Source organism: Chelmon rostratus, chromosome 13 (assembly GCF_017976325.1).
Source record: "Chelmon rostratus isolate fCheRos1 chromosome 13, fCheRos1.pri, whole genome shotgun sequence".
Taxonomy (NCBI): Eukaryota; Metazoa; Chordata; class Actinopteri; order Chaetodontiformes; family Chaetodontidae; genus Chelmon; species Chelmon rostratus.
In genome coordinates this window covers 5981918-6124665 of record NC_055670.1, presented here as the reverse complement: position 1 = coordinate 6124665, position 142748 = coordinate 5981918, and the positions used below count along the sequence as shown (strand labels likewise).

Here is a 142748-nt window from a genome sequence, read left to right as displayed (position 1 = left end):
TATCTACATTGTAAAAAAAATGTGTAACTTTACCTAGCAAGAACAAGTAATTTTATGCCTTGACTGCTCAAAGGCAAAACTGGCATCATCAGAAATATGATAGCTTTGATTGTTTATTAAAATGTTCGAAATAACCTTTGTTTACATTTTCCAGACAAGTGCTCTCTTGTAAATATGCAGCTAATGACTGAACTCTCTCAGAAACAGGGGCTGAGTTACATATATGTAGAAATAGCTGTTGGTAAGGACACCAAGAGAGGTTGGGGTGTGTGGCACAGGCTTCATTTTCATATCCGTCTCCTGACATAAAGGGTTAAATTCCTGCAGCACCCATTAAAGAAATGATGATCTGGTTGCTGACCATCATTCTCCTACCAACAGACAACAGTTTAACCTTGAAGGTGATCTTTCCCGAACTTAACCACACAGTTGTGTTTATTTAAACTTGACCAGACCTCAATCATAGAGGTGACAGGTGAGCAGTTTGAAAGGCACTCATAATCCCTTTGTGTTGCCCTTGTGGGTGTACCCCACAGGCCGGGTATGACGTGGACCGAGCCGACGCTAACGGACTTTAGGGCCGAGAGAATGGACAGGTCTCCAGAGCAGGGCCACAGGGCCCATGGAGCTGGAGAAGGGGAGGGGGGGGATTTTTGCGCCCACTTGGCAACTTGACACACTAGCTCTCCTTCAATTCTTTGGCAATTATGCTGTCATCAAGCCGTTTTGCCTTTTCGAGAATGAAGAGAGGACCACAAATAAGGGCCACACTGGTTTAATTAAACTAATACCAATTCATGTTCCAGCAGGCTGCTTGAGGCATCATTAGGGGAGGAAGGACAGAAAGGGTCTGTTCCTGTGTGTGTCAGTGCGCGTGAGTGTATGCATGTATGCCCATTATGTATGTGAGAAATTTTGAGTGTGTGTCCGTGTATGTGTGTGGGAGTGTACCCTCACTTCCAGTCCATTGAGCGGTGGTGCGGTTGCATACTCTCTGCTGCCCTGGTTTTGGTCCAACAGAACAGAATGCGCGGAGGGAAGGAGGGAGGCGATGGGAGAAAGCAGAAAGGACGAGGAGGAGGCGGGGGTCCGCTTGGAGGGGGCTGTTTGTCACTGTGAATCGGCTCAGGGTGGTTCACATCATCTGGCCATTGATGGCCGCCCCTCCCCTGTTGTAAAACAAGCTCCCGTGGGCCCGCCTGAACACTGGGGGCATTGTGTCCCACCCTTGCAGGAAACATACCACCCAAAGTGCTGCTACCCCCACCACCATCCACCCACAGCATCCTCAATCCTCCTCTCTCCATTTCCATCTCCATTTTTTCCTCCCTTGCCCCAGAAAAGTGTGACGTTATCCTCAAGTTAGCGTAGAAACCTGTGCGAGAAGGACACAGGACGAGGGAAAGAGTGGGCATTTAAAAGCAACAGGTAGGACTAATGAGGCTGGACTGAAGGATGGAGGGAGTCTGCAGCAAGTGGAGGAGGCAGAGGGAGGCGCAGAGAGGAAGACAGATTTGAAGGGCTGGAGTAAAGGGGGCGTTCCCCATGGTTTCCGTAATATGGAGGGCTAATGGGAAGATTGATGGATTGAGACAGCAAAACAAAACAAGGGGTGGTGATAAAATGTAGAGTGGGGGATAGAGCAAGTTGGGATCGGGCTGAATGGTGTCCTGAAGCCTCAATTCTGGAGGTGTGTGAGTGTGTGTGTCACAAGGCCAGGAGAAGGAGGAAAATTTAGTGCCTTTGGGGGCAGGGAGTGGGTGTGACTCGTTCCCTAATTACCAGGGAGGTCTCGGGAGCTTTGGGTACAAGACAAGTGTGAAGGGTGGGAGAATGAGACAGGATACAAGAGGTTAGAGCAGGTCAATGCTGACCACCTAGGATGCCCCTTGCAAAAGACGCCCCCCCTCATTCCATTTCAACCCTCCCCAAGTGCCCGGCTGAATGCTATAAATAAATATCGTGTCTTCTCCTCTAAAAGCTGATAATTTACTGCCCACCCATTCCGTTCTGCCCATCTCTTCTCCATTTCTCAGCACCGTTGCCAGGCGGTGAATGGGGCTCGTCCTTTGAGTTTGGAGGGCCAGGCCTGTGTTTTCTGGAGGGGCTGTCCTCAAAGTTTGGAGCACCCTGGAGTGGACGCACACACACACACGCACACACACACATACACTTATATGCTGAATGCCACACATGCTCCTTTATCAGCCACCTCTAAACCAGTTACCCACATGGCAAGAATCTAAGGGATTTTTATGGGAGTAACCTGTTGCAGGTGAAGAAGGCTAACTCCTCTTTCCCTCTCTGAGGCTGATAGTGCTTCAGGTTGATGTTTGGCTCACAGGCAGACATGTCAAAACGTTTGCTCTTTTAATTTTTCCTGCTTTGAATATTCTTCCACTGAGACTGGTCAATTTGTTCAAACATGTGAAACGACCTGTTTGCTAAAAAATACTTGCTTCAGCGTTACCTTGAACTCTTGATCTGATTACTTAATTTGTCTAAATGTTTTCTATGTGTTGTATCATGCATAGATTTCATAATATGTACATTTTGCAGTGATAGTTTTGCTAACACAAGCTTTAGTGGCATAAATGCAGTCTGGACAGGAAAGAAGCCACAACGCATTTTGCATTGTTCACTCAAAATTTTTTAATTCTTTAGCACCAAGAAGATGAATTGGGGCGTCATGGAGGTTAAGACTGCCTTGTTTCCTGTCTGTGTGTCTGTTTTAAGCCAGGCAACAAACTGTCAGAAAAGATATGAAAATCTGATGAAATCAATGAAGCCCACCTGAATATTCCTTATGATTCTTTTTTTTTTTTTTTTTTTTTTTTTACGTTTTGAATTTGTCCAACATTGTTCCTGCTCCAGCTGGCGACCTGGAGGAGGGAGTTTAACTTGACAGTGGTGGAGCAGCAAACGTCTTAGAAAAGAGGTCAGCCTGGATGGATCCGCAGCGAAAGTGTCTCCTCTAACAGTCAAAGTTGTTTTTCTAAAGTGTGGCCATAAAAAGAAGCCAGACAGATCAAGAAACTTCAAGTTATGCAGTGTCCCCAGATTCATCCCTGTCTCCAAGAAATTACATTTATATCCAATTAATCTGCAACATTTGAGGGAAATGTATGTATCACACAAATCACAGAGTTGTTTATACTGAACATATGTTAACTGACCTATTTCTGCTAAGTTGGCTATCTTGTAATGCACTATCCACTGCTCCATTCAGCACTTGGTTATGGGATGATCATGGTCTATTTGAACACAGAAAAAGTCAGCAGTGACTTGAGAAACTCATTTTTTTATTAACACTTAACTAAAATTGTGATCTCTGCACAACATGAATCAAAGTGCCTTTGTTGCCTAAACCTGACCGCAGTCTGGATGTGAAACTTGGATTCTGGTGTCACAAAGCTGGACTATGCGAACCCACCATCCGCCCTCTCCACCTCCCTGCAACTCCAGTGTGGTACGTAAAGGCAGTGTATTATTCGCTCATAGAAATGCAGTCTTTAAATGTAGTCCAGGCAGCGATTTGTCAGCGTTGCATAATCATGAAAGCAAACTAGTTGTATAGAAACATATGTATTTCTAGGAGACAGGATGGCCAGATTTCAGCTTTTATTTAGGTGAATATAGTGTTATCATATCTGACAAAAACAAAGCCAGAGCTATGAAAATAAGACCCAAGTTGTAGTAAAGCGGAAATTTTTTTAGCATTTAAAGGCAGCTGAACTTTAAGTATACGGCAGCAGGTTGGAGTTTTGGAATGGTCATTATATGGGTCATTGTTGGTAGTTTAGCTATGAAGACTTTTTGCTTGAGCCCATATAGTGCTTGGTATTCTCCACAAGATCCACTTTGTTTTATTTGTTTTTCTTCCACACTTTTGCTCGCCCTCCCTTTCTTGAAGCCATCTGCTCGCCTGGCACCCCTGCCTGCACGACATTCACCTGGAGGAACAGAAGAAAGAGGGTAACAAAGAAAGGCACACAGAGCGCATGCAACTGAGACAGATACAAGTATTTAACTGCCGGTGCTGCCATGGTGCCATTCACTCAACTACTGTCGCTCGACAGAGAGTCCACTGAGAGTGAAAGCCTGGGAGAAAAAAAGCAAAAACCAGAGAGAGGAGGAGTGTGCTGGCAGCTTCTCCTCTGCTGCCATGGCAGAGTCAAACAGACTCAGCTAAGAAATTGTAACCCTAACAGGGGGCACAGGGAAGGCAGAGCGGGACAGGAGAAATGGAGGGAAGAGGGTCTGTTGGGGAAGAAAACAGCGCCTGTATTCCTCAGTAAATCAGTGCTGCTGAGACGCTCGGCTGGCCAGGAAAGTGAAGAAACGGCAGTGGCAGCTGCATCCAGTTCAGTGCCTGCTGACAGAGAGCAGGCTTTTGTTTGCAGCACAGGCAGCACAGTGAACAGCATAGGGTGGCATGGTCTGGAATGTGACATTATTGTTTTTTTTTTTTAATAGAGACTGGGTCAAAATGGGGCACACTGAGGGGGCAATTAAGAGAGACATTTTGTTTGTGTGTATGTGTGCGGGCACTTATGCATGTGTGCCAGTTGTAGCCGGTACTGACCTACAGCCAAATCGCATGGTTTGAAGCTCATGCTTTTGTTGCCTAAAAATAACTGGAGCTTAAGTGTAGAGTGAAGCCAACGCCAACTTATATGTTATAACTAGTTAGAGCTGCTACTTTGTTCAGGTGCACCACCTCTACTTATCCTGCCTCAGTCAAAACATGTAGCAGTGTGTGTAGCATTTGGATAATATGGGAGAAAGGGTCATCCATCTCCATTTCCATCTTGGACTAAAGACTGCTGCCTAAGTCTGCATCAAAAACATGTAAGCTTAAGTTGTGTTACAAGCAGCGGGAATTCCCATCCCAAGTGAATGCAGCATAAATTGGACCAATTTAGAAGCAATGATCCCTACCTATAGCATGCAGTCGCAATGTCTGTTGATCACTTTGTGACCAGTGTTACATGATGCAGAGAACAAACGTATGCGCACAGACGGACTCACACACACACACACACACACACACACACACACACACACACAGCTATTTCCCACTATCCAGCAGTTAACAAGTCAACACCTGACTTCAATCTGGCAGCACCTGCAGTGTGCCGGTGTGTGCTCTCAAGAGCATGTGTGCATGTTTACTTGTTTGTGTGTGTGTCCCTGCATTGATGCATGTGTGTGAGTTTAACAGGCAGGTGGTAATGAGGCAGACTGTGCTGTACTGGCTTCTATAATGAGGTGGTAGGCAGTGAGGGGTAGGGCCAGTGCCACTAATGGGCCCCTATAGCCTCTAATAAGCAGTAATTATAGTGTGTGTTTACCAAGTGGCTCCACCACAGTTGAAAAGGTTACCTTCACACATAGCTACTCCACTGCTGGCCCTCCCACCCGCAGACACTAAGGGACAGTGTTGTAAAGTGTTTTGTGTGCTGTATGTGTCATGGAATTAGCATGTATGTTTGTTTTGGGGGTGGATGAACTATTACTGGGGTTCAGGTGTTTTTCATTGTCATATATTTTTGTTAATATACTAAGTCCTGCCTCCTGGCTAGTTTCTGCTCTACCAGTTTGTTTTACCATTCTTTCTGACAGGCCGAAATATGATTTATAATACACAGCATCATAATTTGACCACATCAAGATACAACAATGATTATTTTGTAAGCATTCAATATTTACAGCTCTCTTCAACTTACAAGAAAACTAAAGATCCCTTCAAAATAAGCTAAAATAAAAGGTGGTGGAAGTGCATATGTAGTTAATGGAAAGGATGTGAGTGCACAAAGAAAGACAAACAGTCACTTTAGATGCAGCTGCACAAAACAACAACACATTTCATTTAAGTGAAATTAAGTTTTCAGATCCAGTCAGAGCACACAGTCAGTCTGTGTACAGTCTGTGCATTGGCTCTTTGTGGCTGCCAAACTGCTTAAACTCTATAGCATTCAAATTTGTGTGACTAAAATGCTCCACATTCAATATAAATGCACTGTAAAATATTACTGACATTTGGCTTCAGCAGACATTTATGTCAGATTAGTCCTCAGAGACAGAAAAGAGTCGTAACTTCAACACAGCGTTGACGCACTCCGGCCTCGGCTGTGGAGAACCAGAAGTTTAGATGTACAGTGTGATGCTGTGAGGCCCACCATGGCAGACTACTGGGAGCCTGTGAAGAGTTTCATGACATCACGATGGTCTACAGCTAAGAGCGTATACAGCGGCCATTGGAGAAGACTGCCTGGGTAAGAATAATTTTACAGACATTTGTTGTGGTACATTCAGACTCTGCGTCTCCCCTCTAGTTGCACTCTGACCTCTACCCAACCTCTGACTGACCCTCTGAAGACACTGCATTTTGTGGAAGCCCTCTCAGTGACCTCATCCATCACAGCACCAGCAGCCAGGCAGCAGGTTCACCCTCTTTCTCTGGCTGCTGCTGCATTGTTTCCTTCCTGCCTCCTTCTCTACATCAATATGCTGCTCTTATTCTCTTGCTCCACTCTTCTGCTTTTTCTCTCAGTGCCCCCTCATAGCTCACTGGGATTTTGATTGGTATAGGGCTGTCAAACCTGACAAATTACACAGTGTTCCTACATGCTGCTGCTCAGCAGATTAATATCATTGATGGTGAGTTCCTTTATCGCTGCTGGTATTCACTTGTTCAACCCCTCACCTTCCCACAAAACTGTTATTTGATGGAGGGTCAGTGTCAGAAGTTTTTCCAAATTTGGTGTAAAGGCTGAAACCAGAAGAAAGGAGGCTGATGTATTAGTAGACTGCTGCACATGGTGTTGGAATGACATGTTCTGCAAAGGGGGGGAATTTAATAGGATACTCACATGTCTATATGTCTGTTTGACAACAGTAAGCTCACATGCTTCACTATCATAGAGGGTAAACAATGTCTTGGTTGAGGCAAGTTGCAAGTAAAAGAAAGGAGAACTTGGTCTGATCAGATATCAACAGTCACTCATAAACACTACACAAGCTACTTTCTGCTTTTGGCTCACTAATCCAACATCAGCAGCAGGGTCTTTGCTCTCTTTCAGGGTGGTATTCCTCCGGCCGTTGGGCTCATCTTTGATGTGGAGATGAATGTGCAGGATAATGTTGGTCCACTATCTCAGTGGCCATTCACATGTCATGAGAACAGCAAACCAGTGAAGAAGCAGGGTCTCTAATCTGGTGCCCATGCTGGGACAGGGCCACGAGTTCGCTCACTGCACTGTGGTGTGTGTGTGTGTTTGTGTGTGTGTGCGTGTGTGTGTGTGTGTAAATATTTCAATCCTTTACTCAAGTAAATATCAAACTGTAAAAATACTCATATTACAAGTAAAATCGTTGAACTCAAAACTTTGCTTGAGTAAAAGTACTTAAGTAATAAAACATATACATACTTTGATATTAAAATATATCTACTAATGCAGAATGGCCCTCTCCAGAGTGTTTAGATTTGTTTAGATTTATATCTTATTACTGGATCAGCGTAACTTAAGTGAAATTTAATGTTATAGGTCTTTCAAAGTGGAGCTAAACGTAACGTTTCATGTACTAGTTAATATGTAGTAATGCAGAATACTCTCTGCTCACCTGGTAGAGCACGGAAGACGGATTCCTTACTGCTGTGGCCTGGGTTTGATTCTAGCCTGGGCCCTCATCCTCTTCAGCTGTCACTATCAAATAAAACAGAAATGCCAAAAAATAGTCTTAATCAGAGTTCTGAAGGCATGATTGAGGATAAAACACCTGCTTCCTGCACCAGAGCCAGAAAAATGAGGAAAGAAAAATGTGTCACAAAAGCTGATAAATGTGGATGAGGTGAACACAGGTGTTAGCAAAACAATGAAAGGAACAGCGTTTACCTGTTTCTTTTGGATTTAGTCTCTTGAAATCTTTTGGGGAGCTACTAGCAAGAGCAGAACTCCATTGCATTGAGATATTGATTCTGTGTCTGTTGTTTTAACGAAAAGAGAAATGTTGTGCATGAGCTCTTAAATTAGGGCTGCAACGGACAGTTATTTACACTAGTGACCAATCATTTGATTGCTTTCCTTTTTTAATGAATTGATTGAGGAAGCCCTCACACTTTAGAGGCTAAATATTTGGCCTTTTTTCTCATCAAACAATGAATACATCAGCAAAACTGATTTTAATTTATTTTCTGTCCATCCTGTAATAAACTAATTGCTCCCACATAAAACCTACAATACTTGTTAGTATACAGTAGTATCAAATGGAAATACTTCTTTGATACAACAAAGAGCATGAGTTAATGTACTGTTACTTTCCACCTCTCGGGTTTGTGCACATGTGCGCGTCCTGCCTGCACATGTGAGAAAAAAATAGGCCACATGTGAGTGGCTGAGTTATCACTTGGCCCATCGCTGTTTTTCCATGACAATGAAAACAAATCCAGCTTACACTCATTTCTGTTTTCTCTCAGACTCTGTATGTGTGAGAGAAAGCCTCCCTCTGTCCTCACTCTATAAAGGCTTGATCTCTGCCTCTGTTGAATATGTTAATCCATCTGGTGGTCCCCTTGCTCTTTCTCTCTGCCCACGAGACCCCCACTGCCCCACTCTCCCTTCCCAAGTAGGGGAAAGGGGATCTGGGATCACTTCAGCAGAGGCTTGGTGGGCCAGGACTTCATCCCCTGGTTGATTATGTGTGGCGGAGAGAAGAGGGAGAAGGAGAGGTGCACGACGTAATCCTATTGACCATCCCTGTCCCATATGGCGAACGCACTGGCCTCTCCAGTGGTACAGTCAGTGGAGTGGCGGGGCCAGCTTGCCTCTCCAATCAGGGCACATTTTCACTAAAGCTCGACATCTCACGCTCTCATGTGGGATCACTGGTGCAGAAAAGACTAGGATTGTTTTGTTAGTTTGTGGCAGAGTCTGCTGCCATCTGATTACAATTTAATTCTGCATGTACAATCAGTCACAATCAGCACTTTTAAAGGCTGTAGTTGAAAATCGTCACTGGCTATTATATGCGTTTGGTTTTATTCCACTACTGATGCCTGATTTTAGACAGGACTCATGGCTTCTAACTTTTCTACACTCTACACACGCTACACACTGTCTTTATTAAAGGAATAAATTAGCAGCTAATTTCACAACAATGTGTTTCTGAGTGTTTCTCCCTCTGTGTATTTGCTCTTATATAAAGCAATCCACTACAACAACATAACCTGTGTGTCTGTGTGTGTGTGTGTGTGTGTGCGTGCGTGTTTGCGTGGGAGGGGGTCTGGCCTTGTGTCAGCAGCAGCCTGAACGTCTGTTCAGTTCTGGTGGAGGTGTGGGAGCCCACAGGGGGCTTTTTGTGCGAGGACCACTGTTACAATCCACGTTGGCCATTCAGCCCCAGCCATGTCAATTGGAATATGGTTGATTCACCCCCAATGGGTTCATGTAACCAGAAAATACCGCCTTTCAGGGACCTGCATTCTCCATCAAGCGGGTGAGATTAAGATGTAATGTTGCTCTCTCCCTCCACAACAGGGGGTCAGTGGAAGTGACGGGGACAGGGGGACGATTAGGACACATGAGCCTGCAGAGAAGACCCTCGGGGCAAAGGAGAGCGAGGCTAGAGGGGATGATGGCCGTGATTTTGTTAGTGTTGTGCTTCACACAACACAAAGACTGATAATCATACAATTATGTCACTTGTTTTGATCGCTGTTAAAAGATTAGACCATTCTGAGCTTATCCCAACTTAAAACAAGGCTCTTTTTTATAACTATACTTTTAGGGTCAAAGCCCAATCTTAACTTTGGAGACAGCTAATGAAAAAACTATCTCACATCAAGGTCCATTTAGTGGCTGCCCTGGTGTTTTCAACTTTCAGCTTTATCACATGATCTTCATCATTCAGCATTTTCTCTGAGTACTTTTAAGACTTCTCAAGAAGTTGTTCTTTGTTAAATATATATATACACACACACACACACATATATATATATATCAACCACACTGAGTTACAGTTACAATCAGGCAACACACCACACATTCAGGAGCTGAAAGAAGTGCCTTCAGTTAATAAAGCATTTAAACTGAGTTATGTATTTGCACATGGGTTTAATGTACGCAAAAGAGACGTAACAGGAGACAGACTGGCGTCTTTCTGATGCCATTTTTAAGGATGGAATGTTGATATGTAATATTCATGTTGATGAGGTCAGATTTGTAATTACTGTCTCACTAAGAGCAATAAATTGCTGGAATGCTTTGGTTCCCAGGTAGTTAACACACTTGGCTGTGAATTGAAGACCCACTGAAACTGTAGGCAGTAGTTTTTCTGTTTGTCTTGCTCTAAGGTTCATATAGTGTGTGGTGGGAAACAATGCTGCTCTGTTATGGTGGTACTCCAGCAATCTTTTGTTGTTTTCATAAAGTTAGAGAGCCTCATAAAGGACAACTGAAGCAGCTGAGACTGAGACAACCTGACTTTTAGTGTCTGGTCAATCTGAGTCAAGCTGATCTGCTCCTGCTGTATACACCTCCTCCACCTAAACTCTGCTCCCAAAGTCAGCATTTTCCTCAGCTAATGCTGGTGGAGTACGGGGTAAAAATGATCTCATATGTATTCACAAACAAATGTCAAGTTACATCATTTGCAATTTGCTCATTGTCATATTTTTACTCAAACATCCACATTTACATGATGACATTTCTAATCCTTAAATTCATAAATTCACAAGTTAATTGAATCATCAACTGAGCAAATGTATTTGAGAATCGCAACCAATCCACTTGAATCCTCTTGAGACTGTCTTACTGTGCCATTCTGGACAAACAATAGTGGACAATAGTCCCCCATCAGTAATGCAACAGTGTTAAAAATGGCCAAGGTTTGTGCAGCAACATGCCACAATAACACAAACAAGATACCTGTCTTGCCTTTTCCAAAGGATGCAGACAGGTAAGAAATACATTTCGTACCACTGGTGCAGCTTGTAATGCACCAGTGGCAGTGTAATGCAGCTTGTTATAGAGCATCTTCGGCTGTCACTGGTTACCTGCTTGTGAAGTGGAGGGGTGACTGCAGCAGTGCTAATAATGATAATGTCATGTTGCACAGTGTGCGAGCTGACCCTCCACAAAGCAACAATCTGAACTAGTCCTAGTGAAAGAGCACTGACGTGGATGTAAACAGCAGCTGTCACAACAGCAGCCATCGTGTGCCCTGCTTACAGTCTCAAGGTACAGGCAGCGACCAAGAGACTGACACCAGATACTGAGTGTTAATAATGAGTATTAATTAGAGTAATGATTCTCCTGATTTGAAGATAAGGCCACAGATTGTGAGCAAACTTCTATATACTTTAAGAAGTTTTAATTTTATCAGGCTTGTGCCAGTCTACACGGTCTGTGAAGCATGAGGGCTCTGCTCTAGAGAGTTCAATCTGTCAATCTCCATCCCACATACAAGGAAGCGCTACATGTGACTTTAAGCATTAAAGGGAAATTCTGTCAGGCCGGGACTGAATTGAGGACTCAGGTGCAGAGTGATATCGTAACAGGCTTTTATTGTACACAATAAACAACCAGTGACCTCTTCGGTAAACGTGAAAGCAAAGGCTATGAAACTTATTCTTGATTCAAACGTCCTGGACCAGGTAGTGGCCAGAACATAAGGGAACAAAATAAACTTAGAAAAACAACACAAAACGCTCTGAAGTGAGGAATCGAGGCTAATAAACTTAGAAAACAGAAATCGCTCCAGATGGAGGAAAAATAACAAAGCTATCAACAATTATCTCTGAAAATTAATAAAACAAAAAACGCTCACAAGGAGGATAATAAATAGGCTACGAGGTATTTTCGGTACTGGACTATGAGACTTAAACAACTGAAAAAAAAACTCTCACAAGGAGGACTATGAAATATCTAGGACAAAGACTACTAAACCTGACCAACAAAAAACGCTCACAAAGAGGACTATGATTCTACAAGGAAATAACTATGGAACTCAAAAACTCAGAACTAGACTATGAAATTTTACAAAACACAAAACGCTCACGAAGAGGATCAAAGGCTTACTTGGCAACTTGAACTATGGCTGTGGATCTTGGGGGGCACGGGTGAAACGACCATCTGACGAAAAACACACTGGCACGAGACAAGGGAGACACAGACTATTTAACACATGGAGGGTAATAGGCAACAGGTGGAGACAATAGGTAATCAGGAGGACGCACCGGTGACACATGAGGGAGGGCAAGTGCTCTGAAACGAGAGGAGAGTTAGGTTCACAAAATAAAACAGGAAATAACAAGACAAAAACCCAAGATGAGACAAACCTCACCGCGGTGTGACAAATTCCACTGCAAAGCAGCTTTTAACTCATTTACCAGATTGAAGCATAACTAATTAGTCCTAGTGTAAAGCCAGAAGCTGGCCGCCTTATGATGTGTACAGAGCTGGCTGCGAGCTCATTTTACTGTGTGGTGGAACTCCCCTTTAACATAGCTAACTTCATAAAAATAATTGGATAAAGCTATTGACATGCTTTATGCATATACTGTGAATTCTTTCTCATTCTATTCATTCATTCTATTCTCATTCTCACGATGTGGCAATTTATGTGCTCTGACATGTGACATTGTTTCCCACCGTGGGAAAGAGTAGTTTGATAAACTGACACTTATTTGTAATGTATTTATTAAGATAATAATAATCAGCATTGTCATAATTATAATAATAAGAAGAAAAGACCATTTGAAAACCACCTTACAATTAAAAAATCAGACAAAACCAAAATTGTCAAGTTGTAATGCTGAAATATTATGTTGCACAGATTAAACGTGGCTCATTTAGGAACATGTCAGGAGAGAGCGAGGCAGATTATGGGCTGGATGTGAGAGTCCACTGTTTCAGTGGGGCACATGAGGTGATACGGCTTTCCTCCTCCAAGCCCCTTCAAGGAAGAGGAGTCGTGTGAGTGTTGATGATTCACTGCGGCAGCAGTGACCTGAGAAACACCAACTGTGTGAAGCTTGTCACAACAGCGAAGCAGGACCTGTCACACTCTCACTAGTAGCTGCTCATGTCAGCTCAGATTTATTTGTAAAGTCCAAAATCACGTTGCATATCTCAAATGGCTTTGCAGGCCTGTAAATACTTTCCCGTCTATCTCCCATATTTTTAACCTTTTCTAAAAACAAAAAAAAGTCTGTAATGTCGATGGGTGGCATAGCCGATTTTTGGTTTGCTACATACTCCTCCAGTACAGCAGGTGGCAGTATGTAGAACATTAGCTTTAACATATATTGAGAATAAATCAGTCGCTCAAAGAGCACCCACCAATAAAACAAGATGGACAAGACAAGAAGGATGAACATGAGAGTGATGGAAGGCTGCCAAGAGGCTTAACGTTTGTGCAAGTATCTCAGCGTATGGAAGGAGGCTCACCAGTACGTCACTCTGATTCCTGATTTTTGTAAAATATGCCACATGGATTTTCGTGTATCAAAGAGGGAAAAGCAAAAACACGCCCAACAGCTGCAGAAACATGCTCCACCAATGTTTGCATCTAAACTCTCTGCCACCCATTTTCATCATCACCCTCTCCCCTAACCGGTCGTCTCTCTTGCCAGCAGCCTCTCTCAAAATCACGACTGAACCATAACGTGTGAGTGACGTGTTCACGTCCTTCAAGAAATACATAAGCCCAGAACGGGGCGCCGGAACATTTCCTGTGTTTTCAAATCCCGGTGCTGACATGTATGAACATCACTTTAACTCTGTGTTAGGAAGCATTCTGTATTTTTGGCAAAGTCAGAGGTACAGTAAGATATCGTTCAGAATATGAGAGAATGTAATATTAATAATATAAGATATATTTCACAAAAGAGCAAGCGTAAGGTAAGGATCGGTCACTACATTAACAGTCAGTGTGAGTGTTATAATAATACTAATAATTCCTCAGTTTTGGAGGAATAGGCCACCGATTTTGAAGTTGTGGCCTTACCCAAATACCTGGAAGAGCAATGTCCAAAGGAAGAGGTGGATGATGAATGCAGTCCCATCATGGTAGGAAGCAGAAAATTCAGTTAACCAAATTAACCAACCTTAAGCCTGGACAACCATGCCACCAGTCAGCTGCATGCAGCATTGTCATGTCTCGTCGCATCTGTTGAGGTGTCTGTTCACAGTGTCATGTCTTGTCATGCACTTCCTGTCTTATTGTGAAACCCTAACTCTCCTCTCGTTTCAGGCCCTTGACTTCCTGGTGTCCTTCCCGCCTGTCTGATTGTCTGCCCAGCCCTGATTGTCTCCACCTGTTCATTGTTACCTCGTGTATAGATAGTCCGCGTCTCCCTTTGTCCTGTGCCAGATCGCCTTGTACGTCTCGTGCCTTGTCGTGAACCTTGTCTTACCCCTTGAGCTAATTACCTTGCCATTTGCCTTTTTGTTATTTTTTGCCTTTGCTCGTTTTTGTCTCTCAGCCTAAGCGCCTATAGTTTGTATTTTTTGATAATCCTCAGTGTCTTGATTTTTGCCTGTCTAAAGAAAACCTTTGTTCAAATTAATTCAGCCTTTGAGCTCGCTTTGAGTTTGGAGAGTTGTGGTGTCTGCTTGTGAGTCCTGAAACCTTGAGCCCAACGGGCATTTGTTTTTCAAATACTTAAGTTTTAACTTCTATGTGGTCCGTGAAGCATTAGGACTCTGCCCCAATCTCCATCCCACATACAAGGAAGCGCTACATGTGACTTTCAGTATTAAAGGGAAATTCCACTGCAAGGCGACTCTTAACTCATTTACCAGAGTGAGGCATAACTAATTAGGCCTAGTGTAAAGCCAGAAGCTGGAGCATGTGTCGTAATTTAGAGCTATATCTCTGTCCTGTCCATTTTTTACTGTGTAGTAAAGCAGCTTTTCTTCAAACATAAGAGAGACATAGAGTGGAACTCCCCTTTACCATAGCTAACTTCATAAAAATAATTGGATAAAGCTATTTACATGCTGACTGCATTTACATGCTTGGAATATTCCCATTGATGTGGCATCTTATGTTCTCTGGCATGCAACATCTCACTGCTTCCCTCTATTATAACAGAAAACAAGAAATATAGCAGACATTCATGTAATAAAGATAGTTATCATTTTACCTCTGGTTTGATACACTGACACGTATTCCAAAGACAATTTTAATACGGTGGTCACACAAAACAGGCAATACTGACACACTGCATGTATTATAACTAACTATAAACCAAATAGATGCTAAACCAAATTGGAAAATTAATTTTATTTATCAGGTGCATTTTTATAATTTCAATTTGAAAACTTAAGAAAAATGCATTTGAAATCCACATGACAATTTAAAAATGAGACAAAGCTAAGGTTGGAATGATGACACTATCACATTGTCATTTTTACTGAGCTGACTTTAATGTTCAAGCTGTACAATCAGCTAACAGCTCCAAAATGTAGCCAACAGTTGACTGTCGCTGTAATCACACAAAGCAAATTGCAAGGACACTGCCATAATGATGCTGAAAATGTTAATTTAATTTAATTGATGACGAAAAGCTAATAATGCGTTAACCTAGCAGAGGGCAATGTGGATTCATGCTTGTGAGCAATGTGATATAAATCTAACATGGACAGCGAAGGCTTCTGTGCTTCTAAACTCGAGGTATTTATTTGATTGTTGACACATATTTTCAAGCCATTTTACATCTATTCAAGTGATAGGTTACATTAATCCCTCTGCATTTGTTTGTGGATTGTGTTTTGGAAGTCAGGTAACTTGATATATGTTTGTGAAAACTAGAGGACAGCAGCGTTGATGTCATTTTGTGCCACCTGAGTGTCTCACTGAGACGAGTCTAGATCTGCTCCCGAGGAGACGTCAGCGTGGGTGTCCCCCTCCAGGAACTTGAACTTGCAAGTGAAGAGGTCCGGCTCTGCCTCCACCTGCCGTCACAGCCACCTTCAACGCAGAGTGCAATGGAAGCCTTCACTCGTAAAACCGATGGAGTGCCTCTTTAACGGAGTGGAATGAGACATAAGACTTTGAATCGAGAAAGGACCAGAAATGGCCTTTAAAAGACTGTCTTGTGTTGCAGCTTGGGACATACCAAATACTTACTGACACCAAAATGCCAACAAATTCCAGTATCTACTAAGTATCTAGGAACTTGTTTCCAGTTCTGTTTTTAATCTTTTTCTCCATCTCTTGCATGATTTTTGGGTTCCCACAGCTCCACTTTCTCTTTCCCACCAATAGAGCTGCTATTATGAGAGCAGCTTATCAGGGAGCCTCATACACACACCTGGTAATTCCATTGTCCAGCTCGGCTTCTTACCAGAACCCCTTGGAGTGACATGCCCATACACACACACTCAAACACACACACACACACACACACACACACACACGCATAAAACTTGTCACTCCCCTGTCAACCTAATTTGCTTCTAGCTTGGAAAATGGACACGCCCTCCTCTAATGAGAGCAAATCTCTCCCTTTCTCCCTCGGTCTCTCACTTTCCCTCTCCTTCCATCACTCTCTCCATCTCGTCATTCCCCCAGTCCCTCCAACCTTTGCTTCCTGCCTTTTGATACTGTGGCCATCTCACTCATGCCACCAATTAGCGACATAATAGACCAGTGGGCTGCTGCCTGCTGACTGCTTGGACCTCAATGATCTACTGCTGCAGAGCGAGAGCTGGGACAGATGTAAGGACAAGAGAGAGGTGTTATAAAGTGGCAGGGCAGAAAGGGACCAGAGGTCAAATTGTTCCCAAATATCCTTGATCTGTCCAAAACCAGTTTCCCTTCACCTCAGTGGTAAACACCATGGAGTCGGGGAAAAGTCTGAAAAAACATGCAGTGATGACATTTCCTCATTAAAACCTTTAAGGGCAATGTAAACACCACATCTTAAATTAAGGCATTACTAAAGTTTCAGCACTAAGTAGCAAAGTATTTGATTATTAAAGTGAGCAGCTTAATTAATTTAGAAAATATATATAAATGGACCTCCCGGTGTCAGGCCAGCACTTTACAGTTCTTGCTCAGACAAAACAAAGTGTCGTCTTACCACATCCTGTCTTATCTTTCGTTTAAATATTTATTGCATTTTCATTTCCAGCCTTTTTCTGACCTTAAACATGAGTGTGTCTAACTGACAACAGCGCTCACAGAGCAACATTAATGTTAATTTCAAGTTGTGTTTCTGTCCACCTGATGGAATATAAGTGCAATAGTCACTCTCTTTTTGCTCTGTTTTTGGTCTCTACCAACTCCTGAGGTAAATACCCGGCTCTTTAGCTGCTACATACTGAAGTGCACAGTGGGTTATTACAGCTTTTTCATTAAAAACTGTTTCCTGTGGTCCTGTCATTTCATACAATGCTATTCTGAAAACGTGCTTTATATAAATATCTGTGTGTATCATCCATCGGGATATGTGTTTCTGTGTTAACGCTGCTACTGTAGTGCAGTATGTCTTTCGTATGTTGTCTGATATGATTTAGGGTTAGGAGGGCATGACTCTTATTGTAATTGTGCCTGGGCAATAAGTTATTCCACCTAATATTAGCTAATGTAACTATCTTTTCCATACAGAAACATATATGATGACTTAGTTATGGTTAGGAAATGTCCTCAGCCAGTCCACCCATTTGTGTTCCTGGTGAAACATCACCACCAGGTGTGATGGAGAATTCAGGCATTAACAAAAGTACATTGAGTGGAGTTCACTCTAGTTTTAAGAGCCTGGCAGGTTTTTTGAGTCTGATACTAACAAATTTCTCTAGAAGATTACAAAATATTGTGCTTGTGTGTAAAATTTTACCCCAAATTGCTAAAAATGAATTCCTAGGGTAAGAGGACGAAAGGAGCCAATGTGATTGGCCATGCTTGTCACAGTCCCTAACACACCCACCAGACATTTTTTATCCTGTTTTTCTCTTATCCCACCCAGTATCCAGGTGCTTCACGTGCCTCTGGCAACAAAAAACACGAGTAAGCCCTGCACCGCATGCTCGACGAGACTTTTTGCCCTGTGACGTGACCCATGAAAACGGGGCCCTCTGTGCTGTTGTTAACTGTGTGAGGGTTTGGTCTAGTTTTGAGCTTGTGGTCAAAGTGCCTGTATCCATCCAGTCTGGTTCACATCATCTCTGAGCTGAGAAGCTCTGCGCTATGTAGGTTAATTCCCGATGCAGTGAAACAGCTCGTTCAGACAAAACACACCTCTGACTGTGTGTCTGTCTCTGTCTGCCTGTCAATCACTGGCTGTCACAGTGACATCTGTGTTTGTTTCTTAAATTGGTGTTCAGAGAAATCTTCAGTCTTTTCAACGAGTTTGGTGTTTGAAAGAACTCCTTTCCTCTGTTTCTATATTTGATTTTCATGTGCTATCATGCTAAATAAACTTAATTTATTCTGTACCCACTCTGTTTATAACAGTGAGTGTAAATGTTTCATGAGCTGCCAAAAGATTTGGATTAATATTGTTTTATATTATACTCTCACACACACGCATACGTTAGTCTCCAACGGCAGCTAGTGTGTCATTAAAGGAGGCCATTGTTTCTGATTAATTAATGAGCATTTTTTTTGTTCGTGGTAAACTGGGATTAGCATATTCATAAGGGCAGACATCTTTCAGACAGCTTTGAGCGAATCTGGCGGGTCTGTTTTCTCACTGTGTTCTTGTTTGTGCCCATACATAACCCCGTTTGTTGACCGGAGTCCTACCCCATTAACTCCCATGATCCTCCATGTCACAGACGCAGAGATCGAAACACAGGAGAGGGAAAGAGAGAGAGAGAGAGGAGCAAGACACATATGGCCCCATTTTCACACTTGAGAGAGCACGCCCCCCGGATTACAGACTAAATTGGTCAGGGTTACAAACTGATTACCATGTCGTGTTACATCTTTATTCTCATAATAAACAATAAGCGACCATTAAAACACGTTGCACGGAATGCCCCCTACCTTCATCCCATCCAGACTAATCAAACATGCTGTAATCACATGCTGTAAGTCCTGTAAGGAAATCAGCTGTTGTTAAGCAGTGAATCCAGCAACAAGTTTAATGTTTTCTTTTCTTACATTAATGGCTCAGTGTGTCTGCGGCCTTCTGTTTACAGGGGGAAATAACTGCAGGATGTTTGTATCTAATCTTGCTGCAGCTTATTTTAAACTTGTTTAAATGACTGCTTATAAAAAGTTTCATTTGTCATTGCTCTGAATAATGTGTAAATAACAACAAGTAAATTTACAACCATTATATTTATGTTGCTTTTAAATAATTGTAACTAGTAGTAGTACTTGTGTAACTTGTGTATTTGTGGTTGATTCAGAGTCTTTTTGTATTTTGTAACTTTTGATTAGACGCTCAGGTTGAAGAAAGGCAGATCAATGCTATTAATGATGTCAGGCCACCAAACTGATAAGTACGGAGGTGAGTTGTTCCACCCAGACAGGCGCAACAAAACCAGCAGCGGAGTGTTTGAAGTCAATATGAGTCTTCAAAAGTCGGAGTTAGCCAAATCCAGTGGGTTATTTTCCAAAGTTAGTCTCTTTCCAACTTTTTGTTTCCTGTCGGAGCCACGACGGAGGGAAACTCCAGGTAGCAATGGAACGAAACACCAGAAATGAAACCTGCAGGACATGCAAATATACTGCCAGGACAGAGATCCCCTGTAAGAAAGGCAGCACTTCACAGCCAGAGAGTGATGGTGAACTAATAATTCTTCCTATGTCAGTGTTTTATGAAAAATATGAACCTATCCTTTAGAGAATTTATCATAATGATTCAAACGTTAAAACTGCACATTTAAACCTCCTCTATCAGCAGCAACACCAACTATTTTGACCATCTTGATGACCTCTGTCTCTCTTTTTTTTAACCAGGTCACATCGCTCTGTCAACACAACAACAGCCTGCATCACAATGGGCTTGGGTAATAAGATGAAAACGCACCATAAGACGACAGAGATGTGTACAGTTTCTACGGAGGGACCCATTCTTTTAACCAGTGAGACTGCTTTATGGCAAGATTTCATTTACAGGATTTTTGCATCAATGTGGAGAAAAATCTTGATTTATCATTTATCAAATGTACTGTAGTAGCCAGACACAGTGTCGCTTTCTAGTTATTTTACCTCTAGCTTTACAACAGAATTTAAGGAAAAATTAGTAAAGATTGATATCCAACCCTGTTAAATATTAAGGATCATGCAGGTTGATCTGCAGGGTAGCTCTTTAGTTGTGTTTAAGTTGAACTTTTTAAGATGCTGTAAAAAACAGACTTTTCCTTTAGCACTCTGGGAGATTGAGAATGTTTAAAAAGATGATAAAATAATGTGCGGTAACTTGTGTCTTTGTGTATTTTTGGCTGTTTTTATAACAATTAGGGCATTGCTGTGTTCTTGCCCAGTTAATGATGCAGAGAACTTGGCCACCGGCAGCCTGATGGGACAGCAAAAGGCCAAGTTTGAGTGACTTCTGTTCTCCGTCCCATCTCCTCCCCGTCTCTCATCTGAACCGATCGCTGAGCTGCAGCTCTGCCTTATTAGCAATGTCCATCTAACTCTCTCTGACCTGCTATTTCAATGTGTGGCCACACACAGACACACTCACGGCTTATTTACACTCGCACACACGTGCACGCAGGGACGCAGACAGGGAATGGCACGCACACACGCTCGCTTGTACGCACGCAGAGCGACACACTCCCCTACTCACCAGCAATTTGTTGCTTGTGACATCACATTGTGTGTTAAAGCCGTACTGGCACCGGGCGGCAGCTTCGTTAACTTTCCTCTTTAATGAGCGGTTTAATTGAGCTGTCTAGCAGGCCACCTGTCGGCCCGCAGCCTCATTATCATACTAATGGACTAGGATTGTTGCTGCTCTGACAGCTCGGGCTGCATGGCCCTAACAGGCAGCGAGGGAGAGGAGAGAGAGAGAGGGAGGCCAAGTGGAAAAAGGGGACTGAGGGCAGCACTGGAAGAGAGGGATTACCAGAGAACAGGAGAGGAGAAACAGTACGAAGTGTAAAGAGGAGAATGGACTTGATTTTGATTACTTTAAGTATAAGGCTGGTACTAAATTTTTCTTATTTCAATAAATGTCATAAAAAGACGAAAACCAACAATGCACTGATCCTAATTACAAGCATAGAGTGTGTATCCTATTCCTCTGTGTCATAGAGCTCCACTGTTGTCCAAAGCATGTTAAATCTCATCAGTGAGCCACACTGCTGCCCTCGCTGACATGTTCCTTCATCACCTGAGCTTGCTCGCTGTAGTTTATTTTGGCTTCATCCCACATACGCAGGCCTGCTTCTGCAAACCAAATATTGCTGAAAGCAGCCCCCGTTTTCCTCCTGTTGGACTAACATGTAAGAACTACAGTACCCAGCTGCCTTAAGAAGGTTTTGTTCAAAGTTGTGAGCTGTTTTTAAAGGTTTTTGCCTTCAGTAGGAACCAGTGGTCTTCAGACTGAGCGCCATGGACAAGGTACGAAATACTGACACATAAACCGATTGTTGAGTTTGGTCTTTTAGTGGGATTTGCTGATGATAAGAAAAATATCAAATAACCTTAACCTTATCCCATAAATTGCCCAGTATGTTTTTTTTTTTTTTTTTTTTTTTTAACATACTTCTAAAAACATTTAGCCCAAATTCAGTCTCTGGCATGTCAGACCCCTTTGGAAACTAGGATCTCTGCTAGAATTTAAAATAAATATGAGTGTGTTTTAACAACGTTTGGCTCCAAAACAAAAGATGAACCCACAGACCGTATTGCTGACTTTGACAGACTGATTAGCAGAGTAATCTCTCCATTGTTCTCCTCACTCTCGGTAATTAGAAGTCTATTCTGCGCTGACCTCACCACTACATTTTAATGTTAACTGCTGCTGGACAGAGTCCTCTGGCAGTAAAATCATAATGATGATAAGAATAAGAATAAAGCTGGCATCTAGATCTGAAAGTGAGTTTAAACCAATTCACTCCATCTGCATAGATCAGCATATTACATAACCATAACCAAAACTAGAAAGAAAATATAATTTAAGTGACTATAGTTTCAAACTAGAGGTGTCCCATTTTACAACATAACTTACTGTTGTTAAGGTTGAAATGTGCATGTCACATTTGCATGCTTAAACATCTTAATAATTATATATAGCAAACAATTCATAATATTATTATAGTTTGTCATAAGCATAATATTAGATTTACTCATACTGTGTCTCTTTACACGTACATTTACACACTGCACACATATTCCAGTTGATGCACATGAACATATTTTGTGCACATACAAACTTTATATTGTCTTAATGATACTGAATAAACAGGGATTAGGGTACTACTACTACTACTACAGTTAATTACTCTGCCAATTAATCTGCCAGGAATGTGTGCATTTGTGGGTGTATACTAGCACACCTGCTGCTGTGCACTTACACAAACATACACAGGGTGTTTTAAGATATGGCTTCTATTTAATAATGTAATCAAAGTTTGTGTCAGTCATAATGTGAGATGGTGACTGTTTGACAAAACCCACCTGTGGCAACTAAAGCATGGTTTTCATGGTTATGTTCAGGCAACTCAAATCAATCAACATCATGGTCTCAACCAAAACCACAATCCTTTCCTCAGATAAACCAAAGTGTTATTGTCACCTAAACAAAAGCACAAAACCCAACCTGTGGTATCGAAGGCCGGAGTCTTAAACTTACACTCACACACCACCCTGACAGCCTCCTTATAGTACTTGGGTGGTAAGAGCGTAACACTTCCTGAACTTACATGCTACAAATTCTAGTTCCTTTAAAATACATTAGATTATATTAGACTTCAAATTTTAGCAGTACAGATGTATTTTCAGAGATACAGGGTTGCCTCAGCAAAACGCAAGTACATTTTTATACATGTGAGGGTAAAATCTTAAGTCAGACATCGGGGAAACTAAATGGGATGGGGAGTTCAGAACATCAATCAGCCTAAAGAAATAAAGCTATAATATTCTTTACATTTTGTAAAATGACTGAACTCTGATTGAAGTTTGTATTTTCAGTATTTAAGGACAGGTTCACATTTTGTCATGTCTGTGATAAAGCAATAGCCAGGTGCCCATGTGAACACTGAAGCAGTTCATGTCCTGACCTTAGAGATCTTTGCTTGATGATGGTGGACAATATCCACAGTCCTCAGACCTGTCAGTGAACAACTTGTGCCGATCACAGATTTGCATGCCGCTCACAGCATACAGAAAGGACCATACACTGAGGCCTGCCCTCCTGAGCCAAGTTCAGTGAGCACCCAATGTGCCTTACAGCTGGTCACTGAATATTTAGGTGAGGAAATGTGCTTTCTTTGAGCCTTTGGAGGCATAATGACTGATTAATAGAAATATTGAGCGGGGGGTTTCTGTAGTTCATATATTGGGGGGAATGAGGGTGAAAATCCCAATTATTGTTAATTGACTACTTTTGTAATGAACACTACATCGTTTTCAGTCTAGGATTTAATTAATCTAGGTCTGAATTGAGGATTACCTGCTGAATTACCATACAGCACCAGGAAAAACACAAAACTCCCAACTGAGTAGAAAGAGTGAAAGCCAGAGGACAAACTTCCTTTCTGTGCGAGCTGTGTGTTGCTCAGTGTCTTGATGTGCACTAATGTGACAGGCGAAAGCTGGCATGAGGTGATCTCAGCACAATGGAGGAAAAGGCACCACACTGGGCCTGCTACTTTGCTCTTTTCCAGGCTCATATAGCAGAGACAACAAGCCGAGTGAAAGTCAGCGCTAACAGAAGCTGTGTCAGGTCTTCAGCAAAATGAAAGACGAATTCAAGTCAAAATGAGGTTTTAATGCGTCCTCAGAAGCCCTGCAGGGACTGCTGAGCAACATCCACAGTTTTGGTGAGTCGTTCTATTAAAACAATATCAGATTTATATCTGGTTCTAATACAGGAAGATAAGCTTATGCCATTATTCGTGTTGAGCCTACCAACTAGTGCCTGACATTTCATTTGTTCCTACATCTAATTATCCAGCTTAATTTGTTTTGATTTCAGGATTCCAGGGACTCTATTCCAGTCAGCATGACGGCATAAAAAGATGAAGGCGACAGAAAAGCCGTAGAAACTGAAAGAAAAAGGAGGCCAAATAGGGTGATTATAGTGAAAGGTGGCCGTGGGGATGATGGACAGACTGAGAAGAAGAGAGGCGGGGGCACGGCCGTGGTAGTGAAGCAATATGCATTCAAGGATCCAATGAATACACCCCAACTCTACAAAGGCACATGCTAATGACGGCCACCATTTAATGTGTCAAATTCACAATTCCCTTCGTTCTTCCCTCTTTCTCTCCCTCTCGTCCGCGGGGCTAATTGCTCCGTCCCCTCCTTTTTGACAGAGAGGCTGTTGGTCTGAATTAAAGCCCATATTGTGACGTTGGTGCCAAACCTGCTACTCCCAAAGCAGGAGATCGCGCACATGGATCTGCAAACAGACGCGCACACAGTGCTAAACAAGCGCCGCACCACCGTCCACACGTCTTTGGCCATGTCCACACGAATGGACTTAAGCTTGAAAATGAAGATCAGTTACTAAAAGCTTATTGGCAACACTGAAACACCAAAAGCAATAAGAAAATCTATCGATCTCTCCTGGCTTCTCCTGTTTCAGTTGGCACACAACATCATCAGCTGAGGAGAGGGGTTTATTCGACATATAGTTTTGATTTATGAGTCTAAATCAGATACTGGTCTTTGGTTAAAGCTTGGTTTTGATAGCTCAGTCTGTGATCACTTATTTCGTGATTCAGTATATGCCAGACACATGTCAGTGTGCATTTTTTATATCTGTAAAAATTAGCAAGAACAGGACAAACAAGGTTTGGAGCACGCAGTCATGAAGCTTTTCATAAAGGAAACCAGCTAATGAGCGAGTGAAATATGAGTGATCACCGAGAAGGTCGGCTTTTTCCTGTTGGTGACACAACAAAGTCCTGGATCATGTCTGCGAAGGTTGACGGCTACACGTCAGTGTTTTGGGGAAGTTCGGCTGTCAAGAGAATATTTTGGGATGTGGACATGTTGGCTTAATGCAGATGGGAGCCAAAAAAAGAAGAAGAAAAAAAGAAGAGTTTAGGAATAGCCTCCTAGGCCAGGAATATGCAGATGTCAAAGGCACAGACTCTGTTTTATGTGTTATTGTCCTGCTGCTTCCCTTTTTACTCACATAGAAGCCCCCCCACGACCAGCACTAGAAGAGCCAGCAGCCCCTTGCTGAGTTTAACAAGGTGCCCAATGAGTGTGTGTGTGTGTGTGTGTGTGTGTGTGCGTGTGTTTGTGATTCACACACGAGGACGATCAGAGGAAGGATAACTGGGGTATGCTCAGGAAGGGGACACACTTTCCTGGTTTCACGTTAAGGCAGAACGGTTTGAGCCCTGCTGACCACCTGCCTGCTGATCAGTGGGCAGAACCAAACACACAAAACACATGAGGCCTGAATGGGCTGCGATCTGTGGGAGGGAGCACTTCTAATGACCCTGTTAATTTGTAATTTGTCAAAGCTTGTGTTAACGTGTGTGCGATGGAGAGAGAGCGTGGGTGCATGCGTGCCTGTGTTCCTGTACTTTTGGAAAGTAATTCTGTTCATGGACGGTCTTTTATTTGAGGACTACTTCAGGTTTCAGCCTGAGAATGAGGACACGTTTGGAAAGTGATTTTGTGTGCTGCTCGAGAGTTTGAGCAGTTTTGGACAGTGATGACATTTTTGGAGAGTGAGCAGTGTGTGAGATGATTTTTAAAAAATGAAAAACATTTTGATAAGTCATTCCCTGAATATGTGCTCTTGGAGTTATGAGGACTGAATTGAGTTTAGCCTATAAGAGTACTACTCTGGAAAACGATGAGATTGGGGAACAGTCATTTTGTGTAAAAAATAAGGCCAACACAGTGTAATTTCCAAAATAATTGCACAGACCCTCAATCAAATTCCAAAGACCACTGTGAGGGTGAGTTTTAGCCTGAGAGAAAAGAGATTTTGAAAAGTGAGAACATTTGTGAGAGACGGTGTTGTTGTGGTGGTGCAGTGGCTGTCACTGTCATCAGGTGGGTTTTCTCTGGGTTCCTTCTATCTTTTTCCCACAGTCAAAGACAGTCTAGGTTAGGCTAAGTAATTGCTGGTAGGTGTGAATGCTGGCGTGGATAGTAAAAAGAATAAGCAGTTAGAAATAATGGATGAACTTGTGAACGTACTGTGTGCTCTTGTGCCTCAGTGCTGCTGTGATTGTGAGGACCAATCAGAGTTGTAGCTCGAGATTGAGGAGATTCATGTGAGGTCAGTTTTTAAAATTAAGATATTTTAGTGGAGTGAAGCCACTGAGGAAAGCGAGATTTAGAGAAAGTGAGGACTTTTTAGAAATTACTTTTGTGTGTGTTTGAAGTGTAGACGTTTTGGCAGGAAAGGACATTTTTAGAAAGTAGGACGTCTGTGAAGAGATTAAGTGAGGACATTTTGCCCAGTCCTCACTTCTTCAAATGGATGTTTAAGACTTTATTGATTTAGTTAAGGACAAAATTAAGTTAAGACTAAGGATCGTGGTTGCAGTACGTCAGCGTCGTTTTTGCGTTAATGTGTTAAACCAGGGCTAACAGGCTTAATGCTGTTTCTGTTTCATCATCTGAACTGTGTTTCTGACCTTTCAGCAAATAGCATTAATGTCCTAATGAGGCCTGAATGGTGGGTGGATGCACAGGGAAGAAAACATTTTGGAAGGCAGCCATACAGTATATTGTGCCAACAATATTTTCTCCTCAATTTGAAAAGCCAGGCACAAACAGCTGGAATGAAACACTGCGGTGTGAACACTGTGTGCAGCCTAAATTGTTTGCTGCCATTTTCAAAGAGTATTTTTTAAAGACAGTGAGTTTAGTTTTAAAAAAAGTTAATTAATACAGAAAAAAAGATGAAAAATAAGAAACCTATAAACCTAGACCTATCCTATAGCTCTCTTGCTTTTTTCACTGTTTGACAAGTGCTGAGTCAGATTCAGTAAACCCTCTTTAGTGCATATGTTTGATTATATCACTATATGTTTCATCCTGATTCATGCCACCTGTTCAGTTCATAAGTGGGTGCAAATTTGTAAGATTTGATGACAAGGATAAAAAATGTCCCCATGGTGCTGTCAAGTTTCATTCTCAAAGATGCCATGCATGCCTAAGACCTTTCTATCGTGGAGGTAGAAATCCTGCTGTCAGTCACCAGCAGACAAAAACACAACAAAGTTCAGTGTCAGTAACAGTTTTAAGGTGCAGAAAAGGCGAGGAAAAATTCAATAAGAACCAGTCTGTTCACACGAGTGTTTTTATCGGACAAGGATCCTCCTCAGCTTCTAAAACTAAAAGAAACATGTAAAAAAAATCCCTGTAATTCACAACATTTTGTTTCTAGCTTCAGTCAGGTTGTTTCTGATAGTTGCTGGGTTTTATTTGGGCTGCCTACAGTATTAACAGTATGTACTTGATGTTCTGTGTGTTTTTAACAGATGCTGCAAATTGAGTTTCCCTTGAACGGACAACAGGGAAAGACAGGTGAAGTGGGGAGACACTGAGTTCTACACACTTTCTTTGCCCATACACTGAATGTAGTGGGAATTAGTGAGAAATAACAATTCTGAAGTATTTTTTGTGACCAACAATTTTCATTTTTGAATAACAACAGTGCATCACACACAGTGTTGTAAACAGAAAAAAATGAGTTAGCTACAAGAGCAGTAATAAAGCTATTTTTAAGCAAAATACAAATAACAGTACACTGAAAAGAGAAAAAGAAAAAAAAACAAAACTATAACTACCACTAATGTTTAAAGCTGGCCTGCTCCGGGTGTGACTGGGTGTGGAGGAGGAGGGGAGGGGGGAGCCCGGTGGTCCCTAATGGATGCCTGACCATAATTTTTAAACATGTTTTATATTTTTCAAATAGCTTCCCCCCCTTCAAACACTGAGTGGTGGCACGGTGGTACCCTCTGCTGACAAGCTGCCACTGGTGCAGGCAAGTGTGTGGTCCTCATGAATAACGTCTGCTTTCCTTCTTGTGTGAGCGTGGGTGCGTGTGAAACCAGCAGGTCCCTCATCCCCCCTGCATGCCTTTCCCTTTCTCAAGCGTGCTCTTGACTCGATGCCGTCTCGGGGGCCTAATCCTCTGATCAGCATGCCAGGAGAGTTCAGGGGGGCCTGACTGGACCAGTGGAGGACAGGGGCCTGAGGCAACGCCTGGTTGCGGTCACTTTCTCAGATTGCCTCAGTCACATGTACTAATGCAGTGCGGCTTCGGCTTATTGTTGACCAAGGGGTGAGGGTATGAGGGGATCACATCTTCCCCCCACCCATCTGCTCCCTGTCCACCGTGACCCGATGTTCACCGAGCTCAGAGCATGGAAGAGGAACAACGAGTGAGGGTGACAAAAGTGTACATTGAGAAAAAGAAAAGACACATTTTATGGCCTTTTATGCCTCGACAATGGATGTATCCTTCAAAAGAGAGAATGTAATCAGGAATATGGGCAAGAAAATAACTTGAATTCCACTTTCCCTGGTCCAGTGTGTCAGGTTCAAGTTACTAAGAAGACAAAGACTGGGGTGAATAGAGTGACTTGAGAGACCAGGGGATTGAGGGGAGTTGCTTGGCACACAAACAATTAGCACTCATCCCTGCATAGCTTGCTGTGGCCCCAAATCCCCACATTTGTCCAGACAAATTGACTGGACCCCGGGTCTTGTTTGTCTAGCTCTGCTGGCCTGCTGGAGAGGGCTTGAGGGCAGTGGGGAATGCCCCCTCCAAAGAGCACAACCCATGGGAACAGAGCAAATAACGTTTCCTGGTCAGAATTAGCTTTCCAGCACTTTTTAGGACATGTTGACATAAAACATAAAATACATAAATTTCTATTGCTACACTAGAATTTTACATGACAACAGATTGCATGTCAGTATGTGGTAATTTGATTTGACTCACATGAATTCAGTCAATTTTTTTTTTTATATATCCAGGTTACATTTTAGAACTTCATTGATTCGACAGTTTTTACTGTCATCTCAAGTAGTTTTGGTTGGCTAACTTAAACCATGCTCTAACCATAGTTTATTTCCCTTAACTCCATACCATAATTGCCATGTGGGGATATAAAGACTTAATTTCTTAAACATTGTCACTGAACTAATTCTGAAGAGAGGGAGTAATTTCTCGAACCTATCTGTCAGAAGTGAATTAAAGGATCAGTTTGTAAAACTTAGGGCATCTATTGGCAGAATGTGGCGGAAATGGACTAAAATGTTCATGACAATGTTTTCATTAGTGTATAATCAGATGAAAATAAGTATCGTGGTTTTGCTTCCTTCGAATGAGCTTGTTAAATCTAAATTTGGTGTGCTCCCTGTAAATCACTCAGTGAAATTAAAATCAAGTAAAGCTGGTGCTGTGGGATTGTATGTAGTGCTGTCATTACACTGTAATAATAGATAAATCTAATAACCACGAAAATGAAATAGAAAGTTTTTTTTTCTTGGACCAACTTGTAGTAAAGTAAAATGACTGCAGAAAAAACAAGAGATTACAAGATTACTAGTTTTCATTTTATAGGGTCTATCACCTTGTGATTTCTTCCTCTGTTTTTTTCTTTCCTTTTTGCCTCCAATATAGCAATGTATGGAAGATAGGATTATACCAACATGAGGAGGATTCACATGATGTTGATGAACTGGGACTTGGGGCTTTGCCTTTGAGAAAAGGTGCAAAGGAGTTTTGTTCTAAATTCGATAGTCATGTGGTCCTATAATAATCCTAGAATGACCTTCTAGCCACTGTTATCTCCTGTTAAGTGTCATACTTTTAAAATCAGGTGCCCTGTCATGTTTTCTGGGATGGCTACTTCAAACATTATCTTTCAATGCTTATATTAGACTGCCATCTAGTGCTTGCATTGGGATTTTTTTTATGTAGTTATTAGTTTGTACAGATCTGGTGAGCCCAGTATCCTCTGGCAGGCCTCCAACACCTCAGAGCAACACAAACACAATCATCTTTTGTCCTCATTGTGACATGTACGAAGCTGGTGATCATGATGGAGGTAACACTGGTTGTTGTTGAGCCATGGTAGAGGCTGCTGTCGTCATTGTTGTGGCAGGGGCAGTCATGGTGGCTGTACCCGTGGCGGAGGTCAGCCATGGTGGCAGTTGTCATGGTGGGGGCTGCGATAGTGACCTCTTCAAGAATTTCCTCAATCCCCAGTAAAAATCATAAAACCCTTCATCAACCATGATCACTCTCCTCAGCTGTATCTGTTTCTGAGCTGCCCGTTGCCTGTGTTCTTTCTGGATCTGTTACTGAACTGGGCAGTGTTTGTATTGTTGCCCGTGTTGTTTCCAGATCAAAAGAAACATTTTTTTTTCAAACTGTCAGAATTTTGCTGTGCACAATTTCCCAGCTGTCAAAATAAAGAGCTTAGTGTGCATCAGAGGGGGGAAAGTTCTTCCTTAGCTTGAAGAAAAAAAAAGCAAAGAAAGGGTTAAAATTGTTGGCTACTGTCAGTGCAAAAATATCTGAGGGACAAACAGATGTGTGATGGAGACATCTCTATGGAAGTAATCAAAGTAGCAATAAAACAAACAAAACCCACGAAGAGCCCAGGTTTAGATGGATAAATGCAAGAATTTATCAGACCTTCTCAGATAATTTAGCACCAATACTGTGGAGGGGGCATGGAGAAGAGGAGGGAGGTCCCTGAGTCCATGGCAATGGGGATCATATTTTGTTCAAAAACAAAGCAAAGGAAGTGGTCAGGGGCATGATATCAGCAAACACAAGGGTTCACTACACCAAGTAGGGAAATCACAGATACATTATGTATAATTAGGGATGTAGTGGAAAGGATGGATAAGGATGGTAAGGGAGGTTTAGTTTTGAGTTTAGATTTAAATAAAGCTTTTGATAGAGTTGGGTTTTTAGAGCAGGCAGTGGGAAGATTGAATGAATTTATTTAATTTCATTTTGAGCAATGCAGAATAGGCTATATGGTCCAGAAAGAATCTGGCTCATTTTGAGGGGAAATCTTGGTTTTGTTTGAATCGCTGGCAATGTTTAAATATTTGAGGAAATAGCCAGCACAAGGAACGCAAAGAACGTGAGAAGGTTAATGGATTGTGATTGGTTTACACAACCAATGGCACAACACTTGAACCCACACACTCTTCAATATGCTGTATGGTGAAAATCTGTGGCAGGGTCACTGTTTCAATGACAAAATAACTCACCTCCTCACTCAAGGCCTAACGAGATGAGGAAAGTTTCCAAACTCTGTTTGAAGAGGCAACAGCTGTGGTTCAGTCTTTAGGTGTTAAACCCATTACCATTCCACAGACCAGACCAAATGCTTTATTGAAGGAGCTAAGGCACATCAGCCTAAATGTGCCAAGAACCACTACAGAGGACTGACTGACTTCAGAGTTGGACAGAGAGTTACTTTCAGTGCAGCTTTCAATGTTTCGCCTGAACTACTCATATAGCAACAGTGCAGAAGCTGCAGGGATCATTGGTGGATTGCCTGCAGAGGTGCATAGACTATTTGGGCAAGTGGAAACCGTGGTCAGGTTGCTTTTAGTTGTCCCTGTTTCATCCTCTGAGGCAGAGAGAAGTTTTAGTGCCCTCTGCAGGCTCCAGTCAACAATGACTCAAGACAGACTTAACCATGTTGCTGTCAGTCATGTTCATCAGGATAAACTTGACTTACTGGACAAAAAGTCAGTTTGCAAGCAATTTGTGGCTGCACATGAGAGGAGGAAAAAAACATTTTGGCTGTTTTGCCTAGGCCAGTATTTTTCAACTTTTTGGGTGCCACGGCACATGTTTGACACTGAAAAAATCCTATGGCATGCAAATTATTGAATGCAGGGCTTTAAAGTGACAGCACATTGAGTTGTCAGTGAGGTACTAAGCTTGTCTATTACATGTGAGAGGTATCACTTCTATTTATTTTTGTTGGCCAAACTGTCGCACTGAACCACCATAGAGTTGTTGGAGAAGAGCAAAGCTTGTTATTAGATAGATAGATAGATACTTTATTCATCTCCAAAGAGAAATTTGCAAACAACTTTATATTCGTTGGCCAAACTGGTCAGAGAGCTGTCAGAAATGTTTATTTGTAAATTTTGAGTTGTTCATTATTCTCAGTTTAACAGGTGAAAATAAACAAGTAAGGTGGGAAAATTTTTAAATAGTTGCATAATAATTCTGCACACTCATAGTTGCCCAATAATTGTGCACACAGACATTCTCCTAAGAAAGCCCAAACCTCATTTTTCTTAAATATTCAGGTTTGCGGTTTATTAATATTTTGGATTGACTGAGAGCTCTGTAGTTGGTCAACAATAAAATAAATCCTCAAAAAATAAAACTTGCCTAATGATTGTGCACACAGTGTGGTGCAGATGCAATTGTCCATCTCAGATTTTGTGTTCTACACAGTGTTCAAGGGAGATATGCCCACTCTACAATCAAGGAAGCCCTTGCTGGGTCCTCGGGGCACTCTACTGGATTTGTTAGGTTTCACTGACATTCTGTTACATAAAAAAGAGAAACAAACTCTGGAGAAGGTCTATGTGATCAGAAGCCTGCACATAACTCTACTTGGGAGGACAGCCATCATAGCGCTAGGCCAAGTAGCTAGACTGGCAAGAAATATCCAAAATCTGTGCAGCGGGCTTGGTCACATACAGCAACCCTCCACCATCAAACTGAAACCAGGTGCGGTACCATACTTACTCAAAACTCCATGACTTGTCCATCACTGCCCAAAGAAAAAAACAGAACTGGAGCATATGGAGAATATTGGTGTCATCAGTGGAATGGAGGAACCTGCAGAATGGTGCTCCGGCATGGTGGTTGTGCCAAAAAAGAATAATGACCCACTGATATGCATCAACCTCACCAAGCTCTGGCTGAGGAGTCAGCAAAGCTGACAACCTTTATCACGCCATTGGGGAGGTATTATTTCAACCGACTGCCATTTGGGATCACCTCTGCACCCCAACATTTTCAGAACCGAATGGTCAGGTTGTGGAAGGCCTACAGAGCGTAATCTGTCACATGGATTATGTACTAGTCTGGGGGCGTAGACAGGAAGAAAACAATGCCCAACTACATGTCATTCTCAGAAAGATGGAAAAGGCTGGAATGACCCTAAACATGGAGAAATGTGAACAGTCAAAAGTTTAGCCACATTGTCTCAGATCAAGGAGTGAAGTCTGACCCAGCTAAAACAGCATTAGTTAGAGCAGGCATGTCCAAACTATTCCATAAAGGGCCGTGTGGCTGCAGGTTTTCGTTCCAACCAAGGAGGAGCACACCAGCTTAATTAGCTGAGCTCAGTCTTCAGCTGATAACTCAGTGATCCCTTGATGTTGATTGGCTGGCCTGGTGTGCTCCTCCTTGGTTGGAACGAAAACCTGCAGCCACACGGCCCTTTATGGAATAGTTTGGACATGCCTGAGTTAGAGAGATGGCCAACCAGCCAATGTCAGCAAGATGGTGAGATCAAATCTGTCAGATACTTTAAGGTCCTCACAACTCAGCACCTCCAGCAAGGGAGAAGTAGTACACCTGAATCAATCACTGGAACCAGGCCTGCTTTAAACTGGGGTTACATTTCTCTACCTCAGCACACCGAAAAAGAACTCTGGGTGGAAATAACATTTAGACATTTATATACTGTGTAAAAACTTTTATTTGTAGATTTTAGCATTTATTCTCTTATTTATACATTTAAACATTTGTTGCAACTTTTCCATCCTACATAGCTTTTAGGCTGACCATTGGTAAGATAGGGAAAACAGACATTAAAATCCTGCCACAGAAATAAAAATCAAGAAATTTATACATTTGTCTCACTAACATGTAATTATACTTTAATTTGTATTTCAGTATATAATAAGTAACCGTTCATCCCTTTCTTCAGCTATACACAATCAATACCCTCTATGTTGTCGTAGAGGAGGTGATGCTGGTGGTCGTCGAGCCGGCACTTGTGGTGGTGGAGGAGGCAGCACTGGTGGTCGTCGAGCTGGCACTTGTGGTGGTGGAGGAGGCGCTGGTCGTCATTGAGCCGGCACTTGTTGTGGTGGAGGCAGCGCTGGTGGTACTCAGGCTGGCACCTGACGTGGTGGTGGGGGCAGCACCGGTGGTCGTTGAGCCGGCACTTGTGGTGGAGGCAGCGCTGGTGGTAGTCAAGCTGGCACCTGACATGGTGGTGGTGGGGGCAGCGCTGGTGGTCATCAAGCCAGCACTCATTGTAGTGGAGGAGGTGCTGGTGGTGGTCATGGAGCTGGCACTCAGCATGGTGGAGAAGGGACCACTAGTGGTTGAGGGGGTATTTGGCAGTGTTGTGGAGGTAGCACCCATTATGGTGGTGGAGGCACCGGTGCTGGGGCCTGTTGTGGTGGAGGCCTGGTTTGTAGTGATGGATGTCTGGCTCATGGCAGTAGAGGCACTACTAGTGGAGGTTGGCAATGTTGTGGTGGGTGCAGCAGCAGATTCAGGTGTAGCCGTTGTGTAGGGCCCTGTGGTCGTTGCAGCAGGTGCAGCTGTGGTGGTCTTAGCAGGAGCAGTGGTGGTTGCCATCGTGGCTGTGGTGGTGGGGGCCGCTGTTGTGGGAGTAGTAAACCCTGTAAAGGGCCCGTCTGGAATTTCTTCAAATTCCCACAACTCATAAAAATCTACATCAACAGTTTCCTCTGTTGTGTCTGTGTCTGTATCAGTTGTTAAGCTGCCTGTCGTCGGAGCTGTCGTCGGAGCTGTCGTCTGGGTTGTTTCCGGATCAAATGTTCCTGTTGGTTCTTCATCAAAGCCCCATAGGTCAAAAAAATCTGGTTCCTCCAGGGATCTCCTAACATGATGCCTTCCAAATCTTTGAGGCAGCATAGGGGAACAAGCTGCGAGCATCGTGCACAGTTTCCCACTAGAGTCAACATAGACCAGTTCAAAGGCAGAATCCTGTAAAGATACTTCAGGTTAGTTTTCACACCAAATTATTGAACAATGAGTTTCAACTTGTTTTGTATTTGATTTACCTGGTCTGGTGACTTTGATATGTCCACAAATAATGCACCGGGGGTCCTTCGTTGTCTAACAGAGTGTCTTTGGTCAGTGAGAAACTCTACCACAAAAGCAAACAGACAAAATTAGAGACTAGTTACTGAAGGAAGTGGAACATGAAGCAGCTGAAGAGGAAGACATTTTTCTTAGTAGTTTGTCAGAGACCAAACCAGAGCTGAAAGTCGAGCAGGACAGAAACAGTTTTAATTGGATAATGTTGCTGCCTGTCACTGTATTATGCATTAGAGCTTCCTAGGGCAATAATGTATTACAGCTGTCTCTTTGATGGCCTGTTTATGGGTTGATTAATCCATCTTTTATTTTATGACTTCATGGTCCTTACCAAGATCTTTCACTTTCCTCACTTTTGTTTCACCAGGCAGCTTCACAGTGACATGTGTAGTTCTACAAGTCACCACTGGTGACGCTGCTGGTGCTGACATTGGATTCTCACAAACAGCCACGCCCGTCATGTTCTCCTTCAGCAGACGGTCAAAGTAATGCAGTTTCAACGGGCGGAAATCAATTCCATTTCCAGTCTGAGGATAGACAAAATTATCATTAACTGTATCAGGCATATAAAGAAGAATTCTACTCTGAATTGTGTTTACTTTCAGAGCCAAGATTGTCTTGTGGTCAGTTTATTGCTAGTAAAAACATTAAAAAAAAAAAAAAAAAAACATGGCACAGTCTTTCAAATACTTGAACATGAATGATCAAGAGTGGCAGCGTCTCAGGCCCAAAATGAGATGACTTGGCCTGTAACAAACCCATGTCAGATATGCACATCTTTACATGAGTGAAAGTGCTGGTAATTATACATTAGCTTCGTGTCTGAATAAGTGTCAGCAGTGTCACTTACATAAAGTCAAGAGGGTTATTAGTAACAATTCTGTAAAACTGCCAGCGACTCTGCATTGAATATTGTTGGACGGCCATAAAGGCTACAGCAGCACAAGGTTCAACGCAAGTCGATATTCAATGCATGTCCTTTGCACAAAGAAAATACTTAAATAAACATTAAAATACCACACAAGCCATCAGCAAACCCATGAGGAGATTCTTCTTGTGTCAGAGCAGTCTAATAATTTTGTCACTTGCAGTTTGAGGCAAAAGGAACAAGAAACCTTTGTAGAACAGATCAGCTCTCCCTCAATATATTTTCAATTCATCCAACCACATGGACTTAACTAGGCACAGTTTCTCATTTAAATGATGCATTTATAAGAAGACATACTGGGAGTTTCAATGGTTCACGCTCACAATTGTTACAGTTTGTTAAAAAGCCCAAGTCTGGCATAAATCCCAAGGCCAAATCCAACATACAGCCAACTCTTTCAGATGCTGGTTGAGTGGAAGAAACAAAAAGGTTGCACACAACTCACGCATGGCATCATGGTAGTAGAAATACCGTCGTGAGGTGGAGCCTGAGAACTAGTACTCATTAGTTTGGACAAAGAAATTAACATTTTACCTGTATTGCTGTGTGGCAGCCTGTATGAAGCTTCGCCAGCAACCACCACCTGTACATATGAATGGAACTGTCACACCTGTCAGGCAGTGACAACAAGCGCGTCCCGTCTGTGGAAAAACATTTGGAGAAACATTACGTTTCTGACAGCAGCTATCATTCCACTTTCTAAAGGCAAAACCACGCTGCCAATCAAACACACCTTCCAGACGCAGATTTGAGTATCGGAGGAGTGAAAAGCGCAGGGAAAGTGTTCCGTTACTGCAGCGAAAGTGTGGCTGCTTGAAATCTGATGGTGGACTTCTTCCATTCCCTGAAATCAGAAAAACATATGGGCAATGATGCCAGGTTATTATTTGCTTTCTTGCCACAGTCAGATGAGAACAATACCACTCATGTATGGGTGCTAAATAGAAAGCTACAGCCAGAAGACTGTTAGCTTAGCACAAAGACTGGAAATAGCCTGAAGAAAAACTGCCTAGTGCCACTTCCAAAGCTCACCAAGGACGCATCGTTTGAGTTAGCTGGCTGCAGCTTCATTTCAATCCTCATCTAACTCCCAACAAAAAAAAAAACCAAGTCATTTTCCAAAAAGATTAAAATTTTCCTTTCAGCAAACCAGCCTGGGACTGCTGTAAAGGAAATGTTACCAAGTTTATCCACTAATTTTTCTGCTCTGGTGCAAAGGCTGATGTATTCTCTCTCTCTTTTTTGCCAGCATGTTTGGTTTTGTCATTTGAATATTTCAATTTGTGCTGGTTTTTGTTTATGATTCTTGAGTGAAATTAACACATTAACAGGTTATGAAAGACTGGCCAGTTAAGTATTTGGGCACACAAGGAGACGTGAAGGAGAATTTTGCCCAGAGAATGAATTGAAAGTGGTCAACAGAACATTTATAGGGAAATTAATTTATCTATAAATGCATAATCCAAAATGAGTAAAATATAAACTGAATAAAACATTGCATGACACACTGACACCGTGCTTACATTTACATTTGCACTGTCTAATGAAAAAAGTTAATCTTTATCTAACATGGTGTGTCAAGACCTCTTACCGACAGATGAATTACTGAAACGCGGACTTATGGCTTCACTTTGGAGGAAAGTCCAAACCGGCGCTGGGAAACTGCGGTCTGTCACGTCTTTCGGAGCCGCATCAAACAGCTGCTCGTTGCCGTCAGGAAGTTCAGTCTGGCCGGCAAATCTACCGAGTTCATATCGGTGACGTCCTGCGTTGTTGAGCTGGGCTAGTGTTAATCCGGTCCAAACCCAAGCCATCAGTGCGGACGTCATGGTAGCGCTCCGGTCCGCTCGGCTTCTCTCTGCCACCAGACCAGACAAAGGATGCCGACTGAGAGGGAGGAACCGCTGCACAGCCGAGCCATTAAACCCGCTTCATTAGATCCAAACGCTGCACAGGTGCGTCCGCACGTGGGGAGGCGGCAGGTGCGCTTGTGGGCTTGACTGAGCCCAGTCTGCACTACAGGGGGCGTGGCATGCTGAAGCAACAGGCGGTGATATGTCCAAACCCTTCATGTAAAATGTCATGTGTACACAAGACACACATTTGAATATAAAACAACATCCTGAAGATGAAGATGCTCCTGAATGATCAGGGTGGGCTGCCGTCTAAAGCTGAAGCTGTCAAAACGGTTGCTGAAGTTTACAATCAGCTTATCAATAAAGTAAAAAAAGAAGAAGACCCATCTCTCTGTCCCTAAACCTGTTCCTGCACTGCTGGATAGTGTGCACAGTCTCCCTGCAGGTCTTACTTGAACACCTCAAGTGTCCTCTGAAAGGAGCTGTCATCAGTTCACAAATTGAATTGTCTTGCCCTTTGGCCTCAAATTCAGTTCATTCAGATGTGAAGTGATATCAGCCAAAAAGGCTGCAATATCCATCTGTTTCTTATTTTCTCAAAACAGACACTGTGTTGCCTTCTGACTAAGAAAGCTGCTACTTCTCTCCTGAGGGACCAAAGCGCTCTAACACCCTGCCTTTGCTGAGCCAGCTCACACTGCTGTGCTGATCATCAGCATTGACATCAGCTTCTCTGAGGATTTCCCCTAAGTATGCAAAGGTGGTAGGAAGAGGAAGCCCTGATAAAACTGATCATTTTCATCATTGTATTCATCACCTCAGCATGCTCATCTGACAGGGAGGCACAGAGGACAGATTGATAAATGACGCAATGCTAAGCTATGAGCTCAGGATTGTCCTCTTTCAGTCTTGCTACAGCTCCTTTCTCTCTCCCTATAGTAGGGCTCCATCTGTGTTTACTGAAACCACTTGTTCTGGTTCTCTTCCTCTCTTTGTTAACATCTCCCGAACCACCAGGTAGCTGTCTTCTCCTCTTGTACAGGTCTTCACAGAACACTTTCTGGTCTATGCTGACAAACTGGACATACACAAACAGCTGAGCATTGTCATACACGTCAGTGGCCTCATCCACAGCTAAGCCGACACATGGTGCTGTATGCATGGCTTCATCCAGCTGGATTAGCGCATCCTGACTTACAGTTTTTTATTTTTTTATTATTATTTTTTTTTTAATTGCTTAGCATGATTTTGAAAATGGCTCATTTTGTTAAAACACTACAAAAAATTCACACAACCACACACACAAGTAGCAGAACACCTCAGATATTTTTCAAAATGAACCACTTCATTTAAAACTGTACAATAATTTATATAAAAAAAATCAATTTTGTCAGCATTTGGCATTCACATGGTTCTTATGATCTGATTCTGTTTGAACCAGTTACACACTGCTGTGCTCAATCTAAAACACTTTGAACATTTCTACTTTATAGTCTGGGTTTGATATTTTTCGTAGATATTGTTAAAGTACATGGATATATTAAAAACAGAGCAAAAACACTTCAGGTTAAACCCAGCCTCATCTATGAAGATAAATTCATGCAGGACTGCATCAGCATCCATTTGCAAAACTCTAAAAAAAGAAAACATCATGTAGTTCAATATAGGCCGGCTATAAATTTACATGTAAAAAGGTTCTGGGTGCAGTGCATAATACTGAAGTGTACATTACTTACTTCCACATATTCATGCTGCAGGTCTTTTACTCTCTCTGAATTCTTTTCAGACGGCACTCGGTAGAGTTGTTTTGTGTTTTTTCTAAGCCCAGTGTTAAAAACTGTGTGGTCACTGAGGAAGTTTGTTTGAATTTCTCTGAGGCATATCACATTACTGGCCTTAACCAGGTTTATGATCTGTCTCTTCTTCCTCTGAGAATATGGGGGCCCTTCCTCCTTGATGTTCTCGACTCTCAATCCTATGTAGACCAACCAAAATACATGTAGAATGTCACAGGACAGAGTACAAGACATTGTTTCAAACATGAAATGTAGTGAATGGGTACCAAAAAGTACTGATGTAGTGTATACAGTAGTCTACATTGGACTGATTTTACTGTAGAGAAAAGTTGTTTTTCACCTGTGCTCTTGTCGAACTGTCCAAATTACTGTTGCACCAGTGTATCTGCTGAGGTCGGGCTGAACTCTCTGTCCAACTTCTCTCAGTGTCAACCCATGGTTTACAAAACGGTCAACCTTTGTTGCTTGAATCTCATTTGATAAATTTGGTCCTCGTCTTCTTCGTCCACGTCCTCCTCCAGGTCACATCTGACCTCTCCTGGTCCATGAACACCTCCCGCCTGGTGAAGAAGGCACAACAAAGGCTCTTCTTCCTCAGGAAGCTGAAACGGGCTGGACTCTCCTCTCGGTTGCTCGTTAACTTCTACAGGGCCACAATTGAAAGCATCCTCTGCCTCAGTGTGACAGTGTGGTATGGCAGCTGCACGGCACAGGAGAGGAAACAACTGGCACGGGTGGTTAAAACTGCACAGGGCATCGTGGGCTGCCCCCTCCCTGACCTAGACTCTATATATGAAGGTCGGGTCAGAAAGAGGGCGAGATCCATCGCCACGGACCCCAGCCACCCGGGCCACAGACTGTTTGTACCGCTTCCATCAGGAAAGCGGTACAGGAACATCCGCACCACCACTAACAGACTGAGGGACAGCTTCTTCCCCAGAGCTGTTAGAGCTATCACCCCCAGCAGCCCCTCACTGCAGTGAGAGACTGTGTGAACTGTGAACACTGCACACCGCGCTTTACACCTACACCTACACCTCTACCTCCACCTGCACCTTCTGTGTACTTGACTTTTATGTACACACATATACTATAATTATATACATTTTAGTATATCAGCACATTTCAGTTTCATTGGCATATTTTATTCTGTCGGTACATTTCACTGTGTATATTTTATATTTTATTCTGCTTGTATATCTTATTCTGTTTGCACATTTCACTTCCATATTTTATTGTTTATTGTTTAGTATATTTTATTGCCTAAGTATATTTTCATTCTGTATATTTTTAATTGCTTCACGAATATTTTTTTTTTTTATTGCATGTTGGTTTGTTTTATGTTATTGTAGTTATCTTAATTTTATTCACTCTTTCTAGTCTTATCTTTCTTACCATCTAACATGGGGGTTGCAATGAAAATTTCATTGACATGTGCAATGACAATAAAGACTCTTGAATCTTGAATCTTGAATCCTCCAGGTCTACCTCTTCCTCTTCCTCTCCTTTTCCCGACCCCTCTCATCCCCACTCTCCGTCTCCCTCTTACTGCAGTTTTGTCTTGCGTTTTTGTTGAAGACAGGTGCACTCACCTGTTACCTTTTTACAGTGCTTACGCCTGATTGGTCAGTTTACAGTTAAGCATCTAAGTGTTCGTACACCTGACAGCTGTGTTTGATCAACTGGTTCACAGGTGTGGTATTTTGAAAGGCAGTGCCTTGAAATGGCAAGGAAGTGACATCATGTTAGATTTCTGTGTCTAATGTAGAGAAGTATGTGTGGAAGGTGTTTTGCAAAAACTGTGAGGCTGAGAATGTGCTGATAGTTGTGCAGATCTGGGCTGAGGTTTTTCTCCTTGGGTGTCAGGTTTCACCAACTGTGTGTTGTTTTTAATTTTAGTGTGCAAGCAGTTATAAAAAAAACTGTAAAAGGATCAGTTCATTGCTGGTTTGATCTTCTTGTGCTGACCATAAGAACATATACATGAATGATATACACTACTAGTCTGTTTGTTCAGGCACACCTTCTCACTCAGTGTTTTTTCTTTATTTTTATTACTTTCTTCATTGTAGATTCACAGTGAAGACATCAAAACTATGAAGGAACACATATGGAATTAGTGTAGCAGGACTGACCTCAGGTCAGTCCAACAAAAAGAGGGGGGTGCCAGTCATTCACATCTGACAAATATTAGAAATCATAAGCAAATACAATTGTTTTGTCAACCCCTATACAACACAATAACAAATATACTTTTAGAAATAAAAAAAACAGAAGAACTTTTCAACTGTCCTCAAATGTATTAAATCATTTGACAACCAGTGCTGGATCATAATAGGTACGCACACGCACTATAGTAGTACAAAAAGGGTTAAACAAACCATAATATGTTTTATATTTTACATGCTCAAGGCAGTCTCTTCAGCCAGCTGCTTGTGCATGACCACAAAACTCAAAGTCAAACTTAAAAAAAGAAATAAATAGGAATGGATTAAAGCTGCACAACACCACACGTTTAGGTCTCCCTGTGACTGATAATGGGGTAAAAATTGACATTTTATTTCCAGTGAAACATGTCTCGCACACTTGTCACAGTAATGAGAGAAAGATCTTGTAAGATAACTTTATTGATCCCACACCAGGGGAATTTTGTTTTGACAGAGAGCAAGAATTAAAAGGATACGTAGAAAAAGAACAAATCGACAATAAAAAAGGATAGAAAATAAAATCAGCTATAAATATATTTTATACAAAAGGAGTACAAAAATAATATTGCCTTCCGGTGGCTAATGCTGGTGATTCCAACTTTCTCTGAAAGCAGCACATGAAAAATGCTGCTTAGGGGACACTTTCAGCTTTAATCCATCAGTCCCTTGTGTGCAAAGAAATGCATATACCTGAAACTAGAGTATCTTGTCATATGTATGTCATATGTAAGTGTTTTATGGATGACATTGAATTTTCCGTCATCTCAAGGTAGCACGTGTTTCTCTGTGTCAATCTGCCATAAATGATTCAATCAACTTATGCCCCTCATCTCATCTCCAGTGAAAATCATGTATTATACTAATCTTAATATAAAGCACACTAAGATCAACAAAACAGGTAGCAGCAAAAGAGTCAAATCAATCTACAACAAGTCTAATTTTAAATACAACTGGTGGTAGCCGTTGAGGCAGCACTACTTGTAGTGAAGGATTTGCAGCTGGTTGTTTTTGAGGAAGCATTTGTCGTGGTGGAAGAAGAAGTCATTGTGGCAGCGTTTCTTGTGGTGGAGAAGGCGCTGCTGGTAGTCGTTGAGGCAGTTTTTGTTGTGGTTGAGGAGAAGCCTCTGGCAATTGTTAAGGCAGCGTGCATTGTGGTGGAGGAGGCACCGCTGGTAGTCGTTGAGGCAGCATTTGTCGTGGTGGAGGTGAAGCCTCTGGTAGTCGTCAAGGTAGTACTGCTTGTGGTGGAGGAGGCGCCACTGGAAGATGTCGGGTCAAAGTTTGTTGTGGTGGAGGAGGCACCACTGGTAGTCGTCGGGGCACCATTTGTTGTGGTGGAGGAGGCGCCACTGGTAGCAGCAAAAGAGTCAAATCAATCTATAACGAGTCTTATTTAAAATACCCTGTAAGGTGAAGTGAGGAGCACAAGAGAGACATCCTCATAATCAAACACAGACATGATATATCATATCTGTGCACAACACTTTCCCTGTCCTCAAGAGTCTCAGCTGTCTTCTTTGGACATTCTAGGAACATCAAAATATGTAATTAGCATCAGGCCTTTTCGACTAGTTTGTGACCTTCTGATCTGTCTGTTTCCACAGAAAGGTGGGTTCAAAATTTTACAAACACTTGCCAAGAACATTTACGTCATGGAGGTTTCAGATATTTCTGCATCTCCTTTAGTACATATTTAGCAATTTACAACACTTCATAGAACATTGTTGTGTATTGTTACATCAATTTGTTAAAGAAATATTTTAATCCCAACACTGCTGCAACATGCATGCCTCTCAGTATGTCAAATACTAAGGGGCATGTATGTTACAGTGTGTTTACCACAACTGTATATAGTAGTGACCCCACACACTCAAAAATTAATGAAAATGTCTGCCCAGGTGTTTGTTCAATGTGGAAAACAAATTTTTACAGCTAGTTTTAGGATGTTTCGTGCATATTTTTAAAAACGAAAAGATATGCATATGCATTTCACAACAATATGTTGAGCAATACTTTGACAACACTGAAGAAGAGTTCAGGCTGAACAGGAGTGAGATAAGGACCACACACCTTTCAAATGGAGCCAGATATAGAAATAAAGAGTAGTATGATTATACAAACAATGTGTCTGAAAAGCCAAAAATAATTTTATTTTAACATGCATTAAGTCATTTCTGTATTTTTATACATTTAGAATTTAATCCGCTATTGTTCCACTTCCATTTGTTGGCTGCACACTCTTTTAAGAGGTAGTAGGGGCAGCATTTGTCGTGGTGGAGCCGGTGTTTGTAGTGCTGGAGGAGGGACCGCTGGTAGTTGTCAAGCCGGTGTTTCTCATGGTAGAGGAGACGCCACTGGTATACAACACAATAACAAATATACTTTTAGAAATAAAAAAAACAGAAGAACTTTTCAACTGTCCTCAAATGTATTAAATCATTTGACAACCAGTGCTGGATCATAATAGGTACGCACACGCACTATAGTAGTACAAAAAGGGTTAAACAAACCATAATATGTTTTATATTTTACATGCTCAAGGCAGTCTCTTCAGCCAGCTGCTTGTGCATGACCACAAAACTCAAAGTCAAACTTAAAAAAAGAAATAAATAGGAATGGATTAAAGCTGCACAACACCACACGTTTAGGTCTCCCTGTGACTGATAATGGGGTAAAAATTGACATTTTATTTCCAGTGAAACATGTCTCGCACACTTGTCACAGTAATGAGAGAAAGATCTTGTAAGATAACTTTATTGATCCCACACCAGGGGAATTTTGTTTTGACAGAGAGCAAGAATTAAAAGGATACGTAGAAAAAGAACAAATCGACAATAAAAAAGGATAGAAAATAAAATCAGCTATAAATATATTTTATACAAAAGGAGTACAAAAATAATATTGCCTTCCGGTGGCTAATGCTGGTGATTCCAACTTTCTCTGAAAGCAGCACATGAAAAATGCTGCTTAGGGGACACTTTCAGCTTTAATCCATCAGTCCCTTGTGTGCAAAGAAATGCATATACCTGAAACTAGAGTATCTTGTCATATGTATGTCATATGTAAGTGTTTTATGGATGACATTGAATTTTCCGTCATCTCAAGGTAGCACGTGTTTCTCTGTGTCAATCTGCCATAAATGATTCAATCAACTTATGCCCCTCATCTCATCTCCAGTGAAAATCATGTATTATACTAATCTTAATATAAAGCACACTAAGATCAACAAAACAGGTAGCAGCAAAAGAGTCAAATCAATCTACAACAAGTCTAATTTTAAATACAACTGGTGGTAGCCGTTGAGGCAGCACTACTTGTAGTGAAGGATTTGCAGCTGGTTGTTTTTGAGGAAGCATTTGTCGTGGTGGAAGAAGAAGTCATTGTGGCAGCGTTTCTTGTGGTGGAGAAGGCGCTGCTGGTAGTCGTTGAGGCAGTTTTTGTTGTGGTTGAGGAGAAGCCTCTGGCAATTGTTAAGGCAGCGTGCATTGTGGTGGAGGAGGCACCGCTGGTAGTCGTTGAGGCAGCATTTGTCGTGGTGGAGGTGAAGCCTCTGGTAGTCGTCAAGGTAGTACTGCTTGTGGTGGAGGAGGCGCCACTGGAAGATGTCGGGTCAAAGTTTGTTGTGGTGGAGGAGGCACCACTGGTAGTCGTCGGGGCACCATTTGTTGTGGTGGAGGAGGCGCCACTGGTAGCAGCAAAAGAGTCAAATCAATCTATAACGAGTCTTATTTAAAATACCCTGTAAGGTGAAGTGAGGAGCACAAGAGAGACATCCTCATAATCAAACACAGACATGATATATCATATCTGTGCACAACACTTTCCCTGTCCTCAAGAGTCTCAGCTGTCTTCTTTGGACATTCTAGGAACATCAAAATATGTAATTAGCATCAGGCCTTTTCGACTAGTTTGTGACCTTCTGATCTGTCTGTTTCCACAGAAAGGTGGGTTCAAAATTTTACAAACACTTGCCAAGAACATTTACGTCATGGAGGTTTCAGATATTTCTGCATCTCCTTTAGTACATATTTAGCAATTTACAACACTTCATAGAACATTGTTGTGTATTGTTACATCAATTTGTTAAAGAAATATTTTAATCCCAACACTGCTGCAACATGCATGCCTCTCAGTATGTCAAATACTAAGGGGCATGTATGTTACAGTGTGTTTACCACAACTGTATATAGTAGTGACCCCACACACTCAAAAATTAATGAAAATGTCTGCCCAGGTGTTTGTTCAATGTGGAAAACAAATTTTTACAGCTAGTTTTAGGATGTTTCTGTGCATATTTTTAAAAACGAAAAGATATGCATATGCATTTCACAACAATATGTTGAGCAATACTTTGACAACACTGAAGAAGAGTTCAGGCTGAACAGGAGTGAGATAAGGACCACACACCTTTCAAATGGAGCCAGATATAGAAATAAAGAGTAGTATGATTATACAAACAATGTGTCTGAAAAGCCAAAAATAATTTTATTTTAACATGCATTAAGTCATTTCTGTATTTTTATACATTTAGAATTTAATCCGCTATTGTTCCACTTCCATTTGTTGGCTGCACACTCTTTTAAGAGGTAGTAGGGGCAGCATTTGTCGTGGTGGAGCCGGTGTTTGTAGTGCTGGAGGAGGGACCGCTGGTAGTTGTCAAGCCGGTGTTTCTCATGGTAGAGGAGACGCCACTGGTAGTCGTTGAGGCAGCAGGTGATGTGGTGGAGGAGGCGCCGCTGCTGATAGTCTTGAAGCCAGCACTATTTGTGGTGGAGAAGGTGCCGCTGATAGTCATCGGGCCAGCGTTTGTTGTGGTGGAGGAAGTGCTGCTGCTAATAGTCGTCGAGGTGACAATTGCAGTGGTGGAGGAGGCGCCACTGGTGGTAGCCTTTGAGGCAGCACTACTTGTAGTGAAGGAGTTGCCGCTGGTTGTTTTTGAGGAAGCATTTGTCGTGGTGGAGGTGAAGCCTCTGGTAGTTGTTGGGGCACCATTTGTTGTGGTAGAAGAGGCGCCACTGGTGGTTGTCGGGGCAACGTTTGTTGTGATGGAGGAGGCATCGCTCGTCGCTGAGGCAGAACTTGTCATGCTGGAGGAGAAGCCTCTGGTACTTGTTGAGGCAGCGAGTATTGTGGTGGAGGAGGTGCCGCTGGTAGCTGTTGAGGCAGCACTTGTCATGGTGGAAGAGGCGCCACTGGTCATTTTCGGGGCAACGTTTGTTGTGGGGGAGGAGGCGCCGCTTGAACTCACAGAGACAGCATTTGTTGTGGTGGAGAAAGAATCGCTAGTAGTCGCTGAGACAGCATTTGTGGTGGAGGAGGCGCCACTGGCAGTTGTTGAAGCAGCGTGTATTGTGGTGGAGGAGGCGCCGCTGGTATTCGTCGAGGCAGCATTTGTTGTGGTGGAGGAGAAGCCTCTGGTCGTCATCAAGGCAGCACTACTTGTGGTGAAGAAGGCGCCACTGGTAGTAGTCGAGGCAACGTTTGATGTGATGGAGGAGGCACCACTAGTAACCGTCACAGCAGCACTACTTGTGGAGAAGGAGGCGCTGCTGGTTGTTGTTGAGGCAGTATTAGTCATGGTGGAGGAGATGCCGCTGGAAGTCATCGAGACAACACTTGTAGTGGTGGAGGAGGCACCACTGGTAGTCATTGAGGCAGCATTTGCCGTGGTGGAGGAGAAAACTCTGGTAGTTGTCGAGGCAGCACTACTTGAGGTGGAAAGGTCGCCACTGGTGGTTGTTGAGGCAGCATTTGTCGTAGTGGAGGAGAAGCCTCTGGAAGTCATTGAGGCAGCGTTTGTTGTGGTGTAGGAGGTGTCGCTGGTAGTCATTGAGACAGCATTTGGAGTGGAGGAGGCGCTGCTGGTAGTTGCTGATGCAGCGTGTATTGTGGTGGAGGAGAAGCCTCTGGTAGTTGTTGAGGCAGCGTGTATTGCGGTGGAGGAGGCGCCGCTGGTAGTCATTGAGGCAGCATTTGTCAGGGTGGAGGAGAAGCCTCTGGTAGTCGTTAAGGCAGCACTGCCTGTGGTGGAGGAAGCACCACTAGTAGTCGTTAGGGCACCATTTCCTGCGGTAGAAGAGGCGCCACTGGTAGTTGTCGGGTCAATGTTTGTTGTGGTGAAGGAGGCGCCACTGGAAGTCATCGAGACAACACTTGTGGTGGCGGAAGTATCGCGAGTCATTGAGGCAGCATTTGCGGTGGTGGAGGAGGCGCCACTGGTAGTCATTGAGGCAGCATTTGTCGTGATGGAAAAGCCTCTGGTAGTCGTCAAGGCAGCACTACTTGGGGTAGAGAAGGCGCCATTGGTAGTAGTTGAGGCACTATTTGTTGCAGTAGAAGAGGCGCCACTGGTAGTTGTCGGGGCAACGTTTGTTGTGGTGGAGGAGGTGCCGCTGGAAGTCAACAAGGCAACACTTGTTGTGGTGGAGGAAGTATCGCGAGTCATTGAGACAGCACTTGTGGTGGAGGAGGAATCGCTAGCTGTCATTGACACAGAATTTGTCGTGACAGAGGAGAAGCCTCTGGTAGTCATCAAGGCAGCACTGCTTGTGGTGGAGGGGGAATTGCTAGGAGGCGTTGAGACACCATTTGTGGTGGAGGCGGCGCCCCTGGTAGTCGTTGAGGGAGCATTTGACGTGGTGGAGGAGAAGCCTCTGGCACTCATCAAGGCAGCACTACTTGTGATGGAGGAGGCATCACTGGTAGTCGTCAAGGCAGCACTGCTTGTTGTGGAGGAGGCGCCACTGGTAGTTGTTGGGGCACCATTTGTTGTGGTGGAGAAGGCGCCACTGGTAGTCATTGAGGCAGCATTTGTCGTGATGGAAAAGCCTCTGGTAGTCGTCAAGGCAGCACTACCTGGGGTAGAGAAGGCGCCATTGGTAGTAGTCGAGGCACTATTTGTTGCGGTAGAAGAGGCGCCACTGGTAGTTGTCGGGGCAACGTTTGTTGTGGTGGAGGAGGTGCCGCTGGAAGTCAACAAGGCAACACTTGTTCTGGTGGAGGAAGTATCGCGAGTCATTGAGACAGCATTTGCGGTGGTGGAGGAGGCGCCACTGGTAGTCATTGAGGCAGCATTTGTCGTGATGGAGAAGCCTCTGGTAGCCGTCAAGGCAGCACTACTTGGGGTAGAGAAGGCACCACTGGTAGTAGTCGAGGCACCATTTGTTGCGGTAGAAGAGGCGCCACTGGTCGTTGTCGGGGCAACGTTTGTTGTGGTGGAGGAGGCACCGCTGGTCGTAGTCAATGCAACATTTGTTGTGGTGGGGGAGGCGCCACTGGTAGTCGTCAGTGCATTGTTTATTGTGGTGGAAGAGGCGCTGCTGGTAGTTGCTGAGGCAGCATCTGTTGTTGTGGAGGAGAAGCCTCTGGTAGTCATCGGGGCAGCACTGCTTGTGGTGGAGGAGGTGCCACTGGTAGTCGTGGGGGCAACGTTTGTTGTGGTGGAGGACGCACCACTGATTGTTGTTGAGACAGCATTTTTTGAGGTGGAGGAGGATACGCTGGAAGTAGTCAAGGCAATGTTTGTTGTTGTGGAGGAGGCGCCGCGGGTGATGGTTGTGGAGCCAGCAATTGTCGTGGTTGGGGAGGTGCCACTGGTGGTAGTCATTGAAGCAGCACTTATTGTGGTGGAGGAGGCGCCACTGGTAGTCGTGGGGGCAACATTTGTCGTGGTGGAGAAGGCGACACTGGTGGTTGTTGAGGCAGCGCTTGTTGTAGTGGAGGAGGCACCACTGGTAGTCGTTGAGGCAGCGTTTGTTGTGGTGGAGGAGGCGCCACTGGTCGTAGTCAAGGCAGCGTTTGTTGTGGTGGAGGAGGCGCTGCTGGTCGTAGTCGAGGCAGCACTATTCGTGGTGGAGAAGGCGACACTGGTGGTTGTTGAGGCAGCGCTTGTTGTAGTGGAGGAGGCGCCACTGGTAGTTGTTGAGGCAGCACTACTTGTGGTGGAAAAGGTGCCCCTGGTAGTACTCGAGGCAACGTTTGTTGTGGTGGAGGAGGCGCCACTGATTGTTGTTGAGACAGAATTTGTGGTGGAGGAGGCCCCACTGGTAGTCGTTGAGGTAGCGTTTGTTGTGGTGGAGGAGGCGCCGCTGGTCGTAGTCGAGGCAGCACTATTCGTGGTGGAGAAGGCGACACTGGTGGTTGTTGAGGCAGCGCTGGTTGTGGTGGTGGAGGCGCCACTGGTCGTCGTTGAGGCAGCACTACTTGTGGTGGACAAGGCGTCCCTGGTAGTACTCGAGGCAACGTTTGTTGTGGTGGAGGAGGCGCCACTGATTGTTGTTGAGACAGAATTTGTGGTGGAGAAGGCCCGACTGGTAGTCTTTGAGGTAGCGTTTGTTGTGGTGGAGGAAGCGCCGCTGGTCGTAGTCGAGGCAGCACTATTCGTGGTGGAGAAGGCGACACTGGTGGTTGTTGAGGCAACGTTTGTTGTGGTGGAGAAGGCGCCGCTGGTAGTCAGTGAGGCAGCATTTGTCGTGATGGAGAAGCCTCTGGTAGTCGTCAAGGCAGCACTACTTGGGGTAGAGAAGGCGCCGCTGGTAGTAGTTGAGGCACTATTTGTTGCAGTAGAAGAGGCGCCCCTGATCGTTGTCTGGGCAACGTTTGTTGTGGTGGAGGAGGCGCCACTGGAAGTCATCGAGGCAGCATTTGTCGTGATGGAGAAGCCTCTGGTAGTCGTCAAGGCAGCACTACTTGGGGTAGAGAAGGCACCACTGGTAGTAGTCGAGGCACCATTTGTTGCGGTAGAAGAGGCGCTACTGGTCGTTGTCTGGGCAACGTTTGTTGTGGTGGAGGAGGCGCCACTGGAAGTCATCGAGGCAACACTTGTTGTGGTGGAGGAAGTATCGCGAGTCATTGAGACAGCATTTGCGGTGGTGGAGGAGGCGCCTCTGGTAGTCGTCAAGGCAGCACTACTTGGGGGAGAGAAGGCGCCATTGGTAGTAGTCGAGGCACTATTTGTTGCGGTAGAAGAGGCGCCACTGGTAGTTGTCAGGGCATTGTTTGTTGTGGTGGAGGAGGCGCCACTGGAAGTCATCAAGACAACACTTGTTGTGGTGGAGGAGGTATCGCTCGTTGTTGAGACAGCATTTGTCGTGGTAGAAGCAACGCCACTGGTAGTCGTTGGGGCAACGTTTGTTGCGGTGGAGGAGAAACCTCTGGTCGTAGTCGAGGAAATGTTTGTTGTGGAGAAGGTGCCACTGGTCGTTGTTGGGGCAACGTTTGTTGTGGTGGAGGAGGCGCTGCTTGAAGTCATCGAGACAACACTTGTGGTGGAGGAGGAATCGAGAGTCGTTGAGACAGCATTTGTTGTGGTGGAGGCGGCGCCACTGGTAGTCGTCGGGGCAACGTTTGTTGTGGTGGAGGAGGCGCCGCTTGAAGTCATGGAGACAGAACTTGTGGTGGAGGAGGAATCGCTAGTAGTCGAGGAACTTTTTGCTGTGGTGGAGGAGGCGCCGCTAGCTGTCATTGACACAGAATTTGTCGTGACAGAGGAGAAGCCTCTGGTAGTCATCAAGGAAGCACTGCTTGTGGTGGAGGGGGAATCGCTAGGAGTCGTTGAGACACCATTTATGGTGGAGGCAGCGCCCCTGGTCGTCATTGAGAGAACATTTGACTTGGTGGAGGAGAAGCCTCTGGCACTCGTCAAGGCAGCACTACTTGTGATGGAGGAGGCGTCACTGGTAGTCGTCAAGGCAGCACTGCTTGTTGTGGAGGAGACGCCACTGGTAGTTGTCGGGGCACCATTTGTTGTGGTGGAGAAGGCGCCGCTGGTAGTCAGTGAGGCAGCATTTGTCGTGATGGAGAAGCCTCTGGTAGTCATCAAGGCAGCACTACTTGGGGTAGAGAAGGCGCCACTGGTAGTAGTTGAGGCACCATTTGTTGCGTTAGAAGAGGCGCCACTGGTCGTTGTTGGGGCAACGTTTGTTGTGGTGGAGGAGGCGCCGCTGGTCGTAGTCAATGCAACATTTGTTGTGGTGGGGGAGGCGCCACTGGTAGTCGTCAGTGCATTGTTTATTGTGGTGGAAGAGGCGCTGCTGGTAGTTGCTGAGGCAGCATTTGTTGTTGTGGAGGAGAAGCCTCTGGTAGTCATCGGGGCAGCACTGCTTGTGGTGGAGGAGGTGCCACTGGTAGTCGTGGGGGCAACGTTTGTTGTGGTGGAGGACGCACCACTGATTGTTGTTGAGACAGCATTTTTTGAGGTGGAGGAGGATTCGCTGGAAGTAGTCAAGGCAATGTTTGTTGTTGTGGAGGAGGCGCCACTGCTAGTCGTTGAGGCAGCGTTTATTGTGGTGGAGGAGGCGCCGCTGGTCGTAGTCGAGGCAACATTTGTTGTGGTGGAGGAGGCGCCGCTGGTTGTTGATGAGGCAACGTGTGTTGTGGTGGAGGAGGGGCCACTGACTATTGTTGAGACAGAATTTGTGGTGGAGGAGGCCCCACTGGTAGTCGTTGAGGCAGCGTTTGTTGTGGTGGAGGATGCAACGCTGATAGTTGTTGAGACAGCATTTGTTGTGGTGGAGGAGGCGACACTGCTAGTCGTGGGGGCAACGTTTGTCGTGGTGGAGAAAGCGACACTGGTGGTTGTTGAGGCATCGCTTGTTGTTGTGGAGGAGGCGCCACTGGTAGTCCTTGAGGAAGCGTTTTTTGTGGTGGAGGAGGCACCGCTGGTCGGAGTCAAGGCAGCACTATTCGTGGTGGAGAAGGCGACACTGGTGGTTGTTGAGGCAGCGCTGGTTGTGGTGGAGGAGGCCCCACAGGTAGTCGTTGAGGCAGCACTACTTGTGGTGGACAAGGCGCCCCTGGTAGTACTCGCCACTCGCCTGGTAGAGGCGCCACTGGTCGTCGTTGAGGCAGCCTTTGTTGTGGTGGAGGAGGCACCGCTGGTCATAGTCAAGGCAACATTTGTCGTGGTGGAGGAGGCGCCGCTGGTTGTTGATGTGGCAACGTTTGTTGTGGTTGAGGAGAAGCCTCCGGTAGTTGTCGGGGCAACATTTGTTGTGGTGGAGGAGGCGCCACTGGTAGTCGTCCGGACATTGTTTATTGTGGTGGAGGAGGCGCCACTGATTGTTGTTGAGACAGCATTTTTTGAGGTGGAGGAGGCTTCGCTGGAAGTAGTCAAGGCAACGTTTGTTGTTGTGGAGGAGGCGCCGCGGGTGATGGTCGTGGAGCCAACAATTGTAGTGGTATGGGAGGTGCTACTAGTGGAAGTCATTGAAGCAGCACTTGTTGTGGTGGAGGAGGCGCCACTGGTAGTCGTGGGGGCAACATTTGTTGTGGTGGAGGAGGCGCCACTGGTCGTAGTCAAGGCAGCGTTTGTTGTGGTGGAGGAGGCGCCGCTGGTCGTAGTCGAGGCAGCACTATTCGTGGTGGAGAAGGGGACACTGGTGGTTGTTGAGGCAGCGCTTGTTGTAGTGGAGGAGGCGCCACTGGTAGTCGTTGAGACAGCACTACTTGTGGTGGACAAGGTGCCCCTGGTAGTACTCGAGGCAACGTTTGTTGTGGTGGAGGAGGCGCCACTGATTGTTGTTGAGACAGAATTTGTGGCGGAGGAGGCCCCACTGGTAGTCGTTGAGGTAGCGTTTGTTGTGGTGGAGGAGGCGCCGCTGGTCGTAGTCGAGGGAACACTATTCGTGGTGGAGAAGGCGACACTGGTGGTTGTTGAGGCAACGTTTGTTGTGGTGGAGGAGAAGCCTCCAGTAGTTGTTGAGGCAATATTTGTCGTGGTGGAGGAGGTGCCACTGGTCGTTGTTGAGGAAGCACTATTCTTGGTGGAGAAGGCGACACTGGTGGTTGGTGAAACATCGCTTGTTGTGGTGGAGGAGACGCCACTGGTAGTCGTTGAGGCAGCGTTTGATGCAGTGGAGGAGGCGCCGCTGGTCGTAGTCGAGGCAACATTTGTTGTGGTGGAGAAGGCGCCACTGGTCGTCATTGAGGCAGCACTACTTGTGGTGGACAAGGCGCCCCTGGTAGTACTCGAGGCAACGTTTGTTGTGGTGGAGGAGGCGCCACTGATTGTTGTTGAGACATCATTTTTTGAGGTGGAGGAGGCTTCGCTGGAAGTAGTCAAGGCAACGTTTGTTGTTGTGGAGGAGGCGCCGTGGGTGATGATCGTGGAGCCAGCAATTGTAGTGGTTGGGGAGGCGCCACTAGTGGTAGTCATTGAAGCAGCACTTGTTGTGGTGGAGGAGGCGCCACTGGTAGTCGTGGGGGCAACGTTTGTTGTGGTGGAGGAGGCACCGCTGGTCGTCGTCGAGGCAGCATTTGTTGTGGTGGAGGAGGCGCCGCTGGTCGTAGTCGAGGCAGCACTATTCGTGGTGGAGAAGGAGACACTGGTGGTTGTTGAGGCAGCACTTTTTGTAGTGGAGAAGGCGCCAATGGTAGTCGTTGAGGCAGCACTACTTGTGGTGGACAAGGTGCCCCTGGTAGTACTCGAGGCAACGTTTGTTGTGGTGGAGGAGACGCCACTGATTGTTGTTGAGACAGAATTTGTGGTGGAGGAGGCCCCACTGGTAGTCGTTGAAGCAGCACTTGTTGTGGTGGAGGAGGCGCCACTGGTAGTCGTGGGGGCAGCGTTTGTTGTGGTGGAGAAGGTGCCGCTGGTCGTTGTTGAGGCAACATTTGTTGTGGTGGTGGAGGCGCCACTGGTAGTCATTGAGGCTTCACTACTTGTGGTGGACAAGGCGCCCCTGGTCGTACTCGAGGCAACGTTTGTTGTGGTGGAGGAGGCCCCACTGGGAGTCGATGAGGCAGCATTTGTTGTGGTGGAGGAGGCGCCGCTGGTTGTTGATGTGGCAACGTTTGTTGTGGTGGAGAAGACGCCTCCGGTAGTTGTTGAGGCAGAATTTGTTGTGGTGGAGGAGGCGCCACTGGTAGATGTCTGGGCAACGTTTGTTGTGGTGGAGTAGGCGCCACTGGTAGTACTCGAGGCAACGTTTGTTGTGGTGGAGGAGGTGCCACTGGTAGTCGTGCGGGCAACGTTTGTCGTGGTGGAGGAGGCGACACTGGTGGTTGTTGAGGCAGCGCTGGTTGTGGTGGAGGAGGCGCCACTGATCGTTGTCGAGGCAGCCTTTGTTGTGGTGGAGGAGGCGCTGCTGGTTGTTGTTGAGGTAGAACTATTCGTGGTGGAGAAGGCGACACTGGTGGTTGTTGAGGCACCGCTTGTTGTGGTGGAGGAGGCGCCACTGGTAGTCGTTGAGGCAGCGTTTGTTGTGGTGGAGGAGGCGCCGCTGGTCGTAGTCGAGGCAACATTTGTTGTGGTGGAAGAGGCGCCGCTGGTTGTTGATGAGGCAACATGTGTTGTGGTGGAGGAGGGGCCACTGACTGTTGTTGAGACAGAATTTGTGGTGGAGGAGGCCCCACTGGTAGTCGTTGAGGCAGCGTTTGTTGTGGTGGAGGATGCAACGCTGATAGTTGTTGAGACAGCATTTGTTGTGGTGGAGGAGGCGACACTGCTAGTCGTGAGGGCAACGTTTGTCGTGGTGGAGAAAGCGACACTGGTGGTTGTTGAGGCATCGCTTGTTGTTGTGGAGTAGGCGCCACTGGTAGTCCTTGAGGAAGCGTTTTTTGTGGTGGAGGAGGCACCACTGGTCGGAGTCAAGGCAGCACTATTCGTGGTGGAGAAGGCGACACTGGTGGTTGTTGAGGCAGCGCTGGTTGTGGTGGAGGAGGCCCCACTGGTAGTTGTTGAGGCAGCACTACTTGTGGTGGACAAGGCGCCCCTGGTAGTACCTGCCACTCGCCTGGTAGAGGCGCCACTGGTCGTCGTTGAGGCAGCCTTTGTTGTGGTGGAGGAGGCACCGCTGGTCATAGTCAAGGCAACATTTGTCGTGGTGGAGGAGGCGCCGCTGGTTGTTGATGTGGCAACGTTTGTTGTCGTTGAGGAGAAGCCTCCGGTAGTTGTCGGGGCAACATTTGTTGTGGTGGAGGAGGCGCCACTGGTAGTCATCCGGACATTGTTTATTGTGGTGGAGGAGGCGCCACTGATTGTTGTTGAGACAGAATTTGTGGCGGAGTAGGCCCCACTGGTAGTCGTTGAGGTAGCGTTTGTTGTGGTGGAGGAGGCGCCGCTGGTCGTAGTCGAGGCAGCACTATTCGTGGTGGAGAAGGCGACACTGGTGGTTGTTGAGGCAACGTTTGTTGTGGTGGAGGAGAAGCCTCCGGTAGTTGTTGAGGCAATATTTGTTGTGGTGGAGGAGGTGCCGCTGGTCGTAGCCGAGGCAGCGTTTGTTGTGGTGGAGGAGGCGCCGCTGGTCGTAGTCGAGGCAGCACTATTCGTGGTGGAGAAGGGGACACTGGTGGTTGTTGAGGCAGCGCTTGTTGTAGTGGAGGAGGCGCCACTGGTAGTCGTTGAGGCAGCCTTTGTTGTGGTGGAGGAGGCGCCACTGGTCGTTGTTGTGGCAGCACTGTTCACGGTGGAGGAGGGGCCACTGGTCGTCATTGAGGTAGCACTACTTGTGGTGGACGAGGCGCCCCTGGTAGTACTCGAGGCAACGTTTGTTGTTGTGGAGGAGGCTTCGCTGGTTGTCGTTGAGGCAGCCTTTGCTGTGGTGGAGGAGGCGCCGCTGGTTGTCGTCAAGGCAACATTTGTCGTGGTGGAGGAGGCTTCACTGGAAGTAGTCAAGGCAACGTTTGTTGTTGTGGAGGAGGCGCCGCGGGTGATGGTCGTGGAGCTCGCGATTGTAGTGGTTGGGGAGGTGCCATTAGTGGAAGTCATTGAAGCAGCACTTGTTGTGGTGGAGGAGGCGCCACTGGCAGTCGTGGGGGCAACATTTGTTGTGGTGGAGGAGGTGCCGCTGGTCGTAGCCAAGGCAGCGTTTGTTGTGGTGGAGGAGGCGCCGCTGGTCGTAGTCGAGGCAGCACTATTCGTGGTGGAGAAGGGGACACTGGTGGTTGTTGAGGCAGCGCTTGTTGTAGTGGAGGAGGCGCCACTGGTAGTCGTTGAGGCAGCGTTCGTTGTGGTGGAGGAGGGGCCACTGGTCGTCATTGAGGTAGCACTACTTGTGGTGGACGAGGCGCCCCTGGTAGTACTCGAGGCAACGTTTGTTGTGATGGAGGAGGCGCCACTGATTGTTGTTGAGACAGCATTTTTTGAGGTGGAGGAGGCTTCGCTGGAAGTAGTCAAGGCAACGTTTGTTGTTGTGGAGGAGGCGCCGCGGGTGATGGTCGGGGAGCCAACAATTGTAGTGGTACGGGAGGTGCTACTAGTGGTAGTCATTGAAGCAGCACTTGTTGTGGTGGAGGAGGCGCCACTGGTAGTCGTTGAGGCACTGCTTGTTGTGGTGGAGGAGGCGCCGCTGGTCGTAGTCGAGGCAACATTTGTTGTGGTGGAGGAGGTGCCACTGGTAGTCATTGAGGCTTCACTACTTGTGGTGGACAAGGCGCCCCTGGTAGTACTCGAGGCAACGTTTGTTGTGGTGGAGGAGGCCCCACTGGTAGTCGATGAGGCAGCCTTTGTTGTGGTGGAGGAGGCGCCGCTGGTTGTTGATGTGGCAACGTTTGTTGTGGTGGAGAAGACGCCTCCGGTAGTTGTTGAGGCAGAATTTGTTGTGGTGGAGGAGGCGCCACTGGTAGATGTCGGGGCAACGTTTGTTGTGGTGGAGGAGGCGCCACTGGTAGTACTCGAGGCAACGTTTGTTGTGGTGGAGGAGGCGCCACTGGTAGTCGTGGGGGCAACGTTTGTCGTGGTGGAGGAGGCGACACTGGTGGTTGTTGAGGCAGCGCTGGTTGTGGTGGAGGAGGCGCCACTGATCGTTGTCGAGGCAGCCTTTGTTGTGGTGGAGGAGGCGCTGCTGGTTGTTGTTGAGGTAGAACTATTCGTGGTGGAGAAGGCGACACTGGTGGTTGTTGAGGCACCGCTTGTTGTGGTGGAGGAGGCGCCACTGGTAGTCGTTGAGGCAGCGTTTGTTGTGGTGGAGGAGGCGCCGCTGGTTGTTGATGAGGCAACGTGTGTTGTGGTGGAGGAGGGGCCACTGACTGTTGTTGAGACAGCCTTTGCTGTGGTGGAGGAGGCGCCGCTGGTTGTCGTTGAGGCAGCCTTTGCTGTGGTGGAGGAGGCGCCGCTGGTTGTCGTCAAGGCAACATTTGTCATGGTGGAGGAGGCGCCGCTGGTTGTTGATGTGGCAACGTTTGTTGTGGTGGAGGAGAAGCCTCTGGTAGTCGTGGGAGCAACGTTTGTTGTGGTGGAGGAGGCGCCACTGATTGTTGTTGAGACAGCATTTTTTGAGGTGGAGGAGGCTTCGCTGGAAGTAGTCAAGGCAACGTTTGTTGTTGTGGAGGAGGCGCCGCGGGTGATGGTCGTGGAGCTCGCGATTGTAGTGGTTGGGGAGGTGCCATTAGTGGAAGTCATTGAAGCAGCACTTGTTGTGGTGGAGGAGGTGCCGCTGGTCGTAGCCGAGGCAGCGTTTGTTGTGGTGGAGGAGGCGCCGCTGGTCGTAGTCGAGGCAGCACTATTCGTGGTGGAGAAGGGGACACTGGTGGTTGTTGAGGCAGCGCTTGTTGTAGTGGAGGAGGCGCCACTGGTAGTCGTTGAGGCAGCGTTCGTTGTGGTGGAGGAGGCGCCGCTGGTCGTAGTTGAGGCAGCACTATTCGTGGTGGAGAAGGGGACACTGGTGATTGTTGAGGCAGCGCTAGTTGTGGTGGAGGAGGCGCCACTGGTCGTCGTTGAGGCAGCCTTTGTTGTGGTGGAGGAGGCGCCACTGGTCGTTGTTGAGGCAGCACTGTTCACGGTGGAGACGGCGACACTGGTGGTTGTTGAGGCACCGCTTGTTGTGGTGGAGGAGGCGCCACTGGTCGTAGTCGAGGCAACATTTGTTGTGGTGGAGGAGGGGCCACTGGTCGTCATTGAGGTAGCACTACTTGTGGTGGACGAGGCGCCCCTGGTAGTACTCGAGGCAACGTTTGTTGTGATGGAGGAGGCGCCACTGATTGTTGTTGAGACAGAATTTGTGGTGGAGGAGGCTCCACTTGTTGTCGTTGAGGTTGCGTTTGTTGTGGTGGAGGAGGCGCCGCTGGTCGTAGTCGAGGCAGCACTATTCGTGGTGGAGAAGGCGACACTGGTGGTTGTTGAGGCAGCGCTTGCTGTAGTGGAGGAGGCGCCACTGGTAGTCGTTGAGGCAGCGTTTGTTGTGGTGGAGGATGCAACGCTGATAGTTGTTGAGACAGCATTTGTTGTAGTGGAGGAGGCGCCACTGGTAGTCGTTGAGGCAGCGTTCGTTGTGGTGGAGGAGGCGCCGCTGGTCGTAGTCGAGGCAGCAGTATTCGTGGTAGAGAAGGGGACACTGGTGGTTGTTGAGGCACCGCTAGTTGTGGTGGAGGAGGCGCCACTGGTCGTCGTTGAGGCAGCCTTTGTTGTGGTGGAGGAGGCGCCGCTGGTCGTTGTTGAGGCAGCACTGTTCACGGTGGAGAAGGCGACACTGTTGGTTGTTGAGGCACCGCTTGTTGCGGTGGAGGAGGCGCCGCTGGTCGTAGTCGAGGCAACATTTGTTGTGGTGGAGGAGGCGCCACTGGTAGTCATTGAGGCTTCACTACTTGTCGTGGACAAGGTGCCCCTGGTAGTACTCGAGGCAACGTTTGTTGTGGTGGAGGAGGCGCCACTGATTGTTGTTGAGACAGCATTTGTGGTGGAGGAGGCCCCACTGGTAGTCGTTGAGGCAGCATTTGTTGTGGTGGAGGAGGTGCCGCTGGTTGTTGATGTGGCAACGTTTGTTGTGGTGGAGAAGACGCCTCCGGTAGTTGTTGAGGCAGAATTTGTTGTGGTGGAGGAGGCGCCACTGGTAGTTGTCAGGGCATTGTTTATTGTGGTGGAGAAGGGGCTGCTGGTAGTTGCTGAGGCAGCATTTGTTGTTGTGGAGGAGAAGCCTCTGGTAGTCATCTGCGCGGCACTGCTTGTGGTGGAGGAGGCGCCACTGGTAGTCGTTGCGGCAGCGCTTGTTGTGATGGAGGAGGCGCCGCTGGTCGTAGTCGAGGCAGCACTATTCGTGGTGGAGAAGGCGACACTGTTGGTTGTTGAGGCAGCGCTGGTTGTGGTGGAGGAGGCGCCACTGGTCGTCGTTGAGGCAGCCTTTGTTGTAGTGGAGGAGGCGCTGCTGGTTGTTGTTGAGGCAGCACTATTTGTGGTGGAGAAGGCGACACTGGTGGTTGTTGAGGCACCGCTTGTTGTGGTGGAGGAGAGGCCACTGGTCGTAGTCGAGGCAACATTTGTTGTGGTGGAGGAGGGGCCACTGGTCGTCATTGAGGCAGCACTACTTGTGGTGGACGAGGCGCCCCTGGTAGTACTCGAGGCAACGTTTGTTGTGATGGAGGAGGCGCCACTGATTGTTGTTGAGACAGAATTTGTGGTGGAGGAGGCCCCACTGGTAGTCGTTGAGGCAGCGTTTGTTGTGGTGGAGGATGCAACGCTGATAGTTGTTGAGACAGCATTTGTTGTGGTGGAGGAGGCGACACTGGTAGTCGTTGAGGCAGCCTTTGTTGTGGTGGAGGAGGCGCCGCTGGTCGTTGTTGAGGCAGCACTGTTCACGGTGGAGAAGGCGACACTGTTGGTTGTTGAGGCACCGCTTGTTGCGGTGGAGGAGGCGCCGCTGGTCGTAGTCGAGGCAACATTTGTTGTGGTGGAGGAGGCGCCACTGGTAGTCATTGAGGCTTCACTACTTGTCGTGGACAAGGTGCCCCTGGTAGTACTCGAGGCAACGTTTGTTGTGGTGGAGGAGGCGCCACTGATTGTTGTTGAGACAGCATTTGTGGTGGAGGAGGCCCCACTGGTAGTCGTTGAGGCAGCATTTGTTGTGGTGGAGGAGGTGCCGCTGGTTGTTGATGTGGCAACGTTTGTTGTGGTGGAGAAGACGCCTCCGGTAGTTGTTGAGGCAGAATTTGTCGTGGTGGAGGAGGCGCCACTGGTAGTTGTCGGGGCAATATTTGTTGTGGTGGAGGAGGCGCCACTGGTAGTTGTCAGGGCATTGTTTATTGTGGTGGAGAAGGGGCTGCTGGTAGTTGCTGAGGCAGCATTTGTTGTTGTGGAGGAGAAGCCTCTGGTAGTCATCTGCGCGGCACTGCTTGTGGTGGAGGAGGCGCCACTGGTAGTCGTTGCGGCAGCGCTTGTTGTGATGGAGGAGGCGCCGCTGGTCGTAGTCGAGGCAGCACTATTCGTGGTGGAGAAGGCGACACTGTTGGTTGTTGAGGCAGCGCTGGTTGTGGTGGAGGAGGCGCCACTGGTCGTCGTTGAGGCAGCCTTTGTTGTAGTGGAGGAGGCGCTGCTGGTTGTTGTTGAGGCAGCACTATTTGTGGTGGAGAAGGCGACACTGGTGGTTGTTGAGGCACCGCTTGTTGTGGTGGAGGAGAGGCCACTGGTCGTAGTCGAGGCAACATTTGTTGTGGTGGAGGAGGGGCCACTGGTCGTCATTGAGGCAGCACTACTTGTGGTGGACGAGGCGCCCCTGGTAGTACTCGAGGCAACGTTTGTTGTGATGGAGGAGGCGCCACTGATTGTTGTTGAGACAGAATTTGTGGTGGAGGAGGCCTCACTGGTAGTCGTTGAGGCAGCGTTTGTTGTGGTGGAGGATGCAACGCTGCTAGTTGTTGAGGCAGCATTTGTTGTGGTGGAGGAGGTGCCGCTGGTTGTTGATGTGGCAACGTTTGTTGTGGTGGAGAAGACGCCTCCGGTAGTTGTTGAGGCAGAATTTGTCGTGGTGGAGGAGGCGCCACTGGTAGTTGTCGGGGCAATATTTGTTGTGGTGGAGGAGGCGCCACTGGTAGTTGTCAGGGCATTGTTTATTGTGGTGGAGAAGGGGCTGCTGGTAGTTGCTGAGGCAGCATTTGTTGTTGTGGAGGAGAAGCCTCTGGTAGTCATCTGCGCGGCACTGCTTGTGGTGGAGGAGGCGCCACTGGTAGTCGTTGCGGCAGCGCTTGTTGTGATGGAGGAGGCGCCGCTGGTCGTAGTCGAGGCAGCACTATTCGTGGTGGAGAAGGCGACACTGTTGGTTGTTGAGGCAGCGCTGGTTGTGGTGGAGGAGGCGCCACTGGTCGTCGTTGAGGCAGCCTTTGTTGTAGTGGAGGAGGCGCTGCTGGTTGTTGTTGAGGCAGCACTATTTGTGGTGGAGAAGGCGACACTGGTGGTTGTTGAGGCACCGCTTGTTGTGGTGGAGGAGAGGCCACTGGTCGTAGTCGAGGCAACATTTGTTGTGGTGGAGGAGGGGCCACTGGTCGTCATTGAGGCAGCACTACTTGTGGTGGACGAGGCGCCCCTGGTAGTACTCGAGGCAACGTTTGTTGTGATGGAGGAGGCGCCACTGATTGTTTTTGAGACAGAATTTGTGGTGGAGGAGGCCCCACTGGTAGTCGTTGAGGCAGCGTTTGTTGTGGTGGAGGATGCAACGCTGATAGTTGTTGAGACAGCATTTGTTGTGGTGGAGGAGGCGACACTGGTAGTCGTGGGGGCAACGTTTGTTGTGGTGGAGAAGGCGACACTGGTGGTTGTTGAGGCAGCGCTTGTTGTAGTGGAGGAGGCCCCACTGGTAGTCGCTGAGGCAGCATTTGTTGTGGTGGAGGAGGTGCCGCTGGTTGTTGATGTGGCAACGTTTGTTGTGGTGGAGAAGACGCCTCCGGTAGTTGTTGAGGCAGAATTTGTCATGGTGGAGGAGGCGCCACTGGTAGTTGTCGGGGCAACATTTGTTGTGGTGGAGGAGGCGCCACTGGTAGTCGTCAGGGCATTTTTTATTGTGGTGGAGAAGGGGCTGCTGGTAGTTGCTGAGGCAGCATTTGTTGTTGTGGAGGAGAAGCCTCTGGTAGTCATCGGCGCAGCACTGCTTGTGGTGGAGGAGGCGCCACTGGTAGTCGTGGGAGCAACGTTTGTTGTGGTGGAGAAGGCGCCACTGGTAGTACTCGAGGCAACGTTTGTTGTGGTGGAGGAGGCGCCACTGGTAGTCGTGGGGGCAACGTTTGTCGTGGTGGAGGATGCAATGCTGATAGTTGTTGAGACAGCATTTGTGGTGGAGGAGGCGCCATTGGTCGTCGTTGAGGCAGCGTTTGTTGTGGTGGAGGGGGCGCCACTGGTAGTCGTCGAGGCAGCGTTTGTTGTGGTGGAGGAGGCGCCGCTGGTTGTTGAGGCAACGTTTGTTGTGGTGGAGGATGCGCCGCTCATAGTCGTCGAGACAGCACTCTTTGTGGTGGAGGAGGAATCAGTCATTGTCGTTGAGACAGCATTTGTGGTGGAGGAGGAGCCTCTGGTAGTAATCAAGCCAGCACTGCTTGTGGTGGAGGAGGCGCCACTAGTAGTCATCGGGGCAACGTTTGTTGTGGTGGAGGAGGCACCAGTTGTGGTTGAGGAGGCACCACTGCTGATCGTTGTGGACCCGGCATTCGTAGTGGTTGGGGAGGTGCCACTGGTGGTGGTCATTGAAGCAGAATTTGTTGTGGTGGAGGAGGCCCCACCGGTAGTAGTAGAGGCAACATTTGTTGTTGTGGAGGAGGTGCCACTGGGAGTCGTCGGGGCAACATTTGTTGTGGTGGAGGAGAAGCCTCTGGTAGTCGTCACTGCAGCACTATTTGTGTTGGAGAAGGCGACACTGGTGGTTGTTGAGGTAGCGCTTGTTGTGGTGGAGGACGTGTCGCTGGTAGTTGTTGAGGCAGCAGGACTTGTGGTGGAGGAGGTGCCGCTTGTAATAGTTGAGGAAGCATTTAATGTGGTGGAGGAGGTGCCGCTGCTGATAGTCATCGAGGAGCCATGTGTTGTGGTTGAGGAGGCCGTTGTTGTGGAAGGTGTTGTTGTGGCAGTTGTGGCCGTTATGGCAGAAGATGCAGTGGTGGCCGTTGTGGCAGAAGATGCAGTGGTGGCTGTTGTGGCAGAAGATGCAGAGGTGGCCGTTGTGGCAGAAAATGCATTGGTAGCTGTTGTCATGGATGGCATTGTCGTGGCAGTTGCAGCCGTTGTGGCAGAAGATGTAGTGGTGGCAGTTGTGGCAGAAGATGCTGTGGTGGCCGTTGTGGCAGAAGATGCGGTGGTGGCCGTTGTCATGGCAGTTGCGGCCATTGTGGCAGAAGATGCAATGGTGGCCGTTGTCATGGAAGGAATTGTAGTGGCAGTTGCAGCCGTTGTCGCAGAAGATGCAGTGGTGGCAATTGTCATGGCAGTTGCAGTGGTGGCCGCTGTCGTGGAAGGCAATGTAGTGGCAGTTGCAGAAGAAGATGCGATGGTGGCCGTTGTTGTGGAAGGCCTAGTGGCAGTTGCGGAAGAAGATGCAGTCGTGCCCGTTATTGTGAAAGGTGTTGTTGTGGCAGAAGATGTGCTGGTGGCCGCTGTCGTGGAAGGCGTGGTAGTGGCAGTTGTGGAAGAAGATACAGTAGTGCCCGTTATTGTGAAAGGTGTTGTTGTGGCAGTTGCGGTGGTGACCATTGTGACAGAAGATGTGCTGGTGGCCACTGTCGTGGAAGACGTTGTAGTGGCAGTTGCGGCAGAAGATGCAGTGGTGGCCGCTGTCGTGGAAGGCGTTGTAGTGGCAGTTGCGGAAGAAGATGCAGTGGTGGCCGCTGTTGTGGAAGGCGTTGTAGTGGCAGTTGCGGATAAAGATGCAGTAGTGGCCGTTATTGTGAAAGGCCCTGTTGTGGCAGTTGCGGTGGTGACCACTGTGGCAGAAGATGTGGTGGTGGCCATTGTTGTGGAAGGCATTGTTGTTGCAGTTGTCGTGGTGGCCGTTGTTGTGGAAGGCGTTGTTGTTGCAGTTGTTGTGGTGGCCGTTGTAACAAAAGATGCAGTGGTGGCCATTGTTGCGGAAGGCATTGTTGTTGCAGTTGTCGTGGTGGCTGTTGTTGTGGAAGGCGTTGTTGTTGTAGTTGTCGTGGTGGCCGTTGTAACAGAAGATGCATTGGTGGCAATTGTTAAGGGTGACATTGGTGTGTTGGACGTCGTTGATGTAGCGGTGGTGGTTGGAGGGGTGGTGGCAGGCACGATGGTACTGGCATTCGTCGTGGTGGCTGTTGTCGTGGTCGGCACAATGGTGGTGGCCATCGCCACGGTGGTAGGTGTTGGGGTTTCGTCTGTGACAGTGGCAGTCATTGTGGTAGGCTCAGCATTGGTGGTGGTGGTGGCGGTAGTTGTGGTGGTGATGTCAGGCGTGGCAGTGATTGTTGTGGCAGACGCAGCACTGGTGATGGCTGTCGTGGCAGAAACAGCAGTGGAGTCCACTGTTGTTGTGGAAGCAGTAGACTCTGGGATGTCTGCGTCTCCTCCAGTAAAGGGCACTTCAGGAATTTCTTCCAAGTCCCACAATTCATAAAATCCTGAGTCATAAACGGATTCCTCTGTTGTGTCTGTGTCTGTATCAGTTGTTGAGCTGCCTGTCGTCGGTGCTGTCGTCGTTGTTTCCGGATCAAATGTTCCTGTTGGTTCTTCATCAAAGCCCCATAGGTCAAAAAAATCTGGTTCCTCCAGGGATCTCCTAACATGATGCCTTCCAAATCTTTTAGGCAGCATAGGGGAACAAGCTGCGAGCATCGTGCACAGTTTCCCACTAGAGTCAACATAAACCAGTTCAAAGGCAGAATCCTGTAAAGACACTTCAGGTTAGTTTTCACACCAAATTAATGAACAATGAGTTTCAACTTGTTTTGCATTTGATTTACCTGGTCTGGTGACTTTGATATGTCCACAAATAATGCACCGGGGGTCCTTCGTTGTCTAACAGAGTGTCTTTCGTTCATGAGAAGATCTACCACAAAGGCAAACAGACAAAATTAGAGACTAGTTACTGAAGGAAGTGGAACATGAAGCAGCGGAAGAGCAAGACATTTTCCTCAGTAGTTTGTCAGAGGCCAAACCAGAGCTGAAAGTGGAGCAGGACAGAAGCAGTTTTAATTGGATAATGTTGCTGCCTGTCAACTGGCACTGTATTATGCATTAGAGCTTCCTAAGGCAATAATGTATTACAGCTGTCTCTCTGATGGCCTGTTTATGGGTTGATGAATCCATCTTTTATGTTATTTCTTCCTGGTCCTTACCAAGATCTTTCACTTTCCTCACTTTTGTTTCACCAGGCAGCTTCACAGTGACATGTGTTGTTCCACAAGTCACCACTGGTGACGCTGCTGGTGCTGACATCATTGGATTCTCGCAAACTGCCACGCCCGTCATGTTCTCCTTCAGCAGACGGTCAAAGTAATGCAGTTTCAACGGGCGGAAACCAATTCCGTCTCCAGTCTGGGGATACACAAAATTATCATTAACTGTATCAGGCATCTGAAGATCCAAGATTGTTTTGTGGTAGTTTATTGGCTAGTTAAAAAAATAAATAAATCCACTCATGGCACAGTCTTTCAAATACTTGAACATGAATGATCAAGAGCAGCAGCGCCTCAGGTCCCAAATGAGATGACTTGGCCTGTAACAAACCCATTTGCATTGAATGTTGTTGGACTATCATAAAGGCTACAGCAGCACGAGATTCAACAGAAGTACAGATTATTCGATCAGCAAACTCATGAGGAGATTCTTCTTGTGTCAGAGCAGTCTAATAATTTTTTTGTCACTTGCAGTTTGAGGCAAAAGGAACAAGAAACCTTTGTAGAACAGATCAGCACTCCCTCAATATATTTTCAGTTCATCCAACCACATGGACGTAACTAGGCACAGTTTCTCATTTAAATGATACAATGTATTGGGAGTTTCAGTGGTTCACACTCACAATTGTCACAGTTTGTTAAAAAGCTCAAGTCTGGCGTAAATCCCAAGGCCAAATCCAACATACAGCCAACTCTTTCAGATGCTGGCTGAGTGGAAGAAACAAGAAGTTACACACAATTCACGCATGGTATCATGGTGCTAGAGATACCGTCGTGAGGTGGAGCCTGAGAACTAGTACTTATTAGTTTGGACAAAGAAATTAACATTTTACCTGTATTGCTGTGTGGCAGCCAGTATGAAGCTTCGCCAGCAACCACCACCTGTACATATGAATGGAACTGTCACACCTGTCAGGCAGTGACAACAAGCGCGTCCCGTCTGTGGAAAAACATTTGGAGAAACATTACGTTCCTGACAGCAGCTATTATTCCACTTTCTAAAGGCAAAACCACGCTGCCAATCAAACACACCTTCCAGACGCAGATTTGAGTATCGGATGAGTGAAAAGCGTAGGGAAAGTGTTCCGTTACTGCAGCGATAGTGTGGCTGCTTGAAATCTGATGTTGGTGGACTCCTTCCGATACCTGAAATCAGAAAAACATATGGGCAATGATGCCAGGTTATTATTTGCTTTCTTGCCACAGTCAGATGAGAACAATACTACTCATGTCTGGATGCTAAATAGAAAGCTACAGCCAGAAGAATGTTAGCTTAGCACGAAGACTGGAAATAGCCTGAAGAAAATCTGCCTAGTGCTACTTCCAAAGCTCACCAAGGACTATACACTGATGAAGAACCTTTATCAACATCTTGATAACAGCACGAAATGCATCTAATGATGGAGGAAATTCACAACAACACTTACCGGGAACAAACAGGATTAAGATCACAATGTTCAGTGAGCTTGTGCGTTTTGAGATTCTGCTCTGGTGGGAAGGCTGATATATATGTATTTTTTTGCCAGCATGTTTGACTTTATCTTTTTTGATAATTTAAATTTGTGTTGGTCTTTGTTTATGATTCTTGACTAAAATTAACTCATAACTGGTTTTCAAAGACAGGCCAGTTACAGATTTTTTTTACTATTGCATGAAATTATTGCGTGAAACCTGACACTCAGGGAGCAAAACCTCAGCCCAGATCTGCACATCTATCAGCACATTCTCAGCCTCACACTTTTTGCAAAACGCGACACACACTTCTTTACATTAGACACAGAAATCATGATAACATGATGTCACTTCCTTGCCATTTCAAGGCACTGCCTTTCAGAATACCACACCTATGAAACACAGCTGTCAGGTGTACGAACACTTTGGTGAGTTTACAATTAAGCCCCTATCAGGCGTAAGCACTATGAAAAGGTAACAGGTGAGTGTAGTCTGTCTTTATCAAAAATCGAAGGCAACATTGCAGTCAGAGGGAGAGGGAGAAACATCATTGGCCACAGAGCTATTTTGAATGTGCCAGGTCAACATGGTGGTAACATCACAATGTGCGCTGCAATCATGCAGAATGGTATCCTCCACTGCCATGCCATTTTATGACCTTACAACACAGCCCACCTACTCACAATTTGACAGACTACACACATTGTCACAGCAGAAGGCCAAATGGACGCAGAGCAGATGAGATACAGTGTCATCTGGGACAATATATCTTTTCACCAATCTGCTCTGGTCCAAAACTGGTTTCATCAGCATCCACAATTTTCACTCCAATACCTCCCACCATACTCTCCCTACTCAACCCCACTGAGGATGGTGGTGATGGAAGGTCTATGATCTCCAGCCTCATGTCAGGATACCCCTCATTTAAGCTGTGGAGGAGGCCTGTGACCAAAGTGATGCTGGGTCTGTGCAAGGCTGGAGTCACCATCCAAGAAGATTCTTCCCTCGCTGTCTTGTGAGAGAGGACACAGCCTGTGCTGTGGGTGAAGTGCTATGACCAGACCCAGCTAGACCAAGAAATGATGCTCAAGGTTTCTTTCCCTTTTTCCCCCTTTTGATTTTGTCTCCACAAATGATTTCCTGTGTTTGTGTACTATATTCTACTATATTTAGAATATGTTCTGTTCTGAGTTTCAGTTTGGAAATGCATCAATGTATTGACTGATTCTGCAGTGTGGAGAGAAAATAAACATTTTCATCATTGTCCAGTGCTGGACTTGTGTGTTGTATAAATAAATTCATGTACTTTAATCTAATCCCAGACTATTTCATTAGAAAAGTAGAAATGTTCAAAATGTTTTAGATTGAGCACAGCAGTTTGTAACTGGTTCAAACAGAATCAGATTATATGAACCGTGTGTTTCACATGTTTTTTTTTATAAATTGTTGTACAGTTATAAATGAAGTGATTCATTCTGCAAAATATCTGAGGTCTTCTGCTACTTGTGTGTGTGTGTGTGGTTGTGTGAATTTTGTGTGGTGTTTTAACAAAATGAGCCGTTTTCAAAATCATGCTGAAGCAATCGTATTTATTTGTATTTTGCCCAGAGAATGAATTCAAAGTGGTCAACAGAACAATTATAGGGAAATCAATTTCTCTTTAAATGGAAAATCAAAATGAGTAAAATATAAACTGAATAAAACATTGCATGACACACTGACACTGTGCTCACATTTACATTTGTAGTGTCAAACGAAGTTAATCTTTATCTAACATGGTGTGTCAAGACCTCTCACCTTCAGATGAATTATTGAAACGGGGACTCTTGGCTTCACCTTGGAGGAAAGTCCAAACCGGCGCTGGGAAATTTCGGTCTGTCGCGTCTTTCGGAGCCGCATCAAACAGCTGCTCGTTGCCGTCAGGAAGTTCATCCTGGCCGGCAAATCTACCGTGTTCATATCGGTGACGTCCTGCGTTGTTGAGCTGGGCTAGTGTTAATCCGGTCCAAACCCAAGCCATCAGTGCGGACGTCATGGTAGCGCTCCGGTCCGCTCGGCTTCTCTCTGCCGCCAGACCAGACAAAGGATGCCGACTGAGAGGGAGGAACCGCTGCACAGCCGAGCCATTAAACCCGCTTCATTAGATCCACACGCTGCACAGGTGCTTCCTCACGTAGTTAGGCGGCAGGTGCGCTGCTGTGGGCTTGACTGAGCCCAGTCTACACTACAGGGGGCGTGGCATGCTGAAGCAACAGGCGGTGACATGTCCAAACACTTCAACGACGTTGGTCGATCAGAAGCTACGAGTGGTAGCATACCTGCAACCAGAGGGCTTAGCGGCCTCGTCCAAAACAAGCAAATTTGGCAGTGAAATCTGTGTTGGAGAGTCAGATGATGTGGATACAGCACAATCTCTTATCTGAGAAATGCAGATGTTATAGAGATTTCAGTCGAAATTAATAAAGTCACAGAAAGGAGGAGGAGTCATTTATTTCATTCATTTGAATATCAGCTAATATCCTCAAAGTTCAGAAGATTTTCTCCCATATCCTACATAATGATGCTGAATTGGCTTATTAACCAGAATTTTTAAGGTTTGTTTATAAGGACTGTAGTTGTTTTATGAATGTTTCTCCAGCCTGTCCCCGACATAGGACATGACAAGAATTTATCTGTAAAACATGTTTTTTATTTACTCTGCTACTCATACATAGAAAGACAGTTTAACATTTTTAATAATAAGTTGTATTTGGCATAAAAACAATTTTTGTACCAGTTTTTATATGTTTTTTTGACATTAAGATTTAGATCCATAATTACACCAAGAGATTTCAATTCAGTGACTACATCATTTTCAAAGATAATTTGCAGCATAGTTTTGCTTAGCTGTCAGCATAAGGTCACACGACCTACCGAGGGAATCTTCGAATGTTACCATGATAGCGGTGTGTATTCTCCTCTCTGCAAATGCTGATGTGGCCTGTGATATCAGCCACTCGGTCACAAACAGGCAGCAGACATAACACCCTCCTTCTTGTTGCTTCATATTTATATACTATGCAATATATACTACATATACCTGCAAGTCTATTATCAGAGTTGCCACTGTAACTCTGATTGCATCCCTGCCCATCCCCTGACCCCTCCCTCTCTTGCCCTCTCTCTATCTCTCTCAGATGGTCAAGGCAGATGGCTGCCCACCCAGAGCATGGTTCTGCTTAAGGTTTCTGCCTGTTAAAGGAAGTTTTTCCTCGCCATTGTCGCCAAGTGCTTGCTCATGAGGGAATTGTTGGGTTTCTGTAGATAAAGAGCTGGGTCTGTATTTGCTCTGCTCTGTATCTGGAAAGTGTCCTGAGAGAACTTTGGTTGTGATTTGGCGCCATATAAATAAAATTGAATTGAATTGAAACTGAATTGAATAGGCATATGACTCATCATTTCTCCATCCCCTGGAAAGATCTGATCAAAACCTGGGGCACCTCCTGACTGTATACAAACCTGTTGTCCACAGGTAGCCGGCTGTCCCTCGCAGTCTCATCTACCATATACATATATATATACACATATATATATATATATACATTTTATACAAAGGACTATAAAAATATATTGGCAATGGTAAATTGCTCAAGGACTTGAAAAAAATGCACATGGTCGGTATGGATAAGTTAAGTACAGTGTTTGCTCTACACATTAAATAAGTATATATGTGTGTCGCAGTGGAAATAAAAATATGCATGCATAGGTGTAGTACTTAAGGGGAAAAATGAATATTGCACAAGGTATAGCATGTATGAGACCGAAGGATGCTAAACAATAGTAGTGCAAAAAAAACCCAAACAGTCTGTTTGTGTGTACACAGTGCTGCGTTATACAACGCCTGAGCTGAACAACCTGACAGCCGTTGGAATGAAGGACCCGTGGTAGCATTCCTTCTTACAGAGTGGATGCAGTAGTCTGTTGCTTGCAATGTATGATTGTTGGAGCACTGTGCTGTTAAATGTCTGTCTTTAATTATAATGTCTTTTCTTTTGTGCTTGTACTTGTCTAAATGTTGCCACATACAAAAAGAGAGTGTCTGAAAGGTCAAGAAATGAACACTACGGTTTCATGATTGATATGTGCATGTATGACATGATGTGAACCATTTTCTGTTGTCATAATGATGAAGATGCTTTGTGAAGAACTAAATCTCACTTTTTACTGTGGATGGAAGTCCTGAGAATGACGTCTCTCGACAGGTGCAGCCCGAGGAGGGTCGGGCTCTTGGGGGCTCTCGGAGAGGGATAAGGTCATTGGCTGCCCGTGTGGATACCCCTGAGGACCACCTGATGGAGAGGCTGGAATGGGGCAGGCCTTCGGGAAGCCTCTGACATGGGAAAAGCGCAGGAACCAGGGAGCGTGTGGTGTGGCATTCTTATAAAGAAAGGGAATGAGTTTTCAGCATGGCAGAGGGAGACTGCTACTAATTCAATTTGAGTTGCACAAAGTTGTATATAGGGTGATTCATTTGTATGCAGCAAATATAGACAGTGAGAGGAGAGAAATATTCAGGAAGGTGAAATCACTGTGTGTAGGGAACAGTATAGTTTTGGGAGACTTTAATGTGTTTTGTACAAGGCTCAATGCATCTACAAGTGCAAACTTTAAATCAGACGCATCAAGGAACAGCGTACAGGATCTGACATGGTCAAGATACCATTCAAGGTAGAAAATAAGTTTTTGGGAGGAAAAGCAAAAGAAGCTTGTGGATTTTGATGTGAAATGAAAAACAGTACTAGTGAAAACAAGAAAGAAATATTTACATTGCATGCATGTTACAGTGTGTTTAGCACAACTATATGTAGTAGTAACCCACACACTCAAAAAGTAATGAAAATGTCTGCCCAGGCGTTTGTTCAATGTGTAAAACGAATTTTCACTGCCAGTTTTAGGCTGTTTTTTTAATAATGGAAATTTATGGAGATATATTTCACACCAATTTCTGGAGCAATAGTTGGACAAAACTGAAGACAAGTTCAGACTGAACACGAGTGAGATAGACCACAAACCTTTCAAATGTAGTCGCATATAGAAATATAGAGTTGTAGGAGGACACAAGCAAATGTGTCTGAATTGCCAACATTAATTTTATTGAATATGCATGAAGGAATTTCTGTATTTTTAAACATTTATAGTTTCGTCTGCCATTGTTCCGCTTCCACTTGTTGGCTGTACACTTTCTCTCTTCTACGTGGTAGTGGAGGCAGCATTTGTCGTGCTGGAGAAGGTGCCACTTGTAGTTGTTGAGGCAGCACTATTTGTGGTGGAGGAAGTGCTGCTGCTAGTCGTCAAGCCAGCAGTTGAAGTGGTGGAGCCAGCATTTGACGTGGTGGAGGAGGCGCCGCTGGTAGTTGTGAGGGCAGCATTTGTTGTGGTGGAGCCAGCAGTTGACGTGGTGGAGGAGGCGCCTCTGGTAGTCGTGGAGGAGGTCCCACTGGTAGTCGTCGAGGAAGCACTATTTGTGGTGGAGGAAGTGCCACTGCCAGTCGTCGAGGCAGCATTTGTCGTGGTGGAGCCGGCAGTTGATGTGGTGGAGGAGGCGCTGCTGGTAGTCGGAGAGGAAGCACTATTTGTGGTGGAGGAGGTGCCGCTGGTCGTCGTCAAGGCAGCATTTGTCATGGTGGAGTCAACATTTGAGGTGGTGGAGGAGGCCCCGCTGCTAGTCGTCGAGGAAGCACTATTTGTGGTGGAGGAAGTGCCACTGCCAGTTGTCGAGGCAGCATTTGTCGTGGTGGCGGAGGCGCCGCTGGTAGTCGTCCAGGCGGCATTTGTTGTGGTAGAGCCAGCATTTGACGTGGTGGAGGAGGCGCCGCTAGTAGTCATCGAGGCAGCACTATTTGTGGTGGAGGAGGTGCCACTGGTAGTCATCGAGGCAGCATTTGTGGTGGTGGAGGAGGCGTCCTTAGTTGTGGTCAAGGCAGCACTATTTGTGGTGGAGGAGGCGCCACTGGTAGTCGTTAATGCACCATTTGTCGTGGTGGAGCCAGCATTTGACGTGGTCGAGGAGGCGCCACTGGTAGTCGTCAAGGCAGCATTTGTTGTGGTCGAGCCAGCATTTATCATGGTGGAGGATGCGCCACTGGTGGTGGTAGTGGAGGCAGCACTATTTGTGGTGGAGGAGGTGCCGCTGCTCATCGTCGGGGCAGCATTTGTCGTAGTGGAGCCAGCATTTGACGTGGTGGAGAAGGCGCTGATAGTAGTCATCGAGGCTGCACTATTGATGGTGGAAGAGGCGCCGCTAGTAGTTGTCAAGCCGGCATTTGTCATAGTGGAGGGGCTGCTGGTAGCAGTCGTTGAGAAGGCGTTTATAGTGGTGGAGAAGGTGCCACTGGTGGTGGTAGTGGAGGCAGCGCTATTCGTGGTGGAGGAGGCGCCACTGGTGGTGGCAGTGGAGGCAGCGCTATTCGTGGTGGAGGTGGTGTCACTGGTAGTTGTCAAGCCGGCGTTTGTCGTGGTGGAGGGGCCACTGGTAGTAGTCATTGAGACGGTGCTTGTAGTGGTGGAGGGGATGCCACTAGTGGTAGTCGTTGAGATAGCATTTGTAGTGGTGGAGGAGGTGCCAATGGTTGTAGTGGTTGAGGCGGCGCTATTTGTGGTGAAGAGAGCACTGCTGGTAGTCATCGAGCCAGCGTTTGTTGTGGTCGAAGAAGCATGATTGGTAGGCATCGATGTGGTGCTTGTCATAGTGGAGGAGGCAGTGCTCATCGTGGTGGAGGAGGAGGCGCCATTGGTGGTTGTTGAGCCAAGGCTAGAAGTAGTGAAGGAAGAAGTCATGGTTGGGGCTTGCCAGGTTGTGGATGGAGCACTTGACAGTGGCATCGTGAAAGTAGTATCTGTCATGGTAGTGAAGGCAGTGGTGCCGGACCCTGTTGTGGTGAAGGCACTATTTATAGTTATGGATGTGGTGCTTATGGTGGTGGAGGCACTGCTGGTGGAGATTGGTGGTGATGTTGTGGGTGCTGCAGAAGACATGGTGGTAGCCATTGTAGTAGCAGTTGTACTGGTGGCTGTTGTGGCAGAAGATGAAGTGGTGGGCATTGTGGCAGAAGAGGCAGTGGTGGCCGATGTTGTGGAAGGCGTTGTAGTGGCAACTGTGCTGCTGGCCGTTGTGGCAGAAGATACAGTGGTGGCCGATGTTGTGGAAGGCGTTGTAGTGGCAGTTGCGCTGGTGGCCGTCGTGGCAGAAGATACAGTGGTGGCCGATGTTGTGGAAGGCCTTGTAGTGGCAGTTGCGCTGGTGGCCGTTGTGGCAGAAGATACAGTGGTGGCCGTTGTTGTGGAAGGCGTTGTAGTGGCGGTTGCGCTGGTGGCCGTTGTGGCAGAAGATACAGTGGTGGCCGATGTTGTGGAAGGTGTTGTAGTGGCAGTCGCGCTGGTGGCCGTTGTGGCAGAAGATACAGTGGTGGCCGTTGTTGTGGAAGGCGTTGTAGTGGCAGTCGTGCTGGTGGCCGTTGTGGCAGAAGATACAGTGGTGGCCATTGTTGGTGAAGGCGTTGTAGCGGCAGTTGTGCTGGTGGCAGTTGTAGCAGAAGATACAGTGGTGGCCGTTGTTGTGGTAGTGGCCGTTGTTGTGGAAGGCGTTGTAGCAGCAGTTGTGCTGGTGGCCCTCGTGGCAGAAGATGCAGTGGTGGCCGTTGTTGTGGTCGCGGTCGTTGTTGTGGTCGTGGTCGTTGTTGTGGCACTTGCAGTGGTGGCTGTTCTGGCAGAGGATGCCATGGTGGCTGTTGTTGAGGATGACATTGGTGTGGTGGTGGTGGTGGTGGTGATGGCTGTCGTGGAAGAAACAGCAGTGGAGTCCACTGTTGTTGTGGAAGCAGTAGACTCTGGGATGTCTGTGTCTCCTCCAGTGAAGGGCACTTCAGGAATTTCTTCAAAGTCCCACAACTCGTAAATATCGGCAACAGTTTCCTCTGTTGTGTCTGTGTCTGTATCAGTTGTTGAGCTGCCTGTCGTCGGTGCTGTCGTCTGGGTTGTTTCCGGATCAAATGTTCCTGTTGGTTCTTCATCAAAGCCCCATAGGTCAAAAAAATCTGGTTCCTCCAGGGATCTCCTAACATGATGCCTTCCAAATCTTTTAGGCAGCATAGGGGAACAAGCTGCGAGCATCGTGCACAGTTTCCCACTAGAGTCAACATAAATCAGTTCAAAGGCAGAATCCTGTAAAGATACTTCAGGTTAGTTTTCACACCAAATTATTGAACAATGAGTTTCAACTTGTTTTGCATTTGATTTACCTGGTCTGGTGACTTTGATATGTCCACAAATAATGCACCGTGGGTCCTTAGTTGTCTAACAGAGTGTCTTTCATTAGTGAGAAACTCTACCACAAAAGCAAACAGACAAAATTAGAGACTAGTTACTGAAGGAAGTGGAACATGAAGCAGCTGAAGAGCAAGACATTTTTCTCAGTAGTTTGTCAGAGACCAAACCAGAGCTGAAAGTAAAGCAGGACAGAAGCAGTTTTAATTGGATAATGTTGCTGCCTGTCAACTGGCACTGTATTATGCATTAGAGCTTTGCACGACAATAATGTATTACAGCTGTCTCTCTGATGGCCTGTTTGAGTTGATAAATCCATCTTTTTTGTTATTACTTCCTGGTCCTTACCAAGATCTTTCACTTTCCTCACTTTTGTTTCACCAGGCAGCTTCACAGTGACATGTGTTGTTCCACAAGTCACCACTGGTGACGCTGCTGGAGCTGACATCATTGGATTCTCGCAAACAGCCACGCCCGTCATGTTCTCCTTCAGCAGACGGTCAAAGTAATGCAGTTTCAACGGGCGGAAACCAATTTCGTCTCCAGTCTGGGGATAGACAAAATTATCATTAACTGTATCAGGAATCTAAAGAAGAATTCTACTCTTCACCTGTATTGCTGTGTGGCAGCCAGTATGAAGCTTCGCCAGCAACCACCACCTGTACATATGAATGGAACTGTCACACCTGTCAGGCAGTGACAACAAGCGCGTCCCGTCTGTGGAAAAACATTTGGAGAAACATTACGTTTCTGACAGCAGCTATCATTCCACTTTCTAAAGGCAAAACCACGCTGCCAATCAAACACACCTTCCAGGCGCAGATTTGAGTATCGGATGAGTGAAAAGCGCAGGGAAAGTGTTCCGTTACTGCAGCGATAGTGTGGCTGCTTGAAATCTGATGTTGGTGGACTCCTTCCATTCCCTGAAATCAAAACAACATATGATGCCAGGTTATTATTTGCTTTCTTGCCACAGTCAGATGAGAACAATACTACTCATGTCTGGATGCTAAATAGAAAGCTACAGCCACAAGACTGTTAGCTTAGCACAAATGCATCTAATGATGGAGGAAATTCACAACACCACTTACCGGGAACAAACAGGATTAAGATCACAATGTTCAGTGGGCTTGTGGGTTTTGAGATTTGCTCTGGTGGGAAGGCTGATACACTCTTTTTTTTTGCCAGCATGTTTGACATTATCATTTTTGAATAATTTTAATTTGTGTTGGTCTTTGTTTATGATTCTTGACTAAAATTAACTCATAACTGGTTTTCAAAGACAGGCCAGTTACAGATTTTTTTATTTTATTTTATTTATTTTTTTTACTATTGCTTACACACTAAAATTAAAGATAACAGTTGGTGAAACCTGACACTCAGGGAGCAAAACCTCAGCCCAGATCTGCACATCTATCAGCACATTCTCAGCCTCACACTTTTTACAAAACGCGACACACACTTCTCTACATTAGACATAGAAATCATGACAACATGATGTCACTTCCTTGCCATTTCAAGGCACTGCCTTTCAGAATGCCACACCTATGAACCAGTTGATCAAACACAGCTGTCAGGTGTACGAACACTTTGGTGAGTTTACAATTAAGCCGCTATCAGGCGTAAGCACTATGAAAAGGTAACAGGTGAGTGTAGTCTGTCTTCAACAAAAATGGAAGGCAACATTGCAGTCAGAGGGAGAGGGAGAAACATCATTGGCCAGAGCTATTTTGAATGTCCCAGGTCAACATGGTGGTAACATCACAATGTGCGCTGCAATCATGCAGAATGGTATCCTCCACTGCCATGCCAGCTTATGACCTTACAACATAGCCCACCTACTCACATTTTTTGACAGACTACACACATTGTCACAGCAGAAGGCCAAATGGATGCAGAGCAGATGAGATACAGTGTCATCTGGGACAATATATCTTTCCACCAATCTGCTCTGGTCCAAAACTGGTTTCATCAGTATCCACAATTTTCACTCCAATACCTCCCACCATACTCTTCCTCCTTAATCACACTGAGGATGGTGGTGATGGAAGGTGTATGATCTCCAGCCTTATGTCAGGATACCACTCATTTAAGCTATGGAGGAGGCCTGTGACCAAAGTGAGTCTGTGCAAGGCTGGAGTCACCATCCAAGAAGATTCTTCCCTCGCTGTCTTGTGAGAGAGGACACAGCCTGTGCTGTGGGTGAAGTGCTATGACCAGACCCAGCTAGACCAAGAAATGATGCTCAAGGTTTCTTTCCCTTTTTCCCTCCTTTTGATTTTGTCTCCACAAATGATTTCCTGTGTTTGTGTACTATATTCTACTATATTTAGAATATGTTCTGTTCTGAGTTTCAGTTTGGAAATGCATCAATGTATTGACTGATTCTGCAGTGTGGAGAGAAAATAAACATTTTCATCAGTGTGCAGTGCTGGACTTGTGTGTTGTATAAATAAATTAATAAATTCATGTAGTTTAATCTAATCCCAGTCTATTTCATTAGAAAAGCAGAAATGTTCAAAATGTTTTAGGTTGAGCACAGCAGTTTGTAACTGGTTCAAACAGAATCAGATCATATGAACCATGTGTGTTTCATATGGTGACAAAATTGTTTTTTTTATAAATTATTGTACAGTTTTAAATGAAGTGATTCCGAGGTCTACTTGTGTGTGTGGTTGTGTAAATTTTGTGTGGGGTTTTAACAAAATGAGCCGTTTTCAAAATCATGCTGAAGCAATCGTATTTGTATTTTGCCCAGAGAATGAATTCAAAGTGGTCAACAGAACAATTATAGGGAAATCAATTTCTCTTTAAATGGAAAATCAAAATGAGTAAAATATAAACTGAATAAAACATTGCATGACACACTGACACTGTGCTCACATTTACATTTGTACTGTCAAACGAAGTTAATCTTTATCTAACATGGTGTGTCAAGACCTCTCACCTTCAGATGAATTACTGAAACGGGGACTCTTGGCTTCACCTTGGAGGAAAGTCCAAACCGGCGCTGGGAAACTTCGGTCTGTCGCGTCTTTCGGAGCCGCATCAAACAGCTGCTCGTTGCCGTCAGGAAGTTCATCCTGGCCGGCAAATCTGCCGAGTTCATATCGGTGACGTCCTGCGTTGTTGAGCTGGGCTAGTGTTAATCCGGTCCAAACCCAAGCCATCAGTGCGGACGTCATGGTAGCGCTCCGGTCCGCTCGGCTTCTCTCTGCCGCCAGACCAGACAAAGGATGCCGACTGAGAGGGAGGAACCGCTGCACAGCCGAGCCATTAAACCCGCTTCATTAGATCCACACGCTGCACAGGTGCGTCCTCACGTGGGGAGGCGGCAGGTGCGCCGCTGTGGGCTTGACTGAGCCCAGTCTGCACTACAGGGGGCGTGGCATGCTGAAGCAACAGGCGGTGATATGTCCAAACCCTTCAACGACGTTGGTCGATCAGAAGCTACTAGTGGTAGCATAACTGCAACCAGAGGGCTTAGCGGTCTCGTCCAAAACAAGCAAATTTGGCAGTGAAGTCTGTGTTGGAGAGTCAGATGATGTGGATACAGCACAATCTCGTAGCAGATGTGATGGAGATTTCAGTCGAAATTAATAAAGTCACAGAAAGGAGGAGGAGCCATTTAAAATGGCATGTGTACACAAGACACACATTTGAATATCAGCTAATATCCTCAAAGTTCAGATTTTTTCCCATATCCTACAATAATGATGCTGAATTGGCTTATTAACCAGAATTTTTAAGGTTTGTTTATTAGGACTCTAGTTGTTATATGAATGTTTCTCGAGCCTATCCCCAACATGTAATAAAATAGGACATGTGGGATAGGTTAGTAACATGCTTTTCTTGGCTGCATATGTGACTTCTGTGATCTTGTCCTCTCTGCTACTGTATCACCAATCAGCTCACAGGAGTCAGGGTGATGGAGCGTTCATAAGAATTAATTCTGCAACAATGCGACAGACAACCACAGTTTGTCAGTGAGGGCAGATAGAAGCTGGTCCTGGCGTTCATTGAGAGTCACCCATAAGGCACAGCAAAAATCAAAGTCTGTCAAAATAAAATAAAATGCAACACAGGTGGAGAGAGAACGATGGCTGTTTGACAAGAATTTAACTATAAAACATGATATTTATTTACTCTGCTGCCCATACATAGAAAGACAGTTTTACATTTTTAGTAATAAGTTGTATTTGGCATAAAAAATGTTTTGTTTTTTTTTTGTTTTTTACCTTTTTATATGTTTTTTGACATTAAGATTTAGATCCACTATTACACCAAGAGATTTCAATTCAGTGACTACATCATTTTAGGGAGCTGGAAAAGAACATAACTTTTGTCTTGTCAGTGTTTGAATTAATCAAGCTACTGACAAACAGACAAACAGGAGCAATTGCCAGTGTGCAGTACAACAGCAGATTTCTTTACTGCCTGAGGTTCAAGTAGGTTCAATCTTTTCTTGTTGAAAGTCTGATATCAAATACAAAAAAGCTGTGAGACTGTCTGAAAAATGTTTAGGATGTCTGGGGAAATCATCTACAACTTCTCTTCACACTCATTTGTCAAAGATAAGACAAGACAAGACAAGGCAATATTTATCCAGAGCCAGGGAAATTCGGGTATTACAGGCAGCAGGTCATAGCAGTTGGAAAAAGTGTTAGTGGACCAGTCCAGTTTATTGTTGAGGTGTGCACCCAGGTATTTGTACTCCTCCATAATCTCAATGTCCAAACCCTGTGTAGTCTGTGCTGCTTTCCTGCAGAAGTCTATCACCATTTCCTTGGTCTTGTTGATGTGCAGGTGATTCAATCCACACCAGTCGATAAAGTTACTGATGACTTCCCTGTATTCGTTCATTCCCCTGTGATACACATCCAACGATGGCTATTGTCGGAGAACTTCTGGAGGTGGCAGCTGGTTGTGTTGTGTCTGAAGTCCGATGTGTAGAGGGTGAAGAGGAAAGGAGAGAGCACAGTATTGGTGCAGAGCTCCGGTGCTGCAAACTGCCACATCCGACACAGTATAAACCTCAGCTCAAATTCAAACCCACTTAATTGTGAAATAGAGTGAAAATACTGTCATATTCCCTCTGTTTCCACAAACCCAATCCTCTCTAATCAGCTATTATTATTCTATTATTGCACAGTTTCAATCCTTCAAAGATAATTTGCAGCATAGTTTTGCTTAGCTGTCAGCAAAAGGTCACACTACCTACCAAGGGAATCTTCGAATATTACCGCGACTGCGGTGTGTATTCTCCTCTCTGCAAATGCTGATGTGGCCTGTGATATCAGCCACTCGTCACAAACAGGCAGCAGACATAACACCCGCGGGTCCTCCTTCTCATCTCTGGTGACTTTAATAAAGACTCTCTGTCCTCCACTCTGCTCACATTCACTTATGTTACACGCTACACCAGAGACAATAAAATACTGGCTTCATTTTATGTGAACACCAAATGCATTAATTTCAAGGACTGCCTTTTTTCACCTACGTAACATTGAAAAAAATCAGACACATCCTGTCTCAAAACGATGCAGAAAAACTAGTCCACACATGTTTCTTCCAGGCTGGATTATTGCAGTTCCTTACTATCAGGCTGCCCCAATGTGTTGCCAAATACTCGAAAGCTGATCCAGAATTCTGCAGCACCTGTTCTGACAAAAACGAAAAGAGATCACAATATCTACAATATTAGCTGCTGGGCACTTGCTCCCTGTAAAATCCAGAACAGAATTTAAAATCCTTCTCTTTTCTTACAGAGCCTTAAATGGTCAGGCACCATCTCATGGTATCCTACTACCCCACTAGAACACTGTGTTCCCAGAATGCAGGTTTACTGGTGGTTCCTAATGTCTCCTCTCCTGTGGAACCACCTTCCAGTCTTTGTCTGGGAGGCAGACACCCTCTCTACATTCCATTCTTATTAAAAATAAAAAGGGAATGAGTTTTCAGCATGGCAGAGGGAGACTGCTACTAATTCAATTTGAGTTGCACAAAGTTGTATATAGGGTGATTCATTTGTATGCAGCAAATATAGACAGTGAGAGGAGAGAAATATTCAGAAAGGTGAATTCACTGTGTGTAGGGAACAGTATACTATGTATAAATAGTAGTAACCCACACACTCAAAAAGCAATGAAAATGTCTGCCCAGGCGTTTGTTCAATGTGGAAAATGAATTTTCACTGCCAGTTTTAGGCTGTTTTTTTTAATAATGGAAATTTATGGAGATATATTTCACACCAATTTCTGGAGCAATAGTTGGACAAAACTGAAGACAAGTTCAGACTGAACACGAGTGAGAAAAAGACCACAAACCTTTCAAATGTAGTCACATATAGAAATATAGAGTTGTAGGAGGACACAAGCAAATGTGTCTGAATTGCCAACATTAATTTTATTGATTATGCATGAAGGAATTTCTGTATTTTTATACATTTATAGTTTCGTCTGCCATTGTTCCGCTTCCACTTGTTGGCTGTACACTTTCTCTCTTCTACGTGGTAGTGGAGGCAGCATTTGTCGTGCTGGAGAAGGTGTCCCTTGTAGTGGTACTGGTAATGGTCATCGAGACGGTGTTTGTAGTAGAGCCAACAGTTGACGTGGTGGAGGAGGCGCCACTGGTAGTTGTCAAGGCAGCACTATTTGTGGTGGAGGAGGTGACGCTGCTAGTCGTCGGGGCAGCAATTTTCGTGGTGGAGCCAGCGTTTGACGTGGTGGAGGAGGCCCTGCTATTTGTTGTCGAGGCAGCACTATTTGTGGTGGAGGAAGTGCTGCTGGTAGTCGTCGAAGCAGCATTTGTCGTGGTGGAGCCAACATTTGACGTGGTGGAGTAGGCACCGCTAGTAGTCGTTGAGGCAGCACTATTTGTGTTGGAGGAGGTGCCGCTTCCAGTCATCGAGGCAGCATTTGTCGTACTGGAGCCAGCATTTGACGTGGGGGAGGAAGTGCCGCTGGAAGTCATCAAGGAAGCACTATTTGTGGTCCAGGAGGTGCCGCTGCTCATCGTCGGGGCAGCATTTGTCGTGGTGGAGCCAGCATTGGATGTGGTGAAAGAGGTGCGACTGCTAGTCGTAGAGGCAGCATTTGTCGTGGTAGAGCCAGCATTTGACATGGTGGAGGAGGCGCCGCTGGTAGTCAACGAGGAAGCACGATTTGTGGTTGAGGAGGCGCAGCTGGTAGTCGTCGAGGCAGCATTTGTCGTGGTGGAGCCAGCATTGGACGTGGTGAAAGAGGTACCGCTGCTCGCCGTAGAGGCAGCATTTGTTGTGGTGGAGCCAGCATTGGACGTGGTGGAGGAGGCGCCACTGGTAGTCGTCGAGGCAGCATATGTTGTGGTGGAGCCAGCATTTGACATGGTGGAGGAGGCGCCGCTAGTAGTCAACGAGGAAGCACTATTTGTGGTCGAGGAGGTGACACTGCTCATCGTCAAGGCAGCATTTGTCGTGGTGGAGCCAGCATTTGACATGGTGGAGGAGGCGCCGCTGATACTCCTCGAGGCAGCATTTGTTGTGGTGGAGCCAGCATTTGACATGGTTGAGGAGGCGCTGCTAGTAGTCGTCGAGGAAACACTATTTGTGGTGGAGGAGGTGCCGCTGCTAGTCGTCGATGCAGCATTTGTCGTGGTGGAGCCAACATTTGACGTGGTGGAGGAGGCGCCACTAGTTGTGGTCAAAGCAGCATTTGTTGTGGTGGAGCCAGCATTTGACGTGGTGAAAGAGGCACCACTGGTAGTCGTCGAGGCAGCACTAATTGTGGTGGACGAGGTGACGCTGCTCGTTGTCCAGGCAGCACTTGTTTTGGTGTAGCCAGCATTTGACGTGGTGGAGGAGGCGCCACTGGTAGTCATCAAGGCAGCATTTGTCGTGGTGGAGCCAGGATTTGACATGGTGGAGGAGGTGCCGCTGGTTGTCGTCGAGGCAGCATTTGTCATGGTGGAGCCAGCATTGGACGTGGTGGAAGAGGTGCCGCTGCTAGTCGTAGAGGCAGCATTTGTCGTGGTGGAGGAGGCGCCGCTGGTAGTCGTCAAGGCAGCATTTGTTGTGGTAGAGTGAACATTTGACGTGGTGGAGGAGGCGCCGCTGGTAGTCGTTGAGGAAACACTATTTGTGGTCGAGGAGGTGACACTGCTCATCGACGAGGCAGCATTTGTCGTGGTGGAGCCAGCATTTGACATGGTGGAGGAGGCGCCGCTAGTAGTCATCAAGGCAGCATTTGTTGTGGTGGAGCCAGCATTTGACATGCTGGAGGAGGCGCCACTGGTAGTCGTCGAGGCAGCATTTGTTGTGGTGGAGCAAGCATTTGACATCGTGGAAGAGGCCCCGCTGGTAGTCGTCGAGGCAGCATTTGTTGTGGTTGAGGAGGCGCTGCTAGTAGTCGTCGAGGCAGCACCATTTGTGGTGGAGGAGGTGCCGCTGCTAGTCATCGATGCAGCATTTGTCGTGGTGGAGCCAACATTTGACATGGTGAAAGAGGCACCACTGGTAGTCGTCGAGGCAGCATTTGTCGTGGTGGAGGAGGCGCTGCTTGTTGTCGTCAAGGCAGCATTTGTTGTGGTGGAGCGAACATTTGACGTGGTGGAGTAGGCGTCGCTGGTAGTCGTAGTGGAGCCAGCATTTGACGTGATGGAGGAGGCGCCGCTGGTAGTCGTAGTGGAGCCAGCATTTGACGTGATGGAGGAGGTGCCGCTGGTAGTCGTCCAGGAAACACGATTTGTGGTCGAGGAGGTGACGCTGCTCATCGTCGAGGCAGCATTTGTCGTGGTGGAGCCAGCATTTGACATGGTGGAGGAGGCGCCGCTGGTTGTCGTCGAGGCAGCATTTGTCGTGGTGGAGCCAGCATTTGACGTGGTGGAGCCAGCATTTGACGTGGTGGAGGAGGCGGCGCTGGTAGTCGTCGATGCAGCATTTTTCGTGGTGGAGCCAGCATTTGACGTGGTTGAGGAGGCGCTGTTAGTAGTCGTCGAGGCAGCACCATTTGTGGTGGAGGAGGTGCCGCTGCTAGTCGTCGATGCAGCATTTGTCGTGGTGGAGCCAACATTGGACGTGGTGGAGAAGGCGCCACTAGTTGTGGTCAAAGCAGCATTTGTTGTGGTGGAGCCAGCATTTGACGTGGTGGAGGAGGCGCCACTGGTCGTCATCAAGGCAGCATTTGTCGTGGTGGAGCCAGCATTGGATGTGGTGAAAGAGGTGCCGCTGCTAGTCGTAGAGGCAGCATTTGTCGTGGTGGAGGAGGCGCTGCTGGTTGTCGTCAAGGCAGCATTTGTTGTGGTGGAGCCAGCATTTGACATGCTGGAAGAGGCCCCGCTGGTAGTCGTCGAGGCAGCATTTGTCGTGGTGGAGCCAGCATTTGACGTGGTTGAGGAGGCGCTGTTAGTAGTCGTCGAGGCAGCACCATTTGTGGTGGAGGAGGTGCCGCTGCTAGTCGTCGATGCAGCATTTGACGTGGTGGAGTAGGCGTCGCTGGTAGTCGTAGTGGAGCCAGCATTTGACGTGGTGGAGGAGGCGCCGCTGGTAGTCGTCGAGGAAACACTATTTGTGGTCGAGGAGGTGACGCTGCTCATCGTCGAGGCAGCATTTGTCGTGGTGGAGCCAGCATTTGACATGGTGGAGGAGGCCCCGCTGGTTGTCGTCGAGGCAGCATTTGTTGTGGTGGAGCCAGCATTTGACGTGGTGGAGCCAGCATTTGACGTGGTGGAGCCAGCATTTGACGTGGTGGAGCCAGCATTTGACGTGGTGGAGGAGGCGCTGCTGGTAGTCGTCGAGGCAGCATTTGTCGTGGTGGAGCCAGCATTTGACATGGTGGAGGAGGCGCCGCTGGTAGTCGTCGAGGCAGCATTTGTTGTGGTGGAGCCAGCATTTGACATGCTGGAAGAGGCCCCGCTGGTAGTCGTCGAGGCAGCATTTGTCGTGGTGGAGCCAGCATTTGACGTGGTTGAGGAGGCGCTGCTAGTAGTCGTCAAGGCAGCACCATTTGTGGTGGAGGAGGTGCCGCTGCTAGTCGTTGATGCAGCATTTGTCGTGGTGGAGCCAACGTTGGACGTGATGGAGGAGGCGCCACTAGTTGTGGTCAAAGCAGCATTTGTTGTGGTGGAGCCAGCATTTGACGTGGTGAAAGAGGCACCACTGGTAGTCGTCGAGGCAGCACTAATTGTGGTGGACGAGGTGACGCTGCTCGTCGTCCAGGCAGCACTTGTCGTGGTGGAGCCAGCATTTGACGTGGTGGAGGAGGCGCCACTAGTTGTGGTCAAAGCAGCATTTGTTGTGGTGGAGCCAGCATTTGACGTGGTGAAAGAGGCACCACTGGTAGTCGTCGAGGCAGCACTAATTGTGGTGGACGAGGTGACGCTGCTCGTCGTCCAGGCAGCACTTGTCGTGGTGGAGCCAGCATTTGACGTGGTGGAGGAGGCGCCGCTGGTAGTCATCGAGGCAGCATTTGTTGTGGTGGAGCGAACATTTGACGTGGTGGAGTAGGCGTCGCTGGTAGTCGTAGTGGAGCCAGCATTTGACAGGGTGGAGGAGGCCCCGCTGGTAGTCATCGAGGCAGCATTTGTTGTGGTGGAGCCAGCATTTGAAGTGGTGGAGGAGGCGCTGCTAGTAGTCGTCGAGGCAGCACTATTTGTGGTGGAGGAGGTGCCGCTGCTAGTCGTCGATGCAGCATTTGTCGTGGTGGGGCCAGCATTTGACATGCTGGAGGAGGCGCCGCTGGTTGTCGTCGAGGCAGCATTTGTCGTGGTGGAGCCAGCATTTGACATGGTGGAGGAGGCGCTGCTAGTAGTCAATGAGGCAGCATATGTTGTGGTGGAGCCAGCATTTGACGTGGTGGAGGAGGCGCCGCTAGTCGTCGTCGAGGCAGCATATGTTGTGGTGGAGCCAGCATTTGACATGGTGGAGGAGGTGCCGCTGGTAGTCGTCGAGGCAGCATTTTCTGTGGTGGAGCCAGCATTTGACGTGGTGAAAGAGGCACCACTGGTAGTCGTTGAGGCAGCACTATTTGTGGTGGTGGAGGAGGCGCCGCTGCTAGTCGTAGAGGCAGCATTTGTTGTAGTGGAGCCAGCATTTAACGTGGTGGAGGAGGCGCCACTGGTAGTCGTCGAGGAAGCACTATTTGTGGTGGAGGAGATGCCGCTGCTAGTCGTAGAGGCAGCATTTGTCGTAGTGGAGCCAGCATTTGACGTGGTGGAGGAGGCGTCACTGGTAGTCGTCGAGGAAGCACTATTTGTGGTCGAGGAGGTGACGCCGTTCGTCGTCGAGGCAGCATATGTTGTGGTGGAGCCATCATTTAACATGGTGGAGGAGGCGCCGCTAGTAGTCAACGAGGCAGCATATGTTGTGGTGGAGCCAGCATTTGACGTGGTGGAGGAGGCGCCGCTAGTCGTCGTCGAGGCAGCATATGTTGTGGTGGAGCCAGCATTTGACATGGTGGAGGAGGTGCCGCTGGTAGTCGTCGAGGCAGCATTTTCTGTGGTGGAGCCAGAATTTGACGTGGTGAAAGAGGCACCACTGGTAGTCGTTGAGGCAGCACTATTTGTGGTGGTGGAGGAGGCGCCGCTGCTAGTCGTAGAGGCAGCATTTGTTGTAGTGGAGCCAGCATTTAACGTGGTGGAGGAGGCGCCACTGGTAGTCGTCGAGGAAGCACTATTTGTGGTGGAGGAGATGCCGCTGCTAGTCGTAGAGGCAGCATTTGTCGTAGTGGAGCCAGCATTTGACGTGGTGGAGGAGGCGCCACTGGTAGTCGTCGAGGAAGCACTATTTGTGGTCGAGGAGGTGACGCCGTTCGTCGTCGAGGCAGCATATGTTGTGGTGGAGCCATCATTTAACATGGTGGAGGAGGCGCCGCGAGTAGTCAACGAGGCAGCATATGTTGTGGTGGAGCCAGCATTTGACGTGGTGAAAGAGGCGCCGCTGCTGATAGTTGCCGAGCCAGTGTTTGCAGTGGTTGAGAAGGCAGCGATGCTAGTTGTCGAGGCAGCATTTGTCGTGGTGGACGAGGTGCCGCTGGTAGTTTGCAAGGCAACATTTGTTGTGGTGGAGGAGGCGCTCCTGCTGATCATCGTGGAGCTGGCCGCTGTTGTGGAAGGCGCGGTGGTGGCCGTTGTGGCGGAAAATGCGGTGGTGGCCATTGTCGTTGAAGGCGTTGTCGTGGAAGGCATTGTAGTGGAAAATGCAGTGGTGGCCATTGTCGTGGAAGGCATTGTAGTGGAAGATGCAGTGGTGGCAGAAGATGCAGTGGTGGCAGCTGTTGTGGAAGGCATTGTAGTGGAAGTTGCGGTGGTGGTAAAAGATGCGGTGGTGGCCGCTGTTGTGGAAGGCATTGTCGTGGAAGATGCAGTGGTGGCCATTGTCGGTGAAGGCGTTGTCATGGCAGTTGCGGTGGTGGCTATTGTAGTGGAAGTTGCGGTGGTGGCCACTGTTGTGGAAGGTGTTGTAGTGGCAGTTGCGGTGGTTGACGTTGTGGCGGAAGATGTGGTGGTGGCCATTGTCGTGGAAGCCAATGTAGTGGAAGTTGCAGTGGTGGCCACTGTTGTGGAAGGCGTTGTAGTGGCAGTTGCGGACAAATATGCGGTGGTGGCCACTGTTGTGGAAGGCGTTGTAGTAGCAGTTGTGGAAAAAGATGCGGTGGTGGCCGTTATTGTGAAAGGTGTTGTTGTGGCAGTTGTCAAGGTGGACGTTGTGACAGAAGATGACATGGTGGCCATTGTTAAGGATGACATTGGTGAGGTGGACGTTGTTGATGCAGCCGTGCTGGTGGTGGTCGGAGTGGTGGTGGCGGGCATGACGGTAGTGACGTCCGTTGTGGTGGCTGTTGTTGTGGCCGCCGCCATGGTGGTACGTGCAGGGGTTTCGGTCGTGACAGTGGCAGTCATTGCAGGCCCAGCATTGGTCGTGGTGGTGGCGGTAGTTGTGGTGGTGATGTCAGGCGTGGCAGTGATTGTTGTGGCAGACGCAGCACTGGTGATGGCTGTCGTGGCAGAAACAGCAGTGGAGTCCACTGTTGTTGTGGAAGCAGTAGACTCTGGGATGTCTGTGTCTCCTCCAGTGAAGGGCACTTCAGGAATTTCTTCAAAGTCCCACAAATCATAAAATCCTGAGTCATCAACAGTTTCCTCTGTTGTGTCTGTGTCTGTATCAGTTGTTGAGCTGCCTGTCGTCGGTGCTGTCGTCGTTGTTTCCGGATCAAATGTTCCCGTTGGTTCTTCATCAAAGCCCCATAGGTCAAAAAAATCTGGTTCCTCCAGGGATCTCCTAACATGATGCCTTCCAAATCTTTTAGGCAGCATAGGGGAACAAGCTGCGAGCATCGTGCACAGTTTCCCACTAGAGTCAACATAAACCAGTTCAAAGGCAGAATCCTGTAAAGATACTTCAGGTTAGTTTTCACACCAAATTATTGAACAATGAGTTTCAACTTGTTTTGCATTTGATTTACCTGGTCTGGTGACTTTGATATGTCCACAAATAATGCACCCTGGGTCCTTAGTTGTCTAACAGAGTGTCTTTCATTAGTGAGAAACTCTACCACAAAAGCAAACAGACAAAATTAGAGACTAGTTACTGAAGGAAGTGGAACATGAAGCAGCTGAAGAGCAAGACATTTTCCTCAGTAGTTTGTTAGAGACCAAACCAGAGCTGAAAGTAAATCAGGACAGAAGTAGTTTTAATTGGATAATGTTGCTGCCTGTCAACTGGCACTGTATTATGCATTAGAGCTTCCTAAGGCAATAATGTATTACAGCTGTCCCTCTGATGGCCTGTTTATGGGTTGATGAATCCATCTTTTATGTGATTACTTCCGGGTCCTTACCAAGATCTTTCACTTTCCTCACTTTTGTTTCACCAGGCAGCTTCACAGTGACATGTGTTGTTCCACAAGTCACCACTGGTGACGCTGCTGGTGCTGACATTATTGGATTCTCGCAAACAGCCACGCCCGTCATGTTCTCCTTCAGCAGACGGTCAAAGTAAAGCAGTTTCAACGGGCGGAAACCAATTCCGTCTCCAGTCTGGGGATAGACAAAATTATCATTAACTGTATCAGGCTTCTGAAGATCCAAGATTGTTTTGTAGTAGTTTATTGGTTAGTTTAAAAAAAATCCACTCATGGCACAGTCTTTCAAATACTTGAACATGAATGATCAAGAGCAGCAGCGCCTCAGGTCCCAAATGAGATGACTTGGCCTGTAACAAACCCATTTCAGATATGCACATCTTTACGTGAGTGAAAGTGCTGGTAATTTCACATTGGCTTCATGTCTGAATAAGTGCCAGCAGAGTCACTTACATAAAGTCAAGAGGGTAATTAGTGACAATTCTGTAAAACTGCCAGCGACTCTGCATTGAATGTTGTTGGACTGCCATAAAGGCTACAGCAGCACAAGGTTCAACACAAGTCGATATTCAATGCATGTCTTTTGCACAAAGAAAATATACTTAACCTAATAAACATTAAAACACCACACAAGGCATCAAGCAAACTTATGAGGAGATTCTTCTTGTGTCAGAGCAGTCTAATAATTTTGTCACTTGCAGTTTAAGGCAAAAGGAACAAGAAACCTTTGTAGAACAGATCAGCTCTCCCTCATTATATTTTCAATTCATCCAACCACATGGACGTAACTCGGCACAGTTTCTCATTTAAATGATACATTTGAGAAAACGTATTGGGAGTTTCAGTGGTTCCCGCTCACAATTGTCGCAGTTTGTTAAAAAGCTCAAGTCTGCCGTAAATCCCAAGGCCAAATCCAACATACAGCCAACTCTTTCAGATGCTGGTTGAGTGGAAGAAACAAGAAATTGCACACAATTCACGCATGGTATCATGGTGCTACAAATACCTTTGTGAGGTGGAGCCTGAGAACTAGTACTCATTAGTTTGGACAAAGAAATGAACTTTTTACCTGTATTGCTGTGTGGCAGCCAGTATGAAGCTTCGCCAGCAACCACCACCTGTACATATGAATGGAACTGTCACACCTGTCAGGCAGTGACAACAAGCGCGTCCCGTCTGTGGAAAAACATTTGGAGAAACATTACGTTTCTGACAGCAGCTATCATTCCACTTTCTAAAGACAAAACCACGCTGCCAATCAAACACACCTTCCAGACGCAGATTTGAGTATCGGAGGAGTGAAAAGCGCAGGGAAAGTGTTCCGTTACTGCAGCGATAGTGTGGCTGCTTGAAATCTGATGTTGGTGGACTCCTTCTATTCCCTGAAATCAAAACAACATATGATGCCAGGTTATTATTTGCTTTCTTGCCACAGTCAGATGAGAACAATACTACTCATGTCTGGATGCTAAATAGAAAGCTACAGCCACAAGACTGTTAGCTTAGCACAAATGCATCTAATGATGGAGGAAATTCACAACAACACTTACCGGGAACAAACAGGATTAAGATCACAATGTTCAGTGAGCTTGTGGGTTTTGAGATTCTGCTCTGGTGGGAAGGCTGATACACTCTTTTTTTTTGCCAGCATGTTTGACTTTATCATTTTTGAATAATTTTAATTTGTGTTGGTCTTTGTTTATGATTCTTGACTAAAATTAACTCATAACTGGTTTTCAAAGACAGGCCAGTTACAGATTTTTTTATTTTATTTTATTTACAGTTGGTGAAACCTGACACTCAGGGAGCAAAACCTCAGCCCAGATCTGCACATCTATCAGCACATTCTCAGCCTCACACTTTTTACAAAACGCGACACACACTTCTCTACATTAGACATAGAAATCATGACAACATGATGTCACTTCCTTGCCATTTCAAGGCACTGCCTTTCAGAATGCCACACCTATGAACCAGTTGATCAAACACAGCTGTCAGGTGTACGAACACTTTGGTGAGTTTACAATTAAGCTGCTATCAGGCGTAAGCACTATGAAAAGGTAACAGGTGAGTGTAGTCTGTCTTCAACAAAAATGGAAGGCAACATTGCAGTCAGAGGGAGAGGGAGAAACATCATTGGCCAGAGCTATTTTGAATGTCCCAGGTCAACATGGTGGTAACATCACAATGTGCGCTGCAATCATGCAGAATGGTATCCTCCACTGCCATGCCAGCTTATGACCTTACAACATAGCCCACCTACTCACATTTTTTGACAGACTACACACATTGTCACAGCAGAAGGCCAAATGGATGCAGAGCAGATGAGATACAGTGTCATCTGGGACAATATATCTTTCCACCAATCTCCTCTGGTCCAAAACTGGTTTCATCAGTATCCACAATTTTCACACCAATACCTCCCACCATACTCTTCCTCCTTAATCACACTGAGGAGTTGTTTTCAGCATGGCAGTGGAAGGTCAATGATCTCCAGCCCTGTGTCAGGATACCCTGATGTCAATCTATCACTCTCCAAATCCAACACTCCCCGTACTATAACTGTCTGTAAAATTATTGTTTGAAATTGATTATTATTTTATCTGCTCATATATACAGCCTCCCCAGTGCTGTCAGTTTTTCTATCCCAGATGAATTGCTCTCCCACTACAACAACTGCCTCATAACCTAAATAATCTTGCTCTGCTAAAAACCAGATCTGTCTCATTTACTCTCACTGCACCTCGGTTCAGTCCCACTCTTAGACAGTTAAAAGCAAAAGGACGTCAACTTCAAAGACTTTACAGGGAAACTGGTCTCACTGTGCGCAAAGACATGTATTCAAACCATATTCTCCACTACAAAGACTGCATTTCTAAAGACAAATCAATCAACTACTCTGATTTAATCAGTTCAAATGAAGAAAAGTCCTTAAATCACTGATGCCCTCCTCCGTGCTGCTGACTCCCGTTCACTATCCATTCACCCCCTACTTGATCTGAGTGTGGCCTGACACTATTTCACACACCATTTTTCTGAATAGAGTTTTGTGCATTGGTATCACCAACACACCTCTCAACTTGTTTCATTCATACCTTTCAGGCCGCACTCAGTTCATTCAGTTAAAAACATTCACCTCCCATCCAGTCCCTGTTACCATAGGTGTGCCCCAAGGCTCTGTGACGGGGCCCCTGCTGTTCATCATTTACCTCCTCTCTCTTGGACACATTTTCCGTAAACATCACATCCATTTTCACTGCTATGTGGATGACACCTAGCTCTACCTCTGAACCAAACCTGATTCCTCACTTCCACCTTCTAATTTTATTCTAATTATTTGGCTGATTATCCCTCATTTAAGCCATGGAGGAGGCCTGTGACCAAATTGATGCTGGGTCTGTGCAAGGCTGGAGTCACCATTAAGAAGATTCTTCCCTTGCTGTCTTGTGAGAGAGGACACAGCCTGTGCTGTGGATGAAGTGCTATGGCCAGACCCAGCTAGGCCAAGAAATGATGCTCACTGTTTCCTTTCTCTTATTCACTTTGTCTCCACAAATGTTTTTGCTGTGTTTGTGTACTTAATTTTCCTGTATTTAGAATATGTTCTGTTCTGATTTTCAGTGCAAAATGCAGCCTTTGGAAATGCATCGATGTATTGACTGATTCTACAGTGTGGAGAGAAATAAACATTTTCATCAGTGTGCAGTGCTGGACTTGGGTGTTGTGTTTGGTCAATGGTCTGAAAAAATATCAAACCCAGACTATTTCATTAGAAGAGTAGAAATGTTCTGGATTGAGCACAGCAGTTTGTAACTGGTTCAAACAGAACCAGATCATATGAACCATGTGTTTCATATGGTGACAAAATTGTGTTTTATGTAAATTATTGTACAGTTTTAAATGAAGTGGTTCATTCTGCAAAATATCTGAGGTCTTCTGCTACTTGTGTGGTTGTGTGAATTTTGTGTCGTGTTTCAACAAAATAAGCCGTTTTCAAAATCATGTTGACGCAATAGTAAAAAATCTGGTAGTATTTGGGCACACAAGGAGACATGCAGGATAATTTTGTCCAGAGAATGAATTCAAAGTGGTCAACAGAACATTTGTAGGGAAATTAATTTCTCTGTAAATGGAAAATCAAAATAAGTGTTAACTGATTAAAATACTGCATAACACCATGACACTGTGTTTATGTGACGTGAGTGGGGAGAGTTAATCTATAAATGCAAAATCAAAATTAATAAAAATATAACCTGAACAAAACATTGCATGACACACTGACACTGTGCTTACATTTACATTTGCACTGTCAAAAGAAAAAAGTTAATCTTTGTCTAACATGGTGTGTCAAGAACTCTTACAGTCAGATGAATTATTGAAACGGGGACTTGTGGCTTCACGTTGGAGGAAAGTCCAAACCGGCGCTGGGACACCGTCAGGAAGCCCCTCCTGGCCAGCAAATCTACCGAGTTCATATCGGTGACGTCCTGCGTTGTTGAGCTGGGCTAGTGTTAATCCGGTCCAAACCCAAGCCATCAGTGCGGACGTCATGGTAGCGCTCCGGTCCGCTCGGCTTCTCTCTGCCGCCAGACCAGACAAAGGATGCCGACTGAGAGGGAGGAACCGCTGCACAGCCGAGCCATTAAACCCGCTTAATTAGATCCAAACGCTGCACAGGTGCGTCCTCACGTGGGGAGGCGGCAGGTGAGCTGCTGTGAGGCTTGAATGAGCCCAGTCTACACTACAGGGGGCGTGGCATGCTGAAGCAACAGGCGGCGATATGTCCAAACCCTTCAACGATGTGTATACATGGTGTGAAACGGTAAAATAGAAAATTTGTGAAGAGAATAAAGGAAAATGACCTGAAAGAACGATTGGAGAGAGTGCGAATGACAAGGTACACTTCTTCCAGCCGTAAGCACAGATAATCATATAGAAAGAAAAATGTTTAGGAGCCATAGTGAGAAGCAGAGCACAGTAAACAGAAGAGGGTGAGAAGTGCACAAAATTATTTATTCGCTTGGAGACAAAGAAAAAATAGTTATATCACAGAAACTGAGAAAGAGAAGGGAGAAAAAAATAGTGATTATATTGGTATATAAGAGGTTGTGGAGTCATTTTACAAAAAAATCTTCAAAAAAGGAACAATAGAACAAAGTAGCAAAGATACAGTATCAGATATAGTGAGTGTCACAATATCTGAAGAGGATAAACAGATGTGTGACAGGGACATCACTACTGAAAAAAATCTACGTAGCAATAAAACAAATAAAACCCAATAAGAGCCCTGGTAGTGGGCTGGAAAAGGTGTAAGAATATCAAGGAGAACTCTAATAGCGGATTATGAGAAAGGAGGACTTGTGTGCGGGAAATGTGGAGAGAATGGGATATTTATGGGGTTCAAGAAACACATGATGGAAATGATAGAGGTGTACTATCAGGAAATTTTGAGTGCATGGACTGAATTGTAGAGTGAGAGTATGTGAGATATGAAAAACATCAATCAAGTACTAAATCAATCAACTCAATCCAAAGGTTTGTGTGAATTGGAAAATGCTTTACATTAGATTGTTTATGCTGGCTGGTATAGGACAGATAAAAGACACAGCAGATGAACATATAACAGGCTTACAAAAATACAAAAACATCAAACAAAGTCTGCCTGGCAACTGGCTCAGTCGCATCGAGAGAGAAACTGTGAAGGTGGGGGGAGTGGATTGCCACATTTGTACATAGACCAAGCAGAAGAGAGAAAACATCTGTCTGAGGTAAAAGTCAAAGTTACTCATAAGATCATGTTGAAAGAGGAAATGAGGAAACAGCCCACTTCAGAAAGTATGCGGCAAAACTCTTCCAAGATTTAAATACTAAAACAATATGGACAAACTTAAATGTCAAGCATAATTTAGAATGTAAGAACTTGGATTTCAAAATCAGACAAAAGTGGATATATACAAATGCGGTGATCCACCAAATCAATGGAAATGTGGACAGAGAATGTGACGACCCAGAAACACAGACACATCTGTTTGTTGAATGTAGAGTTGAGAATATTTCAGGAGAAAATGAAAAAATTTGGTGAAGGAAAATTGGGAAATAGTAACTGGGAGACCAGCTAGACTCGTAACAACTGGAAAAGAAGATTCTTGTCTGGTATGTTTCGGAATAGTTCGGAGGGGAATATGAATTTACTCAATTTTATTCTGAGTCACGTAAGTTGTGCTACATGGGCCAGAAGGAATCAGACTGTGCAGACTGACTTTTGTTGATGACAAGGGAGAGTATAAAAATCAATTCTGAGTTTAGGCTTTGTTGGATATCTCTTGTATATTTATTTTCTCATTTATTTATTTTCAGTTATATTTACCGTCTTCAGGTGCTGGGAGGATGAATGTCTGTGCATTGGAATGTGTTTTCTATTTTGTTTGTTTTTAAAAACAAATGATGAAATGTATTTTATACAAATGTCTTCTTCAGGGACTCACACTTGCTGATTTTAGACTTTTGATGAATACAAAAAAGAGAAAACAGAAATACCAGGTGCTGTAAGCTTTTTCTTCTTTTCTGTGATCAGGAGAGGGCGCTGTTCCTTCTTTAGTTGAGTGAACATAAATAGACAGACAGACCAAGCACCATAGGGAAGAAAAGGCTTGCAACACTCCCATCAAACCATAGAAGACTCACTTTGACGACCTTGCAAGCCAGTTATCAGTCCTTTTGCGGTGGAACAGATAGAAGTCCCAGTCCCAAGCCCACATGACCTTGTGTTGGGACCAGGTCCGGGGAGAGAACACCTGTAACTGAAAACAGCAGAGGCACGTGGAATTGTGTTCTCTCTGCGTTTCACTCAAGGCAGTCTCTTCGGCCAGCTGCTTTTCTGCAATCCTACTATGAAGTTGGAATTGCAGCTGTACTTTGATTAGTCCGATGAAACAGTTATACATATAGAATTTCTTGAGTTCAGCCTAAAGAGAACATTGCAGTGTTTTTGTTGGACCTACATCACCTAATTATTTTTTGGATGACATTTTACGTTATCTCAAGAAAACATTTTTTTTTCTGTGTCAATCTGATATACAAATAATTCCTTATTTGGTCATCAGATTCAAAGAATCTGTAACCAAGGACCAAATGTGACCATTTTAATGGGGTTAATAGGAAGTTGTCCTTGTGGTACTAGCAGGCTGTCAAATAGCTGTAAGTACTACATGGTTCATTTGATACATCTGGAAATACCAGTTTATATTCTTTGTCCATAGTCTGAGTCTGCGCTGGCATACAGACAGGTGCACACTATAAATGTTGAAAATTAGAAGTTTAAATTCATCCAATGGAGTGATACCTTCAACTTTCTAATGTCCTTTCAAGTTCAAGTACTGAAAGGTAGACTTCCCAAGTTCAGTATTAAGTTGTAGGGTATCAAGAGCTAGCCAGTCCTGGGATCTGGTCTGACGAGCAGTGGTTTTGAATTGACAGTGTGTAGTTATCTACTTGTGAGGACCAGCCTACTTTTCTATATGGTACAAAGTGATGAGTACAATATTCATCTCCCGTAATCAAACACAGGACATAGTGGAAAACTGCATCAAAAAAACATATTTGGAAAACATATTTAGCAACTCACACTGTATATATTAAATATTGTGGGCATGAAGTTCTAAAATATTGTTTACCTTCATGAGATTGGTGCTGGCCTTCTGATTTGCGACTTGTCTCCTAGAGCTTTTGATTGTTGTGGAAAAGTATTTTCCAATCAATTTGTTACAGAAAAAAATTTTAATCCCAACACTGCTGCCACATACCTGCCTGCCCATGCCTGAGGGGCATGGATGTGACAGTACGTTTACCACAACTGTATGTAGTAGCAGCTGACACATTTACAAATTAATGAAAATGTCTGCCCAGGCATTTATTCAATGTGGAAAAGGATTTGACTTCACAATAATGCAAAAACATGCAGATGTATTTCACAGCAATATTTTCACAACAACCTTGACCACAAGTGAGAAAAGGACCACAAACCTTTTAAATATAGCCAGAGACATAGAAATAGTGAAGACGTGCACAACTAAAGAATGAATACAAACATATGTATGGAAACAAATGTTTGAATTGCCAACATTAATTTTTATTTCAATATGCATTCAGTACTTTATTTTTACATTTATTGATAAATATACCATCGTTCCACTTCCATTCGTCAGCTGCACACTTTCAGCCCTTTTTACGTTGTCGTGGAGATGGCATTTGTTGTGGTGGAGGAGGTGCCACTGTTGATAGTAGTTGAGCCAGTGTTTGTCGTGGTTGAGGAGGCACCGCTGAGGGTGATTGTCGTGGCAGCACTATTTGTGGTGGAGGAGGCACTGCTGGTGGTGGTAGTGGAGGCAGTTGTGACGGTGCTTGTAGTGGTGGAGGGGATGCCACTAGTGGTAGTCGTCGAGATGGCATTTGTAGTGGTGGAGGAGGCACCGCTGGTGATAGTCGTTGAGCCAGCATTTGTAGCGGTGAAGGAGGTGCCAATGGTGGTAGTGGTTGAGGCGGCGCTATTTGTGGTGAAGAGAGCACTGCTGGTAGTCATCGAGCCAGCGTTTGTTGTGGTCGAAGAAGCATGATTGGTAGGCATCGATGTGGTGCTTGTCATAGTGGAGGAGGCAGTGCTCATCGTGGTGGAGGAGGAGGCGCCATTGGTGGTTGTTGAGCCAAGGCTAGAAGTAGTGAAGGAAGAAGTCATGGTTGGGGCTTGCCAGGTTGTGGATGGAGCACTTGACAGTGGCATCGTGAAAGTAGTATCTGTCATGGTAGTGAAGGCAGTGGTGCCGGACCCTGTTGTGGTGGAGGCACTATTTGTAGTTATGGATGTAGTGCTTATGGTGGTGGAGGCACTGCTGGTGGAGATTGGTGGTGATGTGGTGGGTGCTGCAGAAGACATGGTGGTAGCCATTGTAGTAGCAGTTGTACTGGTGGCTGTTGTGGCAGAAGATGAAGTGGTGGGCATTGTGGCAGAAGAGGCAGTGGTGGCCGATGTTGTGGAAGGCATTGTAGTGGCAACTGTGCTGCTGGCTGTTGTGGCAGAAGATAAAGTGCTGGCCGTTGTTGTGGAAGGCGTTGTAGCGGCAGTTGTGCTGGTGGCAGTTGTGGCAGAAGATGCAGTGGTGGCCGTTGTCGTGGTAGTGGCCGTTGTTGGTGAAGGCGTTGTAGCGGCAGTTGTGCTGGTGGCCGTTGTGGCAGAAGATGCAGTGGTGGCCGTTGTTGTGGAAGGCGTTGTAGCGGCAGTTGTGCTGGTGGCAGTTGTGGCAGAAGATGCAGTGGTGGCCGTTGTTGTGGTCGTGGTCGTTGTTGTGGAAGGCGTTGTAGTGGCACTTGCAGTGGTGGCTGTTGTTGAGGATGACATTGTGATGGCTGTCGTGGAAGAAACAGCAGTGGAGTCCACTGTTGTTGTGGAAGCAGTAGACTCTGGGATGTCTGTGTCTCCTCCAGTGAAGGGCACTTCAGGAATTTCTTCAAAGTCCCACAACTCGTAAATATCTGCATCAACAGTTTCCTCTGTTGTGTCTGTGTCTGTATCAGTTGTTGAGCTGCCTGTCGTCGGTGCTGTCGTCTGGGTTGTTTCCGGATCAAATGTTCCTGTTGGTTCTTCATCAAAGCCCCATAGGTCAAAAAAATCTGGTTCCTCCAGGGATCTCCTAACATGATGCCTTCCAAATCTTTGAGGCAACATAGGGGAACAAGCTGCGAGCATCGTGCACAGTTTCCCACTAGAGTCAACATAAATCAGTTCAAAGGCAGAATCCTGTAAAGATACTTCAGGTTAGTTTTCACACCAAATTATTGAACAATGAGTTTCAACTTGTTTTGCATTTGATTTACCTGGTCTGGTGACTTTGATATGTCCACAAATAATGCACCGTGGGTCCTTAGTTGTCGAACAGTGTGTCTTTCATTAGTGAGAAACTCTACCAAAAAAGCAAACAGACAAAATTAGAGACTAGTTACTGAAGGAAGTGGAACATGAAGCAGCGGAAGAGCAAGACATTTTCCTCAGTAGTTTGTCAGAGGCCAAACCAGAGCTGAAAGTAGAGCAGGACAGAAGCAGTTTTAATTGGATAATGTTGCTGCCTGTCAACTGGCACTGTATTATGCATTAGAGCTTCCTAAGGCAATAATGTATTACAGCTGTCCCTCTGATGGCCTGTTTATGGGTTGATTAATCCATCTTTAATGTTATTACTTCCTGGTCCTTACCAAGATCTTTCACTTTCCTCACTTTTGTTTCACCAGGCAGCTTCACAGTGACATGTGTTGTTCCACAAGTCACCACTGGTGACGCTGCTGGTGCTGACATTTTTGGATTCTCGCAAACAGCCATGCCCGTCATGTTCTCCTTCAGCAGACGGTCAAAGTAATGCAGTTTCAACGGGCGGAAACCAATTCCATCTCCAGTCTGGGGATAATAATAACTTTATTTGTATAGCAATGTTCATACAAAAGGAAATGTAGCACAAAGTGCTTTCCAATAAAAGAAAGAAAATAAAGAAGAACCCACCCACATACAATCAGCACTCCCATTACATCTCAAACTAAGTACTCAGGCAAAGCCATCTTGAATTAAAAAGAAATGAAACACAGGGGATAAATTTGAAATGTTAATTAAAATAAAATACCTAACAGATAAAAAAAAAATTTAGTTAAAGGCCAAACTAAAAAGATGGGTCTGAAATTTGCTTTTGAAACTATTAACATTACAATGTCACCCTCAGATCTTCAGGCAGCCCATTCCATAAACGGGGGGCATAGTAATAAAAAGATGCCTCCCCATTTGGGTGCAGTTAAAAGGCCACTCCCAGAAGACCTGGGGGCTAAAAGCAAGTTAGATAAATAAGGAGGAAGACCATTAAGAGCTTCAAAAAAACCAATAAAATTATTCTAAAAAAGGCACAGGAAGCCAATGCATAGACTTTAAAATCGGTGTAATGTGAGCTCTCTTTTTGGTCATTCGAGCGGCGGCGTTTTGGAGTAATTGTAGTTGGAAAATAGTCTTTTTTGGGAGATCAGACATAAGAGCATTGCAGCAATCAATCCTGTAATAAAAGCATGAATAAGTGTCTCTGCATTGGCTTGAGAGAGAAACTGGCAGACCTTGGCAATGTTCTTTCTTGTGACGTCCTTTATATGAGCCTAAAAATTCAATTCTGCGTCAAATGTTACACCAAGATTTTTAACTTGTTGACATGGGCTAAAAGAGACAGCTTGTAATTTGCTAGCCAGTTTCTGTCTCTGGTCTCCTGTACCAATAACTAAAACCTGAGTTTTGTCCTGGTTGAGCTGTAGAAAGTTGTCTGCCGCCCTGGATTTAATGTCTGAAATACAGTTGAAAGGGACATCAATTGGTCCTGTGTCATCTGGAGACACGGCGATGTAAAGGTGTGTGTCATCTCCATAGCTGTGAAAGTTGATGCCGTGCCTCCTGATGGCATTTCCAAGTGGTAGCATGTATAGGTTAAAAAGGGTTGGACCTAAAATTGACCCCTGGGGAACACCGCATTTCATTTGATAATTTAACATTAGCTAACTATCTGAATAAGTGCCAGCAGTGTCACTTACATAAAGTCAAGAGGGTAATTAGTGACAATTCTGTAGAACTGCCAGCAACTCTACATTTAATGTTGTTGGACTGCCATAAAGGCTACAGCAGCACGAGGTTCAACACAAGTCGATATTCAATGCATGTCTTTTGCACAAAGAAAATATACTTAAATCTATACATTAAAAACACCACACAAGCCATCAGCAAACCCATGAGGAGATTCTTCTTGTGTCAGAGCAGTCTAATAATTTTGTCACTTGCAGTTTAAGGCAAAAGGAACAAGAAACCTTTGTAGAACAGATCAGCACTCCCTCTATATTTTCAATTCATCCAACCACATGGACGTAACTCGGCACAGTTTCTCATTTAAATGATACAATGTATTGGGAGTTTCAGTGGTTCACACTCACAATTGTCACAGTTTGTTAAAAAGCTCAAGTCTGGCGTAAATCCCAAGGCCAAATCCAACATACAGCTAACTCTTTCAGATGCTGGTTGAGTGGAAGAAACAAGAAGTTGCACACAATTCACGCATGGTATCATGGTGCTAGAAATACCTTCGGGAGGTGGAGCCTGAGAACTAGTACTCATTAGTTTGGACAAAGAAATGAACTTTTTACCTGTATTGCTGTGTGGCAGCCAGTATGAAGCTTCGCCAGCAACCACCACCTGTACATATGAATGGAACTGTCACACCTGTCAGGCAGTGACAACAAGCGCGTCCCGTCTGTGGAAAAACATTTGGAGAAACATTACGTTCCTGACAGCAGCTATCATTCCACTTTCTAAAGGCAAAACCACGTTGCCAATTAAACACACCTTCCAGACGCAGATTTGAGTATCGGATGAGTGAAAAGCGCAGGGAAAGTGTTCCGTTACTGCAGCGATAGTGTGGCTGCTTGAAATCTGATGTTGGTGGACTCCTTCCATTCCCTGAAATCAGAAAAACATATGGGCAATGATGCCAGGTTATTATTTGCTTTCTTGCCACAGTCAGATGAGAACAATACTACTCATGTCTGGATGCTAAATAGAAAGCTACAGCCAGAAGACTGTTAGCTTAGCACAAAGACTGGAAATAGCCTGAAGAAAATCTGCCCAGTGCCACATCCAAAGCTCACCAAGGACGCATCGTTTGAGTTAGCTGGCTGCAGCTTCATTTCAATCCTCATCTAACTCCCAACAAGAAAGTAAACAAGTCATTTTCCAAAATATTGAACTCTCTTTTGAGCAAACCAGCCTGGGACAGGAAAGGAAATGTTATCAAGTTTATCCACTAATGAAGCTTTAGCAACATCTTGATAACAGCATGAAATGCATCAAATGGAGGAAATTCACAACAGATTCTGAGATTCTGCTCTGAGGTGCGAAGGCTGATGTATTGTTTTACCAGCATGTTTGGTTTTTATCATGTTTGAATATTTTAATTTGTGTTGGTTCTTCTTTATGAAGCTGTTAATTTTTGACTAAAATGAGCCACCTTCTAAAAGGATTTTCATTAACAGGTTTTGACAGACAGGCCAGTTAAGTATTTGGGCACACAAGGAGACATGCAGGATAATTTTGTCCAGAGAATGAATTCAAAGTGATCAACAGAACATTTTTCAGGAAATTAATTTCTCTGTAAATGGAAAATCAAAATACAGTACTAACTGATTAAAATACTGCATAACACCATGACACTGTGTTTATGTGACGTGAGTGGGGAGAGTTAAGCTGTTGTGACAGCGCCACCTGGGGGAATTTCACCCACAGGACATTATCCTCATTATAAAGCTAGTAAAACAGTTCCAAAAATCACCAGGGGAAGAGGATGTGTTCCAAATAAAGTTTACTTAACAAAATTATTTTTCAAATAATGTTTAAAAAAAAATAGTGTCACCAGGAATGACTGCAGTAACTATAGCACTAGCATTCAGGCAGGGAAATTAGAGAAAAGAGGGGCAAGACCTGGATTTACCACGGCAGCAGGGAGCAAACGAAAAGAGGGAAGGGTCCTTTAAACTAACCACCCATGACACTGCACACCAACCAAAAAGAGGATTGTGAAGAAACCACCACCAGGGAATTGGACTGCAGCCTGGACCACAGTGCCTGTCTGACAAAAAACAGTTACAACTGTGCCATGAAATGTTTGTTTCACTGTTGACAGACAACAAACACTCATTCACACCAGATAAGCAATCAATAAAAAACACAAACTTAAATACGAAATAGCCTATTAATTTACACAATATAAACTTAAGTAACCCAAATGAAAGCATTAACTCATGCAGGCGATTTTGCGGCCTAATTGGGAGCCAAGCCTTCACTTGGGCTTCAACAGCAGGCATAACGCCAAGCAGAGGCTCCGCATCTCAGCCAGCCGTGTGGCCAAATCACACGGACACAAGGCGCACTCAGACCATCTTAGAGCGGAGCAACCCGTCTTGCAAAGCGCCAGCCAGCCGCTCCGTCAATATCTGGGCCAGAGGTGCGCCGCGACGTCCAGCACGCCAAAAAAAAAAAAAAAAAACGGTCGTGCCAAGCCAGACACTGAGCTCTGCCACGCCAAGCTGCGGCCACCACCACAGGGAGACGGACCTGTAGGGAGAGGGCGAGGTGAGGCCACCTACCAGACTATAAAGGTGCGCACGGCGCCGCCCACCAATCAGCATGTCGGTAACCTGGCACAGTGCCATGCAGTTCTGGCTTACATTTACATTTGTACTGTTTAACGAAAATAGTTAATCTTTGTCTAACATGGTGTGTCAAGACCTCTCACCTTCAGATGAATTATTGAAACGGGGACTCATGGCTTCACCTTGGAGGAAAGTCCAAACCGGCGCTGGGAAACTTCGGTCTGTTGCGTCTTTCGGAGCCGCATCAAACAGCTGCTCGCTTCCGTCAGGAAGTTCATCCTGGCCGGCAAATCTACCGAGTTCATATCGGTGACGTCCTGCGTTGTTGAGCTGGGCTAGTGTTAATCCGGTCCAAACCCAAGCCATCAGTGCGGACGTCATGGTAGCGCTCCGGTCCGCTCGGCTTCTCTCTGCCACCAGACCAGACAAAGGATGCCGACTGAGAGGGAGGAACCGCTGCACAGCCGAGCCATTAAACCCGCTTAATTAGATCCACACGCTGCACAGGTGCGTCCTCACGTGGGGAGGTGCTGCGCTGTTGTGGGCTTGACTGAGCCCAGTCTACACTACAGGGTGATTTTTAAAGCGGGATGTTTCCTCCATCTGTCTAAAAAAAATCCCGTCCACACAAACGCTGTCTGAAGCGCTGTCAGTAGCATGCTGAAGCAACAGGCAGCGATATGTCCCAACCCTTCAACGACGTTGGCCAATTAGAAGTTACTAGTGGTAGCATACCTCCAACCAGAGGTTTGAGCGGTCTTGTCCAACACAAAACAAGCCAGTTTGGCAGTAGAGTCTGTGTGTGAGTGTCGGATGATGTGGATACGGCACAATCTCTTAAAGAAGAAATGTGGATGTTTAAAAGATTTCTGAACGCAATTAACAAAGTCACATAAAGGAGGAGGAGCAATTTAAAATGTCCTGTGTACACAAGACACACATTTGAATATCAGCTTATATCCTCAAAGTTCAGACGCTTTTTTCCAGTAAATAATGATGCTGAATTGGCTTAGTTACATTATTATTACCATTTTTTATTAGTTTCTTAACATTAAGATTTAGATCAATTATTCCACTAAGATATTTAAATTCAGTGACTACATCATTTTTTTAAACTCCTGGATTAAAATATCATTATTAAGGAGGTGGAAAAGAACATAACTTTTGTCTTGTCAGTGTTCTAATTAGGACATGATTAATCTCGCTGCTGACCCTTTCCATAGCTGTTCTTCTGTCCTGTGACACTGTAGTGGAAGATCATTATCCTATTGTACACTTCATGTTTCTGGCCAGAGCAACATTAACTGAAATACACTATATCCTGTTAAATGAATATAAAACCATCAACACCACTACTCCTGATGAAAAATCTAGCCTATATTCTAATTAGGTTTTGCATACTGTATGTTTTGTCTTCATTGGCAGTTTGCTCAACTGCTGAGAAATTATTAAGCATTTTTTTTAAATCCTTGATAATTATTTTTTTCTTGTTTGAGGTCTGATATCAAACACAAAAAAGCTGTGAGACAGTCTGAAAAACATTGAGGATGTCAAGGGAAATCATCCACAGCTTCTGTTCACACTCATTTATGACAGTACAAATTCAGCTCAAATTCAGACCCAATTGTGAAATGAAGTGAAAATACTCTCATATTCCCTTTGTTTCCACAAAACTAATCCTCTAATATTATATTATCACTTTAATTGTCACTGCCACTGCAATTGCATCTCTGTCCACCCTCTGACCCCTCCCTCCCTCCCAGAGCCTGGTTCTGCTTGAGGTTTCTGGCTGTTAAAAGGAAGATTTTCCTCGCCTCTGTTGCCAAGTGCTTTCTCATGACCTTTTGATTATGATATCTTTGAAGTTTGTAGCTCTGCCATTATAAGTCATCAAGCAATCAGATGCTCTGTATGCGTATCTGAAAAACATGCAGATTTATGTAAAGCAGAAGGTTTAGGAAGAAGGCAGTTGTCCCCACAGTATCATGATCAGCCCGCCTCCTCCTCTCAACAGCGTGTGTGTGTGTGTGTGTGTGTGTGTGTGTGTGTGTGTGTGTGTTCTTGACTATGTTGGTGTAAGTATATAAGAGTCAGAGACACTTTTGCACTCTCAATCTTGGAACCCATCGGCTGTGACTTTTGATTTTTCACTTTTCATTGAAGGATTATTTATTATGCTTATTATTCACTAAGATTTATAAAGCCTGTTTTATCACCTGTATTACTCTAAATAGGACCATAATTTACTCAATGAATGTTGAATGAAGGTTGTGTTGAAGAATTAAAACTAGCAACTGAGACTATAAATTAATTGAGAAACTGTTTACTGAGATAATAAATCAAGTGAGAAGTGGGGTCATTTTCTCATAAGCTTACATACAATATGACTTCTTTTGCAAGCAGTTGACTCGCCCCTTGCTGGCAATTAGAAAGAGTGCTGATTTGAGGCACTTTTGCTCTGGGCTCATTTTTAAGACCTGGAAGCTGTATGCCCACTTATCATATTGTCTATCTGACACACCCCCTCTGTGGTGAATACAAGCTGTTACCATCAGGATGGAGATACGTCATCTGCCCCAGAGATCATAACTTCTAATACAGGTCTGTGAAACAAATCCTGGTGATATGAGGTTTGTGCCACTTGCAATGTACGATTGTTGGAGCACTTTGCTGTCAAATGTCTGTCTTTAATTATAATGTCTTTTCTTTTGTGGTTGTACTTGTAATTCATGATTGATATGTGCATGTATGACATGATGTGAACCATTTTCTGTTGTCATAATGTTGAAGATGCTTTGTGAAGAACTAAATCTCACTTTCTAGTTTTCTAAATAGCGGTTTAATCCTCACATTATTTTTGATCAAATTATGGTTAGTACTTGTATTTTATTTATTTGTTACTTTAGTAGGCTATGTATACACAGAGAATACTCGTTAGAAGGACCAAATCATTGCTGGTTTTGATCTTCTTTTGCTGACCGTAACAACATATAGATTCATGAAATTCAACACTTTTCAGAACTTTTGTGATGTGTTAGTATGTGACATTATAAACAGCTTGTGTGGATCACTTCCGGTCACTTAAGGCTATAAAACCCTGAACCCTGAATTCTTTTAATGAGACTTGCTGACATTGAATATATATATATATATATATATATATATATATATATATATATATATATATTTTTTTTTTAATGCGAGCATTTAGTGAGAATAGAAGGGAAAACAACATGGTGACTGAACATATATTTGGAGACCCGGTGTATGGTAAAAACCATAAAAAACAGGGGCGGTTGCTGCTGTTCATTGCGGCTCGATCACCCTGAGCGGCGGGGACGCGCGCAGTGTGCCTCCTCTTTTCTTTTTTCGTGTAAATTCTGCGTGTTTGTGTTTTTTTTTCGCCGGATTAACGATTGTTTTTCGTTAGTAGAGTCTCCACCAACAGTTGGGCTGTTCGGGGGCACGACTTTTTCGTTCAATAAAGAGGTAATGAGGAAGAAACGCACGGACAACTGCGACTACTCTGCAAACGAACGATAAAGACGCTGAATCTGACAACATGTTGGAGTGGGAGTCTGAGGCCGTTCAGGCGGAGGAGGTGAATGACGGAGAAAGTCCCAGTGTCTCTGGGGGGGGGGGCGGTCACGGGCTGTGATCTGACCTCCAGCCCAAATGATGAGAGCAGGAGCCCGCTCACAGCCTGACACGGACACGGGAGAGAGGGACCAGCTCCATCCTTGCTCTTGCAGGTAGACGCCCCACCTCACTGCCGTGGGGGACACAGGAGAACACCTCTCCCACCTGAATACCTGGAGTGGTCACTTCCATATAATGATTAATCTTGAGCAGAACTCAATTGCTAGAGGAGGAGAAGTCTCAAGCTTTAGCCCGTGCAGAACTGGTTTTACACATACATTTTATCTACTTTATGTAAATGTATATATTGTAAATACTTGCTTTGTAACTGATTTTTCTGCTACTTGTATTTGTTTTTTGTTTTTTTTGTTTTTTGTAACTGTATCCTGTTCCTTAATGTCAGTCATTGGGATCAATAACGTTTTAATGTTGTTATCTTAATAAGCTGTTTTTTTTTACATATTCACTGTTTTACATGTGATTAACAACACATGCCATAAATAAATATTATTTTATTTTATTCTTTATTCATACTTAACTTACATCAGCTTATGGATATTTGTTTTTACTCTGACTGTAAAGGAGTTTTTCCTCTTGCTGTTCTCATCCACTTCTATTCAGTGTGCCAAGAAAAAAAAAACATAAAAAAGTCCTGTGAGCGTGGTCTTTAACTACCCCTGTAGGTCTGATTAAACAACTATTGGTACACAGTCAAAAGCTATTGTCAGAAGTGGGATTCGAACCCACGCCTCCATTCGGAGACCAGAAGTCCCGTGCTTAGGAAGGTTTAACACCTTGAGTCTGGCGCCTTAGACCGCTCGGCCATCCTGACAATTGTGCCTGATTAGCGGCTGGAAGGCTGTTTGACTGGTGCCAAATCATTTTTATAATTATAGACTTAATTGTTGTAAAGAAAAACAAATAGCTTTAATAATGTTATATGAGTGCCACAGAATTTGAGATCGCCACTGAGGTCATTAGTTTAGTAAAGTGATCATGTTTTCTATCAGTAACATCGGGCTTGTCACTTTAAAACAGACTTTAGTTTGGCTGCCAGTCATAAAAGACGTCTAAACAACTCATATCATTCCTAGGCTGCACTGATGATACTTGCTAAGGAGGTCAACTCATTGTTATACTTTTATTGGGATATACTGACAAATACCAAATAGAATATAGCCAGAACTTGAAGAGACGAGAATAGAAAGCAAGTTAATATGGTCACTGGATATATTGAGGCATCATGTTGGCATCATGTCAGCTATAAAATGTTCGTGTATCCATGAAGCCAGAGCTTACGGCCATACCACTCTGAACACGCCCGATCTCGTCCGATCTCGGAAGCTAAGCAGGGTCGGGCCTGGTTAGTACTTGGATGGGAGACCGCCTGGGAATACCAGGTGCTGTAAGCATTTTCTTCTTCTCCTCTGTTCTCTTTAGAGGACACAGTTTTCATTTGTTCTAACATTTAGGACATTTACCTGTTCAATCGCCTCGGAACATGACAATTGACCAATCAAGTTTCAATTAGTTTCTTTTTTTATTGTCTAATTATTTATTAAATATGACAGGGAGTTAGTCTTACCGTACGAGTCCCCGTAGTTACAAAAAGATACAAATCATGAATTCCAAAAACTACCAAAAGTGATGTCAGAAGTGGGATTCGAACCCACGCCTCCATTCGGAGACCAGAAACCCCATTGTAATGGAAGGATTTACCTTGAGTCTGGCGCCTTAGACCACTCGGCCATCCTGACAACTGGCCGAGTTTTAGTGAAACAAATATTAATTGTAGCTATCTATCCCATCTCCGTGGTGTCCTTTTGTGTTACATAAAACTTACAAACTTAAAGATCTTCGAAAACTTTTCCTCGAGCTAAAATTCATACGTTAAACTGAAAAGATCGCCTGCCGAGTGGATATTTGTCGATGTTGACATAACAGATATAGACATCCACCGGGGGCGCTATAGAGTTATTTTAAAATTACTTCCGGTGGTCAGACACGTGACTCCCCGCCCCTCTTACTACATAACTAGCAACAGTTCTTATGAAAGAAAAACAGTGGACTGTGTGCAGCGACTTCACGGGAGACCGTTTGCAGTCAAATTGAGGAGCTTGTGTTAGAAATGTCGATTTACAGGAATGCCGTTTGGTTTGTAAAAGGTCTCCAGGAGTACACAAAGTAAGTGGAGAGTATCACTTCTGCTGAGATCTTGCAATTGTCGTGAAAATCTCATGTAGTATTTATGGTTTGCATAGCGTTTGCGTAATCTTCCTTGTATAGGTTAGTATTAACCTTGAAAACATCCTTTCGATTGGTGTTAGGCAACTAGTAGTGGTTACACAACGCTGTAGAGAAGCGTTATATCACACTTCTGAACAGAAACAACAAAATACCGAAAAGTAACAGAGAAGCTCATTACCCTTTCTCAGAGCTCAAATGAGGTCTTTCTACTGCTCGTTTAATTGTCTGACTGACGGTCTAAACTTTATGTCATTACTTCGTTATAAAACAGAAAAAAATGGAGGCAGTCAGTGTGTGACACTTTAGCTTAATCAGTGATTCAATTCATTTCGTTTCTAACCATGAATAGCTGATAAACACTTCCATCTATATCTCTCCATCATGGATCTATATCCATGTTTTAAGAATAAGAATAAAATACATAACAGTAGTGGGAAGGGCTAATGGCTGAAAAGCAGTGTTTTTGTCGTCCTCTCAGATTGAAAGTTTTTGATGGGATGGCCCATGTGTGTGTAGTGTAGTCACTGTGCTGCCCTTTGACTTGAACAGGAGCGGCTATGAAGCTGCAGCGAAGCATTTTGCTCCAGCAGACCTGGATGTGAACCTGAGTGGGAGGTCCTTCATCATAACAGGTGCCAACAGTGGGATAGGGAAAGCCACAGCGCAGGAGATCGCCAACAGAGGTGAGTGTTCGAGCGTGACCACAGAAGAAGACCCCCCTGCCTTGCATTTGCAGTTAACCACTGAACTTTGATTCATTGATTGACACCTCATCGGTACAGCCTGTTTCTGACAAGAATTACAAGGAGAGGTCAAATCATTAAGGTGATGGAAGTTACTGCTGGCTTCTCCACTGATGAGGTTTATTTTTGAGTGTGCAGGAGGAACCGTTCACATGGTCTGTCGAAGCAAGGGGCGAGCAGAGGCAGCCAAAGGTGAAATTGTGGAACAGAGTAAAAATCAGGTGAGAAATCTGTTGCATGTCTGTCTGTCCCAGAGGAGAGATCGGTACTCTGTTGCCCTTCCTGAAGGTGAAATCTCAGGAGTTGGGATATTTTTCCTGACCTGGATCAAGGGTCAGATGATAGAGGGTGTAATGTTGTTCTGACTGTGAGGCGCTCTGCTCATGTGCAGCTCTAACATGTTACATTAGGGGGGGTGACTCTGGGACGCCGGAGTTCACTGCCTAACCTCCTGGAGGTGTAGTGGGACTAAGTAGGCGAAACACTGTTGAAGGGAGGTTTCCACCTGATGACCCCCAGAGACGTGTTAGGAATCACTGCTCTTTGGCAGGTATAGAGGCAGATTAGAGCTCCAAGGTTCTTCACTGAGAATGAATCCTCTTTTTGAGCACAAGTATCTTGTGTTTAAATTAACTCACAACTAGCTTGGCTAGTGACTGTTGTGAATAGAGCAGCTGACAACATGGGAAAGACCATGTGACTGCTTGGAAAGACAGCTGACAGGAGGGAAAAGACCCCACAGGTGCTGGTATGGGCTAGCAACCCATGGCAGCAGTGGCAAGCCTTAACCTTGCTACAACCAGACTTAGCTACAACCAATATAAGGAAAATACCCCAAGAGTCAGCGAGAGCAGGGGTGGAAGATGACTCACAGGTGGATTGCATGGTAACGAACAGGATAACGGATATGACTATGCCTTGGATACATGACTCAGTGAGGGATGGGGGCACGGACCCATCTCGTAGGGCCAGAGGTAGCAGTACTCAGGTGACAGGGAAGGCAACTAAGGAGAGCAAAAGTTGTGCAGCAGAGGAAAAGAAGCTTCAAGTTTGCCCATGTGGCTGGCAGAAAATAACATCAATCCGAGGCCTTAGAACTCATCAGGGAAGGAGGAAGTGTTTAGCGGTGGAAGGGCAGAGTGGCCGCATCGACCAGTATTTCTTGAGAAGTCAGTCGAATCAGTCGGATGAAGTCCAGCGACAGGTAGAAAACCACAGTTCGCAGGATATCAGTAACACTATCCCTGGAGAGGAGGAGGTACGGAGAGGGGATGCAGTTGGTGTTGAGGGCAACAGGCCAGCCAAGGAGAGAAGCATGGAGCAGAAAGCTAGAGTTAGGTGGCCGAGGGCTAATGATAGCAAAGAGTGGGAGGCAGTTGATAGAGATTTATCAGTCATATTAAGCAGGCTTAGAGGAGATGTAGTGGAGAAATTGGATAAAATTGGAGATGTGATCTACTCCTATGGTCGAGAGAGATTTGGGGTGCTTGTCAAAAGGAAAGGCGAGAGGGTGCAGGTCGGCAAGTCTAGGCGGCAAAGAGAAATAGAGAAGTTAGTAAAGGAAAGGAGGCAGTTAAGAAAGCAGTGGAGGAAGGTGACAGAAGAAGAAAGGGAGGGAATTAAGGTGTTGCAGGAGGAACTGAGAAGCAGGTTAGCAGTACTCAGAAGGGCAGAACACCTTAGGGAGAAGAGAAAGAAGAAGGAACGTGCAAGGTCAGCATTTTTTAGGAACCCCTTTAATTTTGTGAAAGGCTTGTTTAATCAAGAAAAAGGAGGGCAACTTAAGGCAACGAAATCAGAGATTGAACAGTATTTGAAGTCGACGTATTCAGATTCAAAGGAGAATAGGAACATAGGTCTTCCACCTGACATGCCACCATTAGGGGAAGTGGAGCAGGAGATGGATGTGAGCCCACCTAGGTGGAGAGAAGTGGTGGAGGTGGTTAGGCGTGCAAAGGCTTCTTCGGCCCCAGGGCCTAATGGAGTCCCCTACCGTGTCTATAAGAGTGCACCTGGCATCTTAAGGACACTATGGAGATACCTGAGAATAGTTTGGGAGAAACAAAGTATTCCAAGAGCATGGCGCAGGGCAGGAGGTGTCTTCATCCCTAAGGAGAAGGAGTCATCGGACCTTAGCCAGTTTCGGATGATTTCTCTCCTAAATGTTGAGGGAAAGATTTTCTTTAGTATCGTAGCACAGAGGCTGGCTAAATACTTAGAAAGGAATGGTATGATAGATACGACAGTGCAAAAAGCAGGGATACCAGGATTTGCGGGATGCTTAGAGCATACTAGCATGATTTGGCATCAGATTCAGACAGCTAAGAGGGAGAAAAGAGACTTGAATGTTGTATTTTTAGATCTGGCTAATGCGTTTGGGTCAGTGCCACATAACCTTATTTGGAGTTCCTTTGACTACTTTAAAGTGCCGGAGATAGTTGTTAACTTGGTGAAAGCATATTTCCAAGACATCAGACTGTGTGCAAGTATTGCAGAGCTCACAACAGGCTGGCAAAGATTGGAGGTTGGTATTATGGCAGGATGTACAGTGTCCCCGCTAGCTTTCACAATGGCTATGGAGGTAATTATTAGGGCTTCCAAGTGGGTCGTAGGTGGAGAGAGACGGCAGAATGGAATGCGTCTTCCACCAATTAGGGCTTATATGGATGATATGACACTGCTAACTTCAACAGTGCCATGTACAAGGAGGTTGTTAGATAAAGTCAATCAGAATCTCAAGTGGGCTAGTATGAAGATTAAGCCTAGTAAGTCAAGGAGTATTTCAATATACAGAGGGAAAGTAAGTGATAGGAAGTTTGCTATAGATGGTGAGGAAATCCCAACAATTAGGGAGAAATCAGTTAAGAGTCTAGGACGGTGGTACAATGTGGACCTGAATGATGTTGAACAGGTTGTGCAATTTAGAAAGGATGTTGCAGAAGGGCTGGAGAGAATAGATAAATCAGGGCTCCCAGGAAAACTGAGGTTGTGGTGCTTGCAGTTTGGCTTGTATCCTAGGTTAATGTGGCCAATGTCAGTATATGAAGTCCTATTATCTGTAGCAGAGAGAATGGAAAGGCTAGTTAGCTCTTATATTAGAAAATGGTTGGGTGCTCCCAGGTGCTTAAGCAATGTAGCTTTGTATGGGAAAGGAATGCTTCAGCTGCCAGTATCCAGTCTAACAGAGGAGTTTAAATGCACTAAGGTTAGGACAGAACTTTTATTATCTGGGAGTAAGGACATGTTAGTTAGCAATGTGGTTCCGAATCCTTCTGGGGGGAGGAAATGGAACCCAAGGGTAGCAGTGCAGGAGGCAGAGGCAGCTCTTAGGCATGCAGAAATAGTAGGAAATGTTCAATTTGGCCGGGGAGGCTTGGGGCTTGGCCCAGGCAAACCATTGTGGAATAAAGCAGGTCTAAAGGAGAAAAGAAAGCTTGTAGTGGAACAGGTGCGTAGGCAGGAGGAGTTGTTAAGAGGGGCAAAAGCAGTTGGTCAAGCCAAACAGGGACAATGGTTGAATTGGGAAGGTGTTGAGAAGAGGAAACTTAGTTGGAGGGACCTGTGGAATATGGAGGAAGGCCGTATTAAATTTCTGATAGGGGCGACATACGATGTGTTGCCAACCCCGCAGAACCTAAGTCTCTGGGTACAGGGCGATCAATCGTGCCCACTCTGCTCAGGTACAGCAAGTTTAAAGCACATTTTGTCAGGTTGTAGAATTAGCTTATCACAAGGCCGGTATACATGGCGGCATAATCAGGTGCTGAGAAGCTTAGCCGCAGGCATTGAGGAGAGAAGGAAGCAGGTGAATTCTGGAAGTTCTAGAAAGGAGAGGTTAGATGTGCAGTTTGTTCGAGAGGGGGAGAAAAATAGAGCTGCTAAGTCAGGGAGAAAGCAGGTAGGTGGCTGCCTGGTAGGGGCTGATGATTGGCAAATGCAGGTCGACTTGGGAGGTCCCTTGGGAAAATTCAGTGGAGGCAGCTTATGAAAGGAAGAAGACTAAGTATGCAGATTTAAAGACAGAATCTGAGCAGAGGGGATGGAAGACCAGGGTCTGTCCGGTTGAAGTGGGGTGTAGAGGTTTTGTTGCAGGGTCAGCTGTTTCACTGTTGAGGGAGCTGGGAGTGCATGGGCAAAATTTAAGAAAGACAGTGAGGGAGATGTCAGATGAGGCTGCTAGGTCTAGTCAGTGGATATGGATCAGGAGAAATAATAGTAGTTGGGGGGTGAAATAGGGACGTTGGGGGGGGGGGGGGGGGGGGGGGGGGCAGAGGACATGCATGCCTAACCCGGCAAGAGAAGAGGTTAAAGTCTGAACAAGACACCTCTCCTCTGCTCTGCTTTCCCCGCCCCATCTTCTCGCTCTGCCAATAGGAAGAGAACCAGGAAGTTTAGATAAGGTGGGGGTGTGGCCAGCTAGAGTCTCTCTTTGGGACCATGCAGCCTGTTCAGGTGAGTTTGCGTGGTAAGACACAGAGTTGGCTTGTTTTTTTATCTTTTTGGTTGTTTTCCTGTTTTGTTTGCTTCTTGAAGGAAATGTTAGGGTTTGTTTTCCTGCTCTGTTTGCTTTTTGAAGGAAATGGTAGGGTTTGCTGCTTCTTGAAGGAAATGTTAGAAGAGGCTGTTAAATCTAGTCTGTGGTTTAGGCCTCCACCTTCAGCACCTTCTAAATTTTCCACCCCCTACCCGAACAAGGGTCTGTATCCAATCCCTACTTTCATCTTTTGACTCTACCTCTTTATTTTCTATCCCCTACCCGAACCAGGGTTTGTATTCCCACCCCGCTTTTTCTTGGTGCAGTTGGTGAGAGGCAGGGGTAGATGATGGTAGTGTGGCAATCGGCAGTTACATGTGGCATCTAGGCCTGTGGTAGCATTGTAGCAGCTAACAATAGCTAAAGCGGTGAGACTATGATAGTATCGTAACAGTTAGTATTGGTAGCTAGCAATTAACATTAACAGTATAGGTGAATCTAGCTTTATTGTCTTCTTCTGTTCCTCTTAGCAGGTAGCGGTTAGCACGTAACATTAGCTAAATGGTAGCATCGGAACTGTATTGTCTTCTTCTGTTCTTCCTAGCGGTTAGCAGTAGCATTAGCAATAGTTAAATGGTAGCATCGGTACTGGCCACTACCTGGAGCATCTCTGGGTCAGTTGAACGTGGCGGTGCTGTTTGGATTGTGTAGGAGCAGTGTGAACTGGCACTAGGGGGGGTGACTCTGGGACGCCGGAGTTCACTGCCTAACCTCCTGGAGGTGTAGTGGGACTAAGTAGGCGAAACACTGTTGAAGGGAGGTTTCCACCTGATGACCCCCAGAGACGTGTTAGGAATCACTGCTCTTTGGCAGGTATAGAGGCAGATTAGAGCTCCAAGGTTCTTCACTGAGAATGAATCCTCTTTTTGAGCACAAGTATCTTGTGTTTAAATTAACATGACATTCATTTGGAGCTTTTTTTGGCCATTTGTTCAAATCAGCTTCCAATGGTTTAATACAACCAAAGATAAAGCAGCTACGTCAGTATAAACAGTACAGCACATTCATCTTTTCATCTCATGGTATATCTCATTATGTAGCCCAACTCTGTTATTACAGTTATTATATATATATTCCCCTGCTTTATTTTTATGCCTACATTTTAAGGCATTGTGCGCCTTCTCCTAAACAGTTTCTTTGAATCAAAAACACATTCTGCACTACTTATCCTTTGACTGAATAAGCTAAGGGATTACAGTTGTAAATGGAGTAAATTTTGGTTAATGTTTCTGTTCGTTACCAAGTTTTAATTGACAACAGAACCACTCCTTGAACAAATATGTGCTACACTGATGCATGTGAGTTGGGGGAGGACCAATTTATTTTTCATCTTTCAGGGACATTTGTCAAACATTTTTCTTAGTTATGTTTTTGTTTTAAAAAAAAATATAGCCTCTTTTGCAGGGGCACAGTATATCATTCTCTCATTTGCACATAGCTTTGGAGAGGCTGACAAATGAATAAATGTAAATGGTTTTTCATTCATATGGATGAAAAGATGATTTTTTATTTTATTCACCTGTGCTTTCTCCCCTCATTCTAATTCTTAATTAATAGATTAATCAATAACAGGATGGCCATAATCGGCCATCTCACTCAGCAAGAGAACCAAGATGTCCTTTTCTCTTGATCTGATTTGCTGTCAAATTTTATCAGATTAAATATGAATTGCTACGACGGTACAATGGTTTGAAATTCTCAGATCAACAGTATTACAAGGAACCAGCAGTGAACAACAGAAAGTTTGATTCAGGCTTCTTTGAAAGAGCTTTCACAGTGTTGATGTTTCTCGTTTCTTTCCAGAATGTTCACGTCCACATCGTCGACATGTCCAGCGCGAGACAGGTGTGGGAGTTTGCCCAGAACTTCTCCCAAAACAACACTGTGCATGTGCTGGTAGGTGGCATGTGCACGTGTGTGGGTTCATTTGTAAACTTTTACAGTTGTAATTTTTTTTGCTCCGTTTGTTCTTATTTGCACCTCCATTTGCTGTTTGCACCCAACCCCTCCCCCGCCCCCCCAACATCTCTCTCTCTCTCAATAAATCAATAAAGACTTATCAAATCTAATCTAATACACACGCTGGTTTGTATATTAACTTCATCACCTGTTCATCTTTTTTCTGCTCATCAGATTAACAATGCAGGCTGTATGGTGAACCAGAGAGAGTTAACTGAGGAGGGTTTGGAGAAGAACTTTGCCACTAACACGCTCGGTAAGGACTTTTTAAATACTAGCTCCACAGTTTAGCCACAAATTCTGAAACAGCACCTGGGTAAGAACAGTCGAATGGCAGCTGTTGGGAGCATCTGGAGCTGGCTGTGATGGATGAATGGGTCAAACACAGGACTTCAATTTCTGTGTGAAACTGAACTCAGAGACTTACATGACTTTGTATTTTCAGTCACAGCTGGGTTTGAGGTTTTGATACTCAGTGGTCGACAAATGTGGAGTCAGGGTTGTCATCTACAGCAGATAGTGCAGATTAAATGTTGCTGAACTATCATCTACCTTTGTTTTCAGGTACTTACATCCTCACCACAGCACTGATACCTGCACTGAAGAAGGTTGAAGACCCAAGAGTGGTGTGTTGACTTTCGATGATGTCAAGATAACAATTCACAAATACATTTTTGAAACACGTGAAAGATGTTTTTTGCTGCCTGACACACATCTGCTGCTGTCTCCTCGCAGGTCACAGTGTCGTCAGGCGGCATGCTCACACAGAAGCTGAACGTGGACGACCTCCAGTTTGAGAAGGGGGCGTTCGATGGCACCATGGCCTACGCTCAGAACAAAGTAATGGAGGCTGATTTGCAGCACCAGAGAAGAATGACTGTGGTGTGTCTGCGTGTTTGTTTAAGTGTTGTTGTGTTGTCATTGTGACAGAGACAGCAGGTGATTCTGACAGAGAGATGGGCCTCCCAGCACAAAGAGATCCACTTCTCCTCCATGCACCCTGGCTGGGCAGACACACCAGGTAAACAGATGGTTGGATCTGTTTAAAGCTGTGGTCCAACAGCTGCTGTGGTTCATTCACCTTACTGCCACTAGAGGTCACTGTGTTGGAGGTTTAACACCACACAGTGAATTATTTTTCCTTTTATTTCTGTTGAGTACTTTTTCAGTTCATTGTTTATAAAAATCAAGATGAATCTGAAGTGACATCTTCAGACTGCTTGTTTTGTCTGTGTATTTATGCTGTATTTCAAGTTCCAAGGCCAATTAATGTGCTAAGGATGCCTGTGGTAGTTCTGACTTGTGTGGCATTTAATTAAATACAACATTCTTCTGTGAAGTAAAGCAGTATACTGTGGGTTGGTTCATCTAAAGAGTTGTAGATTACAGAATCAGGGTGGGTGCATTTGATGGCCTGACAAACCAACACACAGCAATCTGAAATTAGGTGCTAATCTCTAATTGCTTGTTCTTTCTGTCAGTATAGTGAGTAGCGTAGCCAAAATGTGAATTATTTTGTCATCTGAAACATCAGACACACTGTAATAACTGATCATTTAGTTGTTTATTGATAGTGAAAGCAAAATGAGGAGACTGATGGATGTAGTTTCGGTTTTATATGTTTTGAAATATCCATCTTTAGGAGTTCAGTCTCCGCCTCAGTACAATGCAGGGCAAAGGAATTGTATTTGTGGTGCTCACAGTATTCATGCTTGAGATCAAGTTTAAATGTTTTTTTATTTTGACGAGCAATTTTAATATAGCTGATTATGTTGAAAACACAATCTGTAGTAATAATAATGATAATGATAAATTCTGATTAATAATAAAAACAAATTGTAAATAAAAACGGTCCCCATTGGCACCAACAGTGAAAGAGAATCAGTGCTGTGTACTGTGTGACCAAGCATGTCTCCTGCATTCACTTGACACTAAAATATGTGAATTTTCAGTAAATTTCTGTAAGTGTTAACCTCTGAGTAACACTTACAGGTGACATGAAACAATGCTTCTGTGATTTGCAGTTTTGTTTGTCTCCCTGTAGCTGTCCAGACGTCCATGCCATCATTCCACGCTAAGATGCAGTCCAAACTAAGGACAGAGGCCATGGGGGCCGACACCGCGGTGTGGCTCGCTGTGTCTCCATCCGCCATAATGCAGCCGAGCGGACTCTTCTTCCAGGGTCAGAACCAAATCACATTCAGTCTTACTAGAACTTTGTGAAACCTGCTTGTCATCGTTTTTTTCTGTTGTCTCAACATCTAAATGATAGAAGTGGTAGCATAACTTATGGTACAATAATGCTTTGAGAATTGGCCTCACAGCAGCTCTACAGATCATTTTACCATCTTTTAGCCTGTAGTTTGGGTTTGCAGCACATTTACTGTATGTTATTGTCTTAGTGCTCTCTCATCAACCTCATTTCCAGCAGCAGCAGGCAGCTGTTTTGAGCATAAAAACTCTGATAAACCCACTGTACGCTAGCTGCCCAGATAGAACTGTTCTAGTCTTAGTGGCCACTCAAAGTGCTTTTATATCACAAGCCAGCATTCACCCATTCACACACAGGCAGCAAGGTGCCACCTGCTCATCATGAACAGTAGCCATTCACACACCGATGGCTCAGCATTGGAAGCAATTTGGGGTTTAGTGTCTTGCCCAAGTATGCTTTGACAAGTAGACTGCAGGGTCCAGGGATCAAACCCAAGAAGTTTTGACCTATTCCTCAGACATATTAGAAAATTAGAAAAGCTCTATGAGACTTAAATTCTAATAACTTCATTGCCTTCCACTGCCTTTTCTGAAAATCACGTCACAGCACGTGAAATCTGAGCATTCATAAAATTTCCACGACCACATTTGGACTCGGCATTTTAGTAGGCAGTTTGCAGTACATACCAATTGAGAATGTAAATTTATTACACGCACAGCAAAGGAGCATGGCGCTGCCTATTGCCACAAGTACATGGGCAGTATTTGTGTAATGACTCTCACTGCCAGAAGAGGGAGACAAAAGTTCTGTGCTGCAGGTTAAATATTAAGAGTGCATGCTATCAGCAGTGGAGGAAGTATTCAGATCCTTTACTGGACTAAAAGGAGGCATACCACTGTGTAAACATACTCCATTGCAAGTAAAAGTCCTGCATTGAAATGTTACTCAAGTTTAAGCACTTAGTACTTTTACTTAGTTGAAGTAAAAATAGTAAGTGCACAATAGTTTGTGTTTTTAGAACACTTTTACATTTAAATTGACCCTGCTTGCTAATCAGCTCCCTTAATGTTTGTCTCACACACTCTTGCGGTTCAGTGTGCCTCCTGCTGTCTCACATATTTACATAAAATTTCTTCCAGATCGTAAAGCGGTGGGGACCCACCTGCCGCTGGCCTCCTCCAGGTCCACACCACAGGACGAGGAGAGGCTGCTGACTGCGCTGGAGGAGTTCGCCCTCAAGTTCAAACCATAATGTCTCTGTAAATGCACTCGTCTAAAACCAGGCACTCCTCAATAATGCTCAAAGTTTACATAATCCTGCTTTTTTACGTTTTTCAGATACTTGAAAAAACTAAAAAAAAAACTCTCAAACTGTAGTGAGTTTGTTTTTAGACAAGAACAATCTTGTATAGTTGTTGAGACTTTCATCCACTACAAAACTAGACTCAAGGAAATCCAAATTATAAATACACTTACTATGAAATGTTGACTACTGTAGTCATCAAGTCTATGGGAAGGAATATATCACCGGTGCTTTAATGTAAAATTAACCAAAATGCAAATTGTATCTGAATTAAACTTTTTTTTTTTTTTTTCTCGTCTGTCCATGTGCGTCATGTCTGGGGAGTAGATATGTAACACTCATGGGGAGATGGTAGGAGACAGAGTGTAGCCAAGATTCTGCGTTAGCCTGGTGAGCTCACAAGCAGTAATAGATTAAATGAAGCCACAGGTCAGGTTTGGGTCTTAAATTTGGAAGTCGTCACTGAGTTCAGGAAGGTCTTAAAATATATACTGTAGTACAGGCCAGGTCCCGGTCCATCTAGAACCCTGCCACCGCTGTGTTTAAAGCCATATTGAGACATTTTCCTCTTTTATTTTACTTCACAGTAATGTTAATACTGGATTAATGATGATCAATAATGCTTTTTTGGGTCTCTAAAGCACTGACAGAGACACAAAAGTGAGCCTTAATATTATTCACTAAAGGGCCAAATCATTTGCACTTAAAATGGAAATACTTTTATGTTGTCATATATTTTCAAACTGAAGACAAGTCTGATACTGAAAGTGCAACTGTTGTTCACACTGATAAATGCTGATTACTGAATGAAAACAACCAGCTAACTGATGAGGTGATTTCACAAATAAAAAAAATACCAAACTGGATCCAGCTGCTCAAATGTGAACATTTGTTGCTTTTCTCTGCTTTATATCAACTGAGTCCCTTCAGGATTCTGGACACACAAAATAATCTGAGATCACTTTGCAGTTCAATGACAGGAGACAGCAATTTGTCAATATTTTTGAGTTCATTGAGAAAGCCACAAGTAAAATGAAGTCATTCGTATATTTGCTAAAATACTTATTAGTTGCTGACTGCTCTGCATCCCTGTGCAACGAAATATGAAACGAAACAAAGTGTAATTTGTCCAGGCAGCTTTGGAACTAAAGACTATCTGGATGCCAGTTCTGAACAATCTTGAATAAATTTAGTTACTGACTTCCTGTTGATGGAGGCTGAACTCAACAATCACAACACAAACAACATCACTTCAAGTCATATTTTCAGTTTTCCTCTGCTCCAACTTTGACACAAATTGTTTTGAAGGACAGCGTTAAGAGCCTCAACAGATTCTGACCCTGACTTTTTCTCCACAGTCTAAACTGTAGAAACACTGTTTTCACATTGTATAAAAGGCGAATACTTGAAAAAAGGAGTTGCCTAACATGCTATTAAAAAAAAACCTTGCAAAAGAACATGAGGGATTTGTGGTACAAAAGTAAAGAGAGAATAAGAAGCTGTTTCTGTAAAGCTGACATGAATCACTGTGATCTGATAAACCACACAACAAACAGTCACAACCGGTCAAGCAGAACTTGCTCTTTTAATATGTCATTTATACCTACTTGGTTACATTTATGGACACACTGAAGCACACAATGTCTGTTCTGATCCTTCCCACAACAGAAGAAAATCATTCACTGGCCTTAGATGAATATAATCTGTCATTTATTTTGACTGCAACAGCATTGTAGATAGATTACTGTCTCCTGTGTAGTTTGGGTTTTTTATGTTTAAAGGACTACACCGGTGGTTTTGCACATTTAAATCATACACTTTACATGATCCTTAACATGTGTTTTGTGTTTTAGTTCACTTTCATTCCAGGCAGCCGTAGTTTTCCATTAATTTCAGCGCAGAGTGACAACAGCGGGAAACCAACTGCTTCTTGGACAGACTGGAAAAATACACCCTGAAAACCTAAAACTGTGCACGATGCATTTGAAACTGGCCTGCAAAAACAAAACATGATTAATAGTTACAGAGCTGAATCCTATGAAAAAACACTGGTCAGGTCCTTCTAAGTGTTACAGTACCCACAGGCTCACATTCATGAGTAAACGGGTGCTGTAAATGTACCTTTATGGGTGTGACAAATCTTTCTCATGAACAGTCAAGCCTGTAATCTGTCATTTCTCTACTCCTGGATGAAGTCTTCACCTCATTTTTCATCTAAATATCAAACATCTTTGGAAAGTATTTAGTGGGGTCTGAACATTAGAAAAATTCAGCTTAGTTACCATATGATTACATTAAAGCACAAACATGATGAGCACAAACAAATTCATAGTTTCTCTTCACAGCAGCAATTTGTGACATATTTTCAATTCCAGTGCATTGACATAAAAGCCAGTGTACAGTATTGTGACTTTAAAGAACGATAATGATGAGGATAAAATCTAAGCAGCCGCGTTCATTAGTTTCCGTTCAGTCCTGATACATGTATGTGCTGCCACTCATTAGCTCGATGATATGTGCATTTACACGTCAGAAACATTAAGACATCGCTCATAGTAATAAATAATCTCAGAAACAGTCGACAGTAGAGAACGTACAGGGATGGACAAGCAGTCTGATTTACAGATGTCAGAACCTGACAGGTGTCGTCTGAGGCAAACACTGTGTGCAGGTACAATGTCCTGACAAGTCTCTACATAAGACCAACGTCCTCTGTTATGACCTCACCGTTTAAACTGAGAGAGAAAAAACTTTTCCCACAGAGTTAGACAGCATCACAGATATATCCCAAATGAAGAAAATGAAAGACTGTAACAATCAAATCAAACACTCCATATTTTTACTGATGTACCTTTACATCAAATGGGATCCATCTATTCAGTTTTCCCCAAATTAGCCTAAATAGCCTGACACATTGTGTGTCTTTGGGAACTTTTCTAAACTAAAATGAAGTTCTATGAGTCTGAATAATTGTTGGCAGCAGGGGTTCGTGATCATGGACCACATTTATGAGGTTAAGACGTTTGCTTAATGTCCAATTTTCCCTTAACACCCGAGCAGCCACACACTGGAAAAACCTATGTGGATATTCAGATATCATGCAGTGTGGAGGTCACACACCTGGCCCATTGTTAGTACATTACATTTTACATTTGTGGCCTTCTACAACCTCCTGATATGAATTTAGATGAAGAGGATAGGTGTAGATTAAAAATACTTCTTACAGTCCTCTCCTCTAGTGGCTGATATGAGGTCCAGAAGTCTGAATAGAGACTCTGGTGAAAGGCTTATTGTTTGGTAACATTCAGGCAATTCATTAACCTTTTCCTGTGTCACATGGTTGAAGTACTATTATGCCCAATCAAATGTTACTGATATGAGTCTGACATATTCAGAAAGTAGATGATTTCTTTGCCTCTTGAAAATGATGATAAAAACCCAAAGAGTGAGTGATGGTGAAGCACCTGAAGGCAGGATCAGCCCATATCACACCTGCAGTTTCAGTCCAGCCTGTGCCACCCATTAGCAAGAACAGTAATAGCATTTAAGGGCTGCAGATATACTGTAGACATGCTCCCACAACCACAGGCAAGGCCTCCAGCAGCTTCTGCAGTGTTGACACTAGTGTCACCTGCAGGCAATGAATTACAACTGCAGCTTCTTTATACAGCTGCTGCTGGGTTTGTCTGTTTGCAGGGTTTAGAGTTTACATTTCAAACATCTCCAAACAATACCACTCTTCTGTGTGTCACTACGTCTCCTCTGTCCTCACTGACTGGTCTCCTTAGTACTTTGCAGATGGAGGAGGTCCTAATTAGAATTTATTTGTCCAAAGGAAATGTATTGTATTTATGGTGTATAAGTGAACATGTGAATAGGTTAAAGAAATAAATTAGATAGGATGAAAAATGTTGCCAAATAAAACAGTAAAATGAAATGGTGTTGGGAAACACATGCTGAACATGTGACCTTTAAAACTTGGGTAACATATCTACTGTTGGTATGGAGAGACGACTATCAGCATGTGACTACAGACTTTCTACAGATAATCAGCACTTGCACTCAGTGGCCACTTACAGTCTAACAGTTCCACAGTAAATCCTCCCTTCATGAAGGTTCAGTTTGTACTGAAACTGTTGACTCCTGTCAGCACCTCTCAGTATAACCCAATTCAACAGCACCACAAACAAAGGTGGGATTTATTGCAGCACTGTTGTATTAAGATGGGTCAAAGTGATTAAATCGGCAACAGTTTAATCACTTGCCTAACAGTCATGCCCCAAAAAACATTTAATACTACATGAAAGTGGACTTTGAGACATGATCGTTTTGTCAAATTTTGTGTTTTACATTGCCAGAGTGGATTGTAATCGCTGTAACACATCGATGTTGCTATTTTAGCTGGTATTTTAGGAAATGGGTGTCCAAGTTTAAAATGTCAAACAATACAAAAGGAAATAGCCAACATGAAACTTGCTGCCTGTAGCTCAAGTGTCAGCGATCACTCTCACTGCATTGAGGGCAACATCAACGTGTCTACATCTGAAAGTCTAACCTGCAGCTGCTGTCTTTCCCTGTGGGTGGTGCAGGTTGGCTGGTGTAGAACTGATCAAATGGCTTCCTCTTTTGGAGAATCTACAGCCTGCTAAACATAAACACGTGCCTTTGAGTTTCTGAGTGTCATGGTCCGCTTCCATGACATGCTTCACATATAAAGTTTGGGCCTGGTGGTACCCACTATCGTGTACAAAAATGTTTCACTCACTGTTTCGTGAGTTTACAGTATGAAATCGGCAGGAATGCATGGAAATTAAGTAAATAAGGTGTGTCAAATGCCCCAACCCCTACCATACACTCACACATAAACACAGAGAGATCCCCCACCTGACAGCACCCTTCACAGAAACAAACACCCACAACCGTAACCTTGTGTCAGCCAAGGCCTGCTCTGCTCCCAGGCTTCACTGGCCTGCAGCGTCCTCACTGTGAACAAGCAACAGCCGGTGCTTGTTGCTGAATAACTGTTAAATATTATCCAGATGACATCGATATTGTTGGATAAGCCTCTCTCTTTCTCTTCGAAGTGCGACTGCTGTGGTGAAACCATCGCAGTTTGGTGAGCAGAGCTTCCTGCTGACTGCTGGTCGCCCACAGACCTCAGGACACCACAGGAGTCATGTCCCACAGCTGCAGATCAACAGGAGACATAATCAGTCAGTCTGCTGTCAAAGGCAGGTGACGTGCATCGGCTGGCTACTAAACATTTCTGCTGTTTCTAAATTTTCACACAGAGATGAGAAATTAAACCTTCGGAAAAACTGGAGGCAGATTCTCTCTCTTTTTGAGATGCAAGTGCATGTTTGGATCTGACACTGATTGCAACATATTGAATTTAATTGTCTTTTGTCTTGCAAACAGAAAATACCAGAGGTGCATTTCTGCTTTTTGAGATACAATTTTAACAAGCAAAAAACTACCTACGAACCAGACACAAAGCAACGTGATCATCCCATTAAAATGGTGTTTGTGTTAATCTGATGGATTACAAGTAGTATTCACTCTCCTATTGGCTCTGGTTTGTTTTACAGCAACTCTTGAGAAAAGCCTCTGCCTCTTTAGCTGCCAAAGCTCCCCGAGCAAAGTCTGATTCTGGAAAGTAACCCTTTTATTTTAGTGCCCCAAATTCATGGAATGATCTCCAACACAGGCTAGAAATCAATGCTCTACTAACCTATGGACAATTTAAAACCACGATCACAAACGTCCCTGCTTGAATGTGCAACTGTTAAATGACCTCCCATAATCACATCTGTGAAAGGTGAAATGAAAATTCTTGTGTTAATGTTAAGAAATCATTGAAAGATTCCTGGATCTGAACCAAAACAAGTTTTCAGGTTAGAATCGAGGCTGGATTTACTTGTCAAGTAAAGTGAGCCCAGTCCCAGTTCCCCCAGTGCGCTGTGTGGCAAATAGTTTGTGGTAATTTGATTACACAATATAAGCTGAAATCATGACGGTTTTTGCATTTTCACTCATTATTTCCAGTCTTGTACGGCTCTGTGTCAAAATTGAGTTTCAGTACATTCAGTTTTCAGTTGTTAATATACCACAAACTACATGCCACACCACAAGCAGGTAGTACTCCAGCTCCTCCGACAGGTACTGAAACATAACAGGGTACACACTCAATGTGAAATCAATAGGGCCCCCCTAGCAGCTTAATCAGGCAATACACCAGACAAAAAACAAACCTAACCTTCTTGGCAGAGTTGACCTCATGTTATGTTACTGTGTGAGCCTGCATGTCTTATCTGAGACTTGTGAATACAACAGATAGAGTTTGCTCCCATCCAGACCTTGATAACCTTGTCGGTGCCAGAGGTGAGCAGGTTTCCAGTGGTGGGCTCATAGTGCATGTAAACAATGCTGTGCTTGCTGTCGTGGAAGGTGGCCGTGGGCGCTCGACTGCAATGACACAAAGGAAACACCGGTCACTTTACTGTGTGAGCGCTCCGGCAAGCTGACAGCACAAAGGGTCAGTATGGGACAAGAACAGAGGCTGATTGTTACTCACTCCTCGTCAGTGATGGACTCGTGGCAGCTGTCACACACACGCACCTCGAACTCGAAGCCCATGAGGGGGATGGTGGAGCGTTTGGACGAACATTTGCCGCACACCGCCTGGCCACACTTCCTACAGTGGTGCTGAGGAACACAGGAGGGCTTCAACATGTCAGCTCTGATCAGCAACAGTCTCATTCCTTACCAGGAGCAGCAGAGTTAGAAAATGCCAGAGGTGGGCCGAAGTTCCGAGTCAGTCTCGGCTATGAATTCAAGCCCCAAGCTAAGAGCGACAGGTCTCAAATAAAGTCCAAGTTGTGAACTTTGTTTCAAGTCCTAAAGAAGTCATCACACACTCTTCAACACATCCAATTCCTTTTTAAACTTTAAAACAATAACCATTCATTACTTTTAAACAAACGTTATAACTTTTCAAAGCAAACACCTGAGGTGTAACCTGGTGTGTTGTTCCTCTGACACAGTTACTGTCATTTGTCATCTCCGAGCTGAATGTTTTGCATGTGTGCCTCTGTTTTTGTGAGCACAGTATGTGATCGTCTAAAGCACCGTCTGAGAGTCTGTCTACTGCTCTGATCCACACACACCTTTTCCTCTCTGCTGTGCAATGGGATCGGCTGCTGCCGGAGCGATTCACAGCACAGAGCTGATCTGCTGCACACTTTTTTCAGCTTTGGGCTACGACTTTGTCAAGTCTTTCTGAGGCAAAGGGCGAGAGTCCATATGGAGTCACAAGTCATTGGTGTTGAAGCTGAAAGTCATCTTGGAGTTTGTCAAGTGTTAAATGGCACAACAGTAACATTGGACTTGTAAATGATCTTATGAGGCTGTTGTTTATTCCTGTTTTTAGAATCGTGTTTGTTTCCATATTTTCAGTTGGCTTAAAAAGATGGCCTCAGCCTCCTACTGTCGTGGAAGTATGTTAGTTAGTTATACATACATGGTGGCAGCTTTATTGGTCCCACCCCTCAGCTGTATGTGGTTTCTCTTTTTATGAGCAAATGAGACAAAAACATGGACTTCATCTCCAGAAACACCAACAGCACAGTGTGTTGTGTTTGATTCCTGCTACAGGATGTCCCTGAAGACTGCTGTGCAGTCAAGAAATGGCTGTTACAGTATCCATAAACTGTGGACCACACACACACACACACACACACACACACACACTTGAAATGAGTAACCACGACATAAAGCTGTTTCTGAGAACAAGACAATAAAACTTCCACAGGATGTTTGTGGCTATTAGTGTCGCTGTGAAGAATTGTGTATGTTTCCTTTCCTGGAAAGTTGCTTGAAGTGAGGGTGCGGTGGAGCTACTGATCACTGAATCTACTACCTAATGTCTGAACTGTGATGTTAGTTTTTGTGTCTGGTGATTTATCATTATGGGACTTTTCATGTAGAAGTCAAATGAGTGACAGAACATCAGGAGTGGGGTTGTACAGCACCTGTCGGAGGCCGATCTTCTTGCTGTCCCACATCTGTTTGAAGTTCCAGAAGAAAGGCTGCTCACACTTCTGACAGGAGTCGCTGTCCAACCACTCTGGGGTCTGTGCAAACACACATTATTAGAATTTTTAGATTTTCCTTTTTCCAGTTATGACTCCCAATATAAAGAAAAATATATTTAAATCCCCCCAAAAGTTATCTTTATTTTGTTTTGTGAACCTCAACGGTGTGAAGCAATTTTCCTAAAAATAGAACAAACTACAATAGAGTCAATGTTTTCATCAGCTTTCTAGCTTTCTCTTTTTAGAGGGTGGATCAATTAAAGGAATACTTCAACATTTTCAGATATGCATTTTTGCTTGCTGTCTGAGAGGGAGATGAAAATATCAACATTGTTTGCATGTCTGTGTGTTACATTTGCAGGAATCAGGACATGGTCAGCCTATCTTAGCTGCCCCCACGGGTCCCTGATGCACATGGGGGGGGTCACATCTTACAGATTTGTCTATGTACAGTACACAGAACCACACCTGACAACCTCACTGTGACAAGAAGACTTCAGGATGCTCCTCACACTCAATGTTTCTTACTATTTTTTGCCAAGAAATAGTTGCAGCACATAACTCACCCGTTTTTACTTTTTTGGTCAGGTATGAATTAGACAAATACGACACAACATGTTAGTGACACGCTGGTTGTAATAGTGCCAACATTAGATTCGATTTTTGCTTTTGATATATTTAGATAGTTGAAGAAATAAAGAAACAATCACAGGAAAAAGTAAACAGAATTGAGAATTTGGGCCAAATAACAGAATGATGCTGAGGCAGAATAAAAGGGAGTCTGGGTAAATAAAGAAGCAATGAAGGCCTAACTAACTGTGTGGAGACTGGGGGAGACAGAGGGGGAGGAGAGCACACAGGCTGAAGCTAGAGTGTGAGTGTGTGTGTGTGTGTGTGTGTGTGTGTGTGTGTGTGTGTGTGTGTATGTGTGTGTGTAAGAAAGAAAATCAAAGAACTGTGCAAATCTAGTGACCTTTCATGGATCTCTAAAAGATCATTTATTCTAGAGTAGGAGGGAGAGCCAACATCAGCAGTTTGTCCAACGAACTGATCTTTGTCGCAGATCACATGTGGAAATAGGTACAACAACACACGGCACACATGACACATTTCCATATTCTCCACCTTTTCTTTGTCATGTGTCACAGTTCACAGATAGAGAATGAATGTGCGCTGGCATTGGGTTGATGTCACGCTCAGTCTGCCGTCTCCTCTTCTCTCCCTCTCCCTCTCTCACCTCTTGTCGTGTTACGTCCATGTTCCAGATGACGATGCCTCCATCTGAGCTGCAGGAGATGAGCTGACGAGTGTGTGAGGCGTAGCACAAGCCCTGAATCTTCTCACTGCAGGGAGCGCACATGCACATAGGTATTAGACAAAAAATTAAGCAGGCGCTGAATTAAAAAAGTACAATAAGTTGGTGTCCCAGCATGTTAACGCGAACATAAGTGGTTTGATCCAGAAATGCAGATTGGTTTTTGCTGTGTCTTCTTAAAACATTTTTTCACCTTACACTCTGCAACAAAACAACTACACCACATAGCATTCAACGTTTTCTTTTATACAGGCAAGAGCCCCGCACTCTCACTGTGCTCATTAATTAAAACTTCAATGGCAAAACAAGTTTTAAAATCTATCAGTGATGTAGCCTGTAAGAGAACAGAAACACTCTCCTCCTATCATTATTTTGTACCTTACTGCTGTTCTCCAGCAGTGCCACCACTCTCTCTCACCAGGCGCCAAATACTGTGCATGCACTGTGGCTCTTTCTATGAAAGATCCTGACATGTCTGAAAATAGTCATAACAGTTATGGTACATAATGGAGGCCTACTGTTGCACATTTATCTCTGAAAAGGGCCTGTTTGTAAAAGCAATGGCTTTTTGGTAATCCAACATAGGTCTCTGTTACATAAACGTTCTGTAACAGCTCTATTCAAACACGACAGGACCATATTCGGCTTCTCACATGTGAGTCAGAGTGGTGGCACTGCTGGGAAACAGTGTTAAGTTGGAGAATAAAGTATCAATAAAGATAGTGTTTGTAGGTTGTTTTTTTTTTACCTTATCTTGCAGTTAAATTCCTTTTTTTTTCAGTGGCACCATGTTGAGCATTTGGGATGCATATCTAATCAACCCAGATTCCTTAATAAATTCTCTCACCAATGGCACTATTTAGCACTATTTAGTATGAGTATTCATACTGTGAGCAGTTTGCATGAATGATATGAAAGGTTAGAGAGACTGATGGTCCTGATTGTTTTGGAATTCCACGTTTTTAAAATCAAAGTAAAGACATTTTTATAGACCGCCCCGACATGAAAAGAATGTCTTCAGTATTTAATGATTCATTAGACTGATTTTATTTGTTGTGCATAAAATAACGAATTCATGACATAACACTGTTACATTATTATCATAAGCATCCCTCTCTGGCGCCATTCAATTTAGACTTGTGCCATGTTGGATGTGTTACAGAAATGTCAGTAGGTCCGACATAGTGCAACTGTCTTTGCAACGTTTACAGAAAGTTACTACTGACAGACAGTTATTTATTGATCCCCTAAAGCAAATTGCAGCATAGCAGCAGCAATTCACATATCACAGAACACACATAATTATACACTAAGGTGGCCTGAGGTAGGCAAGAAAAACACTATTTTTAAGTATACACACATGTGCACAGAAACTACTGTACGAGATTTAAATAACTGAATAAAAATAGATTAGAATTAAGATAAGATAGAGCTCTCACACTACAAATAAAAGGTAAATGTATGTGCATGTGCTATGGCGGTTATTCAGACATGAGACCAACATGTAAAATTGCCATCATATTTGCATAACAAGGCACAGCTCTGAAAGAGGCTCTACTAGTTTACTAGATAGATACTTTAATATTCACAACACAACAAAAAAAAACACACATACCATTCAATAAACCACTTAAGTACTGTAGTATAAACATTAATAGCATAGAAAAAGACAGTTACAGTCTATCAGCACAAAACATACACGCATACAATGCAACTTAGCAGTGTTGTCCATCCAGCTGAGTAAGAGACACATTCGACAGTAGATGTTTGTGATTCTTACTTGTGTCCTTGCAGTTCGATGGCGGTGCCTTTGCGTCCTCCGATGTCCCACATGATGATGGAGTGGTCTGAGCTGCCGGAGAACAGCACCCTCTGGACTGGGTCCCAACACAACGCCGTCACATTACCTGAAGCAAATTACAACACACACACACACGCACGCACGCACACAAAACTTGTGAGAGAAACACAGCAGTAGAAAGTACATTACCTCACAAGGGTCATTCCTCAAGGACATACATGAGGCCAAGGCCAGCGCACAAACTATCATCACGGCTCTGGTGATGAGTACTGTCAGAATTATTTATGATCTTTTGATCACGCAATCCAAAGTGGTAAATTTAGGAACTGGGTTGGTGTCCCCGGGGCTGTCATGCACTGGTTCTCATATGGCTTGTTTCATTTACTTTAAAAACTATATTTCTTTTGCAACTGATTCTATGTGTTGAGCCTAAAGGCTGATTTGCTGGACTGATACTGTTTAACATATCATGACTCCATGGAAAAGTCTTTTTACTGCTTTTCTGACATTTTAAGTAACAGTCAATATCTATGACCTGGATGTGACAAGAAAACCTTTCACTGAATTCAAGATTCTGGCCCTGAAGTCATTTTGAAACTAATTCAGATGTCACTTTATCCTTCAACTCAAAAGATCAAGCTTGCATCTAAAGACTTTAAATCCCATTTAAGACACCGTAAAAGACATTTTCACTGCCTCCTTTGCTGAATCAGATTCCACAGTGAAAGCGGCAAAAGATTGTCTTGAACAAAGATCATCAGGGACTTAAAGTTACTTCTTAACTAGCTCAATAAATCTGCCAACTGCCCACAATCTAGCATTAACTATTACATGAATTTAATGCAGTTGCTGTATGAATCTTGGTGGTTTGTGTGAGGTTCCTCACGATATAAAAGAAATGATTTAAGCATAAAGATTTAAGGTTCCTCTTTCTTTATCCCTTTTCCCTCCAGACATAAGCTGCTCCCAGCTGAAGAAACTGGAACTGTTTCATTATTGGGTGTTAATTATCGCATCTAAATTGTATTATTTTCTTATTTGTTAATCCCCGTGTAACATAGCTTTAAATAAGCAGTTTTATGAATAATTACTACAAGTATTAGAAAATTCAAATTTCTGTGATTTGCATCCAGTAATAGCTTCTCTCTCATATCAGCAGAAAACATACCGGCTCATTGTCATTGGCTAATGTCTGCAAGAGCTGTGAGTGTATGAAAGCAGAGAAGCACAAATGACCTGGGCTTCAAGATGCAGCGGCAAGGCTATTCAGGTAATTCATATTTGCACAGACGAAACAAATATTGTGCAAAAATCAATGCTTGGTTTTTGTTGTTTTTTTTCCAATAATGTTGTAGCTCGTGCACTGTAGAATAGGCTGAGGCTAAAAGAATTTAGAGCCTCTGCAATGAGTGTGCTACAGCTGCAGCACTTTTAACATGGATCAATCTGTTCATTCTGTTATTGATTATTAATAGAATAACTGTTTGGGCCGTAGAATGCCATAAAAAAATGAAAAATGTCCAACAAAATTTCCCTGATCTCAACGTGACGTCTTGAAATTTTTGTTTTGTCAGTTCAAAGCCCAGATAGTCAAGATAAGATACTTCAATTACAACGATAGAGAGAATCAGCAAATGGATCAATCATTTCAGCACTACTGTGTACTGTGTGTGTGTGTGTGGTGTACCAGTGTGTCCCTTGAAGGTGGTGACCAAGCTGCAGCTGTCCTGCTCCAGCTTGAGGATGGTCACCTGACCGGACTGGTCCCCTACAAAGGCGTGTCTGGTCTCCACATCAAACCTGGGTTAAGATTAAGGTCAAAGAGGTAGAAACTGTGTCCTGCTGAGAAAAAGCCCTTTGTTGAGGCTGCAAAGGAGTTCCAGCGTGTCAGTGCATGACTCTCAGCTCTTTCACTGGTCATTTAGTCAAAGTCCTCCTCTGACCTGGTTAAGTCACAACAGACCAAAATCATTACAACACTGTCCACATTGTACAAGAGAAAAACAACGACTGCACAAGGAATAACCTAATTATCCCATCCAATCTGAATCCTTTAGCCTTAAAAATAAAGATAAGACAAAAATCAATATACATCTAATTACAGGAATTGGAGTTTTCAATTTTCTTTCACTCTCTGGGAACCTGAGATCAGATATTTTCTGTCATTACCACTGAGCACAGATTAGGTGATTTCCAAGTGAAAAGACATCTACAGTTCTACATCAGTGGTTCCCCTCTCCTCCCAAATCCAAATCAGTCAAACATTGACAATACCTGGGAGCTGAGTAAAAAACAAAGCAAATTAAGTCTGTATTTTAGCATGTTTCATTAAAACAACATTAGGTTTCCTTTCGCAGTTCAATGAATTGCTGTCGCGCAAATAAGGAATGGTAAAAGTTGAAACTTTCCCCAAGCTGCCGTAATTTTTAGACACAAAAAAACATCTGTAGTTATGACACTTATCCCCAAGTCAAGTGTGTCCCACCTGCAATGGCTCTACGCTCCCCTGAGAGGGCCTGCCCCACAGTTTGAGAACCGCTTGCCTTGGCTGAAATCAAGCTTTAGCTAAAAGGTGACATTTAGACATACAGCAAGTGATACAACTGTATTAACAGCAGCAGTTAAGGGCCAGTCATTCAAGTTCAATGGAAATGAGTGTAAAGATTTTCAGACTTCATAACTTCAGTATGTTATCTTTTCACCTGCTAATTACAAACAACTCTCTTCGGGTGCTGTTCCATGTGGCTTCTCAGTACAGGGACAGCCCTGATTATCACATCTGAAGTCACTCCAGACAGAACTGTTACTGTCTCCGCTCTCACTGACCTTCTTGCCATGCTAACCACACAGGTTAGCATGTAGAGGCTCGCAGCAGACCGGACAGTCTATAACAGCCGCATGGCAGGCTCATTGGTATGGATCAGTGTCGCTGCTGAGCACTCACAGCCTTTCATCTGGCCATTACAGAAACCTACTCAGACCGTTTCCTTGACAACAGCATGACTGATGCCTATTGTTAGACCTTCCCATTAGTACAAACTAACTGGAAGCTAATCTCAATTGCCCTGTCTTATGTTTCTGTGGCCTTAAAATAGACTGTGTTGTCATAATAAAAGGCAGATATTTTTCACAGTCCAAAGCACCAAAGATGGCTCGCCACTTCCCACTTCGTTACGTCCAATCCACTCCATTTAGCAGGAAGCACGGCTGTCTACTTCATTGAGCGCGCTCTAAGGGCCAAGTAGTCGACAACAAACAGAGCGGGGGGGGGGGGGGGGGGGGGGCATTAAAGGATACTGTAATCCTGAAACCCAGGCGGCGGTACGATGCGTCCCCAGCTGCTGGCCACTCTCTGAGCAGTGCCAGGTGAAGCTTTTGTCCTGGCTGGTGCTCAGAAGCCACTCCATCTCCAACACAAACAGCACCACTGTCACTCTGCCCTGATGGGCTGCAGGCACACAAAAATGCACAGAAATACAGCACATGAGATCCATTTTCACACTCACTTCGATCACAGTGCAGGGGACTACACAGAAATCTTAGGATGGTGTCAACAGCTTTAAAATGGTGTGTAATCGACACATTTAGTGTGCTGAAATTGCACAGAAATGCACATTTAACAGAAGAAGACACATGGTGCCACAGCAGAGAATAATGGTCCAGCACCTCCACCTTCTTTAAAAAAAAAAATCTGAGCAGATATCTGAAAGACACATAGTCAGCCACATGTACAACACATAGCAGAAAAACACACACACAGGTCAGATATAACAATACTCCATTTCTGCCTAAGAATCCATTTTTCCAGGCTCGTTTGCGTGTTCATGCGATAAAAACATCTAATGTAGCCGAGGCTGTAGAGGAGGCATGTGGCGATCGATCAGTGATGCTCAGGTCTAGTTATTTCTGAGCGAGTTATACTCAAAAGAAAAGAATCATGAACTCTGACAGAGAAAAAAAGATTCCTCAGGCAGCAGAGTTTTCAAAGCACTAAGTATACAGAGCTGAGCAGACTCTATTAGCAGTGAATTGTCTGGAAACTGCCTGGGTAATAAAACGGTAATAAATAATATGGTCCAGAGACTTTAGAGAACTGCAGAGTCTGAGCAGAGTGTCAGCTCTTAAAAATACGCTTTTGAAGCTGTGAGGCTATTAAGGGTCAATGAACAGTTCAGCTACATCTTTTGTAGAGCCACTTGATGTCACACATGGATGTCAATACTACATTACAAGGTGTCTGTAGGTTCAGACGGTTCAATTTTTGTCTTTGAAAGACCTTTTAAATTCAAATATAAAGAAAATGAAAATACTTATGATACAGACAGGGGCAATCCCAGGATTTATTTTTTTCTTCAGTGTGGGCAAAAGGGGCTCTTTTCTATTTTCTTTTTTTACTTTCAACTGCCCCAATAATAACACTTGAAATTTTTAAGAAAACAATTTAAAGAAGATAAACAATTTCAATAAAACTTACAATGCCCTCCTTTGGAAGGCTGTACACACACACACACGCACGCACGCACGCACACACATGCACACACACATGCACACACGCACTAGTTCACTTCCTGTCTCACCCTGGTAGGTGCGTGCGGGGGTCATCTTATTGTAGTCTTCTGACAGGATGAACTCCTGAAAGACAAGATCAGAAGATAAATGTTCTCACTGACTGAAGTCAATGACTAAATAAATCTATGAATAGCACATTCCAGTGTCTAAATTTCAGTATGTAAGTAGTAACACGTGAACATTACTTAAAAATGTGATTATAGTAGAAACATGGGCCTTCCTTCTGGGGGAAGATAGATATTTTCCACCTTCACCTTATAAACATGTAAATGCAATTTACTTATGCAAAAAAAACCCTGCAGGCCTGCGCATATGCTAGTGAAAAGAAGAAGAGGAACTGCTCAGATGCCACCACCCATAATAAAACACTTTGACGTTTTAAGGTTGTTCTGAATTGGAAAATAATAGAAAATGTTCAGTTATGCTACTCTCTGCCTTTGTGCTGGGCCAGCAAATGACTCCCACTGTGAAATTCTCATACAAAAAAAAACTGGAGAGTGAAAAAATGCTGCATCCGAGAATAGACTGGCCTGTACTGTGTTTGTTCAGCACAGGCCGGTCTGTTACAGCACAGGACAACCACTTAAAACAAACAAGACCAGCAGTCAGGAGTCTCACGAGCGGCCACTAGAGGCTGCAATGTTCATTACAACACACTGGTGATGTTGCTGTTTTTAGAGCATTAATCAGGTAATCAGGGTGGACCAAAGGAAAAGGCAACTGAATTCAAAAGGGTGCACTCTCTGGGGAGCAAGACTGCTGTTAGTGTATTAATCTGCCTACTTTGGCCTTTTATGGCTTGAGGGAGGTGCAGGAGAAATGCCTATCGAGTATCCAAAATGGAAAAGTAGGTAAGTTGTTGCAATGCTATTGGAAATCAGCCCCAAAGAAATAATTACTCAATAAAGTCTATCTTATCTTATCTTATGAAAGAGAAAATGATGATTCAAATCAGGACGTATCCGACTTGAGACTATGAGATGCACAATTCTGTCCACTCTGAACATGATTAAGCTCCCACACCATCTCTGAACAAAAGACAAAATTTTGTGGTTTTCCTCTCTCACCAAGTGACAGCTCACAGTGACCTGACAAACATCTCATTCCAACCGAATAAACAAACTCGCCAGACACATTCCTGTTGCGCTGGAGAGCAGCCAATACTTTGACCAAAATATATACAATTACAGCTGCCTTCCACTTTATGTGCTAAAAGGCAGATGACAAATATCACAAGATCTTCCTGTCAACATACTGACAAAGACACAACCCGCAGGGATGCAGCGTATCCTTCAGGTGATTATCACTGAAACAGCAAGTGCAGCAAAGAGTCTGTGAGGAAAAGAGAGAGAGGCCAGAGGGTTGTGTCTGGAGAGGACTTACACAGACACTTCCAGTATCCATCCCCACGGACAGCCTCCTGGTCTCTGGGTTAAAGGACATACAGGAGCACGGAGCTGGAGACACAAACACATCCAAGAATAGTCGTGAACATTTTGCCTGTATGTGTGCGTGCTGCAGTCTGAGAGTGCTGTGATGCTCCTGTCATTATCACCGTGACTCCTGTTCTGCTGTAGTTCACATCTCAGCATCATCACCCTCACATTTCTGAAAGCCAATAGTGATTTAAGAATTTTGGCAGTGAAAGTACAAACAACAAATGATATACAACAACGCTCCTTGACAGTTCAAAGTTCATTCTGGGCCTTGGAAACATCATTTCAAGGTCAAGGTGAGAGCTCTAGAAAAGCTACAGTAGCAAGTGGAACCTGAGTTAAGATTTTCTTGGTTGCTGTTTGGACACACCCCAAAAAATACTTCAAACATTATATAATGACACTGATTAGAAGCTGACCAATACTGACTTTTAAGTCAGATACCAACAGCAGTATTTCAGAGTTAACAAAAAAAAGATGCATCGGCTGATATTTGGTGTTAAACACATAAACTTAAATGTAAACCTGTCAATGGTCTCAAACAATGTAATGGAGACACTGTTTCTAAACTACCTCCAACCACCTACTGATCAGCTGACACATCGGCTAAAATTAGCTGATAATATTGGGTGTATTTATCAGTCTGGTTTTAACACTGCATGTGCTTCCTGAGTTCTGAATTCAATGTGCATCACTCAAATCATCCAGTCCTTCATCTATTACAACTAGTCTGTGGTGTTTTCAGTGTGATCCATAACGACTACCACAGAGGTGAATTAACGTCTCTCTGAAACAGCCTGCGGCACAGTGGCTAGCAGGCTGGGTTAAGCGCTGACTTCAACTGCCCAGGTGTGAATGTGACTGTGAATGGGCGTCTCTCAACCTGTCCAGGATCTACCCCACCTCTGGCCCAGTGTCAGCTGGGGCGGACTCCAGCCCCCCATCTCAACAACACTTTAACATTCACAGCTTTGTAACAGTCATAAACAGGTGGTCTGGTTACTCTGTCCACTCCCTGAGTGCTGTTCCTCAGTACACAAAGCATCTTAAACAGCTTGATCAGATCACATTTTGTTGTGTGTTGACAGTCGGCCTCCGTGCAGTTTTATTTCGCATTTTCAGTGTTTTCTGTGTCAGTCTTGTTTACTGAACAATACTCTATTAAAAGAGAAATTAACTTGGCTAATGTGTTCTTGGTTACACTGTTTTGGGGGTTTTTTTGCATTGCAGTTTATATATATATATACTTTATACCTGAATAGCAGAAAAAATGCTTACATAACAGCAGCTTCAGGTCAAATATATCAGAATCTGTATACTGTCGATTATGAGGGAGGGGTTTCTGTTGACTGTTTAACCACTTTGGATAACAGCGTGCTGTTGCAATTTCCTGGATGTGTTGGCTGAGGTTTAGGAGACAAAAAATAATAAACATGGGACCAAAGTCCCTGCAATTTGACCTCATCTGAAAGTTACCAGAGCGCACAACAAACATGAAAACCTATGATGAAGAAAGTCATAACACGGACAGATGACTTAATGTGTGCAAAAACTTTTATTTAGTGGAGAACTCTATAAAATCAAAACTCTATACCTGTACTGTATGTTATTAAGTCCTTTCAGTCAAAATTTTGACTCAGATGTTTTTTGCTGTATGTGGAAATCCTGAAAGTAGCGATTACTGTCTCATCTTTGGCAGTGTAATTTCAGTTTTTCTATCAGTAAACTCAAATGTTTAACACATGCCGCCTCTGGTACTGCTATTGTAAGCAACAGATCTTGCTGATGGTAGCACGGGATTTCCTTCAGTTGCACAACTGGAGGGAAACAAGGACAAACAGTGTCAAAGACGTGCAGCACTGCAGCACTAAAACGAGGAGAGTGAATGATTCTACAGGAGCTCCGACGCTGAATCTAATTTCAGGAGCAATTCAATTCCACACTTTCAAGCCATTCTGAGAAGTGAAGTCTGTGTAATTCATTATGGTCGCCATGATGAGCAGAGACACTCACACAGAATGAGAGCAAACAGAGGAAGAGTGAACAAAAACAGGAATGAACAACAGGCCTGTTCCCATAAGTAGATGTCATCTGTACAACTTTGCTGATTAAAATTACACACTCCTACATATTCATCACTTATTTGATTACACTGAGCAAGCGAATCGGTCATCTTATTCAAACACAGCCACTGCCTTTGTTTTAAAATGAATGCCATGAATCAAGCAGATACAAACAGTAAACACACACAAAACATTTGCATATACACTTTGTGGCAGAAAAGGTGACCAAGAGTACTTACATGACATTGTGTGGTAGACACTGGGCCAGTACTGACCGCTGTCTCTCTTCAGCCATACCCGAATCGTCCTGTGGGGTGAAACCATGACATTTTAGCCACTGCATTACCGAGTGCCCACGTGGCATCTGAGGTGTTGCACTGAATTCTTGATGGGTTACGTTCTCCAGTCACTCTGGACTGTAGGCATTAAGCAGGCTGCAGTTTCTCTTTGAAAACTTTACTTTAATAATGACTGAAAAGGGAAGAAAGTAAACACACCACGCTCTCTGGGTTCACACCAGACTCACTCTATTGTTCCACTTGTTACTGTTTACATCGCCACTGTACAACAGCAGCAGGGAGGAAATAAAATCACCTGAGGCAATGGTGAATCGGTCATGAGCCAACTCCAAAATAATATCTAAAGTGCTATAAGTGCTAATTTAATAATAACTACTGGGTAATAATAATAAACCTTTACTTTCCAACCTTTCTGGGTTACTGCCTTATTGAACTGAGCCAGCTGGTCACATTGAAAAAAGATGGGCTTGTGTTGCAAGTGTACAAAATCATTGTTGTGAAGCTTCAACTTTTTAGGCAAATCAGTGACGGCAATGTTGCACACTTCCCAGCTCTGCGGGATATCGAACCCTTTCCATTTTGATGTAGAAGAAATACAGGATGTCACGTGGCAGTTCTCTCTGAAGTTACCCCCAGCAGCTCCCACTGTTCATATTTTCAACATTTTTTCCTGTAACATTTTTTTTCCATTAAAAGTTCGAGGAGGCAGCTAGAAAACCCTGGTGTGATGGGGGAAGTAATTGAGATGAAACAGGCATTACAGGACACACAACCTTTCAACATGCAGAGGCTCACACCCATCCTCAGGCACTCGCAGATGTCAATAGACTGAATACACACACTTATCAAGAAAAAAAAGTCGCAAATACACACACACACACACACACACACACACAGCTCCCAGGCAACCGTAAAACTGGTCGTTTGGGTCGTTCTGTTTGCAGAATATGGCCGAAATAGAGCAAATATGTATGTTTTCATTAGCAGTCACATGAAAATAAAAATCTGTGTTTTTGATACCTTAGAAAAAGCTCTTTATGTCTACAGAGAGCGCGGAGCTCCTACAGACTCCGTCTGGTGCATCACCATGTTTGAACAGTATCCCAGAAAGGACAAACCAAACACTGGCACTAACGAGCATCTTTCATGTGTCCAGCAACCACTGTTGTTGCAATCTGCAACCTCGCCACTAGATGACACTAAATCCTGCACACCTGAACCTTTGAGGAGCTCCTCCTCTAACTAGTGACCCCTTGGGGGTCCCCAAGCAAAGGTTGATGAGCTTTGCTCTGCTTTACCAGTTAACTCTCAGTGCCAGGAGAGTAAGTGAATGTGTTTACTTTTGGTAGCTAGCAAGCTAAAGCTAGCCACTATGAAATATGTAAAGCATGTGTTAACTTGCATGCTCAAAAGTAATTACATACATATAAATATATACATAAATATATAAAGAAAATATTATAAATGTGTGTGTGTGGCGTATATATACGCTCAAATGACTGTTAGTTGACACATGAAATGTTAGCTGTTTTCATGTTTTCTTCCATAACCACAAACCGTTTGAAATGATTAACTTAACCCAGGCGGGGGCATGAGCTCAATCAATGACCGACCGGAGCGGGGACGTTGTCGGGGTGAAACGAAGGGAGGTGACGGTTGTAAAATAAAGATTTGGAGGTTAGTTGGTTGTGTAGCCGCCGTGCAATTCAAGGCTTACCTGTCCTCAGACACGCTGATAACGCCGTCTTCCTTCGGGATGATAACCGCCGTGCTCACTACATCTTGGAAAGCCTCGATTTTGCTCAGCAGACATGGCTTCCGAGCCTGCGGTTGGGGCTGAATTTCGGCCGCCATGGGTCGGTGGTGCACAAACCTCCGTGTACGCTTCTGGCTCCGGGAAACATAACCCACCCCGTCCGACCGCAGACCTCCGGCCAAGAGATGCTAGCTGGCTGTCAGCAGGTAGCACGCGGTGTTGTGACGGCAGCCAGAAATGCTGCCAGTCAGCTGACAACACACACAGACTCACACCCGCCTACCGAACAGACACAAAGCACTTCCTTTCAACAAAATAAGACTTCCTGTAGAAGTTTTGCAATTTTATTTTCAAAATAAAAGAGGCATCTCCGAAACTCGAGCATTTTTTGATAAAGACAATTTTGGTCCACAAAATTAGGTTTTGTGGTAATGCAAAAAAGTAGAATAAAATCTGATCATATTCCAGCAATGACATCAAATAAACTATCACTTTATACAAGGTTCATAGGCTGCAGTTCATGGCTTTGTTAAATGATTCAGAATTGCACTGGCATTAAGTTGGGGGGCTCAGAAAACACAGCAGACGCATATATCTCCAGACGTTTTGTCCCTAGTATGAGTGCAGCTAGAAAAACATTGGATCCCACATTTCTTATAATGCAACTTGATAATTTCGATTAGACCCTCCTTGTCCATAAAACTATCTCAAATTGCCCAAACTCCTTAACCCCTGTGTGCAACTCAGACTTCATGCAAGAAATGTGTTGTCTCTAAACACAAGATGAGATAGCCCCTGTTCGAGCTCCCTCTAGAATCACCATTGACACAATAAAGCTTTTTTGACATGCTGCGTAGAAATAACCATGAAAAGTCAACAGAACAAATAAAAAAATTTACAACAAAAGATGTGGAACGAAAAAGTGGATTGCCCTTTCAATAGTTAATAACTAATTTCTCA

At 44.7% G+C, this 142748-nt stretch overlaps 6 protein-coding genes and 3 non-coding genes across 9 annotated transcripts; 2 read left to right on the top strand and 7 right to left on the bottom strand.

The window, feature by feature from the left end:
* Positions 1–49105: 49105 nt before the first annotated feature.
* Positions 49106–53913, bottom strand: LOC121616296 (mucin-21-like). Its single transcript, XM_041951025.1, has 4 exons — positions 53208–53913; positions 52801–52804; positions 49489–50191; positions 49106–49444 (listed from the first exon to the last, which is right to left on the bottom strand). Exons 1-4 carry the CDS (start codon positions 53911–53913, stop codon positions 49106–49108), a joined length of 1752 nt encoding a protein of 583 aa, XP_041806959.1.
* Positions 53914–53923: 10 nt separating this feature from the next.
* On the bottom strand, positions 53924–61824 carry LOC121616295 (pneumococcal serine-rich repeat protein-like). The gene is made up of 5 exons (XM_041951024.1): positions 61027–61824; positions 58063–59325; positions 56161–57972; positions 54199–55365; positions 53924–53992 (listed from the first exon to the last, which is right to left on the bottom strand). Exons 1-5 carry the CDS (start codon positions 61822–61824, stop codon positions 53924–53926), a joined length of 5109 nt encoding a protein of 1702 aa, XP_041806958.1.
* A 21936-nt stretch (positions 61825–83760) lies between these two features.
* On the bottom strand, positions 83761–85646 carry LOC121616291 (mucin-21-like; the record flags this gene model as incomplete). The annotated part of the gene is made up of 3 exons (XM_041951016.1): positions 83761–83889; positions 84243–84786; positions 85279–85646. Coding segments are annotated over 3 exons (1041 nt in total), but the record flags the coding sequence as incomplete, so codon positions are not given.
* A 12192-nt stretch (positions 85647–97838) lies between these two features.
* Positions 97839–99005, bottom strand: LOC121616289 (cell wall protein DAN4-like). The gene has a single exon (XM_041951013.1). The coding sequence runs from the start codon at positions 99003–99005 to the stop codon at positions 97839–97841; it is 1167 nt and encodes a 388-aa protein (XP_041806947.1).
* Positions 99006–108180: 9175 nt separating this feature from the next.
* On the bottom strand, positions 108181–108290 carry trnal-caa. Its single transcript has 2 exons — positions 108253–108290; positions 108181–108226 (listed from the first exon to the last, which is right to left on the bottom strand). It is a non-coding gene; the product is annotated as a tRNA-Leu (tRNA).
* A 461-nt stretch (positions 108291–108751) lies between these two features.
* On the top strand, positions 108752–108870 carry LOC121616738. Its single transcript, XR_006007358.1, has one exon. It is a non-coding gene; the product is annotated as a 5S ribosomal RNA (ribosomal RNA).
* A 236-nt stretch (positions 108871–109106) lies between these two features.
* On the bottom strand, positions 109107–109215 carry trnal-caa. Its single transcript has 2 exons — positions 109178–109215; positions 109107–109152 (listed from the first exon to the last, which is right to left on the bottom strand). It is a non-coding gene; the product is annotated as a tRNA-Leu (tRNA).
* A 297-nt stretch (positions 109216–109512) lies between these two features.
* Positions 109513–121322, top strand: dhrs12 (dehydrogenase/reductase (SDR family) member 12). Its single transcript, XM_041950617.1, has 10 exons — positions 109513–109642; positions 110255–110388; positions 110587–110669; positions 116786–116878; positions 117116–117197; positions 117506–117567; positions 117677–117781; positions 117872–117962; positions 118986–119123; positions 120293–121322. The coding sequence occupies exons 1-10, from the start codon at positions 109587–109589 to the stop codon at positions 120403–120405; spliced, it is 957 nt and encodes a 318-aa protein (XP_041806551.1). The 5' UTR covers positions 109513–109586; the 3' UTR covers positions 120406–121322.
* Positions 121323–121932: 610 nt separating this feature from the next.
* Positions 121933–142051, bottom strand: wdfy2 (WD repeat and FYVE domain containing 2). The gene is made up of 12 exons (XM_041951173.1): positions 141750–142051; positions 139973–140040; positions 137618–137691; positions 136243–136297; positions 134963–135113; positions 133353–133465; positions 131645–131771; positions 129787–129892; positions 128487–128588; positions 127031–127161; positions 126813–126921; positions 121933–125643 (listed from the first exon to the last, which is right to left on the bottom strand). The coding sequence occupies exons 1-12, from the start codon at positions 141884–141886 to the stop codon at positions 125614–125616; spliced, it is 1203 nt and encodes a 400-aa protein (XP_041807107.1). The 5' UTR covers positions 141887–142051; the 3' UTR covers positions 121933–125613.
* Between the last annotated feature and the right edge of the window lie 697 nt (positions 142052–142748).

Bases quoted from the DNA above. Each gene is read 5' to 3' on its own strand.
- LOC121616296 (XM_041951025.1), bottom strand. From the start codon at position 53,913: ATGACGACCAGTGGCGCCTTCTCCACCACAACAAATGTTGCCTCGACT. The intron at 49,445-49,488 runs GTATCCTCCTCC...AACAACAATCAG, and splicing joins TTGCCTTGACTACTTCCAGC to TGGTGCGTCCTCCACCACAA.
- LOC121616295 (XM_041951024.1), bottom strand. From the start codon at position 61,824: ATGACTACCAGAGGCTTCTCCTCCACAACAACAAATGCTGCCTCAGCA. The intron at 55,366-56,160 runs ATTGCCTCAACA...TCCACCACAACA, and splicing joins CCTCCTCCACCACAACAAAT to AACGCTGCCTCAACGACTAC. The intron at 53,993-54,198 runs GTTGCCCCCACG...AACAACAATCAG, and splicing joins CCTCCTCCACCACAACAAAC to TGGCGCCTCCTCCACCACAA.
- LOC121616289 (XM_041951013.1), bottom strand. From the start codon at position 99,005: ATGTCATCCTCAACAACAGCCACCACTGCAAGTGCCACTACAACGCCT.
- dhrs12 (XM_041950617.1), top strand. From the start codon at position 109,587: ATGTCGATTTACAGGAATGCCGTTTGGTTTGTAAAAGGTCTCCAGGAG. The intron at 110,670-116,785 runs GTGAGAAATCTG...GTTTCTTTCCAG, and splicing joins TGGAACAGAGTAAAAATCAG to AATGTTCACGTCCACATCGT. The intron at 117,963-118,985 runs GTAAACAGATGG...GTCTCCCTGTAG, and splicing joins TGGCTGGGCAGACACACCAG to CTGTCCAGACGTCCATGCCA.
- wdfy2 (XM_041951173.1), bottom strand. From the start codon at position 141,886: ATGGCGGCCGAAATTCAGCCCCAACCGCAGGCTCGGAAGCCATGTCTG. The intron at 129,893-131,644 runs GTAAGAATCACA...CGCTCCCTGCAG, and splicing joins ATCGAACTGCAAGGACACAA to TGAGAAGATTCAGGGCTTGT. The intron at 125,644-126,812 runs GTCTGGATGGGA...GTTGATCTGCAG, and splicing joins GCACCGACAAGGTTATCAAG to CTGTGGGACATGACTCCTGT.